Below are 134,589 nucleotides of genomic sequence, written 5' to 3' on the forward strand. Positions count from 1 at the left end.
ACTTGTCATTCCTAAAAGTTTAGTCACATATATCTTTGTCTGTCGGATATATTACAGTAAAACGACTTAACTCTTCATTCAGACAGGGTACAAAACACCTAACTATTTCAGTCATTTACATTTTGTTAGAGTTTAGGGCGAGGTTCATCACCCAGTGACTGAGAAAATAAGAGGATGAAATGAAGGCGAATGTCAGCGTGTGTGTTTACATTTTGGTTCCTACCTCTAGCATAACTAGTGTATTTTATGTTTTACGCCATTTTGAGCTTCTCCTTTTTAGTCGGTCTGTCAAATAATGTGATGTGTAGTGACCTGGCTTTTCAAATTGAATTCCATTCTTTGCCGATCTGAAGAGGTGAGAGCTTTGTGAGAACGGCTTCAGAAACATGCTCTAAGGTACTGATATGCTGGATTAAAGTGGATCATATCCTACATCGTAATGACATACACACGTACATGGCAAGATCATTCCATCAAATATCTATGAAGCAGGGTGTATTCATCTTCATGTCGCCCTGCACGTGTTTATGACTGCATGGGAGAAATGCGACAAAATGTTCAAACTCGCCTTGATCCCATATTTGCAGATTTGGACTGTCAAGGTACTCCCCTCGCGCGTTCAGCTTGGTTTAGCGTACCACCGAAAGCACGTTAAATCGAAAATACCTTTGCCACACTCAGCACCTAGTAGGACATGTTTGAACATGTATGCAATATGAGATCAGTAGTGTGCAACGCAATCGAAAATGCACGAGAACAATTATCAACTGGTCGTTGTGACATGTGTGCAGATTGCGATATTGTGTTGCATAACGCTGCTGCAGGAAGTACATTGACGTATCCGCGTACGTCCGTTCTATATTTAGATCCATGTCATACAAAATGGGGTCATTTGATTTCTTTCAAAACGAAAGTGGGTGCAGTGGTTGTTGATGGTCACAAACAGGTTTGTAACTTTTGACGAACTTGCAGCACGTACGTATGGAAACATGTCTGTTGTAGTGTGTCGTACCTAGAACTCTGTTACTGTTGTAAATACATGAAAACATGGCCCTTGTAGTGTGTCGTACCTAGAGCTCTCTTACTGTTGTAAATACATGAAAACATGGCCCTTGTAGTGTGTCGTACCTAGAACTCTGTTACTGTTGTAAATACATGAAAACATGGCCCTTGTAGTGTGTCGTACCTAGAGCTCTCTTACTGTTGTAAATACATGAAAACATGGCCCTTGTAGTGTGTCGTACCTAGAACTCTGTTACTGTTGTAAATACATGAAAACATGGCCCTTGTAGTGTGTCGTACCTAGAGCTCTGTTACTGTTGTAAATACACGAAAACATGGCCCTTGTAGTGTGTCGTACCTAGAGCTCTCTTACTGTTGTAAATACATGAAAACATGGCCCTTGTAGTGTGTCGTACCTAGAGCTCTCTTACTGTTGTAAATACATGAAAACATGGCCCTTGTAGTGTGTCGTACCTAGAGCTCTGTTACTGTTGTAAATACATGAAAACATGTCTGTTGTAGTGTGTCGTACCTAGAACTCTCTTACTGTTGTAAATACATGAAAACATGTCTGTTGTAGTGTGTCGTACCTAGAGCTCTCTTACTGTTGTAAATACATGAAAACATGGCCCTTGTAGTGTGTCGTACCTAGAGCTCTCTTACTGTTGTAAATACATGAAAACATGGCCCTTGTAGTGTGTCGTACCTAGAGCTCTCTTACTGTTGTGAAAACATGGCCCTTGTATACCTAGAGCTCTGTTACTGTTGTAAATACATGAAAACATGGCCCTTGTAGTGTGTCGTACCTAGAGCTCTCTTACTGTTGTAAATACATGAAAACATGGCCCTTGTAGTGTGTCGTACCTAGAACTCTGTTACTGTTGTAAATACATGAAAACATGGCCCTTGTAGTGTGTCGTACCTACAGCTCTGTTACTGTTGTAAATACATGAAAACATGTCTGTTGTAGTGTGTCGTACCTAGAGCTCTGTTACTGTTGTAAATACATGAAAACATGTCTGTTGTAGTGTGTCGTACCTAGAGCTCTGTTACTGTTGTAAAACATACAGTGTGTGAAGAGCTCTGTTACATGGCCCTTGTAGTGTGTCGTACCTAGAACTCTGTTACTGTTGTAAATACATGAAAACATGGCCCTTGTAGTGTGTCGTACCTAGAGCTCTGTTACTGTTGTAAATACACGAAAACATGGCCCTTGTAGTGTGTCGTACCTAGAACTCTCTTACTGTTGTAAATACATGAAAACATGTCTGTTGTAGTGTGTCGTACCTAGAGCTCTCTTACTGTTGTAAATACATGAAAACATGGCCCTTGTAGTGTGTCGTACCTAGAACTCTCTTACTGTTGTAAATACATGAAAACATGTCTGTTGTAGTGTGTCGTACCTAGAGCTCTGTTACTGTTGTAAATACATGAAAACATGGCCCTTGTAGTGTGTCGTACCTAGAGCTCTCTTACTGTTGTAAATACATGAAAACATGGCCCTTGTAGTGTGTCGTACCTAGAACTCTGTTACTGTTGTAAATGCATGAAAACATGGCCCTTGTAGTGTGTCGTACCTACAGCTCTGTTACTGTTGTAAATACATGAAAACATGTCTGTTGTAGTGTGTCGTACCTAGAACTCTGTTACTGTTGTAAATACATGAAAACATGGCCCTTGTAGTGTGTCGTACCTAGAGCTCTGTTACTGTTGTAAATACATGAAAACATGTCTGTTGTAGTGTGTCGTACCTAGAGCTCTGTTACTGTTGTAAATACATGAAAACATGTCTGTTGTAGTGTGTCGTACCTAGAGCTCTGTTACTGTTGTAAATACATGAAAACATGGCCCTTGCTCCGTTACTGTTGACTTCACCGTGCCCAGTTAAAATTTGACATGGCTTTAAGGTCACATGCAACCAAAAAATCAAACATAATTAAAACACAATTATCACTTATTCATGACATATAATATACATTGCTGGTTATGAAAAAAGATATAAACAAAATTATAAGCGTACAATCGCAAATCAAAGGTGCAATATTGTGTACTTGGGTTTACTTCCCAAGAAACGAAGCAGCCGAGATACCGAACCCAGTCAGAGCGGGTGGGTGTGCACTCAAGTGTAACGGCTGGTTCATTTGCAGATTCCCTCACGGCTCATTGTGTGTGTATATATAGAGATGTTGGGTTTTGTAAATACATGCTCATTTTTTGTGTATAACATTTTACAATCAACAGACATCATAACATGTCACGTGTTCAACTATCACACCTGCCTGTCTGTGTAATTACATAATGTGACAGAGACCGAACTCGGGCCATAAATCAATGCATTTTGTTTATGGTGTATAGCCTGATAGGTGTTAAGTTCAAATTGCATGTGGTCAGTGATAGCAGCTGTGTATTGAATATTGTCATTAGCAGACAGGCAGGCAGACATACAGGTGTCAATAAAACAAGGCATTGAGTTAAGTCTGTGACAAAGACATATCTATATCACAGTTAGAAATTCTGTCGCTAACGCTAAATAATGACATTGCTTTTAAGTATCGAACTGAGAAAGTGACTCGGTAAGAAGAACGTGTGGTGAAATAGACAAAAGAAGTTATATAAACAGTTAATTTACTGTCATAACATATAAATAGCTCGCGCCTGTGAGATATCAACAAAACATTAGAAAAATAGCTCACACCAAAGCCTTCACCTAGTATTCACCGGACAACCCGCTTCCAAGTTGCACGAACCTATTTCACTGCGCGCGTGCTATGAGCGCAGCCCAGCTGTTGAAACCAGTTTTCCCCCGAAAAGTCGGGGGGAAAATTAGTGAAACGTTTGAACTCCGATTTCGCGCGGTTTTTTTCATCGCGTTATTTTTTAACTTTATAAGTTGAATTTGCATTTTTGACGATTTGTTTCGGTAAGTCCATACCGAAAGGTATCAGAATCTGCAGAGTTGTGTTTTACGTTGCATGTGACCTTTAAAGAGATGTTCAGTGTCTTAGACATGAATAAATGCTATTATATAGTTACATGTCTTTTCTTGTTGATTATGTTTACAATATGTTGATCGTGTGTGTCAATTCATCAACGATTAACCCGCATGTCAGTATAGTTCCCTTAGGTATTGTCAATAGTACTTCTTGAACTAGCATCACTGTGCGTCAGTTTTCTATGCCAAATACATAATGGGCGTTGTGTGCCAAATGCTTTTACCCTTTATCACTCCGTTGACCCGGCGTTTAACCGTGAGCATCAGTGACTGTGGCAAAGACGTAGGGAAAGACGTGTGTATATTTATATAGACAGATTGTCTTGGGTAAAAATATATTTAATGCAAAATCCAATTACACGTCATATCAACAAATGGCGGTGAATCCCGATAAAGATGATGTGAATCATGTGGTAACATGCATTGAAATGATTAACGTCAGCCCATATGATAATTGTAGTAGCAGCACTAGTAAAAACAACAACAGCAGCAGCAGTAGTAGTAGTAGTAGTAGTCGCAGTTTTAGTACTTTTGGTTTAGTTGTTGTTTAACGCTGGACTCAGCAATATTCCGTCTATGTGCTGGCGGTCTGTAAACAATCGAACTGAACCAGACAATCCAGTGATCAACTGCATGATCATCGATCAACAGTTGTAATAGTAGTGGTAGTAGTAGATATAGTAGTAGTAATGATAATAGTCGCAGTTGTAGTAGAAAAAGTAGTAGCGGCAGTAGTTGTAGTAGCAGCAGCAGGAGGAGGAGGATTGGAGAAGTAGTAGCAGTCGCAGTTTTAGTACTTTTGGTTTAGTTGTTGTTTAACGCTGGACTCAGCAATATTCCGTCTATTTGGTGGCGGTCTGTAAACAATCGAACTGAACCAGACAATCCAGTGATCAACTGCATGATCATCGATCTACAGTTGTAATAGTAGTGGAAGTAGTAGATATAGTAGTAGTAATGATAATAGTCGCAGTTGTAGTAGAAAAAGTAGCAGCGGCAGTAGTTGTAGTAGCAGCAGCAGGAGGAGGAGGAGTTGTAGAAGTAGTAGCAGTCGTAGTGGTTATAGTAGAAGTATCAGAAGCACATGTTTGACCTTTTCAAAAGAAACTGTCTGCAGTTTGTTATTTATCCAGATGCATGTATTTCAATAGCCGCTTGAAACAAACACCAGTCGTGACAACAAGAGTGGCGAGGATTGAATGACCACACCATGGACAGGTTGCTTCAAGAGAGAGAGACTTCCAGAAAGAGGACAAATACATGGGATGGTACCAAGACTTTAGTATTTCGTGACGTTGACGATGCCAGGCATGTAACACTGGAACAGAGTACGGAGGTAGTCGACATCACACCCAATCACCATGCACTGCATCAGATTTGTTCAACGGGAAAACCTGAGGGTATGCGTTTCAAATCTACAACAAACCACGTATATTGGGTTCGCCAAACAATACAATTATATTTAAATTTAAACATGTGTTCTTTCATATCATATTACTTGCATGCATACCTGTTCAAACGCATGCATACATACTTAAACATAGATATTTCTCTCTCTCTCTCTCTCTCTCTCTCTCTCTCTCTCTCTCTCTCTCTCTCTCTCTCTCTCTCTCTCTCTCTCTCTCAACCACACACACACACACGCACGCACGCACGCATATGGCACACACATTGCAGTATGCGCAATACGTATTCACTCTGTGGCTCATTAAGAATGTATTATTTCAGACCACCAAGAATTGATCCGTCTGACATGGGACAGTGTTGACCCCAGATCCTGTCTCCGATCGTCTTATGAAACCGTCCACAGCGATCAGAACTTACTCGAGACGATCGTCCAATGTCTTTGTGAAAACAATTTCAGCACTCTCCGCAAACTATGTCGCACATTTTACAATGCATATACAACCAAGCTCACCTGCATCAAAATCAACCCACTGACCTTCACCTTCCTTCATCGGAGCGGGCAAGAAGAAATGAGACACCTCGGACCAAAACTGGCCAGCGTTTTGAAAAACCAACTTTCCGAAAGCCTCCCTGAAACTGATGATGTGAAACTGAACCTTCAGTTCTGTACTGACGACACTGTGTCAAGAGACTATTGCATGCAGATACCAGGAGGTAATTAATTTTAATTATAAGTAGTACTCTTTCCATGTGTTTGGGCATTAAATGTTCAAAATATTTTCCTTTTTCAATTCTATGTTTTGTGAGCTTTTTGTTCTTCTAATAATTTTGTTTTTCAGAAAGTGAAACAGAAATGCGTTTTTCACAGATGGAGAAACAGATCGAGTCACTCCGATGTATGTTTGAGGAGCAGAGAATTGGAAGAACGTTTAATTCACCGTCACTTTCCACTGGGCCCGTATTCAGACAATATGAAGAACGTGACCCAGGAAATCAGAATCATGTTGCTGGTCCGATATCCTCTAGTGACGGGGCAGCTGAGAAATGCGCAGGAGCAGCAGAAGGTAAAGGGTTAACACAGGAGACACTTCCGGTCACCACCCCAGTAGCCGTTACTGGAGCACCAACGTCAGTTGCTAAGTTTCGACAAGTCAATCAAATGACAGGAATAACGGGCACGTGCCCAAATATAGACAACACAGAGGGTTCCGCAGAAGTTACAATGGTACCAAAACATGCCCTAGACCCTAACCACACAGGGGACAAAGCAGGAGTCACACAACCTTCAAGTCTTGGGTACGTATTGTTAAACATCAATACTTCATAAGCAACCGTGATTTAACAAAACAGGCTGTAATATTATCAGCAAAATATACGTTTTTTCAAGACTGTCATCGACGGGTGGATTTGGTGGAGCGCCGGGGTTGTCAGACCTAAAAAATATAAAAGTTGTCGAACGAAGACCGTCCCTTGGTGAAGATCAACCATCTGCCACAACAACAGCAGGAAATACCAAAGCATCTCAGCAAAGCTTTAACTACGAAGGAAGGAAAACAAAAAACAGCAATTGGATGAAAGGTAGGGGTCCTTGCATCGACCAGTCTCACATATGTGTAGAGAAGTTCAAAAAAATTTTTGACATTGTAGACAATCTTCACTTGTCCGTGTTAAAATAACTATATCATTCTGGTATACATCCAGTGAATCCAGCGCCACCGACGGCAAAAAGCATGAATACCATCCTGTGTCTCGATGCATCCTCAAGTATGGGACCAGATGGATTTGAGGAAATGAAGAAGATCGCTTGTAGTTTCATTGACGGTAATAATTGTTACAAGTGCATTACCAGTTAAGAAGTAGTTACCCTCATTTTGACGATGGCATTGTTTTGGGTGATGAACACGTCGAACACTCTATATAAGGCAGTTTACAAGCCTGTTTCACCTGCAACTGAGTAATGAAATAGACGCTTAATGTTTCGCGTAGGCATATATACATCCAAAGTCTGGTCAACTGTTTGTCCATTCCCATTCTCCTCGATACCTAAAGGTTTGTGTTACACATACCCTGTTAATACACACAGAGGTGGAAGTGGCTTGTGCACCATTCTTTTGCAACATTCGCGTCGACATTTTCACCAATAGAAAACCATTGTAATCTTAGAATGGTTCACCTAAAATGACAGGTTGAAATATTAGGGAATACCTCGCTGTTGCAGGACTTGAAGACATCACATCTGAGTATGAGATAGAGGAGAATGTTGCTGTGGTAGCCTTTGGGGGAACTCCGCGGGTTGTACATCACCTCAGCAATGACTACGGGAGTGTGATAACTGCCATCGGTAGGTAGAGGAATGTCTTCATTCAGTAGAGGGTAATGTCCGAGTAACTCTCCATTCCTTAAGAGTAATGGAGCTGCTCGACAATGGAATGACGCCACAAATGTAATTTAATACATGTTGCTCACTGACTGATTGGGATTGGCATTATAACAGAATAAACATTGAGTTTATGGTCTATTCCCGAAATTAGAGGTTTCATTAACGCCTCAAAACATATTACTTTCATGAGGGATAAGAACTTCATGAATAGGGATGTTGGTGCAGTGCTTTCCCAATGAAGATATGCCAGACCTCCTGTTTTACATTAAGGTGTTTTTATACAAACTGAGGCTTCTGTGTGTTTATCGTTATCTTTGTGTACAATGTTGGAGACGTAAAAAACAACAGTTACTTATTTTTCAGAAAATATTCCGTTTGGTGGTAGATCACCGCTTTTCGAAGCACTCAAAGAATGTCTTCAGGAGCTGAATGACCGAGGTAAGAACTTTGTTCAATGATGTGGTTTCGATTTCCAGACTCATCATGTCAGCAGCATATGCGTCATCTTTGGCCCTTCAGCTCTTCTCCAACATTGAACGGATACACATTTGGTGTTGAGTAAAACCCATCTGACTCACTTTGACTGACATTACAATGTTCTTTATCTTTGCATTTCCTTCAGGGTCCACCCTAAGTATCTCCGGCGTTCATAGCATCCCACCCCGCATCATCATCATTACCGATGGGAAGGCGTCCAATGATGCAAATGTCGGAATCGATGTGGAAACTATCGACGACAACGTACGTCAGTACAGCAAAGCTAGACCTACTACCTAATGTCATCTGCACCTACTACCTAATGTCATCTAGACCTACTACCTAATGTCATCTGGACCTACTACCTAATGTCATCTGGACCTACTACCTAATGTCATCTGGACCTACTACCTAATGTCATCTGGACCTACTGAAGATCGGTCCTGTCTGAGATGAAGATTTACTTCATGCCTTACCAATTTACGTATCGTCATACTCATTTTGAAATCATTAGAAGTAACAGTAGCAATAGGATGAGGTGGAAAGGCACCATGAAAACAAATACAAATAAACACTATTCATGTTCTTTCACATGTGATCTTCACACGCCATTTTCCTTGATTTATCAGTTTCTCGTTGATTTTCATTTACAGAATCTCCATTGCAGGTGAAATTGCAAGTCATCCAAATGATGAAAGAATTTCGGCCATCGGAATACAGGTCCACTCTTCCAAGACCGATAGCATGGATTCCTGCGGGCAATGCCAACTTGGTAAGAAGTGACAGGAAGTATTATTTTTAAGCTTTTATTTCCCAGAGATACATATCACATACATCAGGCACTTTGTATTGAATACATGCATGTATACATACAAACCGGCTTCCAAGTCGCCGCAATCATGAAAATGTTCAGTAGTCATTATCTCAGTAATGATAATATGTGAATAATAGTAATACATCATTATATAATGTGGGACCATAGTACGTCTAGGTAGACTTACATATAACAGGTCATTTATATCAAATCCATACCTATATACATACAAACCAGCTTTCAAGTCGCAGTCATCATTGAAGTGTACAATAATTATTCTCCGAGTAATGACAATATCTGATTTGTAATAGTACATTATCATATGATCATTCCATGTGAAACCACTGTAGGTCTAAGTAAGCTTACATGTAACAGGTAATTTGTATCGAATGCATAGATACATACATACATATGATACATACATACATAAAAACCAGCTTTCAAGTCGCAGTCATCCTGGAAGTGTACAGTAATCATTATGCGAGTAATGACATATGATTAATAATAATACAACGTCATATAATTATTCCATGTGAGGCCACAATGAATCTGGGTAAACTTTGCATGTTGCATATTATTGTGCTAGGAGGGTGTGAAGAGATGACCAAAATGTAAAACATTTAGCTTGGTCAGCATGTGCAAGGCAATAAATGTACATGATTTGTAGTATCGTTTGATCTCATGTTTTATCTTATGAAAGTTAGATTTAACATCTTTTCTACTCATAGTGTAAATATTCTTCTTTAATATTAGGCAGATAATGTTTAGAGGGTTGTTATTTTTTCTCTTAAAACCAAATAATATATTTTCTAGTTTTAATTCAATTCCTCCTTGCCCAATATCTCCAGACATGAGGACAGTTCCGTCCACACTCCCTTTACAAAACTACACTCAAACAGTAGATGCCGTACAGATTCTTGTGTCTGTTTACAAAGTATGCATAATGGTGACGCTTTAATTCCAATCTTACGTAAGTAAGTAGTAGTTGTTAAAATATTCTGAGTAATCTTATTTTGAAAATATTTGGGCATTAAATATATATTCTCCCATTCCTTTTGGGAAAATTGTTCTCCTAGTATTTCTCCCCAGTTAAGTTATCCTGTTGTTTTAACAAAGGTGAAGTCACATAGTATTTGGTAATAATATTTACTTTTCTTTTCATTTGTTATCAAACTTATATTAAATGGTAAAATTGCATATACTTGTTATTTTGCAACGTCTTAACAGACATATTTTTGTTATTGAAGTACTGCATTCTTAATGCTAAGGTTTTCAAGGAAATTATTGTCAACATTGTAACTGCTTTTAATATAATCAAGGGAGTGAATGATACCATTTTGATTTATAATGTGACTCAGAAATATTATTCCTTTTTCCTCCCATTTCTTGAAACAAACAGGGTTTCCTTCTATACTGTATATTAAGATGTTATAATTACACCATATTGATTGGTTTAATATATCCTTTCCCTCAGATGCCTTTTCGTGGCCAATGTTTATAAATTCAGACCATGCCTTCAATACATCTACCCAAAACTTTTATGTGATTTTCGGTAGTATATTTTAATAATATTTTCTACATCAGCTGTTCATAGCCTTGACATGTTTGGAATGTATATTGAAGTATTATTCTTCCATAATGTATCATTATTCAATAATCTTTTCATCCACATCAGCTTTTGCGCTTTAATAGTACTTTTTTATAATTGGAACATTAATACCTCCATATTTTAGAGTGAACGTCTCCAGCGTTCTTTTGAGCTTGTCTCTTTTTGTAGTATGTCAATTGTGTCATCTGGTAAGAAGTAACAGGAAGTATGATGACCAAACCTTGGCATGAATGCAACAGTATTGAAACTGACAAAAAAGCTCCTCTTTGAGAAAAAAACACAGTCACGATGATCACACAATTGTCACCATAAAACATCGAATGATTATAGAGTAAATTTCAGTGCTGATGTAAGTACATAAAAAAATATATGTGTACATGCGTGGACAAATAGGCTTATGAAGGAGACTGAAAATACACTTGTTAATATATATTTATGTTTTGCATTGTAGGACTTCATCAAGTCACTTGCGAAACTGGCAGGCGGTATATATCTTTCTGGGGCAGACATCACACACTTGTGCAAATACCAGATGGTTCAGGTGTATATTCAACAGAGATCATTTTAAATGCGAATAGAATCAGAAAGCATTTCAAAAGATACCAGAAGTCCCTAAGTGCATTTCCATTTAGATGATTACATATTTTACTAACCTAATCAGACATCGCAGGTAGTTTCTATTATGAATAAATGTTCTAGGTGCAATGGTCTTTTTGTAGGCTGTTTCAGTTATTTCGTATTTTGAGCCGACGACATGTCCCTTGATTATACACAATGGTGATGTGCAGAAAGATCTGGTTTTACGAACGTCGAGTGTAACTTATACATGTTTCCTTTCGTAGATAACCATCGGGAAGATATTTGTGTGTATGCAGAACAACATTGGATGCAGCGGCTCAGGGAACGAGACAGACATCAATGAGATTTTGAACATCTTTGCTAGGGATTTGGATCCCGAAGATAAGGTAAGTCACATATCACATGTGATGGATCGAGAGACGCATAATCTTGAAAATGCTGTATTTTTACACTGTGTGGGACAGATACTCAATGGATGTCATGCCTTTGAAAGTGTTTCACTGTGTCCAGTTGAAGAATGAAATAATTACCAGTTTATTCATGCTAACGAATATGAAACATGAAAGGATCCTATGAAAAATTGTGCATGTACGTCTTTGATTTTTCGGTAACCCGAAGTTTTCAGCTAACATAGCATGTGATATTGTCCGTCTTAAAATTATGAAGAACCTGGCTGTGTTGAGTCAGACGTGTTCAACATCTTCAGAATTTGCCACAAGTCGACCTGAGCGTTACGACCAGCAACATTCCAGCTATATCACGCCACGGGACACTAGAAATAGCATTTATACCTTTGTACCCATGTGGGGAATCGAAACTGAGCCTTCGGGTGACGAGCGAACGCTTTGAACAGTCCCGCACATCTTCTAATGAGATAGAACTGTTTAATCAATGCAATATAAATGTTATTCTTCACATATCAGTATATCACTGCTCTAAATATTATCCTAAGCATGCTTATATCCTCATAACTTCTATTCCACAGGAAGAAGTAATCAATACTGTAAAGGACAAGCTTAAAGGAAAGCCAGGGGTTGAGTGTGAAGGCCATGGCCCTGCAGATTTCGACAACGTCATTGAACATGACGATCCCGTACTGGCTTGCCTTGGAACCAGGGTTGTGAGGGGGCCCGACTGGAAATGGGGCAACCAAGACACTGATGGAGCTGGGACAGTCATCAACCACACAAACGACCCAAGATACCTTTGTAAGATTGTTTAGTAAACCACCGCTTGTATTAGTTTTCAGCGTCCTTTGTAGATGTCTGTTTCAGATCTGGTTACTGTATGCTTCAGATTGGATTTGGGTGCACTGGGACAATGGCACTCACAATAAGTACAGATATGGAAGGGATGGAGCATTTGATGTGAAAAGCGTGGAATGTCGGCCGAGGATAACTGAATCTTTGATTGACATTGGCTGCGAAGTTCAGAGAGGTACAAATATCATTTGTATGCAAATTTTATCTACTAAAAATGATTTAAGGCAATAAAAAAAAAGGTGAATTTGTATGCTTCAAGTGTCATGTGGTCCGACTGTTTACTCCTCAATGTTTTTGGTACGAAAACCTTTCTTCCAAGATAACACGTCATTAAATTGTTTTATCTCTAGGCTCAGATTGGCAGGATGAGCATGGAGATCAAGATGGCGGTCCTGGGGGTGTTGGTGTTGTCATCAGGGTGAAGGACAACGGGATGGTGAAGGTACATGTAATCAGAAACATCATCATCTGCACTCTATTAGGTAACCACTCACTTTAAGCCCAGTATGCAGCACAGTCCCATACGACCAGCATAGACCCTTTGCCAAAGGCAGCCCCCATAAGACAATTCATCACACCTTCCACAGGCCATTCAAATTATTCCATTTATATTTTCACCTGTTTCATTCTTGACGGGGACGGTGGGGTAACTAATAGTTAAAGCGTCCGCTAAAGACCCCACATGGGTACAATGTGTTAAGTCCTTTTGTGGTGTCCACAATCGTGAAGCGGGAAGAAATCATTCCCGCTTACTCACTCGCTCATTTGTTATGAGTGAACATATCAAAATAAACATCTGTGATAATTTACTTTCTTTGAGAAAAATCCTAAAAACGTTAAATACACACTTAAAAAAATGAAACGCATCAGCGTTTTCCGCAGTTCATTTCGATACATTTTGACTGCAATCGTCGTTGAGAAAATGCCTATGTTTGAATTGCGTTAATCAAGCCCTGGCTGTGTATTGCGCGCAAAAAGCATCTCAAAATGTGTTTGTAAACGTTTGTCATACAAAATGAAAACGATGCATGAAAAGTGCCTGCAGAAAAAGTTTTCCACGTTCAACACATGCAAAGTGTCAGAAACATAAGAAGAGAAATCAACTATGAAAGGCCAAATTCATTTCATTTCCAAATTTCCAACGTAAACGAAAAAAAATACCAAGATTGAAAGCTACTGCCCGAAATATCGCCAATGGACGTTTGGAAGCAGGAGAGTGCCAGTCTGCCGTTTGAAGTCATCTCAAGGTCCACTACAGCACCATATCTGGATTACGACATCGATTGATACCTGCTTCAATTCACCACAAGATCATCCCAAAAGTGGAGGACCAAGAGTGATTACTCTTGTTCAGAACCGATTCATCCGCGCGGCCATGTCTTTCACCGTCATCACCGATTTGCTATAGAAACGGACACTGCAGGACAGGTGCCTGGTCTTTGAAGAATTTCCAACCAAACCATGAGAAATCGTCTGACAGAAGTGGGAATTCGTGTATATCAACCAAAAGTTGGTCCTGTCTTATACGACTACACCCACAATGACGTGTACAATAGTGCAACTGGGTACAGGCATGGAATCTGGGGAACGCATATAAATCGCACTTGCTCCTGCAACAAGATGGGAGACGTGTGTATCGAGGTCAACAAGAACGTTTTACATCGAACTGCGTTCTAAAAGTGGATAAATTTGAAGGAAAAAGCATCATGGGGGGTGCCATGTCCTACACGTGTCGATCAGAGCTAGTGGTCGTTCAAGGAAATTTTACAGCAAATTTCTAGATCAACCAAATCACGTGACCTCACCTCATCCCACTTTTTAACCGACAGAGGGATCGGTTTCATCACAACAATGCTCGACCCCACACAGCTCGTACAACAGTTGCCTATCTCGCCAATGCAAATGTCAATGTCCTTCCCTGGCCTTCCAAATCACCTGATTTGAACCCGATCGAGCATCTATGGGATGAACTTGATTGACGTGTCCATAAACATCACCATCGTCCTCAGACACTTGCCGAACTTGCCAAAGCCTTGCAGGAGGAATGGCAAAGAATTCCCTAAGTAAAATCTGACGACTTATGCAATACCTACAAAGGCGGTGTCGGCTCCTTGTGTCCACACACACGTTTAATACATTTCCTTATTTTTGGCCAATGCGTTTCTTTTTTTGAAGAGTGTACTTCTTTGATTTGCTTAGTTATCCTTTGAGTTCATTGGTTGTATGGATCCTCATGCTATCATCGAATCCCTGTGGACAGCAAACAGTCCAGTCAGTTTGACGTAAGAATTTATATTACCATGCAAGTCATTGTCGCACCTGTTTTAGCACATCTAATTAATTGTGCAAAAACAATATGAAGAACGCACCAAAATGCTTTCAATGGAGCAGTCTGTTCTGACATGTTTGCAAACAAGGGAAACGTCCAGTAACGTAATACGTTATAAGCCATCACAGCTCAGGACAGTTTGTACGCAGGTTATTCCACACAAACTAGGCTGTTTCAAGCAGGTGACTCTAGGAGTCTACTTTTATAACATTTCTTCGAGTAGATCAGTGCACGATCGTCCTTAGGATGCAACAATTGATTTGTCGACTGTTTTAGCATTGGATGTTCTTTACACACTGACAGGTACGCTGGAAACTGACTCACCATATCAATGAATACAAATATGGATATGATGGGAAAATGGACCTGACCTTGAGGTAAACTTTTCTCCTCATAAAAGTTCATAATTTAGGTCTTCACCTTTGTCAAATACCAATACCTATATAATTGAAAACAAATATTTTAGCTTGGACTACTGTTGCAGAGATCCGGTAGATATTGTGATGGAGAACACAAGAGATGACACTCCAGGTACCGAGGCGTCAAAAGACCCAGGTAGAACAATTGATAATTATTGAATTATAAACATATGAATTAGGCAGTCTTTGAGTTTTAGGTGGGGTGAATTGGAGTTTGACTAGAAATTTATATTAATTCACCCATTTATAGCGAATTGCATCCACGTGTCCTCTGAGTAAAGAGCCAAGGAAACACGTTACCATCCTTTAACGTCTTTTAGCATAACGTGATCACACCGAACCGTGGACGTGCTCCTGACCGGGCAGACATATTTTCTACTGGCGGCAGTAGTAGCAAAGGGGGTTATAGTATTGGTCACAAGGACTACATCTAGCTCATGGTGATCGCATCTGGGACATACAGTGATATGAAAGAAAAATGACACAGAGACAGCTATCTCTGTAACATTACCAAATCCTGAGGAAGCATCACAATATGAAAGGTAGGACTTCCAACCACAAAGCCCTATGTAGGTTTCGGAATAAACTCTATGCCCAACTCTTGAAATACAACTCAAAGGTTTCTACAGATCAAGTTTTGATGATATCAAAATACATCCAACAAATATAGACTGAACTAACGGTACATAACAATTGGGTATGCCTTGTTTTAGCAAAGATGGGCATTCTTTTTCTTTGGTCACAACAGTCTCATAACTCAATCAAGGGGCCGCAACAAATTAAGTAAGACAATTACCTTTTGCTACTATGGTACCACCTGTGAGAGGGGTCATGCAATGCACACATTACACACAACATGCGAAACCATTGGCATCCAGTGTTATGTCACATTATTTGATTGAAAGCTTTGTTGAACGACAGACTTGTGTGTCACTTCATATTTTGAAGAGGGTGGGTTGTGGATGTAAAGGCATAGGGACTGTGTGGCAGTCCAAGTAGTACACTCGCCAAGTAGTAGAATAAATGTTACTAGGACCTCTGACACCTTGTCCTTTGGGCAATGTACAAAAAAATCTGCAATATTCTTTAATCTTCCCTTGGCATCTATGGAGACAATCTTTTGGAACCTGAGACGACATACCCTGGGTGTGATCGTATCGCTTGGATCTGATGTATTTACGCAATATAGTAGTGATAGTTTCAACAGATTCACAAATTGACGGATTACAGTTCATTGGTGATCATTAGCAAACTTTCAGTGTAAGTTTTACACCTTCAAAGGTTTCAAACCATATAAAGTTTATGTTAAATTATCCTTTCATCATCTATGATGTTCGCAAAGCATTAAAGAAGAAAATGTTGGAAGTGGTTACTATAGTCATATTGCAGAATATTTATAGAATGTGGTTTAATTACTAAACCCATTAAACAATAATGGATCAATGCATGGTAGTGTCTGTTTTGGGCAGCTTACCCTCCTCAAACTCAGTGGATGTGGCTGTGGAAGGATGAAGCAGGTCACTGGCTGTCCTACAGTGAGGAAGATGAGAAGAGGCTGGAACAGGCCTACAGGAAACGTCAGAATGGGTCCTGTCTTATAAGCATCAACGGCACGCAGTCAGTATATATTTCATTCAAACATGATGTATTTTGTCTAGATTCTACAGACCAATCTAAGACTACAATGATTTTGTATGCAGTAATGGTGTAGGAACCTATCATGGTTATTATTAACTCAACTTCAAAGGTTATTTCTTTTCTTCTTCTTCAGGTACAGGGTGCTTTTCAAGGAGTGGCAACAGCGGCGACTGGATGACAATGTCAGAATGGAAGTTCAAAGAAGACCAATGGATCAATGATTTCATATTTCACAAGCATCAATGAACATGAACCGTATTGGATCCACTGGTGACTGATACCAGTACATTCATGCATACTGCTTAAATAAAGACGAATTTTTAAACTTACATTATATGACACATCCATATCATATTCAATAAAGCACTACTTTTGCCTTTTATGCCAAAACAGAACATCTTTCAACCGAAAATTCAATTTTCACTTCCTGATATCAATGTCCAATTTTACAGTACTTTATTAATGAAAATAGCAACATGCTAGCATCAGAACATCCTTGATAATATCCAGGGTATACGTTCGTTCCGATAACTCTCCACTATACCCTGGATGCATCTATGGTTTGAGGTGATGATTTTATTACCTCCCTTTGCTGGCTCCACATTCTCACTGTAGCCAGTCAGATAAGCCGCTGTTACAACCGAGCTTGCCATTGTCAACAAAAATAGCAGTCGTAGCCACGAAAGTTTGGGGGAAACATAGACGAATGGACTGGTCTGAAATCTTAAAATAAATATGCAAGAACTCCTTCTACCTCTTTCAGAGTACCTCTGCAACAATATATTATTGTGTTGCCAAGTTTAATCGGTTAGATAATTAAAAAGCGAAAGTGAGTTGTGATTGGTACACTCAACTTCCCAGCGTTGACACCTGATTGGGTAAATAGCCAGCCAAGGGAGGCAATAAAATCATCGACTCGAGCCGTAGATGCATCCAGGGTATATTGGAGATTTATCGGAACGTATGCCCTGGAGATTATCAAGGATGGCGTCAGAAAGGTACACACGAAATGTATTTCCACAAGGTCAATAATCAATGCTGCAATGTATTACATCTTCCTATTCGTAAAATATTTTCCATTGCTAATATTGTAACCCTAACATATTATGTGACATGCTCAATACCGTTTAGGCCACTGGAGCCTTACGAACAATAAGATTATCTATTGTATAGGTTAGAGTGCTATGAACAAATTTCTCTGATTAAAAATTGACATATGCAATTGCATCTGAAATATTTCTAAAGATGTTGTAAGATGACCTTCCACAATTTATTAAATAAGGAAATGTTCAGTAAAGTGTGATGTGCATCAGTTTTGTGGCTTATGCATAGACTACTTCATCCACATCATGTAGGACTTTGCATGGAAGAATCATGCACCTTCTTCTGATGTTTGTGCAAGTCCTGGGCATGCTTGTACCGTTTGTTGCACAGTGTGCAAGGCAGTCTAAAGTCAGTGTGGCCCCTGGTGTGTCGTTCAACATGTGTCCGAGTCTTAAACCGCTTCCCACAAACTTGGCACAAGAACGGTCGAGTGCCAACATGAATGTTCTGCACATGGTTCTTCAGAATGGACTTGTCAGCAAACTTCAGTCCACACTGAGAACAGGAATATGGCCGTTCTCCAGTGTGCTTCAACCTGTGTCTGTTGAGGTTGGACTGGTTTGAGTAGATCTTCCCACAAGTCTCACACTGCATAGACTGTGTCCCCTCAACACTTGCCCCTAGAACTCTCGGCTTGGTACACCTCCTCAGTGCTTCATGCTTCACAAGTGCTTTTGATGAAGAAAAATACCTTTCACAAATGTGACAACAAAAATTCACTCCATTTGGATGAGAAACTTTGTGATGTGTATTTAGTGACTTAACACTAGCAAACACTTTAAAACAAAGTTGGCACTTAAGGAAATGTGTCAGATCACACTGGGCACGTCTCTTGTGTTTCAGGTAGCTTGTCCTCCTGCTGTAGGTCTTGTCACAGACAGAGCAATGGTACCCTCCATCCTGGGTCTGTTCCAAGTGGGTCATCCTGTGACTCTCAAGCATCTTTTTGCTTGAAAAATGCTTGAAACAAGTGCTGCAGCTGTAATACCTACACCCCTTCTTGGACACTTTATGACGGAATATGCTTGTTTTTGTTGAATATACCTTGTTGCAATTTTTACAAAAATATGGTTCAATTTTTTTCCTTAGATCTTTCCCATCCCCTTTGGAACAATTTCTCAGTGTGGTGTGTGTTCCAAGGCCACATTTGCTGTGAAACTGCAGATCACATGACTCACATTTGAAAGCAATGTCTGGTAAACTATGCTGAGGTCTTTGCAGCTGTGTCTGGTGTCGGCAAGTCCTGTCCCTGATGTTTACTCCACGTTCACCAACATGCTGCAAAAGTTGACAGTGACTAGAGAATGTCTGTGCACATACCCTACACTTTACTGAGTTGCCTGAAGTCATTATTTTTCTGTGATTCACAAACAAAGATATACTCTGATATGTCCTGCCACAAACCTGACACTGGTAAACACCATCTGCTACCTTTAGTGCTTGAACCAACCTAGCACAACCCTTCAGATGTCTGTGAAGATTCGTCTTACAAGAAAAAACCTTGCCACATGTATAACATTTGCAAACTTCTTCATGAGCCACTTCCATGTGTCTGTTCATTATTGTCCGACTGGTAAAATCTTCACAACAGATTCTACACATATACCTTCTTTGACATTTGTGTCTCAAGAATACCATCCTGGAAGAAAAACATAACTGACAAAGAAGACACAATACATTGTTCCCCTGTTCCTTACAATGTCCCTGATAATGTTGTTTCAGCAGACACTGAGACACACACATCTTCTGACATAGCTCACATTTAAGTTTGTTTGTCCTCTCTTCCTCTTTATGCCTCAAATAAAGTCTCTGCAAAGGGAAGACAAGTTCGCAATCGGAACAAATGTGTTTTCTACGGACTTGTTTCATCTTAAAGATATTTCTCCTCCTTTTAAATTGGTACCATGTGTGTGCTTGAGATACCCTGTTAACTGTTACAGGTTTCAAGCTGGTATCTTTAACATCTTCACAGTCATCAGTTTCAGAGTATTCTTGAGGATCTGCATCCCAAGTGTATTGCCAGGGTGCTGATGTCAAGGTATTTTCGCCAACAGATGATATTCGACTCCTGATTTCTAACTCAGCTGGCTTTACTACATTTGTCTTGGAAGATGTTGACAAATAAGCTGCTGTATTGGAAAATGCCGTAGAAACTGATTCACAAAAGTCCATACCTGCCCTCTTTGAGGCATCCACTATTTCATTGACTTCATCCTCTTTAAATGTGGATGGAACATATGGAACATGAATCCTGGTGCCAGATGTGCATGATGAACCTAAACTCTGGGGAATTGTTTCCAGGCAATGTTTTCCTGCTTTAAGAGTGACGGCTGTATTTAAGTCAGAAGTGTTCCTTCTTTCTGATGGTTCATCCCTTACAGAAACATTCGCAACCACACAAATCTTGTCGGATGAAATTGAAGCATCACCCAAATCAACAAATGACCTCGAAAAGCGGATCACCACATCATTAGAAAGCACCAGGACTGCAGATAACGATTCGTTTGGAAAGAATTTTGAAAATTGACGGGATTGGTGTGTGTTATCTCCTCCTGGTGGGTTTGAATCATACACATTTTTTCTCTCTCCAACTTTCATGAACACTGGCTTGTCCTCGGTCTGTAAGACATACAGATATTAGAAAAATGTTAGGATATGTGAACACTTCAGGTTCAAATAAATAAAACATGATAAGCTTGACAAAATATTGTTTCTGATAAACTGCTCAAATCTGAAATAAAGACTGAATCCATTGTTCACAAGGTGTACGAGTTTGTTATTCCCAGTCTACATCTATTTATGCTTTTAAAACTAGATGGGATATCTAATTTTCAATAATAAAACATAGATGAGATTAATGGAAGTGTTTATGAACTGGTACGCAGATACAAATGGATACATCAGTCATGCATGTCAGCAGTACATAAGTTGATGCCATGCATTCATTATTCCCTCAGCTACTAAACACCTTCATTGTACTGAGCAACAGTCCCTGATATTGCCTGGTGTTCTAAGATGAACAAACTTCCTATGTCTGGACGGCTGTATGTGTACTGAGTATGTGACCGAGTGAATGTTGTTTTATGCCACGGTATTCCAGTGATATATCTGTACAAACACCTGTGAATAACCTGGTTCAGGACATGCAATCCAAAGGTTTATATCATGAGAACAGTCCATGCTGTCAAGGATGTGCAGTCTACCAGGTTGTCCACTGTTGCAAGCAGATCCTCATAACTAACAGCTCTTCTTATTACTGGCAAACAAGGATAAGTTGAGCACCGGCCTGACAACTGACCTGTATTAGCCTGTATGAGTCCCACCCACTGGAGCTTGTCATTGTTAGCGAAAGGGCCCCAGGTTGTCCGCGATCAAGTGTAGTGTGATGGGAGAAGCAAGGCGTGTGCAGCTACACGAAGAATCAATCTTATCGTAATGCAATGCACATGCACAAGCCTACATCTGCTCTACCTTTCACAAACCAAATGGGTTTGCTCATTGCCATGCACCGCCTACTTCTTGTAAACGCATTCTCTGGCGCCGGTCCAACTTATCTTTGTTTGCCAGTAGGTAGTGGAAATCATGGCATCAAAGTGTTAGTGAGTTTAGTTTTACGCCTCACTCAGCAATATTCCAGCTATATGGCATCAAAGACATATGCCACCCCAAAATCCAAAGTAGAGGATTCTTTGCATGTGTGATTTTGTTTGTTGCATGAAAAAACATTCACTCACTTATGAATGTATTTACATATGATAAAGTACATACTTCTGTATCCGGACACCCAAATGATTCTCCATCAGTTTGGGCTAGCTGCGACACTGCTACTTTGCGGACAACATTAACCTTTAGCCATATCTCCTCAGTAAGGCTCTCCATGACAGCGAGGTGGAACACAGGTCATGGGAATCTCCACTTTCAGGTAAACTGCCAAGTCTTATCGTGGAATCTATCTCCCGACTGTGCCCTGTTACAAAGCGAAAATAGTCAACTGAAGGTTCTGTTAAGCTCACAAGTTCAAGAAGCTGCTAAGGTATCATGTTTCAAAGTACATGTACAGTCAACAGGGATAGAAAATCAAGCAGATTTATTTCTTGATCAATGGCGTAACTTCTACTCGGGCTCACTTTGCAGGTGGTGTACTCGTGACAGACACCTTGTCGTGATGAAAACTCAGGTCGGTTGTAAACATTTTATACAGCTCGCTCTATTGTTATTTCTTGATTAAATCATCTCAATTAATTATCTTGTGTTTCTAATTAACATAGAGTGATGTTCACCGACGTCAGTGTCAAGCAGCCAGTATGGCACAAGCTAATTACCGCTCAGGTGTGATTGTTTGCTTACGGTCTGATTATCCAACCGGCTGTGTTGATTGTCATATTAACGAATGATTTTACAATGTATTTACAATAATCAGTTGCTAGATTGGTATGTTGGAGCCAGAATGCGCGAATGTCGAATTAACGAGGGTAATTTTCACTGTTTAAAATGGTCCCCTAATTCTTTGTCGGATTAATCTGATTGTCGGATTAATGAGTGTCGGATTAACGAGAGCTGACTGTAAATATGAAATAAGTACATGAACCTCAAAATTTATCATTATTTCCTTGGGTGTTACCCAAAGTACCAAATCAAGATTTAGCAGGGGTCCATTTTCATTCTTTCAAGGCGATTGTACACAAGCATGTTTTCTATTCAAAGTCCTCTTGGTGAAAAGTGTTTCAATGGTTTTATCTCCAGCGCTGGGTGAAAAATTCTCATCCCAGTATGAGGGATTACAACTGGAATTATATTTAGGGGATAACTGTACTGTGTTTGATAAATTGGGGACATATACCAGTGGTTTTATTGCAGCAAATTTAGTTATATCGGCAACGCGTAAGCACTCTACAGTTATACCCATTCTAATTCGACTCGTTTACGCTGTTTTTTCATGAATTAATTCATTATTTAAACCAGGTCAAAGTTCCTCTAGGTCAAAGGTTAATCATATCACTCCTTGATCTTACACCATCGCCAGAAAAAGTAGTTCCCTTTTTTAACTTCAACTCTTTTGTTTATGTGCACACTGACTAATTCTGACAATGATGAATAAATCATACTGTTATAGCTAAAATGGATGGAATTATCATGAAACCGCCCTTTAGTTATCAGAAATGAGCGGGTCGCTGCAAATAATAATGGCCTTCTGATTCTTTAACGATGGGCCATTAACAGTTCTGTTGTCAAATGACGTCACAATATGTGACGTCATACTCCATAATGACATCACAAATCTTGTTCCATGATCTAACAGTGTTGGGTCAACAGCCCATTGCAAGTTGTTTGAAGTAAACTTACAATTAAATTTATGATACTGTTTGGGCATTTTTAACACAAGTTGCATCCATTTTGCTATAATAGGAGAGTTAATTGATGACCAGCTATAGGCCTTCTGCAAATGGTAATGCCCTGAAAAATAGCGTTACTCCTATAGTGTAGTGATACATTCAAAAGTTTTGGTGAATCGTTTTCAAATTGTGACCATATATGCTGATTATACGGTCTGAAATTTATAGCATTGACCAATCAGAATTCATGTTACATACTAAGTTGAATTAGAATGAGTGTTAATAGTCATCGAGTACATTTCAAACATATACATATGAAGTGCACAGTATGAAATTCTGACTCTGCAACAGATGTGTTCATTAACTATTAGATGGTTCTACTCCATGGAACAACTGTGTGTGTTTGAATAACTTGTTTCAAACTGTTGGATCCTAGTGCCCACTTAAATGAAAGATGTTTTCCTTATGAAAACGGAAAGATACTATCAACAAAAGGGTAAGAACTAAATCATTTTCAAATAAGACTGAATTATGATAAAATCCTCCATAAATAATAGGAGTACATGTTACTTCTTATATCAATGTCATAAATTGCCACAATGAAAAGAATCTATGTTCTTGTAGCCTCAGGAGTAAGTACATTTATCACAGATGAAATCTGTGGGCATGAAGATCTCTACAGCCATATCTTAGACGGGAGTGAATAATCTGACAGAATCATGATCCAAAGTTACGATAAAACAAAGAAACACAATTTACATAAATGTTTTAACTTTCATGCGAAATCACCCAAAGTATTCCCTTCAGTACATGCATAGGGTAAAGACTTCCAACGTTTTACTGTGTCTAGGAGAAAAGATTTAGAATAATTTCCTGTTTTGAATTTGATAGTTCGCAACTTATGACTACTTGGCTTCTGAAACACAAGGTGGTACAAAATCACAAAGATAGCCAGTTACAAGATTACTGATCATTAAATAAAAAGTTGTTGTTTGGATGTATCTACTTTCACTTAATGTCCTACATTTCTTTCTTTGTATATCTTGTTGTAACTAGTACTTTGAACGGGCCCCCAGATAGAGTTCATAGTGCATTCAGAACAAGGTTTTCAAGTATTTGTGACTGTTCCTTGGAAAAAGTGCCTAAAATATGACAACAGTATTCAAATAGAGGCAAAATGGAAAACTAAGATATAAAGTGTTTTCCTAAATGAATAAATTCATATTTCAGCATAAAATACAACTAAAATAATCCGGAGAAGGAATTGATTCTTGCTCTCCATTTGAACCCATAAATTGCTAATTATGTTATCACTGTTATGACTGAAAATTTCAGCAGCTATAGTCTGTTTTGCTAAAAATCGGACCGATGAATTGCAACCTAACTCGAAAACAACTAAACATAGAATACTCAATGAAACACTGATCATAAACATTACATCAGACCACTCTGTGATTTTTATGCAGAATTTATGTCCTAATAATAAAAAAGTTGTTTAACAAACTATCATTAAAATTTTGAGACAGTTCACTCTTTGTTACGAGGGAGGGGTGCAAAGAGAGGAACAGCTAATGTACTGTCGGAAATGCTAGGAAAATGCTTTTTGACTTATATTTAAAATTCAGAGGTATTACAGTTACTTAAATAACAAATATCACTTTAAGAAACATCTACCTAATGTAGACCAAGGGAATAATTTTTGAGACATGCCCTATAATGTGTTCTTACTGATGAAAATACCAAAAACTTAGAAAAATAACGGGTAGTGGGACATTATTTGATACAAACATTAACTGCCTGTGTTATGTCATCAGCATGCACGGTATCGACAGGTGAAATTGACACCTGAGCACATGCTTCTGGGGGAAGAAGAGGGGAAGGGGTCATCTCAATAGATGTTTTCTTCAAAATGTTGAATATGTGTACGTATAGTATACGTATTGGTTCTCGTCCTGCGACGCCACTTGCAGACAGGCTTTGTCGTCACTGTAGTAGTCAGGCTGTCGAAGACGAAGTACATTTCTTAGTTAGCTGTCCTTATTATTCTGATCTTCGGTATGATTTGTTTAGAAAATCTAGTATCTTACACCCAAATTTTGCTCAGTTATCAAAGACTGAACAAGTTACATTCCTCTTACAAACAGAAATTATTGTTAATCCATTGGCCGCTTTAGTTAGCCGTGTATCGGCATAAGCTATCATCCCACTAAAGTTGTTTTTTCCTTAGGTCTTTCATATGTGTGATACTCCTTAATGTTTTAATCTTATATTTTATACATTTTATGCACATATTGTCTAGTGTGTCTCATTGGCCATCTGGCCTGGTGTCTGTATTTTTCTATGTCTTTTCACCGTTGCCATTTTTGACATGTACATTCACGTGACACATAAATAAACTATTTTGTCTGTCTGTCTGTCTTGTAAGGGATCATTTGTGTATGTGTGTATGTGTGTTTGTTTTGAAATAAACATACGAATTACTGTACATTGGAAAGAATCTTATCACTTGTGTTATCTTATCGATTGATTGTAGAAATGTGCAACATTTTAATAAATATTTTGCATGTCAACAGTATATTTCATTGCAAAAATATGGATGTAATTCGGTCAGTTTAATCTAGTTGTGAACATTGGCCAAAGATTTAATGAAGTCACTGGTGTAGCTTCTTTAGAATATATATATTCTTCTTCTCATAAAGTTTGTAGACCACCCGTCTAAGTACTCCCTTGTCAAAGTTGTCAAGGATGGTTTTACGTCCCGGTTTTGCTTTTGAGACGGTCCCTGTCTTGTCTGATTTGTTTACACTATTGTAAACTTGTTGGTAACACATACCAAAAGCTCTACAAGTTCTGTAATAAACCCTTTCTAACCTAATGAAAGGTTTACCTCTGTCTTTTTCAAGCACAAAAAACTTATAAACCTTTGCAACAATTGACTGTAAATATATTTGGCCATAGTGGACGCTGTGATAAGGATGTGCATGCATGACGGGAAACTTATTTATCAAGACTTAACATTTATATTAATATTTCTTCAATAAAGAAACGATAATTAAGTAAAGTAACACAAACGTTGATTCATATTTTTACACCACCTGTGTTATTAGCATAAATGTAAAGACTATTTCAGATTTCTGTTGTTGAACTCTGAAAAAATCCTAAATTGTTGTTTTGGTACCATATTCTCTCCTGTAAACTTACCTTTAAATGCATTGGAATGTTAAAGCGATTGAAATAAAAATTAGGTATACTATAGGCGAGTTGATATATTGACAACATAGTGCATTTATCACCTTTATCAAAGTATAAGGCTAAAAAAATTTTTCTAGCATTTCCGACAGTACTTTATGTGTGCGAGAAAGAATGGAGACGGCACAGCACAGGTTATAGCTAAGATACAGTGAACGCAATGTATCTTAGCTACACAGGTTAATGAATCAATGACTTTGTCGGCACTTGTGCACGTGCTTCACTTACACCTGGTTGTTCCTCCCTTTGCAGTCCTCCCTCGTAACAAATAGTGAACTGTGTCAAAATTTTAATGATAGTTTGTTAAACAACTTTATCATTTTTAGATCATAAATTCTGCAAAAATATCACAGTGTTGGTCTGATGTAATGATTATGATCAGTGTTTCATTGAGTATTCTATGTTTAGTTGTTTTCGAGTTTCCGATTGTGTGCCAAACGGACTATAACCCAAACAATCAAATGATAGCGGCTACCGAAAACCGGACAGTAGAATTAGTACGTGTAAATTGTGCCTGGCAACGACAAGGTATGCGAGAAATACGTTAAACATAGTCACCTTTCCTTAAATAATGTCTCAAGCTGTATGTTGTGATTGTTATCAGCGATTATGTCCACTCGTTGTTGTAGATATTACTTACAAGTATTCGTCTGCAGACCGTGTGCCTCTCAATCAAGGGACGTAACTCGTGGCTTTTCTTTACAATCGACAGTTTTCCCCTGCATTTATTGCATGATTGCTTTACTCAATGAACGAGGACGTTCAAACTGAATCTGATCATATAAAAAAGTAAGTCATGAACATTGCTGTTGGCTGTAAACCATCCCAGCTAATTAATAACATTTTCATAAGGTTTAAAAATAGTGTTCTTAAGTGTTTTCGTGGAAATGTTTTAAACATGTTTCATTATTTTAAATGCTCATATACTGAAGATGTGTTTTGCAAGTATATTTTGTTTTCTAACTGATTCCTAATAAAGCTTAATTTGTTTTCTGATTGTCTTCTTAGTATAAGCCTTGATTAATACTTATCTAAACTAGCAACCATCTGCATTCATCTCAGTGGTGTGTGGAGGATTTTGGTTTGAGATGAGAATGTATTTAAGAATAAATCCCCATTATGGTGGCATAACCTTGGTTGCCAGCAAACTCTGGCCCTTTCTTATAATTTGTTATGTTGTGTTCTTAATAGGAGAATATTGTACATGCTTTCTGACTAGTTTAAAATAAAATATGTGATAATCAGGTTGATATACTGCTCATCGACAACAGGATTTTCTCACATCATAATATTGCTGAAATATTGCCAATTTAACGTCAAATGTCACTTAAATAAAAATGAAGTGGACACATATGCATTGACTATTCAGCAGATAGCAAAGTTTTGAAGATATACACATCTTTTTGGTGAAATCTGTTTTTGTGATTGCCCCTTAAAATTATTCAGTGTATATTTTTCTTAAGCCTTTATGAACTGGCACACTTACATTTATTGTGTGCGAGTCTGGTGATTTATGCCCCTTTAAACAGTGCTCCATGTATATTAGAGCGAGTAAGTGAGGTGAAATGGGTTTTACGTCGTGCTTGACAATATTTCGCTCATATGACGATGTGCATGCATGTTTATGTGTAGCTGCTGGTACTAGCCCAGACATAAGCTGGTTCTATAGTGCTAGCTCACTGAGATACCATGCTGCAGTTAAGCATGAATACCCCACTCAGACACATTATACTGACTCCGAGCTGACCAGTCCTTGTTGTACCCATTAATGCTGATCGCCAGGTGGGACCAACAAGTACCATCTTTTGGTATTATGCGGTCGGGAATCGAACCCGCGACCTGCCGCTCTCCGGGCGAGTAGGCTTGTTATGAGTCCTTTGACTGATAAAAAAAGACAAAATGATTGGAAACCATGTTGATTTTATGATGGTAATTGCTTGTTTAAAAGACCCCACTGATTTTCAAACAATACCATGTCTGTATAAGTATGGCCCTGGAATGTTTATTGTTGAATTTATTGGTGAATATGAACATTCAAAATGTCATTTTGTGTATCTTACACGATTCAAGGTCAATACCGAGTGTAACCTCCATGTGACTGTATGACAGGCAGCACTCTCTCCTCCTCATACTTCCAGTCAGCCTCCTGATCCTCTGAAGGGGCAGTCTACGCCATTCCTCATGTAAAGCAGCTTCCAATTGGGCCAGGTTCTGTACAGGAGGATCGCTTTGTTGCACGACTACCAATTATGTCTCAGATATGATGCAAAGGGTTAAGATCCGGGCTTATGCTATCGTGAGATGTGTCTGGGAGAGCTTAACTTAGTTCTTTGTGTATATCTTGGAGTTTGGGTGAAATGACCGATGCTTTCAAAGAGAACATTATTATAGGTCCCTCAGTTACATGTAATCACAACCTCGTAAGAATGCAAGATTTACGTCCAGTAACTAACTGAGAAAGAATATTATGACAAATATATGAAGTGAGATTCCTTAGGGCATATGAAATACTATGACAAACAGCATAAAAGGTACAAATTTCAACATTTATTTACAAAAGGATTATCACAATAACAATATGCAGTGAAGTAAGCCAATGAAATAAAACATTAAAAAACAATGGAATACCAATGGACATTTATTGCAGCTTACACAATATGATGAAATGTATGTCTGACAGTACGTCACTCAGATGAGAGAGATGGGTTTTACAACCTACTTTCAGAACCATTCCAGCAATATCCTGACAGTGTGCCAATAGGAAACCTCGTCTCACTCAGCCCAAGAAGACAAGTAACTATTAATCTGTACACATTTACTGACACAAGTATGGATGGGCATTTTCAATGAATATGACACTTGAGTGAGTTGGTTTAATGCTGCTTTGAGCAGAATTCCAGATATATCATGGCAGTTATAGCCAGTTACATTATGTCAGTTGACTATGGCAGTTATGTCTCAAGTGATAATGCTCTTAGACACAAGTGGCTTTAGAGATGCCCATAATAGTACTGTGAGAATAAAAACACCCTTTCTTTTGAACACCATTGCGACATATGTTGTTTGAAGTGTTTCCGAGGTGTGATACAAGCACTTTGTGTTATGGCTGTAAGTCTCTGCTGCTTATATTAAGCATGCAAATGTAACAAGATGAGGGCCAGAATAAATTAGTTACATTTTCCTGCCCACCTTACTAAACACACTACCTAATATAAACATAGTGTCCCAAGTACCTTCAGACCAAGACAGATGTGCCCTTTTTTCTTTACTTCATGAAGACACCAAATGCATTCAAGCTTTTTGTAAATCACATGCATGAACAGTTAACATACACAGGTGCCTTGAACAGCGGTTCTAAAATGTAAGCAAAATCACTAAAAATAAAACATTTCTTGCTTCATTGTTTAGAACAACGTTAGGAGATAACCCTAGCATGTTTACAAACTTTAATTATCCTTTAAATTTCATTTCAAAACATAACATGAATAGGTGTCAAATCCTTGTTTGCAGCCTCTAAATTGACTACACACTAGGGTTATCCAGGGCTGGAAATAACCCATTGCCCGACGTCCGAGTCCAGTGTTTTTTTCTGTCGGGCAAGCAAATTCGTATATCACACTGTACCGGCGTCCATTTGACTTTCCAATATTAATTATGTTGTTTATTTAAAAAATTCAACAAGAAAACAGCCGGTATAGTGGAAAAATTATCAGGGCAAGTGATTTCACATGTGCCACTGTACCGGAGTACACTAGCAATTTTAAAGTTATTTCCAACCCTGGTTATCTCCATTCCACCAAGACCAAACAAAAGTATAGTCTTTGTTTAAAATGAACATTCTTCATGCATCTGGGCTTTCACAAAGCACTAAGGTGATTGTAAGTCACTAAGGTAACCTTAGTGCAATGTTCAAGAATGGGAGTTAAGGTTAACCTTAGTAAAGGATGCTTCGTGAAAGGAGTCCCGGGTTGAGAGGGCACTTTCAAGGATCAGTAAAGTACAGCTTGCATTGCAAACCATTAGTTTCACCATAACACTTGAATCATTTCAGTGAGACACAAAAATATCAAACGACAGATATCCTGTGAGTAGGGCTGAGAAGAGTCACCGATGCATCGCGATACATTTAAGTTTGATACAGCTATCGTATCATGGGCTGGTGTATCGATACAAAATGATACACATTTTTTTTTCAAAACAGTATTATCTTAAACATGTTACAGTACTTCTTTAGAGAAAAATACGCAAATATGTTGGTTATTACAACAGTGTTATTGTTAAACACAAATACCATGAAATATATCATATTAAATCTTGATACCGTGTCATTCTTTGAAGGTGTATGTATAGTGACACGTATCGTATAGCAGGTAAAATATCGCGATATGTATCGTATCGTGACATAGTGTATCGCCCCAGCCCTACCTGTGAGTATCCCTCAAAATGACATCCCAAATAAAATAAAGGACTAGGGTGGCTTCAAGATTGCACAGTTGTATCTTGCACCTAAGTCGACTGGGCCAAAAGTGCCTCCCCAATACATAAAACTGAAGCTGCCTTTTGCAGTTTAGTTCTGTGACATACACACAACTATGATGCCTTAATGAGGGTCTATAGAGTCTAGGCATTATCACATAGAAGGCAGGACATCACAGTACGTGAAAGTGAGGCACCAAATGGCCAGTCGTGTTTATGTCAAAGAATGTTCCAGTACACTTTACATGTATTTGTTTTCAGGTTTTCTGAATGAAACATATCACCACACTTATAAATAATGTATGTACCACAACTTTTTACTCAGCAAACTCAAAGAAGTAAGAATACAGTTTGAAATTGAAAAACAGTTAAGTTTGTCAAAGAAGTGATTCTGAATATTTTCTTTGCAATAATGCAGTCATAAGCAAGATCATGATCTGACATAGATTTGATACAACTGGTGGATGAATCAGAACGGAAGATCCAAAATGTCCTGATAGAATATGTCCTTTGTTGTTCATGACATCACTATGTCATGGCATAAAGTCACCTGAACCAGGACAGTTTCTCTGGGGTTGTTGTGTCACACATTTTCCTTCATATCCTCAAAAACAAGATAACAATGAGGTTCAGGGTTTACACCATTCATACACCTGGGATGTAATCCATAATCTGTTGTACCTGGCTTGTTGTTCTCTAAACACAAAAAGGGCCGGTGGGGTAGCCTAGTGATTAAAGCGTTCGCTCGTCATGCCAAAGACCCAGGTTCGATTCCCCACATGGGTACAATGTGTGAAGCCCATTTCTGGTGTCCCTCGCCGTAATATTGCTAATTAAGTGACATGTAACTAAACTCGCTCACTCACTAAACACAAATGACCATTACATGTAGACTCCTGTCCATAAAGTAAAACGAAAATCATGAGATCAATTTGAAATGAATCTGGGTACTATACAACTTCCATCTCTCAAATTTTGTGAATATAACATGGAAAATGAAACATGCATTCCAACCCTCAAACCCCCCTTCTGCATTGCAGTTTATCTTAGCTTATGGCATGAACGAGATGTGCTTGATGAGGGCCTTTTTGCAGCTCCAATATGGGCTCACAAACACGGATGTGAAAGTAGTAGACACTGGAAGCAGAACTGGCTACAGAAGTATGTGTAGATCAAGTCAGCAGTGTGCATAGCTTTATTCTATTGCTATGAATATATGTTAGTTCCAGGCAACAATCCGCAGCTGGGCTTTAAACTCTGTGGCTGTCATCTTTGGATATCAACATCCATACCCAAACATACCCACGTATTGTATTGGTCATTAGTAGGGTACTTCATGGTGTCGTGCACTGCGCATTCAATTCATTGCTTTCATTTCTGAAAGTAGTTTATTTAAATGCATAACTAGTTATGTTTCAACCCTGTTAATCTAACATTAATATTTCATATTACTATCAATCATTCATCCTCTGTATCAAAATATATTATTATCCCATGATATTATCATTTACAGATTGCATGTTCTGCATGGTAACAGTCTGTGGTCAGAATGGTCAATCCATTCTCTATCAACACTGAGATGTCACATTCAACCACGTCCTGGAGACGGTGTGACACCAGGTGGGTCAGCCCTCCTGGTAGTCATGTTTATACTGGGGGTGTGTCGTGTAGCCCAACAAGTGACCGTTTATAAGGCACTGAATCACCCACTCCGTGGAGACCAGGGGTATTTTGAGCTGCTTGGCTTGGTGGAGTACTGACGATGGGCAGTCTGAATCAGTGACAATAACATTCACCGAATCTTCTGAAACAGATGGACACATTACAGCATGGCTGGAGACGGACACATTACAGCATGGCTGGAGACAGACACATTACAGCATGGCTAGAGATTGACACATTACAGCATGGCTAGAGATGGACACATTGCAGTGTGGCTAGAGATGGACACATTACAGTGTGGCTAGAGGTGGACACATTACAGCGTGGCTACAGACCAACACATTACAGCATGGCTAGAGACAGACACATTACAGCATGGCTAAACAGACACATTACAGCATGGCTAGAAACGGACACTTTACAGTGTGGCTAGAGACACACACATTACAGCATGGCTAGAGACGGACACATTACAGTGTGGCTAGAGACAGACACATTACAGCATGGCTAGAAACGGACACATTACAGTGTGGCTAAAGACAGACACATTACAGCATGGCTAGAGACGGACACATTACAGCATGGCATGGCTAGATGGCTAGAGACACATTACAGCATGGCTAGAGACAGACACATTACAGTGTGGCTAGAGACAGACACATTACAGCATGGCTAGAGACAGACACATTACAGTGTGGCTAGAGACGGACACACTACAGCATGGCTAGAGACAGACACATTACAGTACAGTGGCTAGAGACAGACACATTACAGTGTGGCTAGAGACGGACACACTACAGCATGGCTAGAGACAGACACATTACAGTGTGGCTAGAGACAGACACATTACAGTGTGGCTAGAGACGGACACACTACAGCATGGCTAGAGACAGACACATTACAGTGTGGCTAGAGACAGACACATTACAGTGTGGCTAGAGACGGACACACTACAGTGTGGCTAGAGATGGACACATTACAGCATAGCTGGAGACGGACACATTACAGTATAAGGAAGATATGGACTGATCCCTAACGTTTGTATTCATTGGCATGTGTGGGTGCAGTAAGTTACTGTACGAAGATACTACTTTATTTACCTAAGAAGAAAGAACACATTCTTACAGTCAATTGCAAGTCAAGATTTCAACACTTTTTAAAGGCAAAATCCTTGATTCATGGATTTTTTATTCATCCCATTCAAATCCACTTAATCACCTCTAATTTGAAAAGAAACTCTAAATTTCAAAAAATTTAATTCAATCAGTTTAAGAGCTTCAAATTCTCTATAGCAAGAAGACAACAGATACTCCTCTCCACCCTAAGGACGTCAGTTTCCTTCCTTCAGCAGAAATAGAATGCCTAATTTGTTTCCTTCATGTTCACCCACAATGCACAATTAAAACACATTTACCCATTGCCTTATATGCAACAAATCATTGAGGTCAAGCAACAATGCTGCCTATCTTGGTCAGGAACAAAGTCCTAGTGACACATCATTTATCAAACTAATTCTGACAATAGATGGCAAATAAGAAACATGAGTTGCAAAAAATGGGACACAGTATCTTAAGTGACAAAATAAAATGGAAAAATAATAGCAATACTTATCATGAAGTTAATAAACGAAGGGTTCCATACAAATGAAATCCCAGCATTTAATTTTATGGACTTTCAGCAGTTTTGTTAATTTCAAGCACTTTCCAAGTTTGTATCAATCCTGGAGCATGTATGTCATTACTGGCTGAGATACAATATCAACTTATGTTATTTGGGAAGGTAATCAATTCAACAAGTGACAAATGATGACACTGGTACTTGGTATTTATTATAAAGACGCTAATAGGCTGGATAAAATCAAATGTTATAGGCTGGATAAAACTCAAATGTTATGAGATAAGGCAGTGTTTTCCATGATATAGGGGAGGTAACTCTTTCAAAAAACACTCTATGAACCTTTCATTATTCAGAAAGTTGAAAAATCAGAGTGAAAGGGAAACAATCATAACCTGTATAAGGAGCGGATAGAGCGTTTTGAAAAAGTGGGATGCACAGTTCATTTTCACCTGTTTTCATGGTAGTTCCAATGGTCATTTAATAAACTTTCAGGACAAACGGGGGATGGAGGGATTGCGTGCACCCACTCTAGATCCGCCTATGTGTATAAACACTTAATATTCAACAGATTCACTGATATTTCATTCCGGAAAAAACTGTTGAGATTAGTTGTGTCATTTCACTCAAGTTCAACAATGCTAAGTACTGTCGGAAATAAAAAAACCCTGTTTTTAGGCTGTTACTCTGTATCCCTAAAATTTACACAATTGCAAATAGCATATGTCGAAATAACCCACTTCGGCCTAACTGGGCGTTCAGTGGGATGCGTAATACGATATCCAGAAAAGCATGTTTACTCGTAAAATCGGGCAAAACTTTGAAAAAACCCCGAATAGCTGCCGAAAGCAATAGATCAGACTATAGATGGCAAGTAGGTCGCTCAGCCAGGTATGACGACGGACCGTCGACTCACCTGGCATGAAATGCACGTGCTGCCAACAGGCACAAGGGGTCATCTCAAAGATATTTTGTGCTTTTTCATGTGTGTTGACTATGTCTCATCTATTGATTAACATCTAACGTGTCTTTCTTTCATATAGTTTCATATAGTTTATGTTGAGATTTGTAAAAGAGTATGATACCCGAAAACCATAGAAACGCATTGTATATAGGTGGCATGACACCCGAAGATCGACAGGACTGGATATTATTTGTAAATTGTTTTGACGTGCCGTGTACCTCCCCAGTATAATTGGCCTAAAGGATTATCTTATCTTAGCTGATATCTCTATCCCCAAGCCCGACCCCAGTATTTGCTTTTGAGACGACCCCTCCTATCTGTTTCTTTTTATAGTGACAGTGAGACTGCATGGTAGCTACATCCTTAATAGTTTCGGCATAAAAGTTATTATTTTTTACGTCAGCTATCGTTTATAATCAATCTACGTCTAATTTCAATTAGAAATGAATCTACGTCTAATTTCAAATTGGGCATTTAAAAAGTGTCCTTTGTAATACAATATCGTCGCACACTTATTTGCATAAAGCCATGGTCTGTTCCAAATAAGTCTTTTTGGACTTAGAAAAAAACCGCATTGCTCATTTCTGCACTAATTTCCCCTCAGTAAAGTCCCTTTTTTCCGTTTCCTATCTCTCTACCACTGAGACTGTAGTTAGGCCGAACTAAGATTAACAGATATTTCACACTTTCACATATCAACTACATAAATTGTAGAGATAAATGAGAAAATACAGTTGTTTTCTATTTCCGACAGTACTATAGTAACTCAATCCCCACCTGTTTTGTTCTTGATGGGCAATCTGTTGACCAGGTGACACCTGGAGATGGTCAGTATTGACCGCCAAGTATCCTGGAACTTGACATTAGTGGATGCCACCATCACCTGAAGACCTCCAAGACAGCTGCCGCCAGGGTTCCTGCAGCCAACAGTATCAGTAGTTACTGCTAGGTCTGTTTCCATTTAATTAACATGTAAAAACTGTTAAACAGTATTTCAAGCATACCAACATGCTGTGAATAGTCTAGCATGATTAGAAGGTGTACTAGATCATGCTATACTTGGGGTCTTCACAGAAAAACAAGGTTTGCAGAGGGTAGGTGAAATCTGATGGCAGCTGAAACAAGTTTGCATAGGATCCATCCCTATATAACAAGCTACTGCTGCTGTACAAACGTGTTGCCCTCCTTTGTCAGATCCTCATGCACAGAGTTGTCACATTGGAATATGAGATCTGAATTGAATCAGGCTGAACATTTAATGAGTACGGGACAATACCCTCTGTAAGGAAGGGCCTCTTCACAGACTCTCTTGACAATACTGGTACCCATCCCTACCACAGGGCCGATACAAAGTGTCTTTCCCATACCCATCCTTACCACAGGTCCCAACACTGTGTCTTTACCAAACAGTACACACTCCTATATATGGGCCAGTACAACATATGTAGAATGAGTGACAGGGACACAAAGGCAGCGCATCACTCACCATTCCATGAGTTTCCTTCTCTCCAGACTGATGCCAGCGGGCAGGATGTATGCCTTGTGATCCAGCAGCCTGCCCTGGTGAAACATAACACATACCGAAGACATGACATACTCACAGACATTTCTCCTCCCACCTCTTAGAGACGCCTACCTCTGTACAGGAGTGTATGATCCACTGATGGGACACACAAGGGGTGCCTACCTCTGTACAGGAGTGTATGATCCACTGATGGGACACACAAGGAAAGCCTACCTCTGTACAGGAGCGTATGATCCACTGATGGGACACACAAGGAAAGCCTACCTCAATACAGGAGTGTATGATCCACTGATGGGACACAAGAGATGCCTACTTCTGTACAGGAGTGTATGATCCACTGATGGGACACACAAGGAAAGCCTACCTCAATACAGGAGCGTATGATCCACTGATGGGACACACAAGGAAAGCCTACCTCAATACAGGAGTGTATGATCCACTGATGGGACACAAGAGATGCCTACTTCTGTACAGGAGTGTATGATCCACTAATGGGACACACAAGGAAAGCCTACCTCAATACAGGAGCGTATGATCCACTGATGGGACACACAAGGAAAGCCTACCTCAATACAGGAGCGTATGATCCACTGATGGGACACACAAGGAAAGCCTACCTCAATACAGGAGTGTATGATCCACTGATGGGACACAAGAGATGCCTACTTCTGTACAGGAGTGTATGATCCACTAATGGGACACACAAGGGGTGCCTACTTCCATACAGGAGTGTATGATCCACTGATGGGACACAAGAGATGCCTACCTTTGTACAGGAGTGTAGGATCCACTGATGGAACACACAAGGGGTGCCTACCTCTGTACAGGAGTGTATGATCCACTGATGGGACACACAAGGAAAGCCTACCTCAATACAGGAGCGTATGATCCACTGATGGGACACACAAGGAAAGCCTACCTCAATACAGGAGTGTATGATCCACTGATGGGACACAAGAGATGCCTACTTCTGTACAGGAGTGTATGATCCACTAATGGGACACACAAGGGGTGCCTACTTCCATACAGGAGTGTATGATCCACTGATGGGACACAAGAGATGCCTACCTTTGTACAGGAGTGTAGGATCCACTGATGGAACACACAAGGGGTGCCTACCTCTGTACAGGAGTGTATGATCCACTGATGGGACACACAAGGAATGCCCGCTGCTAGACACTGAAAGTACTTGACCGTTCTCTGGAACGTGCTTGCCACTAGGTAGGCCTGGGATGCTGCTTCAACCTTCAAACACACAAAACACATTGTGCCAAGAATGTTCAATTACATTCTCGAAAGTTCAGTGTGCACAATCTCCATTCCATAATGATAAATACACAGAACCCATTCCTCAAACATATATTTTTCAAGATTTTACCCAGTGGTAAAGACAGGTGCCCAATCACATTTTAGTGTCCTTTCACAACTGATACGAGCACCAGTGGAATGTCTTGAAGAAAAAGACTTCCTACCCTGTCGTACTCATAATTTTATATTATTCATAACAATATTCTGATTCAAAATTATATACCGAGTGTGCACTTTAACTGGATGTTCAGAACAGTGAACAAGTGTCTATTCACACTATTCCTTGCATTTGTTCTGTGTGGTTCTATACAGGTATCTCAGCTTGTGATTGAATGAGGTAAAGAACAGTATTCTAGTCCTATCACAGTGTGCATGATGGTGGAGAAAAATGATGCATGAACCCAACCACCCATCCTTGATAATCTCCAGGGTATACATTATGATAACTCTCCACTATACCCTGGATGCATCCACGGCATGATTTTATTACCTCCCTTGGCTGGCTCCACATTCTCACAGTAGCCAATCAGCTAAGCCGCCGTTACAACCGAGCTTGCCAGTGTCAACAAGGATAGAGGTCACAGTCACGAAGGTTCGTTCGCAGTGCCACTCAGATTTTTAGGGAAATAATAAAGACAAATTGACAGATCTGAAACTTTAAGAAAATATATGACAGAACTCCTTCTACTTCTTTCAGAGTACCTCTGCATCAATTGTGTTGCCAAGTTTAAATGGTTAGATAATTTAAGAAGCGAAAGTGAGTTGTGATTGGTACGCTTAACTTCCCAGCGTAGACACCTGATTGGATAAAAAGCCAGCCAAAGGGAGGTAATAAAATCATCGCCCAAAGCCGTGGATGCATCCAGGGTATAGTGGAGAGTTATCGTAACGCATACCCTGGAGATTATTGAGGATGCCAACCACCATACTTCAGTATTCTTTCCATCCTGAGAAGGGCAGCTTGCCATTACCTGTGCATGGTTGTACTTCTCCAGGACAATGCCACCAGCCGCCTCGATGTTTGTTCTCAGACTCTCCTTGTCAAAAGCAATGCTTGCTTCTTCTAAAACAGAAATTTGCACTAGATTTTAACAAGAACTTTTAATTTCAATTCCATATTTCTAACAGCATTAGCAACAATCTTACAGACACCCAGTTCAACACCTACCATCAGTGCCACTCTCTTCAGTAGAAGTTTCCAGGCTGGAGTCTTGGAGGAGTTTCTTCTCTTGCAGTTTCTGTTCTGCGCTCTTGTCCACGTGAGTGAGGAGGAACACCATGCCCTGGAACAGGTAGGGAGAACACGCCTGACCGCCCATCTTGGTTTTGTCGAAGAGACCTGGTAGAGAAGTCATACATCGAGGTGTACTCAAACTTCAGTGTGAGACAAGAGATACATTCCTTAGTTCCCTAAACCTTGTTTAAACTGCTCGTAATTAAAATTGAAGTCCACCACCATATTCTTGTAAACTAAGACACAAATAACCCTTGCTAACACATAACTGTTTGGCCAGAAGTCTCAATTTGTCACTAAGTGGAGGATCTAGTTTAAAATCGATGTGAGCTGTTTGTCAAATTATATTTCATACGATCAGTGGATAAGCCAAAGATTTTGTTACTATTATTCTTCTTAACTTCTGTTGCATGCCAAGACTGTATGTAGTCATATCAGTAATGTTTTAGACAGAAAAGATACAAATACAACTCACCAACTCGGACTCTGCGGGCTCGACCCCTGCTCTCTGACGGCGAGTCTACAGCTCCTACCATACCTGACGTGGTCGGTGTCACTACAACATCAACCCATGAACTATCAAACATGAAAACATCCACATCCAAACATTCCTGGTCTAATTCCTGCAGGACACGACATGCATGCGTCATTATACAGTCTGAATATTTCACTGTTTACAACCACAAATGGCACATCCCAGCTATATGACAAGATGAATCCAGAGAGCAGTGACCCATAGTATCAGGGTCACCTATTATCAACCAAGTCCACCCAATCACACAGGTCCGGCACAGGTTGTAACCTAGCATCAGGTTCCTACTCACTTCTTACAACAAGTAGTTGATTTCATTCTACCCTGGTAGGTCCCAATGTTTTGAAAGTATCAATGGAAGATAGCGAGTGAGTGAGTTTAGGTTTACGCCGCACTCAGCAATATTCCAGCTATATGACGGCGGTTGTAAATAATCGAGTCTGGACCAGATAATCCAGTGATCAACAGCATGAGCATCGATCTACGCAATTGGGAACCGATGACATGTGTCAACCAAGCCAGCAAGCCTGACCACCCGATCCCCACTGAAAGATACGTGCAAATTACAATATTTAGTGTTTTCTTTACAAGTATTCAGACCAGATTTGTTTCCAACACTTCCTCTTGTTGGAAACCAGAAGCACTGCGCATCATTTGTCATAACCTGTACACTTCAATCATGGTTCTAGAACACATAAAAACAAGAAGACAAAGTCATCAATATCCCCCGCAATGGCAAAATATTCTTCATGATTATGTCTACGAGTTATGATTATACACATGTCAAATATTTAGGTGTGTATATAGAAAAGTGGAAGGGGGTATTGAAAGGTTTTTAAAGTTCTGCTCCAGAGAGAAGAACTATCACCAATTTCAGTCAAACTTGTTGCCATGGAAATGCCAAAAATATTTTATTCAGAATTCCAAAACTACCAAAAGGCACCAGTACACAACCAGACCAATCTATGTGCCAAGTTTGGTGAAGAAACATTGAACGGTTTTAGAGTTCTGCTCCGGAAAAGAGCACTACTACAATTTCAGGCTAAGTCAAACTTGTTGCCATGGAAACGCCAAAAATATTTTATTCAGAATTCCAAAACTACCAAAAGGCACCAGTACACCACCAGATCTATCTATGTGCCAAGTTTGGTGAAGAAATATTGAACGGTTTTAGAGTTATGGTCCGGAAAAGAGCACTACCACCAATTTCAGTCTAAGTCAAACTTGTTGCCATGGAAACGCCAAAAATATTTTATTCAGAATTCCAAAACTACCAAAAGGCACCAGTACACCACCAGATCTATCCATGGACCAAGTTTGGTAAAGAAATATTGAACGGTTTTAGAGTTCTGCTCCGGAAAAAGCACTACCACTAATTTCAGTCAAAGTCGAACTTGTTGCCATGGAAACGCCAAAAATATTTTATTCAGAATTCCAAAACTACCAAAAGGCACCAGTACACCACCAGATCCATGTATGTGCCAAGTTTGGTGAAGAAATATTGGACGGTTTTAGAGTTCTGCTCCGGAAAAGAGCACTACTACAATTTCAGGCTAAGTCAAACTTGTTGCCATGGAAATGCCAAAAATATTTTATTCACAATTCCAAAACTACCAAAAGGCACCAGTACACCACCAGATCTATCTATGTGCCAAGTTTGGTGAAGAAATATTGAACAGTTTTAGAGTTATGGTCCGGAAAAGAGCACTACCACCAATTTCAGTCTAAGTCAAACTTGTTGCCATGGAAACGCCAAAAATATTTTATTCAGAATTCCAAAACTACCAAAAGGCACCAGTACACCACCAGATCTATCCATGGACCAAGTTTGGTAAAGAAATATTGAACGGTTTTAGAGTTCTGCTCCGGAAAAAGCACTACCACTAATTTCAGTCAAAGTCGAACTTGTTGCCATGGAAACGCCAAAAATATTTTATTCAGAATTCCAAAACTACCAAAAGGCACCAGTACACCACCAGATCCATGTATGTGCCAAGTTTGGTGAAGAAATATTGAACGGTTTTAGAGTTCTGCTCCGGAAAAGAGAAATGTGTACGCACGGACGGACGGACTGACGGACGGACTGCATAGCAAAACGCTTTGCGGGGGATAAAAACACTGATTTTGTGTGCATCAGATTATACCTTGCATTCATCAAACCATCTCATAGACAGCTGAACATAAATTGATATCAGGCTGTTGTACAAATCAAATCTTAGCGCTACAACACTTGTATGTCTATATCATGATGTGGGAGTTACAATGACCTTAGTGCTACAACAGTTGAAAGTCGATATCATGATGTCGGAGTTAAAATGACCTTAGAGCTACAACAGTTGTAAGTCTATATTAAGATGTGGGAGTTACAATCACCTGAGCGCTACAACAGCTGCAAGTCTATATCATGATGTCGGAGTTACAATCACCTTATCGCTACAACAGTTGTGAGTCTATATTAAGATGTGGGAGTTACAATCACCTTAGCGCAACAACAGTTGTAAGTCTATATTAAGATGTGGGAGTTACAATCAACTTAGCACTACAACAGTTGTAAGTCTATATTAAGATGTGGGAGTTACAATCACCTTAGCGCTACAACAGTTGAAAGTCTATATTAAGATGTGGGAGTTACAATCACCTTAGCGCTACAACAGTTGAAAGTCTATATTAAGATGTGGGAGTTACAATCACCTTAGCACTACAACAGTTGAAAGTCTATATCATGATGTCGGAGTTACAATCACCTTAGCGCTACAACAGTTGAAAGTCTATATTAAGATGTGGGAGTTACAATCAACTTAGCACTACAACAGTTGTAAGTCTATATTAAGATGTGGGAGTTACAATCACCTTAGAGCTACAACAGTTGTAAGTCTATATTAAGATGTGGGAGTTACAATCACCTTAGCGCTACAACAGTTGAAAGTCTATATCATGATGAGGGAGTTACAATCACCTTAGCGCTACAACAGTTGTAAGTCTATATTAAGATGTGGGAGTTACAATCAACTTAGCACTACAACAGTTGTAAGTCTATATTAAGATGTGGGAGTTACAATCACCTTAGCGCTACAACAGTTGAAAGTCTATATTAAGATGTGGGAGTTACAATCACCTTAGCGCTACAACAGTTGAAAGTCTATATTAAGATGTGGGAGTTGCAATGACCTTAGCGCTACAACAGTTGAAAGTCGATATCATGATGTCGGAGTTACAATGACCTTAGAGCTACAACAGTTGTAAGTCTATATTAAGATGTGGGAGTTACAATCACCTGAGCGCTACAACAGCTGCAAGTCTATATCATGATGTCGGAGTTACAATCACCTTAGCGCTACAACAGTTGTGAGTCTATATTAAGATGTGGGAGTTACAATCACCTTAGCGCAACAACAGTTGTAAGTCTATATTAAGATGTGGGAGTTACAATCACCTTAGCACTACAACAGTTGAAAGTCTATATTAAGATGTGGGAGTTACAATCACCTTAGCACTACAACAGTTGAAAGTCTATATTAAGATGTGGGAGTTACAATCACCTTAGCACTACAACAGTTGTAAGTCTATATTAAGATGTGGGAGTTACAATCACCTTAGCTACAACAGTTGAAAGTCTATATTAAGATGTGGGAGTTACAATCACCTTAGCACTACAACAGTTGTAAGTCTATATTAAGATGTGGGAGTTACAATCACCTTAGCAGCTACAACAACAGTTGTAAGTCTATATTAAGATGTGGGAGTTACAATCACCTTAAGCAACAACAGTTGTAAGTCTATATTAAGATGTGGGAGTTACAATCACCTTAGCTACAACAGTTGTAAGTCTATATTAAGATGTGGGAGTTACAATCACCTTAGCACTACAACAGTTGTAAGTCTATATTAAGATGTGGGAGTTACAATCACCTTAGCACTACAACAGTTGTAAGTCTATATTAAGATGTGGGAGTTACAATCACCTTAGCTACAACAGTTGTAAGTTACAATCAAGCGCTACAACAGTTGTAATCTATATTAAGATGTGGGAGTTACAATCACCTTAGCAACAACAGTTGAAAGTCTATATAAGATGTGGGAGTTACAATCAACTTAGCTACAACAGTTGTAAGTCTATATTAAGATGTGGGAGTTACAATCACTTTAGCAACAACAGTTGTAAGTCTATATTAAGATGTGGGAGTTACAATCACCTTAGCAGCAACAACAGTTGTAAGTCTATATTAAGATGTGGGAGTTACAATCACCTTAGCACTACAACAGTTGTAAGTCTATATTAAGATGTGGGAGTTACAATCAACTTAGCTACAACAGTTGAAAGTCTATATTAAGATGTGGGAGTTACAATCACCTTAAGCTACAACAGTTGTAAGTCTATATTAAGATGTGGGAGTTACAATCACCTTAAGCCAACAACAGTTGTAAGTCTATATTAAGATGTGGGAGTTACAATCACCTTAGCACTACAACAGTTGTAAGTCTATATTAAGATGTGGGAGTTACAATCAACTTAGCACTACAACAGTTGTAAGTCTATATTAAGATGTGGGAGTTACAATCAACTTAGCACTACAACAGTTGTAAGTCTATATTAAGATGTGGGAGTTACAATCACCTTAGCGCTACAACAGTTGTAAGTCTATATTAAGATGTGGGAGTTACAATCACCTTAGCACTACAACAGTTGTAAGTCTATATTAAGATGTGGGAGTTACAATCACCTTAGCGCTACAACAGTTGTAAGTCTATATTAAGATGTGGGAGTTACAATCAACTTAGCACTACAACAGTTGTAAGTCTATATTAAGATGTGGGAGTTACAATCAACTTAGCGCAACAACAGTTGTAAGTCTATATTAAGATGTGGGAGTTACAATCAACTTAGCACTACAACAGTTGTAAGTCTATATTAAGATGCAACAACAACAGTTGTAAGTCTATATTAAGATGTGGGAGTTACAATCACCTTAGCGCAACAACAGTTGTAAGTCTATATTAAGATGTGGGAGTTACAATCAACTTAGCACTACAACAGTTGTAAGTCTATATTAAGATGTGGGAGTTACAATCACCTTAGCGCTACAACAGCTGCAAGTCTATATCATGATGTGGGAGTTACAATCACCTTAGCGCTACAACAGTTGTATGTCTATATCATGATGAGGGAGTTACAATCACCTTAGGACTACAACAGTTGAAAGTATATATTACAATGTGGGAGTTACAATCACCTTATCACTTTATACAACTGCACTGTGATCACAAGAACGTCATTACCTGGCCCTGCACTGTCTGCAGGTTTCTTGGCTTTGGGTGTTGGTGTACTGGTGGCCATAGGTCCCTCCTGCTGCTTTCGCTTCTTTCCCCGAGAGGGAGGGTCTTTCTCCTTGCCATGACTTGGAGGGTCTGGAGGATCTGGAGGTGGCACCTTCTGCTCCTTTTGGGCACTTTTGCCGGCAGATCTCCCCCTCAGGGATCTTCTGGCCACATCTGGGGCCGGACTGCCTTTACTTTCCATCTTCTGAACTGGTGTCTCCCCCTGTGCCTCTTCCTGTGCACCTCTCTTCCGCCTCCGTCGCTCCCCCACAATCAGGTTATCTGTGATATAAAACAGTCCTCAGTGTTAAGTGTAGCCAGATCAGCATTTTAGTAACTGGTAGTTATAAAAATAACTGAACAACACAAAACTATAATAAATTGAATGAATGCTGCATACACATGTAAAAGATATGCATTTAAGTATTGTAGAGAGATCTCTTCTGATTATCAAGGATGGGTGAATCTTACCTAGTGACACATCCCCCAGTTTGGGATCCGTGGTTGTCCCTGGGGCAGCCGGCACCCTCATCTCCTCATCACTCATCAGACAGCTGGCCTGACCCTCACTCAGGATTATCTGACTCCACGAACACCTGAATACAACAACCAGAGCCGTCAAGACAGCTGGATTGACACTCACTCAGGATTATCGGACTCCACGAACACCTGAACACAACAAACAATACCAGGTCACAGACATCAGACAGCTGGCCTGACACTCACTCAGGATTATCCGACTCCACGAACACCTGAACACAACAACCAATACCAGGTCACAGACATCAGACAGCTGGCCTGACCCTCACTCAGGATTATCCGACTCCACGAACACCTGAACACAACAACCAATACCAGGTCACAGACATCAGACAGCTGGCCTGACCCTCACTCAGGATTATCTGACTCCACGAACACCTGAACACAACAACCAATACCAGGTCACAGTCATCAGACAGCTGGCCTGACACTCACTCAGGATTATCGGACTCCACGAACACCTGAACACAACAAACAATACCAGGTCACAGACATCAGACAGCTGGCCTGACCCTCACTCAGTATTATCCGACTCCACAAACACCTGAACACAACAACCAATACCAGGTCACAGGCATCAGACAGCTGGCCTGACACTCACTCAGGATTATCGGACTCCACGAATACCTGAACACAACAACCAATACCAGGTCACAGACATCAGACAGCTGGCCTGACACTCACTCAGGATTATCGGACTCCACGAACACCTGAACACAACAACCAATACCAGGTCACAGACATCAGACAGCTGGCCTGACCCTCACTCAGTATTATCCGACTCCACGAACACCTGAACACAACAAACAATACCAGGTCACAGACATCAGACAGCTGGCCTGACCCTCACTCAGGATTATCCGACTCCACGAACACCTGAACACAACAACCAATACCAGGTCACAGACATCAGACAGCTGGCCTGACCCTCACTCAGGATTATCGGACTCCACGAACACCTGAACACAACAACCAATTCCAGGTCACAGACATCAGAGAGGGTGTAATAGTGACATTGCAAGACATGCCTCCATTAACTAATACAATAACATGGGTCCATGATGAGATTGTAACTGACTAACACAACAACCAATTCCAGGTCACAGACATCAGAGAGGGTGTAATAGTGACATTACAAGACATGCCTCCATGAACTAATACAATAACATGGGTCCATGATGAGATTGTAACTGACTAACATGTACAAAACAGACCTCTAAAACTGACTATAAATGGGAAACCGTTGCCAAAGTCTAATCACAAAACACATAGAAAACGAAAGGAAATATCCCAGCAGTGCACTGAAATACATATGCTGTGTCATGAACACATTTAATGGTCTTATCTATAGTTTTGTACCACTGGTTCATGACGTGATGGCCACAATGGATCAAACTGTTAATGTAATAACACCAAATGAATGATGCACAGATTATGATCTTATGTTGAATATACAATAGTTGTTAAGTTTAATAATTATAAGTTTCAGTAATGATATTAATCCCTGTCAGCAATAATTTGCCAGTAACACAAGTCAAGTTGGCCTTACTGCTGAATGTCGCCTCCATCCCGTGACACTTTATACTTGACTGTATCGCCCTGCTGCACATACTCCACCACCATCCCGTACTCGAAGTAGCCGTCTGACGACATCACCATCACGCTCTGACCAATCGGAATCACCTTCACCAGCAGAATGTCTTTGGCCTTCACATACATCTGGTCTCCGTCATCAAAGCGGATGTAAAATCTGGAGTCATGCAGTTAACTTATGACATGCTGAATCGTCTGTCCTGATTGAAACCAGTACTAAACATTGTGTGCCATCTCAAATACAACCACAAACATCTTGTCCCACCTTTCCCCATCTTAAAGTATACGCATCACAGTTATCTGATCAAATGATACACACAACAAACTCACTCAGATGTGGGCAGCATCTTTAACATAGATCTAAGATGACCATGTGATCAGAAGTGTCATTTTGATTGGTTGATTATATGTCGATAAGACGAATTCTGTTTGTTTTGAGAGATGAAAGCATGGTGGCAACAGGGTCCAGAGCATAAATGTCATAACAGACTAGAAACAGAAGGGGGACAATATTGTGCAACTTACCTTCCAGTTGTGTCAGTTTTCAAAATCTTCCCTGGGTAGAAGTAATCATCCTTCCACTTGGCCATTACTGTGGATCCTGAAACAACAAAGTGCCATTGTCATAAATCACTAGAAAAAAGAATCAGAATCATATTTTGATGTTTATTATATGACAGCATCTTAAGACGTAGATGGACAAACACATGATCTGATGTTGAACATATTAGTGCAGTTAATGAGCAGAATATTTCCTTTGATTAAATTTTAGCATATTGTACATGACAGCACACACAAAATCTTAAAGGGCAAAACATTTCATTTGTGACATGTGATACACTTGACAAAATCTGCATCTATGATTGTGCTTTGTGTCAAATGCATATGTACAAAATGTAACACTCCCTCAAAACATCAGTGCAGACTGTGCTACCACACTACAGAGTGAGTGAGTGGTTTTATGTTGCTTTTAGCAATATCATGGCGGGGGACACCAGATATCGGCTTCACACATTGTACCCATACCACACACTGCAGACAAAGTTATATAGAACATACCAATCTGTGCACTACTGGCATGTTCAACTGGCACTGCCTGCTCTTGCTCAGCATCTGTGGTTGTCTGGAAGGGAATCTGCGGACTGGAAGAGGAGACACATTACCTCAAACAAATGCATATATTGTCCAAATGGTAAAATGAATTTCAAAATATTTCAGAAGTAAAAACTCAAGCTAATTTTCCTTTGTTTGGTGCTATATATGCATTTTCTTCACTGACCTTATATGACTGTCTCCAGAACCGCTGTTTTCCGTAGTTTTACTCTTCTCTCCTGAAAATGAAAGCATTTAGGTGAGAGAATATTGTCCCACAATACATTCAGCAGTACCCCAGGTATATGATAGGGCTACAGTTCATTTCATGTGATGGACTAAATGTCTCAGATTTCTCTTGAACATAAAATGTATTGCACTTCAAGCTATTAAGACCTGTATCATTGTGACTAAGCTTATGAGATTGTCATCTACTGAGATTTGCATATATTTCAGTTAAGTCTATGGAGATGACAATATGATCATCACATTCCAACTGTGTCTACTACATCACAACTAAGAGTAGCATATTGTGATTTATCAAGATATGTACCATATCTCAGATAAGCATATCATATTTTATTGGATTTAAGTGTGTAATTATGATCGGAGTGAGAATCAATACATACCCCTAGCAGACCTTCTAACTTGCTGGTTCTGTGAAGGTGGAATATCTGAGTCTGTCGTCTGTAGCAAATGTAGTGGTGACTGTACCTGCTTCCGCTGCCCAACAGACCCATGTATAGAAAACCCACCACTCTCCTGTGTCCGGGGTCGCTGAGCTGAGGTGATCTCTGTTGATGAATCTTGGCTGGAATCAGCAGGCCGTTTCTTCAGTGGTGAACTTGGGTGGTTACTGACCTCCCTCCGCTGCTCTCCGTGATGACCTGCTTCACCAGCATCTTCTCTGTGGACTTCAGGACTCGTGAACAGAGAGTCTGACGTACGCCGACTACCGGCGCTGCTGACAACTGCACCTATATGACTGTCTGTTTTCTCAATCACAGACGCATCTGGAGTCTTCACTGCTCGTCCTTCATCCACAATGTCCGACACAGGGGTTCTGTTGGACTCTCTGGCAACGGTCAGTTTAGGGGCATCTTCGTTCCTGGAGATGGAAGGAGAGGTGATGCTGGAGAAGGTGCTGTGAGGTAATGACAGTCTGGTGGAGCTAGACGTCAGCAGTCTCTGCAAGGAGTCTTCCCTCCTCGATAGGGGCGCCAGATCTAGACTTGTCATCCCTTTCTCAAGACTGCTGCCTTTAGATCCTGTGCTGTTGGATCTGGAAAAGCCGGAACTGACATCTGCCAGGTCACCTGGAGTGAGGGAACCTGGAGTCCGAGATGGGGATACTAAGGGTAACACATTAGTCTCCTCACTGTGGAACGTTGTAGTAAAGGAGGGCTCACCGCACTCCTCCTAAAATATTAAAGACAAAGAGGTGACTGAATCATATGAATTGTCATACAGAAGAATATCAATGTGGAATACTAGCTACATCTGCTGGGTTCCACACTAGAGACAGGTCTCAAGCATATTGCTGGTCAAAAGAGGCAACTAAAGTGAGTGAGGCTTGGCAACTTTGTTGGCTGGCTGTCACCGTACCTGATGGCGTGGACTGATGCATATATATCAGTCAGTGGGTTATAGGTTCCAACTACAAACGATCCAGAATGTAAGCAGGGTTCACTCATACCTCCTACCTTGAATACAAAATCAGCAGAACAATTTTCATGTTACACATTTATTGATATTGTAATAATTTTTGAGCCCACACATTTCCAATGAATAAACCAAATGTTATGCCATTTTGAAAATAAATTTCTAAGAAATGTCCATAAATTGGTTGGTACTAACGCTTTTAAGGGAGCAGAACAAACATCATGCAGTGACCTTGAGTGACATCAGTGGAGGGAACAAGCATGTGAAGTTTCAGCATCATTGGTCCAGAGGTTTATTTGGAGATATTGCTTACCAAATGGAGGACACAATGCAAAATGTATGCCCGACAAACAGACCATGATATAAGCTCACTTGACGTTCAGCTAGGTGATCCAAAACATGCTTCCAGCCTTTACTCATCCTAGTCTGATGGGGTTGTGTGAAGATACAACATAACTATCAGCTTTCCCAAGTCTGCTAATTCCTGAACTTCACCCACCTCTTTCTTGACCCGCCCCACCACCTTGCCCTCTCTGTTGGTGACTATACGAATGATTGTCTCAATCTCAACAGTCTTCCTCTTCCTTGTGATGATCACCGTCTCCGTCAGCTGGTCGGACATCTGGGAGTCAGACAGATCTGAAGACTGAAACAAAGAGGAAAGCTGATGATGAGAAATGTTACCTAACATATGAAAATGAGCAAAATAAAATCAGACTAAATATAAAACATCAGAAATGTGTAGATCTTTATTGACTGAGTCTGATTACTGACAGATTGCAATCAACATTTGATGTAGAGATAGTCTTACTGCAGCTGGTGCAGAGGAGGCTGCTGCTGTTGCTGCTGCTGCTACTGGTGTCTTGCCAGGGATGTTCTGGAATGCTACATGTCTTTCTGTTGACCTCTGACTGGGAAGGGAGTGACTCACATCAGCATCAAAACCTGTGCCTGGACTGGTGACTGCTGCTCGTGGCTCACCAGTGTCTCCTGCCAACAAAGAAGACACAGTCTATAACAAAATATCTTCTTTCAAACTGGAGACAATAATGCTGTAAATCTACCAATGACTAACCTACACCAAAATATATTTTCTGGAAGGTTCCACAGCTGCTGGATAGTTCCATAAACGAAACTTGCCTGGGGGTATATTCAGGAAAACTGGTACACAGCTACCTTCACTGAGCTGAATGGACCTTTCGCAAACTGATGGACACCTGAAAAAATCCTCAGTATTCCTCCCGTGCTACCTTTACTGAATCTCCTGTAAGTTACCATTACTAGACCTTGTGGGCAGCTACCTTCATTAAGCCTGCAACACAACATACACTAAACCTGCTCTACACCGACCTTCACTGAACCTGCTCTACCTTCACTGAACCTGCTCTACACTGACCTTCACTGAACCTGCTCTACACCAACCTTCACTGAACCTGCTCTACATCTACCTTCACTGAACCTGCTCTACACCAACTTTCAATGAACCTGCTCTACACCAACCTTCACTGAACCTGCTCTACACCTACCTTCACTGAACCTGCTCTACACCAACCTTCACTGAACATGCTCTACACCAACCTTCACTGAACCTGCTCTACACCAACCTTCACTGAACCTGCTCTACACCGATCTTCACTGAACCTGCTCTACACCAACCTTCACTGAACCTGCTCTACACCTACCTTCACTGAACCTGCTCTACACCAACCTTCACTGAACCTGCTCTACACCTACCTTCACTGAACCTGCTCTACACCTACCTTCACTGAACCTGCTCTACACCAACCTTCACTGAACCTGCTCTACACCAACCTTCACTGAACCTGCTCTACACCAACCTTCACTGAACCTGCTCTACACCAACCTTCACTGAACCTGCTCTACACCAACCTTCACTGAACCTGCTCTACACCAACCTTCACTGAACCTGCTCTACACCAACCTTCACTCTGCTCTACACCAACCTTCACTGAACCTGCTCTACACCAACCTTCACTGAACCTGCTCTACACCTACCTTCACTGAACCTGCTCTACACCAACCTTCACTGAACCTGCTCTACACCTACCTTCACTGAACCTGCTCTACACCAACCTTCACTGAACCTGCTCTACACCAACCTTCACTGAACCTGCTCTACACCAACCTTCACTGAACCTGCTCTACACCAACCTTCACTGAACTGCTGAACACTGACCTTCACTGAACCTGCTCTACACCAACCTTCACTGAACCTGCTCTACACCAACCTTCACTGAACCTGCTCTACACCGCACCTTCACTGAACCTGCTCTACACGACCTTCACTGAACCTGCTCTTCACTGAACCTGCTCTACACTAACCTTCACTGAACTTGCTCTACACCAACCTTCACTGAACCTGCTCTACACCAACCTTCACTGAACCTGCTCTACACTGACCTTCACTGAACCTGCTCTACACCGACCTTCACTGAACCTGCTCTTAACTGAACCTGCTCTACACATACCTCCACTGAACCTGCTCTACACTGATCTTCACTGAACCTGCTCTACACCTACCTTCACTGAACCTGCTCTACACTGACCTTCACTGAACCTGCTCTACTCCAACCTTCACTGAACCTGCTCTACACCTACCTTCACTGAACCTGCTCTACACCTACCTTCACTGAACCTGCTCTACACCGACCTTCACTGAACCTGCTCTACCACTGAACTCACTGAACCTGCTCTACACTGACCTTCACTGAACCTGCTCTACACCTGCTCTTCACTGAACCTGCTCTACACTCAACCTTCACTGAACCTGCTCTACACTGAACCTGCTCTACCTTCACTGAACCTTCACTGCTGCTCTACACTGACCTACCTTCACTGAACCTGCTCTACACCTACCTTCACTGAACCTGCTCTACTCCTACCTTCACTGAACCTGCTCTACACCTACCTTCACTGAACCTGCTCTACACCTACCTTCACTGAACCTGCTCTACACCTACCTTCACTGAACCTGCTTCACATCTACCTTAGCTGTATTGGCATAAGATTTAAAGTGCTCTTACCTGGAGCATCTTCTGGGTTGTCCACAAGAGCAGTTTTTCTGCCAGGCAACTTTTGAATCCTGGTGACAGGTCTGCGCAACTTCTTAGGTTTTGACTTGCTGGCAGATGCCTTAAAGTCTGAAGACAAGGTACTGTCATCTTTCACAATCTTCTTAGCGCTGACTCTTTTCAACCCTCTTCCAGGTTTTTTTCTTGATGATAATGGAGTTGTTGGCAAAGGGTTCTGTAAATATAGTGTGATGTGCAAAGTCAGTTCTAACATTAAAACAATTCAACATTAATGATGAACTCATCAGCACTTAAACACACAAGTTGATGTAATTTTTAGAGTAAAATTGATATTTTATACTTATCCTGACTCATGCTCTTTTGCTTGTCTTCTTCTTCTTGCGAACATAGTGGAACACTTGTATCTCCCTAATTGAAGTTCCCTTCAATAAAGAAATCACTAATTAGTACTCACCACGAGTTACCTCCCTTCCACAAGCGCGAGAACGAGGGCGCCACCTCTACCCATGTGCCTCACTCTCTCCTCATATACTGAGCCCAACATTTGAATTTTCAGGGAAATCCAAAGTGTTATGTGGGGAGGACGGGAGGGCTTACCTCATGAGTCAGGATAAGTATAAAATATCAATTTTACTCTAAAAATTACATATTTTTCCTTATCCTGACTCATGCTCTTTTGCTTGTAGTATCCTACGGAAAAGGAGGTGGGAATATATAATACTTTGGACTTTAATAATTAGTGATTTGAACTGTGATGATTGTAATAACCCTATGGGAACTTCATAAAGGCACTGAACTGATGAATTCCTGCTGCTAACTTATCAGCTGCCATATAAAGGTTATTACAATTTACTTATTATGATAAAGTATATATAACATTAATACAATGCTTAAGACTAATAGACTTAAGCTTGTTAATATGATAGTATAAACTCCTTAGAGTTTGTTAGCTAAAATACTTTATGATATAAACATAGTACTGAGCTTAAGATATGATTAAACTTAAGCTAAATATATAATAGCAAAAAACTCCTTAGAGTTTATTAGCTAATATACTTTTATGATATAAACATAGTACTGAGCTTAAGATATGATTAAACTTAAGCTATATATATAATAGCAAAACTCCGTAGAGTTTGTTAGCTTATACATTTTATAATGTAACCATAATGCTTAAGATATGATGAAACTCAAGCTAAATATATAATAGCAAAAAAAACCTTTAGAGTTTGTTAGCTAATATACTTATATGATATAAACATAGTACTGAGCTTAAGATATGAAAGAAAACTTAAGCTACATATATAATAGCAAAAACTCCGTAGAGTTTGTTAGCTAATACATGTTATAATGTAACCATAATGCTTAAGATATGATGAAACTTAAGCCAAATATATAATAGCAAAAACTCTTTAGAGTTTGTTAGCTAATATACTTATATGATATAAACATAGTACTGAGCTTAAGATATGAATAAGCTTAAGCTACATATATAATAGCAAAAACTCCGTAGAGTTTGTTAGCTAATATATTTTTACGATATGAGTATAGTACTGTGCTTAAGATATAATTAACTTAAGCTACATATATAATAGCCAAAAACTCTGTAGAGTTTGTTAGCTAATACATTTATAATGTAACCATAGTACTGAGCTTAAGATATGATTAACTTAAGGTAAATATATAATAACAAACTCCATAGAGTTGTTAACTTATATATTGTATGATATAATAACCATAGTACTGAGCTTAAGATAATAAAAGAACTTAAGCAAAATATATATAGCATGTAGCTATTTAGTACTGTTATATGATAAGTAGAAATCTGTAAGATTGACTTATCTTCTCCGAGGAACTGTCAACTGTTGTGGGAGGACCATGGGACCGAATTGGTGGATACCTGAGACGTCCTCGGTGGTGATATCTCTCAGATAGTGGTTGGCAAACACCATATCGGATCTCCAGAAATAACCCTCCATTATTTCAATAGCACATGTGTAGAGCAATTGTAGATGTTAGCGCTCTAATATCATGAGGATTAGAAGCTCATGGAGGGTCGAGTCCTGCAGTCTTGTAGGCACGTAGTATGACAGTACTGATCCAAAAGGAGATAGTAGTACGTGAGACTTCAGTCTGCGTAGCTTGATGATAGAGGAAATAATCTCTTGCATTTTTCCCTCCTGTTTGGCTCGGTGGAGATATATTTACAGTGCTCTTACTGGCCATCGTGATAGATTCATTGTATCATGGGGTCCAAGTATATCATCAAAGCGTGTTCATAAACCTCACTTGTGAGGTGTTGGAGCACTATATTCAGATCCCATGTTGGAGCGTGAAACTTCCGTTTTAATCCTCCAATCAGAAAGCTCGTAGCAAGGCGAGTAACTGGGTTTAGGTTAACTTGACGCCCGTTCTCAGTTATGATAGAGCTATTGCTTCAAGATAGGTGGACAAGTTGATCCTTATAAAATCTTAGTCTGACGTATATAACATAAGTAGTCAGCCACTTGAGGATGAGTAGCATATCTAGCTGTAAATCCTTTCTTTGCAGCATAATTGACAAACTGTGCCAATTGTCATCGTATAAGTTGCAAGTTGAGTTACGCAGGGCAAGCTAGACTGCTTTGCCGCTCTGGCTGAATAACGTGTTATTCAGACACGCCTTGATACAATCCATACGTGAAGTTGGAATATTTCTGGCTTTCCGTGCACTTGTTTGGTGTGCGGATGTATTAACAGATTCGAGCACTCTGTAAGCTGTAGTATTGGTTGTCCGATTTCTTGAATAAGAGTTGGAAACCACGTTCTCGCTGGTCAGTAGGCCGCGACCAAATTCAAATGGAGGCTCTGCGTTTGACTGATTTGAGTAAACTTGTGAGATTAACGCTGGTGGCGGAAAAGCGTACGCATTGAGTCCTTCCAACGATAAGCTTAGTGCGTCTGTTGCCAATGCTAGTGGGTCTGGGACTGGCGATACGAATGTGTCAGTTGTTTTTATTAGAACAATCGTCGGTCTTCACCGTAGCTTCCCGAAGTTACCCGAGTGACCACATGTTTCGAGGGTTAATGGTAAACGCGCGAAACCTCCGGCGCGAAATACCTCGCTCTGTTATATTAATGCTGGGTAGGTTATTTTCCTGGCTGTCGTGAAAGTAACTTCAGTCTTGAATATAATTCCGACTTCCTGATATAAAGGTACAATAACCTTGCAAGTTGTCAGCTTGTAGACTGTATACATGAATGTATCGTCATAATTGTAGAATTAAAGCTGAACTTGTTGTACATATTTCTTCTCAGAAAACGTTGACGATTATGAGTTATACTCGCTGTAACAAGGCTGCTGTTCAATTTCGATATTGAATTGTCTGCAGATCTGCGTAATGGTCACGCATGTAGATAATCGTATCGTAGTCCGGGATTGCATATCTAGCAATCTATACGGAAAAGTTGATTCCTGTGAAGATCTATGAAACGTCGTTGACTAATTAATACAGCGACGTTCTGTGTTGTAAATAGCCTGTGCAATTGTCTTCGCGTAGGCTTGTAGACGGCATATGGCATACAGTTGATAGACAACTCATGCGATGTCTTGAACGGACTGACGAGTGGCTATAAATGACAAGTGGCTAGTATATGGAGACCTTGGAGGAGACTTCCTCGGCGAACGCCGGAGACTTCGCGAAGCACTCGAAGTATCCCTTCTAGATCTTCTGGGTGAAGTAGACTTGGAGCCACTTAGCCTTCGCGACCTTCGCGAAGGTATCGAGTCAGAACCCGATCAATATATATGAGCGCTTGCTTCGCGAACGACCTCTGTGTTCTACAGGGTGTGGGCTCGGCGAAGCGCTCCTCCTCCGCGATGTCCCTCGCAACTGGAGAGGCTCTGGCTCCTTCGCGGAGGCGGCCTGGGACTTCCTTAGCGAAGTGTTCGCTATAGGCTGGGTTGCCCTTCGCGGAGGCTTTTCCCTGGATGACCTTCTGGACGAAGATGACTCGGAGCCTGTTACTGGTGCCCTTTGCCCTTCGCGAAGACCTTCGCGAAGACCTTCGCGAAGCTTCATCTGAGTCCGGTCCTGGGAAGTGACGACTTGACCTTCGCGAAGGCCTTCGCGAAGGCTGGGCATCTGGGTCCTTCGTGGAGGTGGGCTGTGACGACCTTCGCGAAGGTGGCTTCCTCGACGATGGCTTCGTAGTAGTCGCTTCGCTGACGGGGGGGCCCTCTGATGTGACGTCTACGTTGGAGCCTTCGCGAAGGCTCGAGGCTGGTTGCCTCTCCAGACCGTAGCGGTCTACATCATCTTCATAATCTGACGCATCAGGTCGTCTGGGACGATCTGCAATGAAGTAGTTGCTGCCCTATCTGCGTTGGTAGCAACGGGACCCTCAGGAAGATCATCGGACATCAGCGTTGGTACATCAGACTGCATGTTGATCTGCGCTGACATCACTGTTGCCGACATCGGTCATTCTTTTGATGTACATCAGGTATGATGATCAGCTGATCATCATACAGGCCCAAACTGCGACGGGAACAATCTCGGCTGAGAAAGTCCTAGTAGACTTAATTGATTTCCCCTCAGAGGTCGATGCTGCCCTGGGGGTGCGGAATCTGCGTTGAGATGAAGTAGAAGCCCTCTAGTCTTTGGCTGCGACGACGGGATGTCTGGGGAAGCAGGACACTTCTTGGAGACGGCGGACTACATCCCACGCCTCTCCACCACTCTAGCGGAACACCAGACGGGAGGGGGGTCGACCAACAGCAGTAGACTGGCGAGGGTTTCAGGTGTATCAGTCATGGCTAGACTCTGCTTACGTGACCTATCTGCTGCGCGTCTCAAACGCAAGGTAAATATTTATTAAAGGCAGAATTGGATAAATTAGTACAGCAACTGCAACGTGAAGAAAATTAACATGGCGCAGTACAGCTAGGGCATATTAAATGCGGATCAGCAGCAGAAAAACGTAACCTGCAAACAGTACAGATTTTCATCAACGTAATCCACTGAATAAACACGGCGTCCCGTGAATAAACAGTAGAAACACAACTAAATATCAATACATAATTGTTGAAGGATACTAGCTAAACCTCTATAGATGCCTATAAGAGGTAACTAACTAAAAATAATCAAAGGATATAGTGTGTAGGGAGACACAGGCGCTCTCACATCCTGCTCACTGGGCGAAGAAGGAGAGAGTGAGGCACATGGGTAGAGGTGGCGCCCTCGTTCCCCCGCGCTTGTGGAAGGGAGGTAACTCGTGGTGAGTACTAATTAGTGATTTCTTTATTGAAGGGAACTTCAATTAGGGAGATACAAGTGTTCCACTATGTTCGCAAGAAGAAGAAGACAAGCAAAAGAGCATGAGTCAGGATAAGGAAAAATTATTAAAAGCTTTCAAATTAACATCAGTTACCGACCCTGGTGGTGGTGGTCTGTTCTGTGGCCAGCTGCTGAGACTGGGATCCGTGGAAGGTGTAAGGATCAGATGATTTCCTCGCAGAGTAACACTGTGGGCAGCATGAGGTGATGTCTCCATCACAGACGTCATATTGAGAGGATCACCGATACCCGAGTCCTTCAAAACACTCACACTGAGATTACCTCCCTTAAGGTCGGCCGTAGAGCCTGAAGTCGAGTCTACCTGTGCTGTTTTCCCAGCCATCTGCTTTTCGTTATCCTTGGATCTGGAACTCTTTGTGTTTTCCAAATTTGTAAATGACACTTCTTTTGCAGACAAATCATCTTTTGAGGTGTTGGGTCTTGGATTAGGAGCAGCACAAGTTTTGCTTTGAGATTGCGTAGAGGCTGTAAGACCACTACTTGCACCTGGTTGAACCATCACTGTTTCATCAGTTTGTGTAGCTCCTTTCGTCTGCACCTGCTGGAGAAGTGTCCCCTGAGCTTCAGTCTCCTGCCTCAAGGATGCTGGAACACCACCCTGAGGAGTTCCCTGCAGCTGTAATAAGCTTCCTTCCTGTAGCGAGCTTGACACATTATCTTCCACCATTTCTACATCCACATTCTTAGGCACTTCATAAGTCTCTGTGTTTTCACTAAACGGGTCGGGAGCATCATCCTTTTCCTGAGTCAACAAAAGACAAGAGTTTAAGTTGATATGTGGATGCACCATGACACCGGCAGTCACGACACATACAACATCATGATGTATTGTATCCATTTACTGGCATATTTAGAAAGTGTTTAGGTTTCATGAAGAGTTCATAAACTGTCCCATCTGGTATTTGTAGGTCTCAAGTACTATACGCATGATAATAGGCTGTTCATAGAACTCAATGTGGAAGCTACAAAAAGAAATACTACAGCTTCAAATAATCTAGGCAAGACAATCAATGGCTGATAGCATCTACAAGGTCGCTCACTGTATCTACTTAATCTCTATTGCAGCCTGCTCTTAAGAATACCATCTGTACCAAAGACCTCAAGACTACCATGGACTACCGGAGACCTCGTGACTACCATGGACTACTGAGGACCTTTGACTACCATGGACTACTGAGGACCTTGTGACTACCAGGCACTACTGAGGACCTTGTGACTACCATCAACTACTGAGGACCCTGTGACTGCCAGGCACTACTGATGACATTATGACTACCATGGACTACTGAGGACCTTATGACTACCAGGCACTTCTGAGGACCTTATGACTACCATGGACTAATCAGGACCTTAAGACTACCAGGCGCTACTGACGACCTTATGACTACCAGGCACTACTGAGGACATTATGACTACCATGGACTACTGAGGCCTGGTGACTACCAGGCACTACCGAGGACCTGGTGACTATCATGGACTACTGAGGACCTTATGACTACCAGGCACTACTGAGGACCTTGTGACAACCAGGCGCTACTGAGGACCTGGTGACTACCATGGACTACTGAGGACCTTATGACTACCAGGCACTGCTGAGGACCTTGTGACTACCATGGACTACCATGGACTACCGGGGACTACTGAAGATCTCCTCTGCTTCATGTTGAGTATGTAACAGGATTCACATTTAGATTGTGACATCACCTAATAAAGAGGTTGTTCATCCATAAAGTTTGTCTTTATCTGACTCTCCAACTTCTCAATATGTCACTCAAAGAAGTATTCACATTGTTCAATGATGCTCGACACTGTGATGGTACATCTTTAGCGACAGCATAAAACATCACTCATTTTCCTTTGTTATTTCTCCTGGTCTTCATTCTCATCTCACCACATGTCCATTTTAACATTTTCACTAACAGAAAGCTCACCTGTTCAGGCTTTTTCTCACTGACAGGCTGATCAGGCTTTTTCTCACTGACAGGCTGATCAGGCTGGGTCTCTGCGTCTTCATCAATATGAGTTATCTCCCCTGTACGAGGTCTCTTCTCAGCTGTCAGAGACTTGGTCTCACCAGGTGGTGCTGATTTCCTCTTCCCGCTCATTTCTATGTTGAAGAAATCCTCACTGTATAATGTAAGGGAAGGCCAGTTAGCATCTATACAGCTACCTAGCAGGGTTCAAATGTTCACTACACCATGAAATGTAAAGGTTCATTGTATGTTTGTAGTTGAGGGCCGAATCAACACCCAGCAACATTCCTGCTATTTGATGACCAGACAATCCAGTAATTGCTTTGGACAATAAGCATAAGTTGCATGGGATCAGTTCTTTTTGCAACGTGACTCTCATGCCCTCTACTGGCCAAACATTATTTCAAGCGAACCCCATAGTGTTATGTCCCTTGGAGCGTTCTTTATGAATATTCTATAACTGTTTTGGAGACAGAACTCAGTCCAAGATAAAATGACGCTAATGTCTATGATTGAAACCAGTTCGGCAAACACCGACACCGCATGCGACAGTTTTCGATGTACGGAGCAATTGTTTATATTCAAAACATGGCAACTGTTCTCAATTTGGAAGCTGTTCGCCTCAAAGTTTCAATTATCGATTTCAGGCAAGTCGCAAGGGATAACAATTGTGCCTTTAAAAAACAAATCATTTTGGTCCTAGTTCTGGCAAGTGAGGCTGCAGCATGCATACAGACAGATAGGTCAAGGTACCCTGAAGGAAGGCTTATATAACGTGTAGTATTACGTAGAACCTTAGCAGCTAATTTCACAAGCATTCACATGATTTTGTATGTGTAAGAGAGTTAAAGGAACGGTCGGCCAATTATTTTTCCAACTGTTATACATTTTCAAGAGTGAGTTAGTTTCAATGTCATCTCAATGTCAGATTACCGTGAAGATGTACGTGACACATGTCATAACTGTCCACCACTTTAATGAAACTTACAAGCATTGGAACATTGCTGACAAGGGTCATAATCTGGGAAATTCAAGATTTCAAATGCAGGGCAATCATTATTATAATTATTTGAAAAACATTTGACATAACCTGTATTAAGTATGATCACCAATTGAACTTGGAAGATATTTTTGTTCGGTACATTCAGTTTCTATGATAACAAAATCCAGTTCCTACCTCTCCTCTGATAGGTGGAGTTGTTGATCCACTCGCCTGCGCACACCAGATCGGGTCTTCTTGAACACATTCACCTCGCTCCCTTCCTCCCCTTCCTCTGACATCCGCAGGTCGGGCTCTACAGGCAGGGAGTCAGTAAGTAAGTGAGTTGTATCTTGTGTTGGGAATTGGTTAAAATCTCATTATTGTGTCTTGTGAATACACCCGAAGATGGGTACGTGTGCACGTGAAATGCGAGGTAGTTTAAAAGTATTTACGACAGTGGAAAACGATAGACCAAGCTTATTCGCTATTTGGAGTAAACTTCTCTCTTGTTTTGCTTCTAGGCATTAGATTCGTGCAGTTAGACCAACATACTGCGTTAAACCGGAATAATATTGGCTTTATTAGAGTTCCTGGTAAGACAATTAGCTTCAGTCAGAAGTTTCACTTAGAATCTTGATAAAGGTCACATGCAACGTAAAACACAACTTTGCAGATTCTGATACCTTTCGGTATGGACTTACCGAAACAAAGCTTCAAAAATGCAAATTCAACTTATAAAGTTGAAAAATAACGCGATGAAAAAAAACGCGCGAAATCGGAGTTCAAACGTTTCACTACTTTTCCCCAGACTTTTCTGGGGAATACGGGTTTCAACAGCTGGGCTGCGCTCATAGCATGTGCGCAGTGAAATAGGTTCGCGCAACTTGGAAGCGGGCTGTCTGGTGAATACTTTCGGTGAAGGCTTTGGTGTGAGCTATTTTCATAATGTTTTGTTGATATCTCACAGTGCGAAGCTTTTATATGTTATGACAGTAAATAAACTGTTTATATAATTTCATTTGTCTATTTCACCACACGTTCTTCTTACCGAGTCACTTTCTCAGTTCGATACTTAAAAGCAATGTCATTATTTAGCGTTGACAGAATTTCTAACTGTGATAGAGATATGTCGTTGTCACAGACAAAACTCAATGTCTTGTTTTATTGACACCTGTGTGTCGGCCTGCCTGTCTGCTAATGACAATATTCAATACACAACTGCGATCACTGACCACATGCAATTTGAACTTAACACCAATCAGGCTATACACCATAAACAAAACGCATTGATTTATGGCCCGAGTTCGGTCTCTGTCACATTATGTAATTACACAGACAGGCAGGTGTGATACTTGAACACATGACATGTTATGATGTCTGTTGATTGCAAAATGTTATACACAAAAAATGAGCATGTATTTACAAAACCCAACATCTCTATATATACACACACAATGAGCCGTGAAGGCGGCATCTGCTAATGAACCAGCCGTTACACTTGAGTGCACACCCACCCGCTCTGACTGGGTTCGGTATCCCGGCTGCTTCGTTTCGAGGGAGGTTAACCCAAGTACAAAATATTGCACTTTTGATTTGCGATTATACGCTTATAATTTTGTTTATTTGTTTTTTCATAATCAGCAATGCATATTATATGTCATGAAGAAGTGATAATTGTGTTTTAATTATATTTGATTTTTTGGTTGCATGTGACCTTTAAGAGAATCACATTTGGTTGATTATGAATCATCCATAGTTTTCTCACTTGTAATCATGTTTACTTCACTTGTAATCATGTTTACTTCACTTGTAATCATGTTTACTTCACTTGTAATCATGTTTACTTCCTTGTTTAGACCAAAGGTAAGTGTTTGAAATTTAGCTGATTAGTTTTCAGTTACATTTTTGACAGACTGCACGTTAATTCCACTGCGCAACACTGCTCTTACTGTTACAGTGCCAAATCCCTGCCAATGAAGTGAGTGAGTGAGTGAGCATGGTTTTACGCCGCTTTAAGCAATATTCGAGCAATATCACGGCAGGGTTTCACACATTGTACCCATGTGGGGATTCAAACCCAGGTCTTCGGTGTGACGAGTGAACGCTTTAACCACTAGGCTACCCCACCACCCCCCTGCCAATGAAAGTATTTGGACAACCACAATATACACATCATAATGCTTGTACACGTAAACTGGAATGAAATTTTCAAAAAGTTCAGACTAGAGTCACATTCACATATTTCTGCCATATTCCAGTCCAAAGGCTTTAATATAAAAACAAGCATTGTCACTAAGGTGACATAATCCCCTGCCGCAAATTATCAAACAAACATAAAAAGTAATGAAAGTGTAAGATGAAGGTAAATATCAACAAAAACAAGACCAGTCAACCTCTCTTGTTATCTTCTCTTTAGTTGTTCAAACACAAATATTTTCAAGACTGAATTTGACCTTGACAATGAATGTCATAGTGTATGAAATATGCAAAAGTGGTACTAAAGAAATTGCTTATTGAAAAACATTCAAGGGAAGTCTTGAAAGTCTATGAAGAAAATCCAGTGAATTCAGGTTAACATACTGAAATCTTCAAAGTGTCGCAGTGACCTTGAATTAAGTGAAGGTCACCAAAATCGACTGGGTCTTGCACTTTTCCTAGATGAAGCTTGGTGTCAAATATGAAGTAAGTCCAGTGAATGGTTCTTGAGGTATCTCGCTGACAAGCATAACATGCAGGTTAATACTAGTATGCTGAAATCTTCAAAGTGCCACCATGACCTTGAAAATTAAGTGAAGGTCACCAAAATCGACTGAGCCCTGTTCCTACCCTAGATTAGGCTTGATGTCAAATATGAAGAAAATCCAGAGAATGGGCCTTGAGTTATCTCGGGACAAGCATAACATGCAGGTTAATGTGCTGAAATCTTCAAAGTGTCACCATGACCTTGAAAATTACGTGAAGGTCACTAAAATCGCCTGGGCCCTGCCCCTTCTCTAGATAAAGCTTGGTGTTGAATATGAAGAAAATCTAGAGAACATATCTTGAGATATCTCGCTGACAAGAGTAAAACGTTAAAGTCCCCTTGTGACCTTGAAATGAAGGTCAAGGTCACCAAACCTGACTGGAACCTTTCTTGATGTGATTAACCTAGGTACTAAATATGAGAAGAATCTTGTCAACGGATCTTAGGATATTCCAATTCATACGTATGGACGGACGGAGCCTAATACTATATCCCCTGCTTCGCGCTAAACGCACGGCGGGGGATAAAAACCAATAGCCCCTATTTCGGAAAGAAAACCAGTCTAATCATTAACAAACACCAGTTGTAACTGGTAGGGTGGCTATCAATATAGATCTCAGAGATCTATAATCGTTACCTAAATATCGACTGATTATGGATACATATTGGAGACGTAACTTATCGGAAAGAAATGAAAATACTTCACATCACTGGTGAGTGGCGGCATGTTTTTGAATGGATTATTAACAAAACAGCATCCTGAACATGATTCTGAAGCAGACCATGAATAAAGTCCTAAATTTGCATATTGTGAGAACATTCAAACTTTTTTCTACCACAAAAGTTATTGTACAATATTATCGACAGCACAATTTTCTTATCAATAATTAATAATTAATCATTTTTCACATCAATGATATTTCCGATTATCAATTATTTTAGCCACCCCTAGTAACTGGGATCAGTTACACCATGACTGTTGTAGTGCTTTTCCTTACTCTGTATCCTGAATGTCGTCTCCTCTGTGCTCTGACTCTGTAAGGCCAGAGTCGCTATAGACAGTGAAGCCACAGGCGGTGCAGCAGCAGTAACAGCAACTCCTCCATCCCTGCAATATACGAAAAAGGTATTGTGCCTGTCCGAAAACATCAGCCTTAATAGGATACAACTATATCAATTTTTTCCATTTCACAAGAACTGTTGCAATGTTAATTCAGCTACATATCTTCACCAGATATTACCACTGTGGCTCCACATACCAGGAATTCCCATATTTAGGCCCACGCGAAATTTAGCCCATGGGCTAAAATACAGGATTTTTTTTCCGTATTTAAGCCCATGGGCTTAAATTAGGATTTAATTCTTAGATGTTTAGAGTGACGTCCCTTTCCAACGCATGGCGAACCTTGCCTTTTTTAACATTAGTACTGCCTCTGCGAGGTTATCACGTTTACAGAACATTTTGGACCATGTGGTCATTCAATTTTGTATTTTAGACCTGTTTCCTGATAAAAGAGTTTAAAAAAAGATACACGATTCTTTTAAATTTATCAAAATATTGAGCGTTTTCGAATTTAAGACATAGGTTTAAATATGGCTAAAATACTTCATCACTATAACTGTGATTTTCCACCCAGGGCTTAAATCCAGAATTCTCGGTAATCTGCATTAGAGTCAACTAGGTACACTTTCCTCAACTTCTGAGGTAACTTACGTTTGAGGTGAGCTTGATTTATCTTCACCCTTGTCACTCTGAGGAACTTGGACGGGATGAATCAAAGCACCATCTCTAGGCAATGTCAGATGAAAGCCATCTGTGGCAAAACCACATCATCTCTATACATTAGGAAACGTTTCAACAAGTCCCAGACAGGAAGCTTTAACTTGAGAAATATTTCTGACATACCTCTTCCTAGATATCCCTAACATTTCATCTGTGTTTAAAAACAACAGGAGATGTAGAGATATAAAACATGTAACAGCTGCAACAACATGAACTCATTGAAATGAAAGGTCACCATTACTTGGTTAACCCATGCCAATTATCAGCTTCGTAACTCTCCTGGTTTCAGAGGAGATGTAGGGAATTAAAAATGCACCATAACATGACTATGAAACTGTGAAAGAAATCTTTTCAAAAACCTAATGACTGAAACACAAAGACAGCTAGTGGGCAAAATGGATTCTACCATTCTTCCAGCAATACTCCCAAATATCATGGCAGAGAACCGGCAAAATTGGGTTTCCAACATTATACTGAATGATTTAACCCACTAGGTTTCCCCAATGATCCTAACTTGAAAAGGACATGAAAATAACTTACAAAAGGCTTTTAAGTAAATGAAACATTTTATTATTCATTTACAAACTCTAAGTTTGGCCAGAACAGCTATATTTTTGGATACTGTTGTCACACACAGTGCAATAGAAACAAACATATGTCCTCAATCCTCACTTGAATCAGAAGATGCCGACTTAGACCTGCTGGCTCTGCTTCCACGTTTATCTGCCATCTCGGGAGGGGAGGCAGTCTTTGCCTGACTGTTCATCTGGGCTATAATGGACATGGAACATCATTACATCAACCAGATTTGATTTTAAAATGGTCTAACAACGCAACACACAAATGTAGAGAATGGACGCAGAAAATACATCCATGGTGTCCTGAGGGACATATAATATTATTCATTGTACCCACAACACATCTATGACTTTGCTAAGTGTTGCATTCATGTCCTGAAAACACATACCAAATTTGGTTTCCTATCAATAACGGTTTCTGAAAACAATCTGTCCCCATTGGTGATATCATGCACTAAGTCAAGAAACACATGACAAGGGCCATAACAGTGTAACAAATTGTAACATGGTTTCTGTTTCGGACTCCATCAAGGCATTCATGTCCTGAAGAGACATAACAAATTTGGTTTCCCTATCAATAACGGTTTCTGAGAAAATCTGGCCCCATCATGTCGGACGGACGGAGCTCAAACCAATATCTCTCTCCTACTTCGTGACGGGGAATAATAACTTAATGACAGCATTGTTTGACACTAATCAAACAACATTTCTAACAGTCCATGAATGTCTGCCCAGTCCATTTACAACACAAAGATCAAGGTTGTAAGTACTAGAAGACAATGAATGTACATATGTTGATATGTTTTCGTAATATTCAGAGGGTCTGTAATGAGTAGATAATATGCCTCGTGGTAGATGCAGTGTGCAGTTGCTCACAGCCACAGACAGCAATAACAGTCCCCCAGGATGTTACTATACAAACTGTACCCAGCGATATATTACAGCATCATGTGTAGGACTCTTCTCCAGCTACCTGAAGGTGTGTGTGAGCCTCCTTGTGACTGCGACAGATGCAGAGCCAGGTCTTGAGAATCAGGACAACATTCTGCACAGACCACTAGAACAAAACATTTAATTAATGAGAGCAAAACCAGTCAGTACTGAGGCTGAAGGAGTGAGTATGTTATTACGCCACTTTTAGCAATATTCCCGCAATGTCATGGCAGGGGACACCAGAAATGGACTTCACACATTGTACCCATGTGGGGGAATCAAACTCGGATCTTCAGAGTGACGAGCAAACGCTTTAACCACCAGGCTACTCCACTGCCCCTTAGATTGAAGGAAAGTTCTTGTTTGACTAGTTAGGTCGTGCAATAACCATCTATATAAACATGATAAAACTTAAAATCAGCTGTATCCGGCACAGGCTGGCATGACAGGGGTCATGTTCAGTCCATCTTACAAAAGGATCCATTTTGATATTTTTACCTTACAGAGATAGATTAGATACTATGTGACACGAAGTTTGCAAAGGAGAAATATCATGGTTAGGTTGTTGTTTAACGCCACACTCAGCAATATTCCAGCTATATGGCGGTGGTTTGTAAAATATTTGAGTCTGGACCAGACAATCCAGTGATCAACACCATGACCATTGATCTATGCAACTGGGATATGATGACGTGTCAACCAATTCAGCGAACCTGACCACCAGATCATGTTAGTCGCCTCTTGAGACAAGCATGGGTTGCTGAAGACCAATTCTAACCCGGTTCTTCATGGGTAAAAAATATCACAGAATTTCAGCTTAAGAAGGGCAGGGAATCAGAAGTGAAGTCAGTCATATATTGCGGACTATAATCAGGAATCAGGATGAATCTGGGATATAAACCAGCAGTCAGTGCTTATGTTGATGCCTTAGACCACTCAACCACCTGTACCTTGCTGTACAGACCAAATACAACAGATTCTGTACAACAGACTACGAACAAGAAACATCAAGCTCCACTGGTCAATGTTAAGAGTTGTAGGCTCTGTAGCCACTGTACAAATAAATATGACAAAAGAATTGCATACAATAATTTCTCAGTCTGTGTTGTGAAAGTTTTAACTTATATTTGACAGCGATATATTTTATGTCATTGAACTCCTCCTGGGTGAATAAACAATCATGTAAGATCAAGATCAACTTCATGTCCTGCAAGGGCAGGTAACTCTTAGGCTCATGTTAAATTGCTTCTTCTGAAATTGAAAACTCGTGAAGATCTGGGTTAGAATTGGTCTTCAGCAACCCATGCTTGTCTGTACTTGTGATGATCTGAGTAAATATTGGTACTCAGCAACCCATGCTTGTCTGTACTTGTGATGATCTGAGTAAATATTGGTACTCAGCAACCCATGCTTGTCTGTACTTGTGATGATCTGAGTAAATATTGGTACTCAGCAACCCATGCTTGTCTGTACTTGTGATGATCTGAGTAAATATTGGTACTCAGCAACCCATGCTTGTCTGTACTTGTGATGATCCGAGTAAATATTGGTACTCAGCAATCCATGCTTGTCTGTACTTGTGATGGTCCGAGTAAATATTGGTACTCAGCAATACATGCTTGTCTGTACTTGTGATGATCTGAGTAAATATTGGTACTCAGCAACCCATGCTTGTCTGTACTTGTGATGATCTGAGTAAATATTGGTACTCAGCAACCCATGCTTGTCTGTACTTGTGATGATCCGAGTAAATATTGGTATTCAGCAACCCATGCTTGTCTGTACTTGTGATGATCTGAGTAAATATTGGTATTCAGCAACCCATGCTTGTCTGTACTTGTGATGATCCGAGTAAATATTGGTCTTCAGCAACCCATGCTTGTCTGTACTTGTGATGATCTGAGTAAATATTGGTACTCAGCAACCCATGCTTGTCTGTACTTGTGATGATCTGAGTAAATATTGGTCTTCAGCAACCCATGCTTGTCTGTACTTGTGATGATCTGAGTAAATATTGGTACTCAGCAACCCATGCTTGTCTGTACTTGTGATGATCTGAGTAAATATTGGTCTTCAGCAACTCATGCTTGTCTGTACTTGTGATGATCTGAGTAAATATTGGTACTCAGCAACCCATGCTTGTCTGTACTTGTGATGATCTGAGTAAATATTGGTACTCAGCAATACATGCTTGTCTGTACTTGTGATGATCTGAGTAAATATTGGTACTCAGCAACCCATGCTTGTCTGTACTTGTGATGATCCGAGTAAATATTGGTACTCAGCAATCCATGCTTGTCTGTACTTGTGATGATCCGAGTAAATATTGGTATTCAGCAACCCATGCTTGTCTGTACTTGTGATGATCTGAGTAAATATTGGTATTCAGCAACCCATGCTTGTCTGTACTTGTGATGATCCGAGTAAATATTGGTACTCAGCAACCCATGCTTGTCTGTACTTGTGATGATCCGAGTAAATATTGGTACTCAGCAATCCATGCTTGTCTGTACTTGTGATGATCCGAGTAAATATTGGTACTCAGCAATCCATGCTTGTCTGTACTTGTGATGATCCGAGTAAATATTGGTCTTCAGCAACCCATGCTTGTCTGTACTTGTGATGATCTGAGTAAATATTGGTATTCAGCAACCCATGCTTGTCTGTACTTGTGATGATCCGAGTAAATATTGGTACTCAGCAACCCATGCTTGTCTGTACTTGTGATGATCTGAGTAAATATTGGTACTCAGCAACCCATGCTTGTCTGTACTTGTGATGATCTGAGTAAATATTGGTCTTCAGCAACACATGCTTGTCTGTACTAGTGATGATCCGAGTAAATATTGGTACTCAGCAACCCATGCTTGTCTGTACTTGTGATGATCTGAGTAAATATTGGTCTTCAGCAACTCATGCTTGTCTGTACTTGTGATGATCCGAGTAAATATTGGTATTCAGCAACCCATGCTTGTCTGTACTTGTGATGATCTGAGTAAATATTGGTACTCAGCAACCCATGCTTGTCTGTACTTGTGATGATCTGAGTAAATATTGGTACTCAGCAACCCATGCTTGTCTGTACTTGTGATGATCTGAGTAAATATTGGTACTCAGCAACCCATGCTTGTCTGTACTTGTGATGATCCGAGTAAATATTGGTCTTCAGCAACCCATGCTTGTCTGTACTTGTGATGATCTGAGTAAATATTGGTCTTCAACAACCCATGCTTGTCTGTACTTGTGATGATCTGAGTAAATATTGGTACTCAGCAACCCATGCTTGTCTGTACTTGTGATGATCTGAGTAAATATTGGTCTTCAGCAACTCATGCTTGTCTGTACTTGTGATGATCCGAGTAAATATTGGTACTCAGCAACCCATGCTTGTCTGTACTTGTGATGATCTGAGTAAATATTGGTACTCAGCAACCCATGCTTGTCTGTACTTGTGATGATCTGAGTAAATATTGGTATTCAGCAACCCATGCTTGTCTGTACTTGTGATGATCCGAGTAAATATTGGTACTCAGCAACCCATGCTTGTCTGTACTTGTGATGATCTGAGTAAATATTGGTATTCAGCAACCCATGCTTGTCTGTACTTGTGATGATCTGAGTAAATATTGGTACTCAGCAACCCATGCTTGTCTGTACTTGTGATGATCTGAGTAAATATTGGTATTCAGCTACCCATGCTTGTCTGTACTAGTGATGATCTGAGTAAATATTGGTCTTCAGCAACCCATGCTTGTCTGTACTTGTGATGATCTGAGTAAATATTGGTACTCAGCAACCCATGCTTGTCTGTACTTGTGATGATCTGAGTAAATATTGGTATTCAGCAACCCATGCTTGTCTGTACTTGTGATGATCCGAGTAAATATTGGTACTCAGCAACCCATGCTTGTCTGTACTTGTGATGATCTGAGTAAATATTGGTACTCAGCAATCCATGCTTGTCTGTACTTGTGATGATCTGAGTAAATATTGGTATTCAGCAACTCATGCTTGTCTATACTTGTGATGATCTGAGTAAATATTGGTCTTCAGCAACACATGCTTGTCTGTACTTGTGATGATCTGAGTAAATATTGGTATTCAGCAACCCATGCTTGTCTGTACTTGTGATGATCTGAGTAAATATTGGTATTCAGCAATCCATGCTTGTCTGTACTTGTGATGATCTGAGTAAATATTGGTATTCAGCAATCCATGCTTGTCTGTACTTGTGATGATCTGAGTAAATATTGGTACTCAGCAACCCATGCTTGTCTGTACTTGTGATGATCTGAGTAAATATTGGTACTCAGCAATCCATGCTTGTCTGTACTTGTGATGATCTGAGTAAATATTGGTATTCAGCAATCCATGCTTGTCTGTACTTGTGATGATCTGAGTAAATATTGGTATTCAGCAACCCATGCTTGTCTGTACTTGTGATGATCTGAGTAAATATTGGTATTCAGCAACCCATGCTTGTCTGTACTTGTGATGATCTGAGTAAATATTGGTATTCAGCAACCCATGCTTGTCTGTACTTGTGATGATCTGAGTAAATATTGGTACTCAGCAACCCATGCTTATCTGTACTTGTGATGATCTGAGTAAATTTTTTTTTACTCAGCAACCCATGCTTGTCTGTACTTGTCATGATCTGAGTAAATATTGGTACTCAGCAACCCATGCTTGTCTGTACTTGTGATGATCTGAGTAAATATTGGTACTCAGCAATCCGTGCTTGTCTGTAATATATTGAGTAAATATTGGTATTCAGCAATCCATGCTTGTCTGTACTTGTGATGATCTGAGTAAATATTGGTATTCAGCAATCCATGCTTGTCTGTACTTGTGATGATCCGAGTAAATATTGGTATTCAGCAACCCATGCTTGTCTGTACTTGTGATGATCTGAGTAAATATTGGTATTCAGCAACCCATGCTTGTCTGTACTTGTGATGATCTGAGTAAATATTGGTACTCAGCAACCCATGCTTATCTGTACTTGTGATGATCTGAGTAAATTTTTTTTTACTCAGCAACCAATGCTTGTCTGTACTTGTGATGATCTGAGTAAATATTGGTACTCAGCAACCCATGCTTGTCTGTACTTGTGATGATCTGAGTAAATATTGGTACTCAGCAACCCATGCTTGTCTGTACTTGTGATGATCTGAGTAAATATTGGTATTCAGCAATCCATGCTTGTCTGTACTTGTGATGATCTGAGTAAATATTGGTATTCAGCAATCCATGCTTGTCTGTACTTGTGATGATCCGAGTAAATATTGGTACTCAGCAATCCATGCTTGTCTGTACTTGTGATGATTCAAGTAAATATTGGTACTCAGCAACCCATGCTTGTCTGTACTTGTGATGATCTGAGTAAATATTGGTACTCAGCAACCCATGCTTGTCTGTACTTGTGATGATCTGAGTAAATATTGGTACCCACAATCCATGCTTGTCTGTACTTGTGATGATCTGAGTAAATATTGGTACTCAGCAACCCATGCTTGTCTGTACTTGTGATGATCTGAGTAAATATTGGTACTCAGCAACCCATGCTTGTCTGTACTTGTGATGATCTGAGTTAATATTTGTACTCAGCAATCCATGCTTGTCTGTACTTGTGATGATCTGAGTAAATTTTTTTTTACTCAGCAACCCATGCTTGTCTGTACTTGTGATGATCCGAGTAAATATTGGTCTTCAGCAACCCATGCTTGTCCTAAGAGGCGATTAACATGATCGAGTTGACACTTGTCATCGTATCCCAATTGCGTAGATCAATGCTCATGATGCTGATCACTTGATTTTTGGGTCCTGACTCGATTATTGAAAATAAGCATGAGTGAATTTTTTATGCTAATTTCAGCCTTTTACTTCAGAAACCAACATTTCATAATTCCATGAAAAGTCCAAAGGTATCTGCAATCTGGGACTACGACAAGGGTTTCTGTGACAACTCAAAGACCAAATAATGACAGCTCAGAGTCTTATTGAAGTCCACAAAAGTTGTTTTTGTTTGTTTGTCCACATATTCATTTATATATTAACATACCTCCTTGATCCTCGCTGCTCCTGCCTGCTTCTGACACCTGCAAGAACAGTTCAAACCATCGTGAGACAGATCTAGCCCTGACCAGATGTATTTATAGTATTTTGAAAGTATATCTATTTTGTTCCATTTCAGGTTCTGTGTTTAACCAATATGTACAATTAGTGGTTAGGATAATTTATATCTTTCATGTACTGAACCTGTAACAAACCCAAGCCATGACAAGGTCAAATGATTGGCCAAGCTAAGCCTCTGACCTAACCCTTTGTCTCACTGAATGCAGTCAGTCTGCAACACTCTTAACAAAGACAACAAACCATTCAAGTCAGGTGAGTGTGAATATGTTGTATGTTCTAGCAAAATGGTGCAGTACATAAAACCTGTTATATGAAAGTTCACTAAACAGCCTAAAAGTCTTTCATATCAAACTAAATCTCTGCTATAACTTATTTCAGTAAATGTGGAAAATAAGCTTTTGAACTGTGAGCTTTCATAGTTAGTAAGTAACCTTTCTGACCCTTATGGGGGCGATGGGGTACCCTAGGGGTTAAAGCATTCACTCGACAGGCCAAAGGCACTGGTTCTCGATTCCCCACATGGGTAGTACAATGAGTGTAGCCCATTTCTGTGGTCCCCCGCCGTGATATTGCTGGCATATTGCTGAAAGAGGTGTAAAACTAAACTCACTCACTCACTCTGCCCCTTCTGAATGAGAAGTGTGAGAGATAGTGTTGGGAATCGGAAACCAAATCCACTATCGATCATCGGAGGATTGTGGTGAACGATTTTCAATTATAATCGAAATATATACATTTTTAATCAAATCACCAATTTGAAGGGTTTTTTCCCTTGTTTTTTTCTAATAAATGTTCCTTATAACTAATACTGTCATGCAATGAAATGCATGCATGCAAGAAAGACACTGGAAATGTAATTAAACAATAAAAGTAGTTAAAATTTTACAATGCGCATAGCTTTACGCTGTTGAGCGCATGTTTGTTCGTGAATATTCGACAAATTTAATCGCTAGTTTACTTCATTCAAGTGTGTTAAACTAAAACAACAAAATTCCAAATAATTGAAAATATGTTTTTTTACAATCGATAATCATTTTTAATCCTTCTTTCAATCGATTTTCGATCGATTTTCGATCATCGGAACACCACTCGTGAGAGATGTTTGGCAGAATAGGATATGCTTTAATTGCATTTTCAGCTACATGACCTAACATACAAGTACATTATGTTATTCTGGATATGCTCTGATACCATGTCTCATGCACAATATAAGCACACTTTGTGTGAACCATGATTAGTCTGTTTCATACATCCCACCAAAACAGCATGATCATGTAAAACATACAATTTTGAATCAATTTTCCACATAAATTGAAACGTGCTGTACCTTTGACTGTGAGGGCCCCCTGCTCTGTGTATGCTGTGACGGCCCCCTGCTGTCTGCTGGCTGTGACACTGTGTATACGAGGTGCAGTGATTCCCCTTGCGTCTCCTCCCCTGCCAGAGTCCTTATGTTGGTGTCCAGCAAAACCACCTCATCCTAAAACAGGAAATACACAACAATTGCTTGCCAGACTTGTGTCCTATAAGAATCCGTGTTCAGAAGTAATCACTCTTATAACACAACTGCTACTACTTTTTGCAACAGCATATCAAGTACGAGCGAAAGCACTAACAGTATTACAAATACATGGTCAACATAATTGTTCAGATAAAAATGCCATTCTCTGATCCCACATGGATAACAAACCTCTTCCTTTTCAGCAGCATTGTCCTCCACTGAGACTACTTGGTCAGGATTTGTATCTTCTACTGTGATTGGGTCATCAGTATTTGACGGAGGTGGCAATCTTTCACGACAGTCCACCGAGTACCTCTTGGCATGCTGGACAGGAAAACCAAAGGTAATTTAGTAGTAGACAGGATGGTGGTACTGGACCAGGGTAATCTAAAGCTTCATTTAATAGATGAAGCCTTAGTCGGACCCTTCCTATTACCATCTACTACAGTAATCTAAAGCTTCATCTATTAAATGAAGCCTTAGTCGGACCCTTCCCATTACCATCTACTACAAAGCTTTATTTCATAAAATAAGACTTTAGTCGGGGACCCTTATCTCTTGCCTCTATGTCGTGTTGACGGGAGGTAATACTGTGTCATACGGTACGATCAATAATTCTTCTCTCACAAACCCCCTCCCTGGCCCATCCCTCAAGTAGTTCGTTTTTATCTATGTCCACGCGTACGCTATGTCACGCTGGCCTCGATGAAACAGTTTAACGTGAATCGCCTATGATCTCTTTGGTGTTGTTGAATAAAGGCTTGCTGGGCCTTTTGTATCCCCTGTTCTATGTACTTTTTTCTCGCCCTCGCTGATAGTAGACTTACGAGACTTGGATCGAATCTCTTGTTTCATTTTGTCATATTTTGTGAGTTCAGAGAGGATTGAACGAAACTCCTCCTCTGAGATCTTACTGTCAGTGAGTGCCGTGGAAATACGCCACTCACCGTGTTCAGCTTTGCTTCGCCAGAACCCTGATTTCATCGTGGTTTCAATGCTTTTACGATGCAGTCTGCGGATACAAGCTTAAGCCCCAACCCCAACACCCCTGTCACCCCAGCCGTTATTTCGAGCCCCATCACTATAGGTGCGCCACGATGGTAGCTAACAACCCAACACCTGCCACCCCTAGGCCCATGCTGGCTGCCATAAGGGTAGTATCAGTCCCGCCCACGCATTGAAAGCTCTATGGTACTTTTATATAGTGCTTTCCGCTTATCGCGGTCTTGTTCTAGTTGACGCTTTACATCACATAATTGTTCTCAAGCGGAACCCGCTTCACGGTTTCCAGGGTCTTCACTACTTCATCTATGCCTGGGTACAGTCCCATCCTATAATATATATTACAAAAGATATTTTAATTGGGTATCAGTTAATAGTTGGTCAACATACCTGAGGTTTATAAGGCCTATGTTCTTGGTTAGGTAATATAGGGAAATTCAATAGGTAACTTTTGTTCTATACTGAAGCATAGAGGGGTTTATTAAGGGGCAGCAACCCTCCGTGGACCGAGTCCCGCCGTGATGACGATACTACAATGGTGGCCATTAAATGAACCAATAGATAAGTCTATTATAACCCCAATGTAAAATACCCCATATTGGAGACACATCGCCGCCTTTAAAAAGAGTTTTATGATTAATGTGGAGCCTGGACGATAGATATATTAGATAGTGGGTCAGTGGGTGTTAACTCTGCTCCAACTCCGGTGTATCTAACATGTATTCCATATGGCCTGGGATTCGAAACTCTTATAGGTTGAGAACCCTGAGGTTGAAACCCCCGAGAAATATACCACTGTTCTTAATTTCGTGATATCCCTAGTGATAGACCCACCACTACTTAAAAGAGATATAAGGTGAGGTGAGGGGTTGTTGACTATCCATTTAGGCTCTTTAAAATCTGATAACGCACACCCGCCTATACACGTTGTCTTTGAAGTGCAGGATGTATAAGGTGTCTTCCTCACCAGGCTGATCGAACCCATCCGTCCCTAGATCGTTAAGTGTAGTGTTGGGGTGAAGCCAAGACATTGCTATAATACTATTACGATATAATTTCCAACTAGTGTTCAGGGATATAGCTCAACCCCATAATATATTTTAATTGGGTTTCATTTAACCTTTGATTAATGTACTTAAAGCCGATAATACTTAGATTAACGCGGCGTGTAAAAAGCTGGGTCTCAGCTCTACTCCCATTAAGGAGACGAACCCCATCAAGACTTGGTACAGGGTCGCTTTCCGATACCTTAATAATACAACAACGCTGGTTACTAGCCCCTGTCTTCCCAACGATAATCATATCATCTATAATGTAAAGATACTCACCAGGTGTATCTCCGAGATAGACGCCTATGATAAATGTAAAGTTTTTTCCGACATTTCTAAAACCTCTTGGTAATTGAGTAATTTTATCTCTGTCTTTACTTTCCCACTGGAAGCTAACATGTTGCCCGAGTGGTCTGGTATTGGTACGACTTGTACACTAGATTCGAACTAACGATCCTATAATCATACCGTTGTTCCTAATCTCGGAGATAGTATTATTTTGTTTCAAGGAGATATAAGGTGAGGTGAGGGTTAAGTTGACTAACCATTCAGGCTCTTTAAAATCCGATAACGATTAACCCGCCTATACACATTGTTTTTGAAGTGCAGGACGCATAAGGTGTCTTCCTCACCAGGTTGATCGAATCCCTCCGTGTCCCCTAAGTCGCTAATCGTAGTGTTGGGGCTTAATCCAAGACATTGCTATAATAATATTATTACGAGATAATTTCCAACTGGTTTTCTGATAATAGTTCAGGGTGCACTTCACCCCCATGAAGTGTATGTTGTCGGTAGGAAGATCTTGGTTAGTGATATAGTGTCTTCCACGCACCACGGTGACACCCTGCAGACTGGTTTTGGAGTCGACACCCACCCGCACGTAAACGCTGCAAACGCGGATACTGTTGTTGTTTCCCACCGAGTTTGACCCCTTCACGATCTCTACATCATCCCGCCGATGGTTCCCCTAGGTAGACTTGGATGATCAGTGTTGAGTTCGCCGGTAGACTCTCCAGGATCCTGACCACACCTTCAATTCAGACACCAACTGCAATACCACGCTTTGCATCCCCGCTTTACTCGATAGCATGTGGGCTGCCATACTGGCGAAGTGGGCTGATGACTACGCCACGCCTCTGAGTCGGGATGTAAGCCACGAAAGCAGGGTTCCGTTGTTCACTTAACTTTGTTTAGGTGGTTGTCTTTGTTATCCGTGAACACGAGGGGGAGCCGAGCCTAATATTGAGAAACCAGTCGACTTTACCCGTAATAACACCCACTTGTCATCATCGGTGAAGACGAAGCGATATGGTTTGTTTCGGGCGACGGTAGTGCTCTCAACATCGGTTAAGTCGAACAGTTTGCCCCCTAACGATGGGTATATCATCCAATTATCACCCGTGTTGACAAGGGTGTACTTAGTGTTGACTACCGCCTTTGAGGTATCTATTATATCACTTAGGTTGCTAGTACCACCGAAACTTCAACGCTTATAAATGCTGTTTTAAGTTGCAAGGCGACACTTTACCATCTACTCCGGTCGTCGAATCCGCTGCGGTGTCCCCTCAGATCGAGATCCCCACATTGATGCATTTTTCAACTTCATTCCGGACCTTGTGCGCTGGTCATTTTATGTGCAGCTGCTACGCTTTGAGGTATCCTATATTCACGAGATTATGATTTATATCTAACACCGATATTATCAGCTCAGGGATGTTGCCCTGGGTTAACCTCTTATACTGCCGCTGTGAAAACGACTCGGTTCTGCCGCCGTTGTATTTCTCCGCTTTCACCGGTACGGCTCTCAGTATAGTGGAAGGGTGACCCCTTGAATGTTGTCCGTTGTGCTAACCTGGCTGAGATGAATGCACAGCCTCGCACGGTACTAGGTCGGTAACTTCGCGCCTGTGGCGGTAGTCGCTGGTTTTATCTCTTCAGGCTGTATACCGAAAGTGTCCTCGCCAGTGGTCGATCGAGCCTCAAGGAGTTTCTTCCGTTGTTGATTAACACCACTGTACCGCTTTGAGTCGCTCATCTTGAGTTCGGCCCCAATGGTTTGAATACCTCGCCGCTAGAGAGCACACGCTGTAGTAACCATCAATTATCTTGTTGCTAGCACCACCTACTAACAGTTTATTGTTGCTAGCGCTGATGTTAGTCCATCGTGGTAGGTAGGTTATATCGCACAGTGCGACTTCGAAGTTGACCCGACGCGGTTATCGATCGCGTAAGGCCAGCTGAACGGCCTCGCCGCTATTCCTGGGAGTGTTATGTACATGTTATATAAACTCATTATATAATAGTTTTAAAACATGAAGATCGTGGTCGCTGATGGATTGTATTTCTCGACGCCCAGTTCATAGATGTATTCGATAAGTATAAGTTTTCGTGACTAACGCTAAGACAGTGCACGCTTTGGTTCAACAACCCGATGCAGTTCTGGCAGAATCAACTCAACTTCGCAGTGTGGTGCGCTACAACGGGTGTGGTGTATCCGACACTCGGGCGTGGACCGCTGAGTCAGTCTGTGTTCACGCTTCACGGTACTACCAGGTCAGGCGATCCTCAAAGAGATCAGCCCACCTCACAAGAAAAAGCGTGGAATGCAGTAAACAACCAATACGATAGACGGGCCTACTTAACGTATTTGCAAATCTAATTCGAATCGACACTAAAACGGATTGGCGTTTGCCGGACCGAACCACGGATTGGGTATTCCTATCGCTCACAACATGCCTCTCGTGGAAGCCAGCAAGAAGTTGCAAGATTGGGGATACAAGTCATATCATATCACAACAAACGAAAGTGGGATGACCGCTACATGGCATTCGACGACAGCAAGGATTACCGAGTTTGGAGGTTCGAGCAGGGGTGACTGGAAAAATTCATGTTGGAATCGAAGGGTATACTCGCCGGCACCGAACGCTTGAATGACTCGATTCGAACGCACGCGATGGGCACTGTTGCGCGCAGACGCAAACGCTGCTCCAATATCCTAGGCAAAGGGACTGCTTACGACGCACAGAAACAATTCGTTGTCAACGTAGAGGATGCTATCAATGCTCCAGTTGATCTCCCGAGTGCCATCAAACGCTACCAAGACGTGTTGGAATACGCCAGGTCGAAAGTCGACTACGGTTCGACGGGACTGTACATGGCCCGGTTTATATGCAACTGAGAATAAAGAAAGTGGTGGGGTACAACAACGAAATAATTGTAGCCACGGGCGACCAAAAGTTACGCCAACCTCGATGTCAACGCCCCCACGCCCCACCACCCCCCCACCGGGTGAAACGGGTATAGTGGGCCACCCCCGAGCCTAGGGTTCAACACACAGCCACCTACAGACCCAGCCTGCAGCCTCCAATCAGCAGCACATCGATAATAAAACAGCAATGGTGGTTGGTGGGTGGCTTTGGGGCTCATTTGGTTAAAAATTTTTAGCCGCCACGCACACCAAACCAGCCACGGCGACGATGGCTGCCCACAAGTTTTGACTGAGCCACGGGCAGTTTTAGCCAGAGCTTCAGCAACCACGAGACGATGCTACCCAGGATGCCGGTAGGGCTTCGGCGGCCTTACCAGCCAGTTTAGCTAGAGTTTCCCCTAGTTTTTTAATCCAGTCTCTGACACCACCACCACCACTTGGGGGTGTGGGGGTACCACCACCGCCGGCAGGCGTCAGTGACACCACCAGGGTAGATATGATGAAGCCCAATGCAGTCAAAATGCTGGCGATGGTGATCCTTGTTCCCGAACAGGATTCGATCCTGTCAGCTAGCGTGGTGTCTTGGTGGAGGACTCGATCAACGGTTTCGACACGGCTGACCTGGGATCGAAGCTGGTCTCGAAGGAGGATGCCGCTTCCAGCCGGTCTTCCTTTCCTCTTCCAAATTACGTATTCGCTCCTCGATGGTGGCTTTCAGAGACTCGGTCCTCCGCTTCACCGAAGTTTGACCTTTCATGGGCTTATATGGTCGCCTATCGCGCCCAGTTTGGCTGTGTTGTTCACTTAGATGGCCGCTAATGGTTTGCATGGCCATGTCCAGCCCTCGCAGTTCCCGAAGCCGGTAAATTCGAACCGGTAAGGGTTTGTCATGGTAGGTGGCCAACAGCTTTTCAATGTTATCAGTCATGTCTTGATCCGATGTGTGGCTCTGATGTCTTGCAGATCTTGAAGGGGAAGGGCTTTAGGTCGTATACCGTAATCTATGAAGCCTAGTTCATCGCGGATAAAGTCACCCCCATGGCGACTCGCCGAGTGTTGATAAAGCAAGCGTTCTCTAGTGCTTTATTCATGAGATCGATCTCTGTGAGCCCTCAATCGCAGCGCGCGTCCCTTGCCATCGACAAAAACTTGGAATATTCTCGCCCCACGGCTCTAACGTAATTTCTATCCTCTTTTAAACCATCGTGAAACCCGCTGACGGGCCTGCTTCACGAAGTTCGTTGCCTTGGCGAGAATGAGGTTTCATCATCCTCGAATGTTAGGGCACTATTATCCCACATATCATCCATAGGTATTTCTTCATGACCACCTTCAGCCATTATTTAGTATTAAAACTTATATATTTCATTTATATAACAATGTACGGTAGAAAACTAGATCCTTTCAGGAGATCGAGAGCCACTAGGTGTCAAAGCCGTAAGGCCAGTCGGTGACCATCACCAACAATCCCAGCAAGATAGACCAGAATCAAACGCTGCTGGTTAGATTTCCAAACCTTGGCGCTTAATGACCTCATTGTACCAGGCACTGTTCGACTGGCTCAACATCACGCTGACCTCCGACAACGACAAACGCTGAAGCTAGTAGCGGAACGTAGGTCGAAGCTATTATCAAGAAAAACGACCATCAAGATCACCGGTAACGAGGTGCTGAGCATCGACGACAGCTTAATGTGTTTCACTGCTACAGGACCTCTGGAAAAGCGAGGGAGAACGCCTGGTCAATGACGCGGTACCAGGGCATCAGTAAATCGACCAGGTCGCGCGATTGGGTATGCCTTCACGGCAGACCAGTTAGACAAGCTATCGGACGGTGAAAAGGCCATCGCCGCCGCATCGGAACAGGTTCTGCGCATGCGGCCGCCGACTTCGAAGTTGTTTCACGGAACACGCCGCTTTACCAAGCCGCGCTGGGTGATAGGCTTGAATACGAGCTCACGCTTAACTTAACTACAGCAAAGTAGTGCGTGACGCCGAACGGCGATGAGGCCAGTTACGCCATAGACAACATCTCTGGAGTTCGACATGGTCACTAACCCGAGCTGGCAAGGCAGGTTCGAAAACCAGTACTCGGGAATGTAGCCATCCTGTAACGATCGTGATACTGAGGCATAGATCTATCGTGGCGGATAAGAGCATTACACTGTGTGGAATATCAACCTGAACGCGTCGGGCCGATCGATGAAAGGCATCCTGGTCAGCCCCCGTGGAGGATTACGAGCCGCTCCGAGGGACAGCTGAGAAGTTTTTCAACCCCGAGATCGAAAAGGTGGAAGTGACCATCGAGGGCTGCCCAACCAGCTGTTCAGTCATGGTATGAGGGCGCACTCAGCAGTGGGATGAGATAAAAAGCTGCCGAAAGCAAACATCCATACATAGCCAAAGACCTGGACCTATCATCCCGGCAAATCGGTGAATACTTAACTAACAAGTACGTGCTGTGGTTGGACATGCCATCCACGGATGACGATAAACTACACGGTAGCGGCCGTAGAATAGACAATGGCAGCTTAAGGAATTACTATCCAGATTACCAAGAAGGCTCAACCCGCTGGCAAGTTGAAATTATATCTGTAACGCTATTATGGATGCGCAACTTAATATAGACAATGGGAGATTCGCAAGCAAGCCATCTACTGATGGTATTGATTTGCCCCACGACCCACACACGCGCCATAGTGTGCGGGCAGACTGGCTGTGGGAAGACCGCTTTCGTGTTGGATATGTTGAGGGTACTACAGGGATGTGTTCGACCACATCGCTATCATGTGTCCTACTCTGAGCATGAATAAAACGCATTAACGGAAAGACCTTTGGTTATGACGGACCCTGACGCACACAGAGTCGATCCGGGCCACGCCTACAGGACTGGTTGAAAGCTTACCATATGAAATTTAAAGGGGAGTCGACGTTGTTCATACTGGACGACTGCAGATGTTTAATCGCGAGATAACAAAAAGAGAGATATGCTATCGCATTCTGGCCTTCTCTGGTCGACACGCAAAGCACAGCGCCTGGGTGCTAACGCAGAAGTTCAACTCGGTGTTGAAAGACCTCAGGAGCAGACGCGATGGGTGGCCTTATTTCACTGCAAGGACAGGGATTCGTTCGAGGAGTGTTTGAGAGAGAACGATGTGATGAGCAAATTAGAACGGGAATGGGTGAAGAAACAGCTAGCTGAAACTAAACACGCTAAGCTCGTGCTCAAGACCGACCAACCAGTAGCATATAGGGTGTTTTAGCTTAGCAATGCTTAGCAATGCTTAGCAAATGCTTAGCAATGCTTAGTAAAATTCTTAGCAAAGCTTAGCAATGCTTAGTATAAATACTTAGCATTTAGTTATAGTTATGGCATTTGAAGTGCTCGTCGTGTTCAACTTAACTTTCATTTCTCTGTGTTTCGCTTATATCGTATATTATATAGTTAAAACTAAAACTTACTTGTTACATTATAGGATGGAGTGTGAGGAATTGCTAGAGCAACTGTTGGTACCCCCAAATACAGGTGGACGATGATGTTTAGAGAAACTGGTGGCGCTATTGTTGGTGGCAAAGCCAAACATTACTTTGGGGAGTACACCGGATAAAATTCACAAAATGTCAGCCTAAGAAATCGATAAACTGTAACGCTAAATAATGCAGGCTAGACTAGGTTCAGAAATGACAAAGACAATAGGATCGGCTATGACCCAGATATACACTGGTATTGCGCCATACTTCCTTCCCATCCCTCGAGCCGACTTTACCTGTGGGAAGACTCGAGAAAGACCCTTTATCGAACACTTTGAGCTCTATTAGCTGCAGCTGTATCACAAATATGGTATGTTGTTAGCCCCGGTTACGGGCGGCGATTATCACGCAAAGCATTGTCAATTTGAGAGGAAAAATAATAATAATAGTATAGATGGATGCTGCACAGGAGACCCCACAACTGGCGGAGACCCCACCCCAACAACTGGAGGAGACCCCTTCAGACTCCCCACAACTGGAGGTGACCCCTTCACAGGTGACCAGGCAGAAGAATCCTAAGAGAGTAGCTGCCGGTTAAAAACGGTGGTGTAACCAACATAAAATTATCAGGGTGACTCACCCGAGCTTAATTTTGTTAGTTGTATGCTTAACTGCTGCCGTGGGCTATCTCGTGGTTATATACACGACGCAGTGAGGGTCACCCGAATTAAAGGTCAACCCGCATATCATGCAATAAAATATATATTTTTATATCATATACATAATGTCTGAGGGGAAAACGTTGTTAACGACGATACCACGCCACCGCGGTCGCCAGTCTAGCCGTAGGATACCGGTTGACCAAAATGGTGCTTAAACAACCAACTATCAAGCTAGATTTCAACCTGCAGGATATGGGTATGCTAATAATGAACCTTGGTATGGCGATGGCCACAAAAGACATCCTAGTAAAACAAGGAATAATACCTGAAGATATTATGAAATAAATATAAGGATGGCTACGATTGCTATGATGGTCGGTGGTGCGTTAGTGAATGCCCTGGCATTTTCCGGGAGTAATTTCCTCTTCTCTAAACTACGAGTCACACGCTGGCTGAAATACAGGCGGAGAGGAAGCTGCACGATCTCGCTTATTGAGAACTTACAAATAGCACAGGCCGAGTACGCTAAACAACGCTTCCAGCGGATCGATTACATTAACGAACAACTCAGGCGTGAAAACCATGCCGCTCAAACATTCCACGATGTCGACGACGCAGCTTGCAGACAATACTACTTATTAACTGGTAAACCATTGAGCCACTACAGAAGCCAACACTCGCCAGTACTACACACCATCCAAGGGACAAATGGACCGTGAACTGACCTTCATAGCGCTGGGTATAGCGGCGACTGCTTTGGTTGTGAAACAATTAGACTAATACACATATAAATATGTTAACATGTATAGATGTGAATACATACTTATGGGGAAGACCGAGACCTGTGGTAGGGGATGCGGTACTCATGGGTACTGTTATTCCCACATGGGAAGTCCCAACTACTCGTGTTCTGTGTGTGGTATAGGAGTCAAAGGACACTATTGTTTATGTAAAGCTCACGGGGCGAACGTAGTCAGACATCACCTCATCTACGAGAATAAAAAGGCCTACATAAAAGAACGTAGGCGATTTCTCAAGATAACAGTGTAGTGACCCAATTAGAGATTATTACACACTTACGTATAGATATGTTTGTGGAACTTGATCCCAGTGAAGACATCGAATCTCAGGTAAAAAACATACTCAAAGATAAACTAAACTTCAGATTTCAGGTAATATTGAAAATGGTATGGATTAAAGATGGTGTTAAGTATACTCGTCCCTTCGTATGTGTGGGGAACATCACGACTCAATATCAGATAGATTGTTTTACAAATATATCGAATACCTGCTAAACTTCAAGGAATACTATATCAAACAGTGTGAGCACTGGATCTAAAACAGCCCATCTAAAAATAGTTCATTGGGGTGACGGAGAGGATATATGATTTTTACATTTACGGCGCCCAATTAGACATTAATTCCTTAGGTGTGTACGCTAATTATGAATACTATACAGTTCGACGCACTGGTGAGCCGCTGTAGGTAAGTATTTAAGAGGCTGGCGATGCATGTTAATAGGAATATAGATGTCTCAGATATTAAGCCCCTGATAGATGATAAAATAAAACAGGAACTAGCCAGTCTTGGAAGTATTAAATTTCAAATCACAATTAAAATGACACTCGAGAAGAACGTAGGGGATGTTACCGAGCACGCTCAGCCTTACTTCCGAGGTGTACAAGAGGTCATTGACCCAGATAGAGACTATAAACACATCGATCGATACTAGTTTTCAGCAGATACAGGAACACCTAGAACGCTACACACACTTGGGATCCGGTGGGCTGTAGATAAAATCGATATTGTTCATCTAGACATAGCTAACTACGCACCATTCAGAGGCATGGTCATACCTAGACTTGCCTCCATACTATAAGAAAAAAAGGCCATAGTCAATGTCAAGAATAGAGGAAACGATTGCTTGAGATTAGCTATCAGATCAGCCTTGTTTCCAGCTGACACTCATTCGAACAGGCCTTCTAGTTATCCCCAAGACGATGGACTCAACTGGGATGGTATAGATGAACCAACCACCATATCTCAGATCACTAAAGTAGAAAACAGAATAATCTAGCTATAAATGTCTTTGGACACTAAGACTACACAACAATAATACACAGACTCAGCTCGTTGGTGGGGAAACGTTATCAATATATTTATGATCCAACGAGGTGAAAAGTATCACTACACGTGGATAAAACATTTCAGTCGGTTGTTGTACCGACCAGTCGAAACACGGTGGGAAAAACACTTTTGTACGATGTCTGCACGGTTTCAGCCGAGCTGATTTATTAGAATCCCACCAGGAGTATTGTCAAGGTGTGGGACAGACGGCTATAACGCATCGACATGCCCGAGGAAGGTGACAATATCCTAAAATTCTACAACCACAAGCACCAAATGTCCGTGCCTTATATATATATACCGACTTTGAAGCATTGATCAAACCAATTAAGGTTGTTGAGGATACCCCACAGGTGAGAGCTTCACATACAAAACACAAGAGCATGAAGCATGTGGGTTTGGATACGTGAGTCGTCCGCTAGACGGGAAACGTAAAGCTCCCCGTGAGTGTACAGGGTCCCGACTTCGGTTGAAAGGTTTCTAAAGTGTTTGAAGGAGGAAGAAGAAATTATTAGGGAAAAGTTGCATAGAATCGATCCCATGCGTATGACCCGAGCCGACAGGCTAGCTCACTCCTCGTAGCATTAACTGTCACGTGTGTGACTCACCACTGAACGGTGATTCGTGAGAGATCACTGTCACATAACCGTAAGTATAGAGGCGCCGCCATAACGAGTGTAACCTCAAGCTTAGAATCAACCCTAAGACAATAAACATTCCCGTTGTCTTTCACAACTTGAGAGGGTACGACTCTCACTTAATCATGCAGGCCATCGCGAAAATCGATGGTAATATAACGCGGCATCCCCAACAACATGGAGAAATATCTCTCTTTCAGCTTAGACGGACTTAGGTTCATTGACTCGTGTCAATTTCTATTGTCGTCATTAGCCAGCTTGATTAAAGCCAACGATACCTTCCCTATCACCGATCGATACACAGACGCCGAGACTAGATCTCTGCTTATGAGGAAAGGTGTGTATCCCTATGAGTACATGGATAGTTGGGTCAAGTTCGCCGAGACCAGACTACCCCCATCAGAGAATTTTACAGCAATCTGACCGACTTCGAAATATCCCAAGACGACATTTACCGCGACGCCGATTAACGTATGGAATAAACTTGGTTGTAAAACCTGGGTGATTATCACGATCTGTACTTGAAGATGGATGTACTACTATTAGCCGGCGATTTGAGACATTTAGGAGGACGTGTTTCAATCAGTATAAACTAGATCCAGCATGGTATTACACCAGCCCAGGTCTGTCGTGGGATGCCTTGCTTAAAAGACCGGAGTTAAGTTGGAATTGCTTACTGATTATGACATGCACCTGTTCATTGAGAAAGGTTTATGAGGTGGGATCTCCATGGTAACCAAACGATACGCCAAAGCAAATAATCAATGCGGAAGGGCTACCACCCTAGCAAGCCAACCAATCACATTCTCTATCTCGACGCCGCAAATAACCTGTACGGATGGGCTATGAGTCAGTATCTACCAACAGGGGATTCGAATGGGTATCATCCGATTTGACATTATGAGCATCGCTACCGGATTCGAACAAAGGTTATATCCTCGAGGTTGACTTGAATACCCCAAGGCATTACACTAATCACACAACAGCTACCCCTAGCTCCCTAACGATGAGGGTTAACCCAGACTGGATGTCTGAATACCAACATAACTTGTTAGATAGGCTGGGTGACGGGCGCTGAAAACTCGTGCCTAACTTAATGAATAAGACCAAGTACATAGTTCACTATCGCAACCTGCAGCTGTACCTGTCGTTGGGTATGAAACTGACCAAAATACACAGGGTGCTCGTGTTCAACCAGAGCCCCTGGATGGAGCCTTACATCAGAATGAACACAGACCTGCGAAAGCTGGCCACCAGTGACTTTGAGAAAAACTTGTATAAGCTCATGAACAACTCGGTATTCGGTAAGACGATGGAGAACCTGAGGAAACGCGTGACCGTGAAGCTGGTTCGGTCGAATGAGGAGGACAAACTCAGGAAGCTGATCGCTAACCCTGCATTCAACCGTAGTAAGATATTCGATAACGACCTGGCTGCCATACACATGAAGAAAAGTCACATAATATTAAACCGACCTGTTTACGTTGGGATGAGCATCCTCGATTTATCCAAACACTTGATGTACGACTTTTACTACAACGAGCTGAAGAAACAGTACGATGACAGGTGTGAAGTACTATATACTGACACGGATTCCTGCTGATGGAGATTCGAACCGAGGACGGTAATGCGATGACATGAAAAACACCTCGATTTGTACGACACCAGCGACTACCCCTAAGGACCATGCCATACACAGCACGGTGAATAAAAGGTCCTAGGTAAGATGAAGGACGAGTGTGCTGGCGCTTCCATAGCCGAGTACATAGGGTTGAGGCCTAAGATGTACTCCCATACTGAAGGCCGACAATGGTGAGATCCGAAAGCTAAGGGTGTTAAGAAGCACGTGGTGAAACAACACATCAAACACACCAGATTCAAGGAAGCCCTGTTCAAGACCCGCACCTTTAAACATAAAATGAACACACTTAGAAGTGATGGGCATAGGATATACTGGGTTGACTATAAATAAAACATCATTATCACCTATGGACACTAAACGTTGGATAGCCATTGATGGGATAAACACGCACGGCGTATGGACATGAGAAAATTGAACCAAGAACATAGGTATAAATAAATGGTGACATGTCACGGAACCAGAAAAAATTTGAGGCTATTTACTACAGTCCGCTGGGTACTGGAAAGGAGCTAGCGCTGTAGATAAGCTGGCTAAAATTGCGCGAGTATCCTCGGAGGAGACCAAAGCGTGGCTTGAAAAACAAGCACTTTGGCAGATATATTTACCACCACCACGCTATGTGCCTAGAAGGAAGTTTGGTATTAATATACCTAATAACGTTCACCAAGCAGACCATTGTTCCTACCCCGACAAGAGGTACAAGTATGCCTTAACAGTCGTGGATGTGGCCAGTCGCTACAAAGGAAGCGAACCCTTGACCACGAAAGATTCTGCCCAGGTAGCCAGAGGATTGAACGCATATACAAACGCCAGTCCGCTGACATGGCCAACAGAGCTCCAAGTTGACCCCGGACGTGAGTTTATGGGTACCGTGTCACAACTGCTAGCTAAACACGATACAAAGGTCAGGCGTGGTACGGCTGGAGCCCATCGCAGCCAAGCCATAGTTGAGAGATTCAATAGGACTTTGGCTGAGCGTTTATTTGGACACCAGTATGCTAGAGAGATGGCCACCCCTGGAAAACGATCGACTGAATGGGTCACGAGGTTACCTAAGGTGGTGTCGGCAATAAACCATGAGGTCACCCGTCTCACCGGTAAAAAGCCGGCAGACGCTATCAAATTAAAATCAATAATGTCAGAGTCGGCTGCTCCATTGCGTGGGAAGGAGAAACAGATACCAGACAGGGTCCTAGTTAGGTATCTATACCAGTCGGGGGGAACACGAGGGTGATAGCCGTAAGCGAGCCACCGATCCTATATGGTCAGTCAAAACTTACAACATAGATAAAGTTGACATCAAAGCCGGAGAGCCTAACTTGTACTACTTGAGGGATGGGCCAGGGAGGGGGTTTGTGAGAGAAGAATTATTGATCGTACCGTATGACACAGTATTACCTCCCGTCAACACGACATAGAGGCAAGAGATAAGGGTCCCCGACTAAAGTCTTATTTTATGAAATAAAGCTTTGTAGTAGATGGTAATGGGAAGGGTCCGACTAAGGCTTCATTTAATAGATGAAGCTTTAGATTACTGTAGTAGATGGTAATAGGAAGGGTCCGACTAAGGCTTCATCTATTAAATGAAGCTTTAGATTACCCTGGTCCAGTACCACCATCCTGTCTACTACTAATTTCTTGTTGCTGATTGAGTGAGGTGAGGTGAAATGGGGTTTAACGTCATACTTAAGAATATTTCGCTCATATGACGACATGCATGCGTGTGTATGTGTATGTGTAGCTGCTTGTACTAGCTCAGACTAACTGGTTTTATAGTGCTAGCTCACTGAGATACCATACTGCAGTTCAGCATGAACACCCTACTCAGACACATTATACTGACTCTGAGCTGACCAGTCCTTGTTTTACCCATTGATGCCAAGCGCGCCAGGCAGGGACCAACAAGTGCCATATTTTAAGGTCTTTTGGTATGACGCAGCCAGGGATTGAACCCACAACCTTCTCTGGGTGGATGCTCCAACCACTACACCACGAAGGTCTGATTGAGTGAGAGAGTGAGTTTAGTTTTACCCCGCTTTTAGCAATATTCCAGCAATACCACTAAGGGGAACCCCAGAAATGGGCTTCACACAATGTACCTATGTGGGGAATCGAACCCGGGTCTCCAACATGAGCAAACACTTTAACCACTAGGCTACTCCACCGCCCCTGCTGATTAAGTAACATACATAACATACATTAATGTTTAGATTGACATCGCAATATTAGTTGATGACAGCAGGAAATGATGGAGTTAGGATCAGAGAGTCCAGTGATTGATATCATGAACATCAATGGGGTACGATACCAAGCAAGTCGCTGAGCCAATCACCCACTGGCTTGTATGACAAACAGGTTGATGGGCATCCATTCTAACCCTGAATGAAATATTTTGTGAGATGTTTTTCATTCAGTTATACCACTTAATTGAGGCCAATGTTATTGTACATCACCATAAATTCCCATGAACAGAGTTACCCTGTCATCGGCTTCCAGTGTCTTGTCAGCGTCTGGGTTGTAGGCACACTCATCTGGAGGACAGCAAGTGTTGAAAGTGAGTGAGTTTAGTTTTATGCCACACTCAGTAATATTCCAGCTATATGGCAGCGGTCTGTAAGTATTTGAGTCTGGACCACACAATCCATTGATCAACAGCATGAGCATCGATCTACGCAATTAGGATACGATGACATGTGTCAACAAAGTCAGCGAGCCTGACCACCCGATCCCATTAGTCGCCTCTTACAACAAGCATGGGTTACTGTAGACCAATTCTAACACGGTGAAGTGTTGAAAGCATGAGGACAGATGGAAACACTTGGCGTCTACTAGACTTGCTACTAGTATGAAGCAGTCTTCATTTCATCATAATAAAATGTGGTCTAACAATAACTTTAAATTGAACTTTTATAAAATACACCATATATGGATATGTCTGACCATCATATTGGAAACAGGAACTACTTCCAGTCAACTCTGCTATATGAGAAATAGCAGCAAGGAAAGTAGTGTTTTTGATCTAATAACAGTCTCAGACATAAGTCTTCTGATCACAAAATTATTCGAAGTTAATTTATTGGGTATGTTTTGACTGAATCATTGGTAGATTAGGATATAACAAGTGAACAATGGATTGCTATTTCCAGCTTAGTTTACAAGGAAATACACATAATCTTAATCTCAAGATTAAATCTCATGGAACAATGCTAACAGAATAGTAGATACAATTTAAGTGGTAAAGCATTATACCTAGTGATATCATATATCTTTATTGACACATGATGTAATATCTGAATATTTTGTGATAATGTGAGCTGTGTCCTTGTAACAAAGAGTACTATCACAGAGTATGGGATAACCCTAGCTCACCTGGTTCGACCTCCCCAGCAGTTGGAGAGCTTGGTATGATGATGGGGATGTCGCCATATGCTTCAGGTGAAGGGGCCAATACGTCTCTGGAGACAGAAACACAGTACCGAGATCAATGTGCTGCATGAAACGCTTGACCCAGTGATGCAAGATACATCCTGGCCACGATAACTAGGCTAACTATCTCTACAAATGTAGCAGTTACATTCAGGGCTGAAACAAATAGCTTGAGAGTAATAGTGAGTGAGTGAGTGAGTGAGTTTGGTTTTACACCGCTTTTAGCAATATTCCAGCAATATCACGGCGGGGGACATCAGAAATGGGCTTCACACATTGTACCCATGTGGGGAATCGAACCCGGGTCTTCGGCGTACTGAGCCAACGCTTTAACCACTAGGCTACCCCACCGTCCCTGGAGAGTAATAAATCATGAATGACAAATGTTGACTGTAAACAAATATTGTGGATTTTTTAAATACATTTTGTAAACAAAATCTGAAAATAAGTTCACCTAAACCAAGGCCAGTGAGGGTATGTCTCACCATATCTGACAACTGTAATGGTCTGTGTACCATGAGCCCCATGCACAAACTTAGTAGTAGGTCTTATTCCACATTCTCAGGGTACGATTTCAGTTCTTTTCTCTACCTGCACGAGGTGCAGCTACTGGCAAACAAGGATAAGTTGAGCATGAACCTGACCAACCCGTATTAGCATGAATGAGTGCCACCCACTGGCACTTGCCATTGTTAGTGAAGGGGCCCTAGGTTGTCCGCAATCAAGAGTAGTGTGATGGGTGAAGCAAGGCGCAAGGGCGTGTGCAGCTACGCACTGAATCAATTTCATTGTCATGCAATGCAAGTGCACTAGCCTACATCTGCTCTACCTTTCACAAACCAAATGGGTTTGCTCATTGTTGTGCACTGCCTACGTCTCGTAAATGCGTTCTCTGCGCCAGTCCAACTTATCCTTATTTGCCAGTAATTGGATTAATAAAACTGCACCATCAAAATATTGGCTGCACTGTGATCAACAATCCTGTATTCCTGTCACTGACAGCAGACGATTCTTCACCAGCAGAGTATCTCCAGGAAAGTTCACATTACCTGTTGTCTGAGAGAATGCACTAGCAATATTTTACCTGCACTTGTGCAGCCTGGATAAAGTGAAATCAATCCCTGATTTTAAATAGTGTGTATGTACAAATATCGCACTCTGCATGTGAAATATGAAATTTTTAGAGTAAAATTAATATTTTATACTTATCCTGACTCATGCTTATTGCTTGTCTTCTTCTTCTTGCGAACATAGTGGAACACGTGTATCTCCCAATTGAAGTTCCCTTCAATAAAAAATCACTAATTAGTACTCACCACGAGTTACCTCCCTTCCACAAGCGCGGGAACGAGGGCGCCACCTCAACCCATGTGCCTCACTCTCTCCTTTTGTTTCGAGCCCGACACTTTATTTTTCGAAGAAATCCAAAGTGTTAAGTGGGGAGGGGACGGGAGGAGCTTACCTCATGAGTCAGGATAAGTATAAAATATTAATTTTACTCTAAAAATTTCATATTTTTCCTTATCCTGACTCATGCTTATTGCTTGTAGAATCCGACGGAAAAGGAGGTGGGAATATATATACTTTGGATTTTAATAATTAGTGATTTGAACTGTGATGATTGTAATAACCCTATGGGAACTTCATAAAGGCACTGAACTGATGAATTCCTGCTGCTTAACTTATCAGCTGCCATATAAAGGTTATTACAATTTACTGAATATGATAAAAGTATATACAACATTAATGTAAGCTGAAGCTATTAATGTGATAGTATAAACTTCTGTGAGTTTATAGTGGATACTTTTATAAATGAACCAAAGTATTAAGCTTAAGATATGCATATATTTAAGCTATAATAGTATAGTACTGTGCTTAAGATATAATTATAACTTAAGCTGTATAATAGTAACCAACTCCTTAGAGTTTGTTAGCTAATACATTTATGAATATGACCATATGACTGAGCTTAAGGATTGATGAAACTTAAGCTGAACATATATATAATAGCGAAACTCCTAGGAGTTGTAAGCTTATATATAGTATGATATAAAAACCATAGTACTGAGCTTAAGATAATAAATTAAACTTAAGCAAAATATATAGATAGCATGTAGCTATTAGTACTGTTATCAGATAAGTATAAAATCTGTAAGATAGACTTATCTTCTCCGTGGAACTGTCAACTGTTGGCGAGGACCATGGGACCCGAAATGGTGGATACCTGAGGCGTCCTCGGTGGTGATATCTCTCAGATAGTGGTTGGCAAACACCATATCGGATCTCCAGAAACATCCCTCCATTATGGTATTCAACGAGCAATTCCCATGTAGAAGCGAGAGTTGAGGCTAGCTCTAATTTCGTGAGGATTAGAAGCTCTTGGAGGGTCGAGTCCTGCAGCCTTGTAGGGCACGTAGTATGACAGTTCTGATCCAGATAGAGATAGTAGTACCTGAGACTTCCGTCTGCGTAGCTGTAGATATAGGGATAAATAATCTCTTGAATTTCCCTCTGCTCTGTTTGGATCGTTGGAGATATATTTTCAGTGCTCTTACTGGGCATAGTGATAGATCCATCGTATCATGCGGTCCAAGTATGGATGAGAGAGCTGGGGCGTGGAATAATCTGTCTGGTTGACCTGGCAGTTGGTTTTACGCTATAAAATCCCAGCGAAGTCCCAGATGAGCGATGTTATGAATATCATCAAAGCTTGTTCTCTCGTAATCCAGTGCGTGAATCTCTGACATCCTGGCGGCCGTAGCTAGTGCTAACAGGAACAAGGTTTTGTGGGTCAGTGATTCAAACGATGTAGATAGCAATGGTTCATAAGCCTCACTAGTGAGGTGTTGGAGCACTATATTTAGATCCCAGGCTGGGCGTGAAACTTCCATTTCTGATCCTCCAATCGGGCGCTTCGTAACAAAGCGAAAGTAACTCTGGTGATTTTTTGTTAACTTGACGCCCGTTCTCATAGTTATGACAGAACTTATATCTGCAAGATAAGTGGACAAGGTTGAGCCTTTTAGATTCTTAGTTTGACGTAGATAACATAAGAAATCTGCCACTTGAGGATGTGTAGCATATCTGGCTGTAAATCCTTTCTTAGCAGCGTAATTGACAAAACTGTGCCATTTGTCATTGTATAAGTTACGAGTTGAATTACGTAGTGCAAGCGTGACCGCTTTAGCCGCTATGGCAGAATAACCTCTCTTATTCAGACATGCCTTGATACAATCCATACGTGAAGTTGGAATGCTTCTGGTGTTTCGTGCACTTGTTTGGTGTGCGGATGTATCAATAGATTGGCGCGTTGTGGGAGCTGAAGAATTGGTTTTCTGATTTCTTGAATGAGATCTGGAAACCAAGTTCTCGCTGGCCAGTAGGGCGCGACCAAAATCAGATGGAGGCTCTGCGTTTGACTGATTTTCTGTAAGACTTGTGGGATTAACGCTGGAGGCGGAAAAGCGTACGCGTTGAGTCTCTCCCACGATATGCTTAGTACGTCTGTTGCCCATGCTAGTGGGTCTGGAACTGGCAATACGAATGTTGTCAGTTGCTTGTTGAATCGAGTGGCGAATAGGTCTATCAGAGGAGATCCTATTTCCATGATTATTTGATTGAATATCTCTGTGTGGAGCATCCATTCTGTCGGCGACGGTTGGTGTGGCCGAGAGAGAGCGTCTGCTAATACATTCTTTGCTCCTGGAATGTGGCAAGCTCTGACGTGTATGTTTAGATTGTCGATTAGATCGAACAGTCTGAAACATCGAATCAGTAGGTTCTGTGACCTTGTTGAACCTTGTTTGTTCACATAAAACGCCACTGTTGAATTGTCTGTGTGAACCATCAACCGAGCGTTCTGTAGTAGGTTGCTCCAGTGACTTATGGCGTTTATGACTGCTTGCATCCCTAGCAGATTTATGTGACATTTGCACTCCATAGGCCTGACGCTGTCCTGCCGGCAAGGTGGGCTCCCCAACCTTGTAGTGACGCGTCTACGTAGAGATGTGTTTTCGATTCCGGCTCTACTAAGGAGACGCCTGAGCAAACATTCAATCTCTTGGTCCACCAGAGTAGATGTGGTTTGACATAATCTGGTAGACTGAATGGTAGAGGGTCCTCGAGATGAGCATTGATGAGGACTTGTAACGGACGTAATTGAAGCCTGCCTCTGACTGTCAAGTCTTGAGCTGATGTGAGTAGTCCCAATAGGCTCTGCCACTGTCGTAGTGGTAACGGAGAGAGTAGGGCTTGAGGAATAAGTTGTTGGATCTTGATCCATCTGTCCTCCGGGACTACAATACGATTCTGAGCTGTTAGAAATCGTATACCTAGAAATTGCAGATCCTGCGTTGGTTCTAGGTCCGACCTGAGTAGATTTACTAACCATCCTAATTGAGTTAGTAGCTTGATTATAAAGTTCAGCTGTAGTCTGAGACGCTGTGGATCTGGATCCACTTGTATACCGTCGTCTAGGTAAAAAGCGCTGCGAAGACCTTGACGATGTAGGTATGAGACAATAGGCTTGGTCACTCTTGTGAATACCCAAGGGGCCGATGTGATTCCGAAGGGAAGAACCTTCCATTGGTAATGTTTCCCGTCTAGGATAAATCTTAGATATTTCCTTGAGTTGGGATGAATCGGAATGTGTAGATATGCGTCTTGCAAATCTATGCTGGCCATGTAATCTTTGGGGACGAATTAAATGCGAAGTTGCGGTAAGTGTATCATGCGAAACGTTGGTGGTTTGCATAGATATTCTCTGTTCAAGATGCTCATGTTGTATATGAGATGAAACTTCTCCTTGGAATTTTTCTTCGGCACTAGGAAAACTGTGGAGTAGAAACCTGGTACAATGTTTCGTTGATCCAGAACTTCTAAGGCCTGTTTGTTTAGCAGAGTAGCTACTGTTTCTCTTAACATAGGTAGTTGTGCCGGTTGAACGTTGAACCCTGTAGGGGTGACTGTTAACGGAGGCTTGGCCTTAAGTTGTATTAGATATCCGTGCTGTAGGATGTTGGATACATATGGATCTTGTAGTATTCCCCAGTTTTCCCAGTGCAGCTGAAGGCGTCCACCCACTTGAGAAGGTTGTACTGGAACGGCTGGGGGTGGAAGACTCCAGTCGTTCCGAACCTGAATTTCATCGTCTAAATCCACGGGCACCTCTGGATGATCTGCCTCTAGCTGATCCTCCCCTAAATTTGCTGTATGGGCGATGAAAAGAATCCTTGGGATCTTTAGCTGCAGCTAATTTCTTGTCCCGTGCTTTCTGTAGCCCGAAAACTTAGACTTGCCCGAGTATCTCTGTGCTGACTGTTTAATGGCGTTAAGCTAAGGTATCCATGGATCTGATCATAAGTACCTCTCGAGTCTTTAGATACTTCTTTGGAGACCTTGTCTATGTTGCCACCAAACAGTAAGGGCGATGACCATGGAGCTGTGTATAGAGATTCTGTGAATTGCTTATCCCAAGAGCAGGAGGCTAGTAAGCCTTGCCGACGAGCCATGGTAGTAGTTTCAGTAAGCGCTGACAGGTGCTCTGTAAGAAATTGGTGGTCTCTTTTCTGCATGAGTAGAGCTGAGTAGATCATTCTATCTTCCTCCTCTGTAGAATTCTTGAACTTGGTGATGAGAGTTTCATTAATAGTTCTAGATCTATTCAATCCAAAGAACATTCTCCTGGAGATAGTATCTAATTGGGCCAATTTGCGATCGTCTACTCTGTAACTTCTGGACTTGGCACCACTGATTAATTTAAAGTTGTCATCAATATCCTGGGCCTTGAAAAAGGGGTCCATATTGTGTCCAGCAAATTTCTTGTAGATTGGACTTTAGAAGATTTGGAACAGGCTGTATCCTGATTAGCTGGTACCGCTGCAATCGGGTCAATAGGAGGTAAGGTGATATTGTCTACATCATCATCCTTCATCAGGTAAGTCTGAGTTGAATTCTCGTTCTTCGATGGGGAAGCAAGTTGTGGGCTCTGGGGCCCTACGCGAAGCCAAGGCGGGCTCTGGGGCCCTGTATGACTTATTATGGGTTGGGCTCTGGGGCCCGTGGCTCTGGGGCCTCTGTAAACCGTAACGGTCCTCCATCAGTCTCATGATTTGGTTGACCAGGTCGTCTGGGACGGTCTGCGCTGGCGTTGAGGGTGGCCTCTCTGTGAAAGTGACGGGACCCTCAATCATAAACTCCGGCGTCAGCGTAGGCATCTCTGGTTGCGTGTTGATCTGCGCTGTAGTGACGGTAGCAGATACTGGACGTTTCTTATGACGTACATCTGGAATGATAATCGGAATGTCATCATCATATAAACATAATTCTGAGACAGGTAGAATATCGGAGGCAAAATTATTTGTAGCTTTGGAGATTTCCCTTTTACGAAGCTGTGGACCTGGGGTTGGCGTCACGTTGAGATGATGTGGGCGCTTTCCTAGTCTTAGACTGTGAAGACGGAATGTCTTGAGATGCAGGTCGCTTCTTGGACATAGCGGACTGCGTCCCACGCTTATCCCCCGAGGGAACTCAGGCAGGCCACCAGCCAGTGGCGGGTCGTCAGTCAACAGTTGACAGTGTATATTAGCTTTCGATCTATTAGCCATGACTGAAGATTGTTTGCGAGATTTATCTGCCTTCCGTCTCAAAGCGGAACATAAATATTTATCAAAGGCAGAAATTGGTAAATTAATACATAATTTACAGCGAGAAACAATAGAACATGGAGTAATGCAACTAGGGCATTTTAAATGTGGATCGGTGGCGGAATAGCGTAGTTTACAACCTGTGCAGATTCTCATTAACGTAAACTGCTGAACAAACACGAAACCGTGAATAAAACAGCAGAAACACGACTTATAATCAATGCAAGTTGAATAAGGATACTAGTTACACCTCTATAACTGAATATAAGAGGTACTAAACTAAATATAAATAAAGGATATAGTGTGTATTAGGAGACACAGAGCTCTCACGTCCAGCTCACTGGGCGAAGAGGGAGAGAGTGAGGCACATGGGTTGAGGTGGCGCCCTCGTTCCCGCGCTTGTGGAAGGGAGGTAACTCGTGGTGAGTACTAATTAGTGATTTTTTATTGAAGGGAACTTCAATTGGGAGATACACGTGTTCCACTATGTTCGCAAGAAGAAGAAGACAAGCAATAAGCATGAGTCAGGATAAGGAAAAATAATACATTTCTATACAGGTTTAAGACATCAACTTATTAGGTTATATATTTGTTTTAAAATAGCCAAGAATGAGTTATAGACTGAATTACTCACAGGCTTTCATCCACCGTCTCCACCACTCTCACAGGTTCACAGGACAACTGCAGGCTGCTTAAATGTTCTGACGGAGTGGATACAATGTGTTCTGCAATCCAATGCAATTACTTTAATGCAATTACTTTAATCATAATGTCAAGTATTATTTACGTGAATTATCAGCTACACTATATGGTAAAGGAACAACAAGTGGTATAACCATCAATATCTTGCTGCTGACAGCCCAGTGGCAATACACAATATCCTTTGTTACTTTAGGGTCGAATAGATTCAAATGTCATATTTTCTCATCATGGTGCCACAATACTACACAAGACAATGCTAATAAGTGACGTCACTTGCATCCTGATCATCCCCAAAGTGATCCTCAGGGAAAAAGTTTCTGCCACCTCTGTACATTATCAATGCGATAATGTTAATGCAAACTAGTTAAGATCAAAGAAAATTAACTAATATCTTTAAAATGATGCTCTTGCACGTAGTTGTGGATGATTTCACTTCTTGCAGACATAAAGTAATTGAGAGTGTGGCGTCATTGTAATCGTTTGGGATATTTGCTGGTGTCGCTAGTTTCCATATAGATGCCGTCATCGGAAGATTGTCTGGATTACTTTCCACATGAGGGATCTGCAAATTTATGTTCAATTTTACCCCACAGACCAGAGCCAAAAATATTGAGTGTCTGAAATTAAGCACAATCTGTGTGCTTGAATGTAACATTGCTGAGGCTATGTTACATTATCATTGGGGGAGTGCTCTTCTTTGCCACAACCTTCTTGTTTTCCCAGAACCCGAAACAGCCACTAGGTACCGGGTATGTTATGGTTTTGCAAGGATGAAATAAAAGTTGATTACACTCTGCATGTTATGAAGACATGAAAGTTCCATATTATTGGTCAGAGGAATATTTTGAGCAGTGATGTGTGTGTACCGTGGATGTACATGTGGGATTTATTCGAAAGGATGTGTTGCCATTTGTACTCAAGTACCATGTGTGTTTCTGTTCTGATTGTCAGGAGGGAATTTGCTAATATAGGAATAATCAATTAGTAGCTCAGAGACTGGAAATGGATCTTCATCGAAAGTATCACGACGTTTATCGATGAAAATGACCCTTTCATCATTTCATCAATGAAACGAGGCAAATCGATCTCACTGTGTACAGGCACTGACATTGTCATGTCAGGTATATTTGCAATATGATACCTGTCGCATCTCTCCACTAAAATTACCAATGTTGTACATTTTTACATTCAAAGGGAACCATGCGACCATTACTCTATCGTTTACACAGGTATCACTTCTGAATTCATGACTAGAATCTAAAGGTGCAAACGATAAAGGGAATTAGAAAAAAACTAGATATATATTCTTGGCATAGACTTTAATATAAACATATCAGGTGTTTGGCACAAGTAAGAGGTTTGCGGTCAATTGAAAGCATGAGTAATTTATCAATGACTTTTCATCAGGAAAGTAGTTTATCATACCCGACCTGAGGTCATCACCAAGGAGTAACCAATCACAGGCATGGAAATCAATCTCACACTTTTGATAACAGTTTTTCACATGGGTTTCGGCCACCGCCATATAGCTGAAATATTGCTGAGAGTGGCGTTAAACAACAACAATCACATGGGTTTCTCACCCACAGTGCAGGTGTGTAAGAAACCAACTTTCTTCACACACAGTGTACTAACCATATATAGCTTTTGCAATTTCACTGCCTCAGCAGCCATGGTGAATCAGATATGAACCTATACAGACAAACTTTATGGATGAGCAACTTCTTTATTCAGGTGATGCAACGTTTAGATACAGATTCTTGTATCGTTGTCAAGCACGTTGTCACTCATACTTGCTTGACAATGATACAAGAATCTCTATCGAAACATCGCATCACCTGAACAAAGAAGCTGTTCATCCATAAAGTTTTCCGTATATTACTTTCCAACTTCTAAATAATGCTACTCAAAGAAGACATGAACCTCTTGCACAAATTGATATGTCATCAATGATGAGAACAAATATGTGAAGTATGACATTCACAATGGTTTCCCGAAAAAGAAGACGAGTGACAGATAATCTGATGTCCAGTACAGCTGAAATAGAGGCACAGATATGTGAGCCAGACAATCTTACATGTTTTGGTTCCAGAAATGTTCAATACAACATACCTTGTTGGTCAGTCTCCTCATCCTGAGATAGTGTCGGGGGGAACAGTTTCTGCAAGTTTTGACGACTCCTACAACACAAGCAGTATGAAGGAAATCACAATTTGAAGACAGACAACGCTCAGTCCCCATGACCTTGGACACACATTAATGAACGATACTGTCACTCTTTCAACAGAAACTGAATAGGCTTTTATCCTGGTATCAGGGCTACAGATAAGGCGCGTACAGGCGTAATGTACGCCTCAAAATCAATGAAGTGCGACATAAATACCCTTGTATGTCTAACATTTAATGTCTGTGCGTATCGTGCAAATGGAAATCTATTTCGGATAAATACTTGTTGTCAAGAATTTCTTTTGCGAAACGCGATTTGACGCATGAGGAAACCCCAGCAGTGGGAATCCCTTACATTGCCATGCAACGATATGCGTCACTATTTTTCGATTGGCTAAAAATAACACTGTTCCTATTTATATCCAGTCAGCCCGGCGCATCACACGGTTGCTCAGTTATTTCTCACTCGTCTTCAAATACAAATACATGCATGGTTGAAAATAGTGATCGATGAATCGTCCAGACAAACCAAATCACCAACTCGCTCACACAAAAACATGTCAGTACTCCTTCAAAATGCTCAGTACACCTCCACTTGCAATATGAGGTGTAAGTACACCCACACCCCCAAACATTATTTGCAGCCCTGTGGTATACCATATCAAGTCAAACTTAGTGTGACCTCTCGTTTATGCAATATCAGAGGAATATAAACCTGTATTTTTCAGATACATTTTAAGATCTCACTTCCTTTACATTATAAATTTGTAGACAAAAATAATATCTTTCATAGATAGAATTAAACAATCAAATATTAATAAGTTTGGATTCGTTTACTTACTGTAGGTCTCATGTTTCTGTTAAATCAAAGTGAACTGACAAAGTCGATTTGAAGGAGAGAAGTCACATGAAAACATAATGCTGATAGAGTTTAGCACATTTTTCACAGTCATGGTCCGTGGTAATATGCAAAAATTATTTGGGCTTTTTAACTACACGGCTGGTCTTTCTTCGTAACATTAATACTGGTCCAAATCATTATCTACCAGCATTTTGAACACATGACACAATATGAATGATCACTGAGTCTGACCAACCACTCAGTCTATAGTCAACACAGGATGATGAGTGAGTGAGTGAGTTTAGTTTTATGTCGCCCTTAGCAATATTCCAGAAACATCATGGCGGGGGGACACCAGACATGGGCTTCACACATTGTGCCAATGTGGGTAATGAACCAGGTTCTTCGGTGTGACAAGCCAACACCTTAACCACGAGGCTACCCCACCGCCCCCACAGGATGACGGGATTAAATCCCACAAGGAATCCCAAAAAGGGATAAAGGTCATGAAAATTTACTAGAGTAATCATTACTCTCACCCAGATGCCTTTCGAGCTGTAATATCTTCATCCTGGCTCTCGTATATAGGGGAATCTGATCTCTCTGTAAGCAAAGCAATCACCAAATACAACTCAGCTTCAACTGAAAGTCTACATGAAAACAAGAGTCAGCCAGATAACATAGCCGGCCAGACTGGTGCAATTCAGGGCAGAGTTTGACTACTGCACTTTTGGTTCTTTGACATTGCAAGGTTTTACCTCGACTCACAAACATGGGGGCTCCGGGATCCCCTAATTATTAGTTTCAAGAATCCTTGCAGGTAAAATGTGAGTCTTGTGAAGTAGCGGTTCAGAGAACTGTTTGTTTTGATCATTTCTATAGAGCCTGGAATGAATCATTGATCATGTGGACTGAGGGATGAAATGATGCATGTAACTGCTCTGATAGAAACACCAAAAGTCATAGATGAGTTGTGGGTACAATGACTAATATTAAGCGTCCCTTTGGACGGAGTGAAAAACGTTTTCTGCGTCCATTCTCTACAGTTGTGCGTACATTTAGCGTCCCTTTGGATGGAGCAAAAAACGTTTTCTGCGTCCATTCTCTACAGTTGTGCGTACATTTGAGCATAGTGTAAAACTTAACCAAACCTGAAGAGGTTTTAAATTCTTTGAAGAGAGTCGTCCTTGGGGTACATATTATGCATTTTCCAAGCTGAAAATGTCCTGTGACAGTTGTATCAATGTTTTTGAATAAAAATATTGTACAATAAATAAAATCTTTTATTTATTATACGGCCCCCACCTCGTGGAGTTACCTCCCCGTTGCGCATGCGCACCAACTGGGTAAGCACCTAGGCCCGTATCATCATTCCTTCTGCTGAATAAATCAGTGAACAGAATTGCGGGGAGGCGGGAGGCCCTACCCCAAGGACGACTCTCTTCAAAGAATTTAAAACCTCTTCAGGTTTGGTTAATTCTTTTTCATAGAGATCGTCCTTGGGGTACATATTATGCATAAACACAGACTCCCAAAGACCGGAGGCCAGGGAGGAGGGAATTCTGTCAAAGCACACACAAATAGCGATCGTTAATTGAATAATGTAACAGACGCCATAATCACTCACCTGTCACATGTCCCGGTTTGCGCTTCCGCGAGAGGCATTATGGGAGGGTAACTGACAGGGAGGAATTGTACCCAGAGACGACCTCGCAGGTTAGCATAAGAATTCGCACATGGTGCGAATGTAAACAAAAACCCCACCCACCTTGTGTCGATTAGAGAGCACCGTAGGAGGGGGGAAAAAACGCTCACTACCGACCAGAATCTCCGAAGAGGATCGAAAGGAGGTTATACACCCAACAGCGGATAGGTCAATAAAAACACAGTATTGAACAGCAGCGTCAACAAAACCAATGAACCAAGACTCACTCGGTCAGGGTGGCAGGACACTGTCCACTGGAGAGAACAGAACGGCCAAAGCTCGCACGATTACGGGAATGTGTATCGAGCTGATAGTGCCGAATAAACGTGCTAGGCCGGCTCCAAATAGCGGCAGAGCAGATCTCTTCAATGGGGAGTGCCGATGCAAAAGCTTTTGATGCGGCTACTGCCCTGACCGAGTGAGCCTTCAACCCCTCAGGGGGAGGCTTGCCCTTAGCCTGATACGCAGCACAAATAGCCGAGACTAGCCAGCGAGACAAAGTCTGCTTGCTCGCCGGCAGCCCAGCCTTCCTGCCACCGTAACAGCAGAACAGATGGGTACCCATACGGATCCCTCGTGTTCGTTTGAAATAGACCTTGAGTGTCTTGCGGACATCCAACGGGTGAGTGCTCGTTGCAGAGGTCCCCGATGTGGAAGGCTGGGTAAGAGTGGGAAGTTCGATAGGAGCTGTCACATGGAAAGCGTGATCGACCTTCGGGCGGTAAGTATCCGGGAGGCAAATACTGACACGATCAGTGTGAAACACAGTCAGCGCCGGGTCGGACGACATAGCATGTAAATCGCCGACCTCTGCGGCCAGATGTTACCGCCACCAGAAATACAGCCTTCCAAGTTAACAACTGAATGGAAATAGCCGATAGGTGTGAGAAAGTGGGACCGGACAGCCAATCGAGCACAATTGACAAATCCCAAGGTGGGCTGGTTCGCCTGACAGCAGGTCGAACCCGCTCCGCGCCAGCTAAAAGCTATCACGAGAGGGTGCTGCCCCAGAAGAGCACCATCGACAGGGGTGTGAAAGGTGGAAATAGCGGTGGAGTAGCCCGCGAATGGTGAAGCCGCCAGGCCTTCTTCCAAGCGGGCTTGCAAAACTCCAATACTCGGACTAAATCCGCAGAAAAGGGATCTGCAATCCCCTATCTGAACACCAGCGCGCATAGCGGGACCACCTATCCTCATACTGAGCGTTTGCCGAATCCGCCTCGAAGCCAGAATTGTGTCTGCAACTGCTGCAGGAATTCAGCGTGCCGAGGTTAGACCTGACAGAGGCCAAGCCACCCACTGAATCCTTGGATTGGGGTGTGGCGCCGTTCTGAGTGAGAATGTCCGGTCGCCAAAGGTAATAGAACAGGAGGCTGAGCCAGAAACCTGAGAATTACGGAAACCAGCTCTGTGACGGCCAAAGCGGTGCCAGTAGCACAAGCAGCCGAGCTGGCTGGGTGGACAGCTGTGAGAGGACACGGGGAATGAGTGGTAACGGCGGGAACGCTCAGAGCACTTTGCCCGTCAATCCAGCATGAAGGCGTCGGCAGCCAACGCCCTCGAGGTCCGGTGATTCGAGAGCAGAACACGGGTGTCTGATTCGTCCCGCCGGACGCAAACAGATCCACCTGGAACGACCCGTACAACTGGGAGATAACTCCGAATATCTGCCGGTCGAGCATCCACTCGTGCGGGGCCAGGATCCGGCGAGAGAGAGCGTCTGCTCGCACGTTCTCCAGACCCGGGAGATAAACAGGGAGTACCTTACAATCGCACTGGTCGCACCAGAGGAGAAAGTCCCATGTCTCCCGGAGGAGGGCTCAGGACACTGTGCCGCCTTGCTTCAGGATGTACATGGCCGTCTGGTTGTCCAACTGAAGACGAACCACCTGGCCCTGGACATGCTCTCGGAAGCGCTCGAAAACCAACCGCACAGCTCTCAGTTCCAACACGTTGATGTGAAGAGTCCGGACACCGACAGACTGCCCAGAACACCCCCCCAGCCCGTGAGGGACGCATCGGTCTGAACTGTAAGAGCTGGCGTCGGGATTTCCAAGGGGACCCCCCTGGTGAGATTCCCGACATTGTTCCACCACTGAAGGTGAGGAGACAACCACCCGGGGACTGTGAGACTCCGCTCCAGGTCCTCCGAGTGAGCCCACAGACTCGCCAAAGCTTGTTGTATAGGGCGCATCCTCAACCGCGCCCGCCACACTACAGAGATCGTCGCCGCCATATGGCCCAGTAGACGGAGCCAAGTCCGTGCTGGTGCCTGGGGCTGGGAGAGGAACGAAGACACCATCTCCCGTACTCTGGTGACCCGGTCGGGCGACAAGGAAACAAGATCCTTGTGTGTTTGGAACCTCGCCCCAAGAAAAACCAAGTCCTGGGTGGGTACCAGGTCGGATTTCTTGAGGTTGATGATCCACCCCAGTCGAACTAGAATGTCTATCACCTTGTGAGTAGAATCTAGGCTCGCTGGCTGTGTTAGTGCACCGAGCAACCAGTCGTCGAGGTAAGGGTAACAACGCCTTCCTTGCGAGCGGGGCTGGTGGGGTAGCCTAATGGTTAAAGCGTTGGCTCGTCACGCCGAAGACCCGGGTTCGAATCCCCACATGGGCACAATGTGTTAAGCCCATTTCTGGTGTCCCCGCCCGGATGTTGCTGGAATATTGCTAAAAGCGGCGTAAAACCAAACTCAGTCAGTCAGTCAGTCCTTGCGAGCGAGCGAGGGTAGCCGGGACTAACATGAGCTTGGTGAACACCCTGGGGGCAGTGGATATGCCGAAGGGGAGCACCGTGAACTGGTAATGCATCCTGAACAGAGGAGATCACCGAGCGCAATGTCTCCATCTTGAAGGATGGAACTTCGAGCATGCGATTCAACCCCTTGAGGTTGAGAATGGGACGGAACCCGCCGTCTTTCTTCGGAACGAGGAAGTACATGGAGTAAAATCCCGCCTGTTCCTCGCCCGGTGGTATGAGCTCGATAGCGGACTTGTCCAGCAAAGCCTGGACTTCGTCGCGCAGTATGTCCGCCCTTGCCTGACATGACGGCACCGGAGTGCTGCGTATGCCGGTGAAGTCTGGCGGACATCGCTTCCACAGTGGTAAATGGCCGACACCGACGGTGGACAGCACCCAAGGGTTGCTGGTAGCCTTCTCCCACTCCGGCAGGAATAGAGAGAGGCGGCCTCCTACTGGGACGTTGGGTAAGAGCGCGTGAGTGGTCCCGAGTAGCGGAGCTGACTGGGAGTGACACACGTCTTGTGCTACAGCCTGATGGGTTAACGAGAGGTCGGCCCCGACGAAAAACGGAAGGCACCCTCCTGCTCCTCAACCTCCCCAGTGTCCATGGACTCGTCTCCCGAGCCCGAGTCCGAGGCTGGGTCTCCTCGCGAAGAGGACCCGAACCCCGACCCGGTGGATGGCCTAGCACCAGTCACAGAGGAGAGGGAAGAACAGACAGAGCGCCCCGCGTCAGCACCTGCCATCACGCACGAACCCCGGTCCCGAGACGCTGGAGGCAGACCAGGCAGAACTGGTGCCTCCGCTCTCATGGGCGGGACGGCGCAGGAGACCGGAACCCCAGGAATCCTCAATGGACCCTGCGCCAACTCCGAGAGGGGGACTGGGAGCGAAGCCTCCCCCTCCGGGGCAGCCGCGGCGTCCGGACCCGAAGCCAGAGGCAACGGATCGACAGATGCCTCCAGGCCGAGGGATCGAGCCGGGCTCGGCGATCCCACCCCCAGACTCTCCGTCCCCTGCTCCGAGTGGGCGAGGAACTCCTGGCGGAGACCTCCAACCGACTCGTGAACAAGGGACTTCACCGAGTCCATGTGCTGCTGGAATAACTGAGTAATCAGAGACATATCAAATCCGCTACTAGGAGCAGTGGAAGGCGACTGACTGCGCGACTTTCTGCCTTTACTTTTAGGCTTTTTTGCTTTGGACGGGGGGACCTGGGTCAATTCCCCTCCCGCCTCATGCATCTCCCTATAGAATAGGAAGTCGGCCGCCCGTCTCTTCTGGGCCCGGGGGGAGAAACCCATACAGATATCGCAAGTGTCCGGGGTGTGGACGGTTTTCTCAAGGCACACAATACACTTATCATGGCGGTCGGCCTGGGGGATACTTTGCCTGCAGACCGAACATGAAGAAAACGCCTGAAAGCAAAACGCAAGCATGTAGCTAACAGCAGACCAGCAGCCTAAGATACGTAGAAAACATTGAAAAATCGTGAAGGCGACCGCGGGAAGAAATAGTTGGTTCAAACGCAATATTTCAACCACGTGGCACGCTAAACTTCCCGCCATGGAATAGCAACACGTGCGTAAACCACGGGAAAGTGCTAGCGTCAAATAATTAATACAAAGTCACAATTATGAAACAACCGACCGCAAAGCTTTACTGTTCCTTACAAGGACAAAATAAAGACCATACATACAGGTGGTGGCGTCTCAGACATTATTCTCTTAAGTTCACAAGAGTACAGCTCTGCTCGACACATGCGTCTTTACAAGGCAGTGACAGCAGAAGGAATGATGATACGGACCCGAAGCCAGAGGCAACGGATCGACAGATGCCTCCAGGCCGAGGGATCGAGCCGGGCTCGGCGATCCCACCCCCAGACTCTCCGTCCCCTGCTCCGAGTGGGCGAGGAACTCCTGGCAGAGACCTCCAACCGACTCGTGAACAAGGGACTTCACCGAGTCCATGTGCTGCTGGAATAACTGAGTAATCAGAGACATATCAAATCCGCTACTAGGAGCAGTGGAAGGCGACTGACTGCGCGACTTTCTGCCTTTACTTTTAGGCATTTTTGCTTTGGACGGGGGGACCTGGGTCAGTTCCCCTCTAGGGCTGGGACGGGTACTCGGGTACTCGAATCCGGGTCGGGTACACCTGGAATCGAGTCCTATTTCTAGGAATCGAGTACCCGGAAAGGGAGAGAACTCTGTTATGACAAGGGTAGATAATAAATTGTCTTTTTCATAATTGACGTAACACACAATTACATCATTGGTATTGTCCGATTAATGAAGGTTATTATTAACGACTGTAATTTATCTACGTGTGAGCGGCGGGAACGAAAAGTTCTGTGAAATAAAACACTATCTTTATACATATATTTGGCTCGTTTTTCTCATTAGGTGTGCTCTCATTAGCATAATCCGGAATATCCTCTTCTATCAACACGTAGGCCCATCATTGTCTCTATAATCCAATGTGAAATGGCTAAAGGACGGGACATCGACCTTTTTTCTTAACTCATCCGTTTGGACCAAAGGTCGATAGAGGGGAGTTTCCATGTATATTCTCACGCCATTATCTGGATAAAAGTTACTACAACCAGATGAATAGAAGTATATATGCATAGTGACAAGCAGCAAATTAACAACAACAGGTAATTCAGCAAGTAGCACATCGTTGGGGTCAACAGGAGAGTAAGATCAACAAGTCGAAATCCACTCCATTATCAAAGTGATGGAATCAATCAACATTCAATCAGTTTGTTTATTCTGAACGATGTACATCGGAATGCCGTTCTATGCAATAAACAGGGAGTTGTTATCACGTAAGTGGTATGTTCGTTGTGTATCCCCATACTGTTTACTGCAGTATAAGTGAGATCTGCTTCACTTGGCGAATGACCAATCTTTTGAAGTTGATTTAAGTTCTACTTTAGTAAACTGCTACCTAACAGATTGATCTCAGATTAAAACATCTCATCCAAATTCGTGTTTTCTATTTCAGGTACTAAGAAATACTGAATTTTTACATATGAGATATAAATCTTTCGGTACCAGTTTGACATGTCTGGTCATGAGTTAACTACCATAGTGATTATATATTTTTACCATTAAATGTGTCATTAACACGTCATTTATGCCATTATAATGTTCTCTGATCCATTTCATCATACAGCATTTATTTCATTCAATGTTTTGAAGCTCATATGATAACATGAAAAATGTTACTGTTCCAGTTCCTTTTGAAGCAAGAAATTATTTTTGTTCCTCAAGTGTTCCAACCAATATAGTCATTATGGTTACATACGGCTTGATTTTAATACCTATGAAGTTAGATGTTATACACGAGTGCATGCACACAAACCCACACAAAACATCCGTAATTTGTGAATTCCGTTCGGACGATAAAGAAATATCTAATTTGATAAAAATCACTATATAAATTATCTTCTCTTACTCTGAGAGAAGCATGGCATTATTCCTTCATTTTTTAATAATTTTATCTGCATAAAAGAAGGTATTATCAAAAATGTGAAACAAACTTCCGTATACTACCATTTCACTAACATTGCAATATTGACCATGGAATAATGTTAAGTTTAGTCTGTTTTCAATGTCATATTGTGTGAGGTTCCTCATTCACACATACATACAAACTGACAGCATAACACAAAACAATATGCAACCAACCAAATTCAATACAATACAACTTTCACCGCCTGTGCATGCATACAACACTGTTAACTAATCTCTCAGGTGTGTTAGAGCGATAATCACATCGGTGACATGATTAACAAACCTACAGCTCAGTGGATTTTAATAACTTACCATTTTTAATAAGAAAAGCAAGATTTATTGATGTCAACTTCTTTATTGTGAATAACACGATGTTTGGAGCATATGCTTGCTCCTTCATCAGGTGAAAATCAGGTCACAGTAAGGAAGTTGACATCCATAAGTCTTGCTTTGTATGCATTCCACTTCTAAATGGCCATCAAAGATATAACTTACTTCCAGAGGCTTCTTTAAGAGGCATAAAAACTTGCAACTTGGTTTTCCCTTCCAGAGGCTGTCTAAACTGACTTCACTCACTCATTAATTTAACAAGGCAGTAGGCCTTGTTAATTGGTGACTCTTAACTGCCTTGACTCACTCAATTAACAAGGGATTAGGTCCTGGGCGTGCAAAGAACAATCATTTACCATGTGGACTTCCGTCTCCCGAGCCGAGTCGAGGCTGGAGTCTCTCCTCGCTGAAAGGACCCGAACCCGACCCGGTGGGCGCCTAGCACCAGTCACAGAGGAGAGGGAAGAACAGGCAGAGCCGCGTCAGCACCTGCCATCACGCGACGAACCCGGTCGAGGCGGCTGGAGGCAGACCAGGCAGAACTGGTGCCTCACCGCTCTCATGGGCGGCGGACGAGGGAGGACGGAACCCAGAAATCCTCAATGGACCCTCGCGCCAACTCGAGAGGGGACTGGGGGGCCTCCCCCTCCGGGCAGCAGCCGAGGCGTCGGACCCGGCGCCAGAGGCAGCGGATGAGCCAGATGCCTCCAGGCTCGAGGGTCGAGCCGGCTCGGCGATCCCACCCCAGACTCTCCATCCCCTGCTCGGTGGGCGAGGAACTCCTGGCGGAGACCTCCAACCCGACTTCGTGAACAAGGGACTTCACCGAGTCCATGTGCTGCTGGAATAACTGAGTAATCAGAGACATATCAAATCCACTACTAGGAGCAGTGGAAGGCGACTGACCGCGCCGACTTTCTGCCTGCTTTTACTTTGCAGGCTTTTTGCTTTGGACGGGGGACCTGGGTCAATTCCCCCTCCCGCCACGCATCTCCCTATAGAATAGGAAGTGCGGCCGCCCGTCTCTTCTGGGCCGGGGAGAAACCCGCTACAGATATCGCAAGTGTCCGGGGGTATGGGACGGTTTCTCAAAGGCACACAATACACTTATCATGGCGGTCGGCCTGGGGATACTTGCCTGCAGACCGAACATGAAGAAAACGCTTGAAAGCAAACACGGCAAGCATGTAGCTAACAGCGGACCAGCAGCCTAAGATATACACGTGAAAACATTGAAAAATACGTATTAGGCGACCACGGAAGAAATAGTTGGTTCAAGCGCAATATTACAATCCACGTGGCACGCTAAACTTCCCGCCATGGAATAGCTTGGCACGATGCGTCAAACCCGCGGAAAGTGCTGGCGTCAAATAATTAATACAAAGTCACAATTATGAAACAACCGACCGCCAAAGCTTTACTGTTCTCTTACAAGGACAAAATAAAGACCATACATACAGGTGGTGGCGTCTCAGACATTATTCTCTTAAGTTCACAGAGACAGATGCCTTTACAAGGCAGACAGCAGAAGGAATGATGATCGGATCGACAGATGCCTCCAGGCGAGGGGATCGAGCCGGCGATCCCACCCCCTGACTCTCCATCCCCTGCTCGAGTGGGCGAGGAACTCCTGGCGGAGACCTCCAACCCGACTTCGTGAACAAGGGACTTCACCGAGTCCATGTGCTGCTGGAATAACTGAGTAATCAGGAGAATTCCCCTCCCGCCTCACGCATCTCCCTATAGAATAGGAAGTCGGCCGCCCGTCTCTTCTGGGCCCGGGGGGAGAAACCCATACAGATATCGCAAGTGTCCGGGGTATGGACGGTTTTCTCAAGGCACACAATACACTTATCATGGCGGTCGGCCTGGGGGATACTTTGCCTGCAGACCGAACATGAAGAAAACGCCTGAAAGCAAACACGCAAGCATGTAGCTAACAGCGGACCAGCAGCCTAAGATACACGTAGAAAACATTGAAAAATACGTGAAGGCGACCACGGGAAGAAACAGTTGGTTCAAACGCAATATTACAACCACGTGGCACGCTAAACTTCCCGCCATGGAATAGCAACACGTGCGTAAACCACGGGAAAGTGCTAGCGTCAAATAATTAATACAAAGTCACAATTATGAAACAACCGACCGCAAAGCTTTACTGTTCCTTACAAGGACAAAATAAAGACCATACATACAGGTGGTGGCGTCTCAGACATTATTCTCTTAAGTTCACAAGAGTACAGCTCTGCTCGACACATGCGTCTTTACAAGGCAGTGACAGCAGAAGGAATGATGATACGGGCCTAGGTGCTTACCCAGTTGGTGCGCATGCGTAACGGGAGGTAACTCCACGAGGTGGGGGCCGTATAATAAATAAAAGATTTTATTTATTGTACAATATTTTTATTCAAAAACATTGATACAACTGTCACAGGACATTTTCATCTCGGAAAAAGCATAATATGTACCCCAAGGATTATCTCTATGAAAAAAGAACTTGCATTAGATGCCTTAGTGAAGAAGAAAACAGTGAGTGAGTTTAGCGAGTGTAAATAATCGAGTCTGGACCACACAATCCAGTGAGCATCGATCTGAGCAATTGGGAACCAATGACATGTGTCAACCAAGTCAGCGAGCCTGACCACCCTATCCCGTTAGTCGCCTCTTACAACAAGCATGGGTTGAAGATCAAAATTCTAACCCGGCCCTTCATGAGTTGAAGAAGAAAATGAAGCTGTTCAGTGTTTCAATACCCAGAATCATCAAAAGGTATCAGTTCACCACCAGAATGAGCTGTATAGCAAGTTTCTTCCTGTAATATTTAACAGGTTTGGAGTTCAGCTCTAGAAACTTAATGTGGAAACTGGCTGATTGCTATATCCCGCTGTATTACACAGATGTACAAAGGATCAGTTGAACAGAAATGTTCTTTCACCTTCAATATTGTCTTCCCCTTTCTTCACCACAGTCACATCACCTGCACTGTCAGACTCATCCTCACTGAAACAGTCATGTAGAATAATGGTCCATCAAGGTACTAATATTACCACAAGGTATACAGGGGTGAAAATAACCCATTGCCCAACGTCCCAGTCTTGTGTTTTTTTCTGTCGGGCATGCAAATTTGTCTATCACGCTGTACCAGTGTCCAGTTGACTTTCCAATGTTCATCATGTTGCTTATGTGAAAAATCAACAAGAAAATCTTCCTGTATAGTGGAAACATTATCAGGGCAAGTGATTTTACATGTGCCACTGTACCGTAGTACACAAGCAATTATACAGTTATTTCCACCCCTGGGTATTAGTGGTGTTACGATTAATTGAAATAATCGAAGATTGGTCGCAGTGACCAAACGACGAAGCAATCGATCACATTTTCGCATAATCGAACATAAACGATTTTGGAACTACTGTTTAAGTCTTTGAAAAACTTGACAATGGAACATATCTTAGAAGTTGTCAGTGCCTGAAAACGTGTTTAATTCTTAGAAAACTCACTTCACTAACTGAAAAGCCATGACTGAATATTTCTCTAAGACTCAAGGAAGTTTATGTTCATGATATATTAGTCATTACTTTAAAGTAGCAAGTTGCATTCATGTTATACATATCTGCAATAACACCCTGGATAGGAAAATCTGAAAAATGACGCTAACCAATTGTTTTCGATGATTGTTCGTTGGTAATGAAGCAATCATCAATTGTGGGTATACCAGCAATGAAACTGATTGTAAGTGCACCCCTTATAAGTTTTACTCTGGATGCTTTCCTGAAACAGACTTTAGATTTTGTACTATCCTTTAATAGAAACAGAGCACATGTTCTTCTCTTCAAACCTGTGGCTGTCCTCCACTCTGTCGATGTCAGTGTGGTCAACGTCTTCATGCTGAGACATTTCACTCTCTGTGGCAGCTACCAGCACAGACGCTGCAAGTAGGCAGACATTAGCCAATAATTTCTAACAGGATTTGTCAAACAGTCAAATTTCAAGATTGTGTTTGAAAGATGACAATATTTAAGTAAGCGAGAGAATGAGGATTTAAGCTATCATCAACAAAATTGCAGTGACATGAGAGCAACCAATTCTGGTCCCCAAACATGCTATAATTACCATGGTTGCTGCGACTAGGAGAACTTGGTCACAAGACTTGGAGACATATCTACGTTAAAGCAAACAAGAAATTCTCAGAGCTTCCAGAATCATTAATAACTTGAGAATCTGTTTGTTGGATTTATTATGATAAATTCTTACCAGGCTGTTTCTGTTTTTCATCCTCAGATTTTGAAGCTTGTTCAAGTAAACTCTCTGTCTTTCCTTTGTCAGGTGTCTGCAAGTAATCATGTTTACAGCTGTTACTGTCATCCTTTATCAGATTAAACATACTTTGCATCAACACTATTCAAAAACTTGCAGCAGATGACTGAATGTGTGACTGGGGGATGTTTCAAAACAATCAGCAAAACTGCAGCTACATCGCTGAGTTAATAGATCACTAGAGTGTGAGGACCAGTAAAGTGAACTACGGTTCGTCTGACCATATGTGGCAAAATGAAATGTGTACCTCCTTATTTTCTTAACCTTTAACTTAAAGAAAGGACAGACATGGAAGAGATTTTGTAATATAAACATGTGATAATAACGCTCGCAGCCCTGTGGAACCCATGACTCTTGTACTAGTTGTCTTGTTAATATGTTAGTACTGAGACAATTAAGCATGTTTGGTCAACAGTTCTGGCAATGTAACTACATTGCTAATCTATAAATAGCAGACAAGTAACTTTGAGACTGAATACAAAAAAGTCTGAGAGAAATCAACATATTTCGCATCACTGGTGAGTGATGACACATTTCTGCATGGATTACAAACAACTCAGAAATGGTGAATTCATTCCATAAAACAAAATCAACATATTACATTCCATCTTTGGCATATGTCTCTTTCGGTAAAGTACAATTTTATCGCTTCACAACAGTTCATGTGTGACATACTGACACAATTTCCAAAGGGAAAAATCAATATTTCTGCCAAACAACAGTATTTGCAAGTGAGTGAGTGCATGGGTTTAGTTTACGCTGCACTCAGCAATATTCCAGCTATATGGCGGCGGTCTGTAAATAATTGAGTATGGATCAAACAATCCAGTGATCAACAGCATGAGCATTGTTTTACGCAATTGGGATAAGATGACATGTGTCAACCAAGTCAGCGAGCCAGACCACCCGATTTCGTTAGTCGCCTCTTACGACAAGCATGAATTACTGAAGATCAATTCTAACCCGGAGCTTCACAGTGAAGCCAATTCTTTAAATATTAAAGTCAGTTTGTGAGCCCTAGTTACCTGTGAGGACTTGAGGGCAGGGAGAGACTGCAGCATGTGCTGTTGGTCCCACTGTGAGTACTGGGTCTCAGACTGGGAAGCTAGCACTAGGAAGTTGGATGGCTGGTCCTCATTGCTGTGCTCAGAATCTTCTATGTACTGATCCATCTTCAGCTTACATCAGTGTCTTACATCTGTAACAATACAGCACTCATGTCATTCTGTGTGTTCTTTCATTTTTAATTTGAATACATTCTACTTCAATTTATTAGTTCATCAAGTAATTTTGCTAAATTCCATCCTTGGTTAAAACCAGTAACTAAAACAGGCAGCTGAATCATGAACTCTTCCCTTGATACTATGATAGGATCAAAACAGACTGAACTCATGCTTTCCTTCTGCCATTATTCTTTTTAAGTCCCATTTTGTTGAGTCTAAACATTAAGCAATACTAGGCATGGTCTACAATCAATCTCACACCCATGTCTATGACATTAAACATCATTTTTGTGATAAAATTCACAAAGCTATTAAGGATCTGCATGAAGACAGATATGTCCGACATACACATAACTGATACTGTGTAAGACCAATGTCGTCATCTGTGACATGGTGCAGAGATCAATTGCCTAAAGTAAGGTCATTGCAAGATCATAAGCTGAGAACCATCATAAAGTATAAGCATAAGGTGTTGTCAATACTTAGAGTTGGCTGTAATCAAGCAGTAAATGTTTTGTTTACCTTTCGGACGTTCTGTACCGAGCGTACATAAAGCCTACAGCTCAACAATTATTCCTGGCAAGCAGTGACGGGTGGAAATTAATTCGTAAATCTTTGTAGCTGGCCTTTATATTATGGCAGAATAGTTGAGTTGTGTTTTCTATTACGTTTAATGTAGGTTTCATGCTGTGACATGACCAACTGTCATATTGCGAAACACATATCGCTGACGAGACACTCTCACTGAATCCTCCCCAAACTTCCCGCCACCATCATGAATAATCTCAATCTCATAGTGATTGATGTTGTATTTCCTTCACATTTGATTGTGCATTCCGAATGTTTCCCATTGTTTCTCAAAATCAAATATTAATGTCTTTTAGTTGAATTTAGCCTAGTTTGAAAACCTACAGTGATTGAAGTGAAACAAAACTGTACAAAATACCGAAAGCGTGAGTAGAGATTATATCGAAACTTCCGGTGCAACTTTCTTTTTCCGGTCGGCCATCGAGATTGGTCGTTACATCTGAGGATGAAGGTACACATACATTGACAAAACGCGGTGTTATTGCATCAAAATGTTTAAAATAAACCGCACAATCGAATGACAAGGCATTATGTTGTGGGATAGAATTCAAAATAGCTAAATACTGTTAGAAGTATGCACTTGATGTCTTTAGATTGTAAATAGCTTCTCCACTGACACATGCATGGGCCCTTATTTACATCGACATTGGTCCATGTATGTTATCCTGAAGAATTTTAATTTTGCAAGAGAAGACGCTGAATAGTACTATAGTATATGTATTTTATGTTTATGTATACATATGTAGGTACGAATGACAATATTCTCTCAATCCTTTGCTTCAACCCACCCTATGGTCATTCTCAGGATCAGTGCAGTGTTGAACGTTACTACTAATACTAGCTTTTGGGGTAGAGGTTAAGGCTGTCTTTGTTCACAACTGTCTTCGATGATTTCCTTGAGAAGGGATCTTTCAGTCCGTATATATCTCAGTGGGCTAGCACTATAAACCCAGCTTAAGTCTGGGCTAGTACAAGCAGCCGCACATGCACATACACACCCATGCATGCACGTCATATGAGCGAAATATTCTCAAGCACGACGTTAAACCCAATTTCACCTCATCTCCCCAAAATCATGAACATGGCCTAAATGTTTGCTTTATGATAATTAAGATCAGATTGTAGAAGCACAATAAAGATTGTACTGGACATTTTACTGGTTTAGTGGTTATTTCTTGATCAGAGGCTATCAAAACAGTGATAATGGAACATTGCTGTAGAGTAACGGAGCTACCAGTTATCATCATCAGTCCACTGGAGATCAGCAACGGTAGCAACCCAAGCTTGTAATATTGGTCTTTTTGTGATAACTGGTCCACAAAAAGTCTGGGTTTAGGCATCTGTACACAAATTCATGGGAAAATATTGTTCACAACATTTCTGTACAAACAATGTGTCGTTAAACCAAGTGTGGATAGCATACAGCAAAGTACAAGTTAAAAATTGACTAAGTTAAGATTGCTCCTGATGTTTCCCATTCAGAATCTTTAATATGGGATGCTGAACTTGTTTCTATGATTTGGTTTTAAAAAACCCAACTTAGAATAGGTAACAACATGAATCTTTCTTCTTTTTTATATGCAATTCTGTTTATTGTTTACAAATATATATTCTAGTTATGATTTAAAGTATGATACTTGTGTAAACAATTACATGAATATTGTTGCTCAAGACTAGGGGCATTGGTCCCTTTGAACATACAAAATTTACAACACTGGTACATTTACTGGAGAGATGCAACAAGTTTCATGTATCTTCTTGCAAAAGTAAATGAAACGATAATGTGGGGAGTGAGTGGATGAGTTTAGTCTTGAGCTAATCTGGGCATTCCAGCTACATGGCGGCAGTTTGTAAATAAGCGAGTCTGGACTAGAAAATCCAGTGATAAACAGCATGAGCATTGTTCTATGCAATTGGGACACAATGACGTGTCAACCAAGTCAGCAAGCCTGACCACCTGAACCTGTTCGATGCTTCTTACGTCAAGCATGAGTTACTGAAGAGTCTGTACATTGAGAAATCGATTTGCATAGTGGTTTGATTGAACTGATGAAGGGCAATGACTTTTTTCGCTGATAAAAAATTATTCTTTGGATACTGTGTGAACATTAGTATATAGACCAAGTCACTTTTGAGAGAGGAAACATTGTAAAACATGAAATGTTTGCCAGGGTTCATGTATGAATTTGATGACACTGTTGAATCAATCACCACTTCAAATATTTGTGACACATAATAAGCAATTTTCATGTCATCAGGGCGTAATCAGTTACATTCCATCCTCACAACACCATATCATCCCAAGTTGATGTATTGGGCTCCAGGAACACAAGAAGGCTGTGTGCAGCAGGGGAATCTGGAGTAGAGCATTGTGGACAGCTTAAACCTGTTCATCATTTCTGATGCTTGTAAACTATTATTTTTTTTGTCAATTCTAACTTGTTTCCATTTCATCTTTTCAGCTGAACATAGCTTATCCAGCCACTGGCTGTCAAAAACTGATCGAAGTTGACGATGAAAAGAAACTTCGGCCCTTCTATGACAAGCGTATGTCAGCTGAAGTGACTGCAGAAAACCTGGGTGATGAGTGGAAGGTAACCATTGTAGTGTTTATTTATCATTAGAATATTTTTTATTGGAAATTTGTGTATGAACAACCTTTTTTAAATGTTCCCAGACCATTTAAATCCGTATTGTAGGTTTACATCAAAGCAGTGGAATAAGTTAAGTGACATCTGAAGTTACACAATATCTTATTGATCTGTTTGTTCCAGGGATACCTCCTTCGCATCACAGGTGGCAATGACAAGCAGGGTTTCCCCATGAAACAGGGTGTCCTGACAAATGGTCGTGTGCGATTGCTGCTATCCAAAGGCCATTCCTGCTTCCGACCAAGGAGGAATGGTGAGCGCAAGAGGAAATCTGTCCGTGGATGCATCGTTGATGGACAGCTCTCTGTTCTCTCCATGATCATCATCAAGAAGGGTAAGGAACCTTGTATTGTTATGTGAAAAAGAAGTGGTTGAAGAACTGACTTCCACTGTTGTATTAGATGCTTCCCTTACCCCACTTCCAAGAAATATCAGTACTTATGTGTCAGAGATCACTTGTATTCACATCTTGTTGACCATGCAGATACAGGTACACCAGTTGGGGATAGAAATGCAATTGTTTCGAAGGGTGCCAGGTAGATAATTTCAGTGTGCCTTTGTGAAAATAAGTGATTTGACGATCCAGTTAAACAAATGTCATGCAAACCTGCAAATATGAGAGCTGGATTTCCTGGACACTATCATTGACTGTAAGAATAGTTCAGCTTCATTTGTCCCGGACCCATAAACTAACCACAAACTTATCCTAAACAGGATTTCCAGTTATGGGCACTGGGATTCAAAATTGCCATGTCCATTGTAAGCTGTGAGATTGAGAGTAGTAAACAGTTTAATGGGATGCAAAAACAGGTTTTGAATCATTTGATTTATCACACTATTAATCGTGATTAGTTTAAAGACGTTACAGTTTTAGTTGTGTAGGCAGCGTAAATCGAAACTTTTTGTCTGTGCCATTTCAATATTTACCATGCCATTTCAATATTTACTCTGTCATGGCATACAAATTGAGCACTATTTCGATCCCTGCCAGTACATGCAACATTTCAGAACCTGTGCCATCAGTGTTGGCAAATGGTTAAGTATTCAGTGTTCATGTTTAAGGGTTTTAATTTTCTGTGCACAGGTGACAAAGATATCCCTGGCCTTACTGACAAGACCATTCCCCGTCGTCTTGGACCCAAGAGAGCCAGCAAGATCAGGAAGCTGTTCAATCTGTCCAAGGAAGATGATGTGAGACAATATGTCATCCGAAGACCTCTGCCAGAGAAAGAAGGTTGGTTCTCCTTTTTTTATTACCTGTGTACTATTTTTGTGCATGCATGTCACAACTGTCATTGGTAAACGAAGCATTTGAACGCACTGTGATTGATGTGCAACTGAGAAGACAAGCTGCCCTTGCAAAAATAGTCAAAGCAGTAAGAATAGAACACCTTGCATCATGGGACTCTTGGAGATATTCAGATTACCTCGGCATCCAAAATGGTAGAGCACAACAGGGTTACAGTAGTTACAGTAGGTCATATCCTGTTGACATCACTGCTTACACATGATCAGTAGTTTTCTCGTCTTTTCTGACACACTTCTGTAAGATGTCTGATAAGTCTATTGGACTGAGCGCCCAGTGTTTTAGGAGACCTAAGCTTGTTTGATAAAAGTGTCTTGTTTTGTGCTTATTGTGCATGATTTGTTACTTCATTGTAACCTGTAAGACTTTCTAGTCACTCATACTGTAGGCCAGTGGTCAGTAGTGTTAGGTGTCTTTATTTGAAGAGCTTTGATCTAACTACCTGGTATATTACTGTTACCAGGCAAGAAGGCCAAGACAAAGGCTCCTAAGATCCAGCGTTTGGTCACCCCACTGGTGCTGCAGCACAAGAGACATCGCATGGCACTCAAGAAGAGGAGGAACGCTAAGAAACGCGAGGATGCTGCAGAGTATGCTAAACTTTTGGCTCAGAGAATGAAGGAGGCCAAGGAGCGTAAGAGGAGGAGATCCTCAAACTCAAAGAGCAGGAGTGAAAGCAAAAGCGAATCTACCAGCAAAGATGCTAAGGCCAAGAAGTAAATGACCTATAAGATATGAAGGGGAAATAAAAAAAAAATATGAAAAAAGATTGTCTGTTTACTAATTGCTTACTCAAGTTCAGTTGTAGAGAGGGTGTGATTGCTGTGCTGGGACCATCATGTTGTGTTTTAAGCTGAGATGCGTTCTGATTATGGGCCCTGTTGCACTCATTCTCTTCCCACAGAGGTTACTCCTGTCATATCTTCCTACGTAACCTCTGTTCTAATACGGCCATATTTCCCGGTTCTCGTAAAATCCCCTAGCGGCAAAAGATCGCAACACGAATTATCTCCTTCTTTCTATCCAATCAGAACACGTGTTACATCGACTTAGATTCAACTTGACTAACACAAGCAAATGTGGGGCCACAAATATCCCCCATCTGCCGGGGACTTGTGTTGATGTTACACACAAGACGTTTAATGGCTAGCTTGTCCGTTGTCAACGAGGGCGATGGAGATGCCACTGATCCGCCATAACATGACTGAGTTCTGTCTAGAAGAAACGTTTGCGCATCGCGCAGGGGAAGAGGTTTAGTTTTCTCGAAGCATACGGAAATTACCGAGGCCTTGCGAATGGTCACTTTTGAAACAACGTCGCTGATTGCACAACTAAATCTGATTGCCTCCAATCACGAGTCTTGAACGCTCACACCATGAAAGGGCCCCGTATTAGAACAGAGGTTATGTAGGAAGATATGACAGGAGTAACCTCTGTGGGAAGAGAATGTGTTGCACTTAGCAATTTTATTTAGTGCCAATATTGTTTTGTGGAACCTGGCTCTTTTATCATCTTGATACCAATGTGTGTTTGTTTCACTGAAGAGGTATGGTCTACCTGAATCCCATCCAACACAAAAATATGGTACTTGTTGGTCCCTGCCTGGCTTTCGGAATTAATGGGTACAACTGGTCGGTTCGGAGTCAGTATAATGTGTCTGAGTTGGGTATTCATGCTTAGCTGTGGCATGGTATCTCGGTGAGCTAGCTCTATAAAGCCAACTTAAGTCTGGGCACATCGTCACATGAGCGAAATAATCTTGAGTGCGACGTTGCCCCATTTCACCTCACCATCCAACACACCAATGACAATCCGGGTTAGAATTGATCTACAGTAACCCATGCTTGTAAGAGACAACTAACTGAATGGGGTAGTCAGGCTCCCTGACTTGGCTGACACATGTCATTGCATCCCAGTTGTGTAGATTGATGCTCATGCTGTTGATCACTGGATTGTCTGGTCCAGACTCGATGATTTACAAACCATATAGCTGGAATATTGCTGAATGCAGTGTAAAACTACTATAAAAAAATAAACTTGCTAGCTCTCTCACCCATACAACACAAATCAACTGTTTGGATGGGCATGCACATGTCACAACAAAAGGTGGTGTCAACTGAATTCTAGGTGAATGTATCCACACAAGTCTGTGCGTCCAGTTTAAATTGCCTGAGGTCCCTGCCTGGCGCTTGGAATTAATAGGCACAACAATGACGGGGTCAGTATGTGTCAGAGACGGGTATTCATGTTTAATTGTGGCATGGTATCTCAGTGAGGTACCATTATGTAACCAGCCCAAGTCCGGGCTTGTACAAGCAGCCACACATATGAGCGAAATGTTCTTTTGTTAAACCCCATTTCACCACCTGAACTTGGCTGACAACTTTATGTGACAGGTGAAATAGAGGAAAGGGGAGCATGTCCTGTTATGCAAAAAGAGTAGACTATTAACAAGGGAAATAACTCTTTTAGACTTATTTGCTTTCATAGCACCCATGCTGATGGACTTGGGCACTGTTGCTGTATTCAACAGATTAATGCCCTGTGGAACTAGTGAAAGGATGTAGTGCTGGATTTCTTGTTTCATCACTTCCAAATGTGTGTTGATTCAAACTCAGTAATGCCAATAAGATATTGATGGTTACAGATCTATTTGATGTCTCAGGTGAACAGATGTTTTTCTCTGTACCTGGGTAATCTCAACCTAAAACACTCCATTGCATCATTCCAATACATGATGGGGGTTAAAGTTATTCCACATTTTGTCAGTCTGCTGTATATCTGAAATTTTTAATTAGATAACTGGTCATTACATCATAACTTCAACATCAGTCACAAACCTTGTTTTATATTTATGTTACACTAACTTTAAAGGTGATCGCAAGTGTATACTTCACTTATTGTGAAAAGCAGTTCTGTATCACTGAAAGATAAAGAATATACAATTGTGGAGCATGATAGATATAAAGGCTATAGTATCAGATTAGTTTAAACTTGAAATAAACTGGTTTGCGGACAGTCACCCATACAGGTAAATACAAGAATGTATTCGATGACACATGGCAAACAAGTAAAAGCAGTAATTATGTCAAGCATACAGGTTTCGCCAGTGTGATAACGTCATAAAATGCATTTCAAGTTCCTACTTGTGAAGGTATTCCTTCGTAATGAGCTAGATCGGTCTTGTAACTGAAACGATATCAATACTTGTTAAAGAATCTGGCTAGTCACAGCCTTGTGTAACACGTCACTTGCTTGTCCACATCTTAGTTGACATTCTGATTAATTGTCACAAACCTTTTCAGCCGCGAACTTGTAGATATGCGTCATTAGTAGGATATGCTGAGCAGAACATTTGTGTAATATCGCGATCTTTTGTGGCGCAGTGTTACAAGCCAATTACACTCCGTACACCCCACTTAATGGCACATGTAGCATGTATTATTTACGCATCTCATTATTTCAATTCCTCGACTTAAAACAGCATCAGCACATCTTCTTGGATATGTGGTGCTTTTAAGGGAGTTTGGATTATCATTTGATGTTGAAAAAGCTCGTTTTTGTCGAAAATAACGGGGATGTAGGGGTTTATATTAAGAAGGGCCATGAACAATGGCACTCGTTAAAAAAGTATAGTTGATGCTTGTTTAGGGAGTGGTCATTTATTAAGGGGTGGGGACGGGTCATGATGTAAGTTTGAGAGGGAATAAACAACTGATACAGTCAGTGTGTGTGCGTGTGTCTGATGTATGTGTAAATATGATACCCATTCCGATTGTGTTGCAACACCAAGATTGAAAAATACCAAGCTAAACTACTGCCGATGTTTCTTGGCAAGGTGCAGAAAGAATGGGGTTCAGTGTTATTGTAATAGTAAAGGGACATCACTCTGGTGGAAACGCATTTCCTGATTCTGCAGATGTTATGCCCAAGTCAACCCAATACCGTCAAGTATTTTGTTTCTTTTGGCTCAACGTAAAAAAGGCCTCAGGGATGACACATTATGAGCTGATGTCATTTGTGTTTGTTCATCCTTGTATTTGAACTGAGCTCAACATACCACACGTCTACATACTCCAGGCGGACAACAGCGGCTGACTCCTTTTGAAAAGGGTGAAATGGGCCCTCGTTCACACATTTTAGTTTTCACATCAATGTCTATTTCCTTTACTTTGAAACGATTGAACACATGTTTCATGTTAAGTCACCAGTGTTTCCTGCTGTAACCCACTCTAACATAATTGTTTATGTCATTATAGGCTGTCAAATTCCAAAATGCGTACATGATCTCATAAGGAAGCCAAGTCGAAATCTCACAGACAGTGCAGGTGAAACTGGACATGATCAAAAAGTCCTTTTTTTTGTATTTGACCATGATACTAGCTCTTGGATGCAGATTTTGTGTGTTCCTGGTTATGTTTTAGTTAGGTTGGTATGAAAACTCTGACACTACTTAATTCACACCGCTATAAGCTTTCCATTTTCCACATTCCCCGTAAAAGCCAATGAAGCTGAAACTTTGCCGGGTGATTACATCAATGCAGTCCCGGGGGAAAACATTCTCAGAGTTCTAGTCTAGTTTTAAGCATGGCCGCCATGACAGCCATTTTGAAAACATGCAGCGTGGAGTTTGAATTGTTGTGTTTCACTTACTTGTGTATGTAGTATACATGTACTAGAAGTATTTACTCTTTCATTTTCTGGTACCCATGTGGCTGCTTTGTTGAAAAGAACAACATGTACATGTATTTGACCTTTTACCATACTTGCTATTTCTGAGGTATGAATGTGTTCTTCTGTCGGGTTAGTATGTGAGTTGTGTAGAGGCGTTTATTCAGTTTTTCCTTTGTATATTTGTCTTGTATAAATTGTACTAGGAACTGCCATGCTAGCTTGAATGGTGTTGAGTGCAGTGTTAAACAACAAATTGTATGACCATTGGCGGATACAGAGGTGGGGTTCAGGGGGTTCGAAACACCCCCAACCCCCACCCCCCAAAAAGACTTAAGACCACATTGAAGATTTTTTTTGCGTTGGCGGAGCCAATGGGGGGGATTCAGGGGGGCACACACACACACACACACACTCAAAATTCCTGGATCCGCCCATGATGACGATTCTTATGATACAGTATTATAGAAAATTCAGATATTTGTGGCTACGTATTGTTGTTTTGGGTTGTCTCCCAGTGTATTTCAGACATCACTGTTGCATTGTCCCTATAAGATATAGCATTCTGTCACTTTCATGTCAATTTCATAATGAGTTTTCTCTATTGGCCACTTCATTATGAAACTGGCTTACCTTGCCAATATCCCGAAAATAGGAGATATTGTAGGTACTCATTTACAAAATGTCTACTATTCCTTCAATTTGTTAAAAACCTGTTCATCGTGACCCGTTAGACTAACGCTTATAGTCTCTGAATATATATAATTTTGAAAGTTACAAATAAACACATTTACATTGAAAAGGAGTCCCAGTGAGATGGGAGATTAAGAACCTGGGGAAATCTAGACTTGCTTCATTTATGGCTTTACTATTGCAGGGAGGGCTAGGCAGTAGGGAAAATAATGCGGTTCAGTGACTGGGAGACAGACTAATGCCCCGTCTCTTCAGCAAATGCATGTAAAATGAGTGAGGACCTCATACTGACTCACTGTTCTCTGACACATGCAGACAATAGCATCTCTCGGTGGTGGATCCCGTGATGAAGTAAGTAGAGGAGCGTATACTTGTTGCAGACTGATAGAACATTCCAGGGAGGTCAGCTTCCGGTATACAATAGGAAGCAGGAAGTGCTGCCCCTCCTTGCTGATCTTTGACCTGCAGCACTTCACCAGGATATAGCAGTGTGTGTAATGACTCGCGGTGTTCATTATATACATATATTGGATATGTATCCTGTTACAAAGAACCAGGATGTTAGTTGCTCTGAGATAACAGCGTGGAACAGCAGCACATCTTTTATTTACTGATCAAAGCTGTGGTAATAATGGAATGCGTTTGAGGGAGGATATCAACCAACCAATTTAAGGGCCTTTATAAGAATGAGAGTATGTAACGAAACGTGCTCACACCGTTTTGCAGAATTGGCTGTTTACTCCAGTAACCTAACTTCTCGAAATTGGGCCAAATTCCCCAAGAAACAGCAAAGCTCAAGTAGCTTGAAAATGTCAGCAGTGAATTTGACCATAGTATTCCGAGGATGGATGAGTGACGTCGGCAGGATCTAGTCTGTTGAAAGTATGAGGGACATTTTCTCCCAATACCACACAACACACACACACGTGTTTTATGCTGTACGCCAAATTTCCGCCCATTTTTATGGTAAACAGATATTGCTGTGCCACGATTGTTTAAAATTTACAAGTTTCACGGAAGCCATGAGCGAACAAAATGCTTCCTTATATCTGAATAACATATATATATATAGAGAGAGAGAGAAGAACTTATTTGTATTTTTAAAAAGGTCACATGCAACGTAAAACACAACTCCCTGGACTTACCGAAACAAATCATCAAAAATCTTCAAACGATTCACTAATTTTACCCCAGCGCTTGGGGGAAAAGTGGTTTCAACAGCTGGGCTGCGCTCACACACACAATGAGCCGTGAGGGCATCTGCAAATGAACCAGCCGTTACACTTGAGTGCACACTCATGCACCCGCTCTGACTGGGTTCGGTATCCCGGCTGCTTCGTTTCTTGGGAAGTAAACCCAAGTACAAAATATTGCACTTTTGATTTGCGATTGTACGCTGATAATTTTGTTTATATGTTTTTTCATAATAAGCAATGTATATTATATGTCATGAATAAGTGATAATTGTGTTTTAATAATGTTTGATTTTTTGGTTGCATATGACTTTTAAGTTTATTTATTCGGTATGGAAAACGGACTTCACATAAATGTCATATATCGAGTTTAACCATAACCTCTGAAGACGCCAGAGAGTTGACCATATGGACAAAGGAAGGGGGACATAACTCCGCTGTGTGTTCAGAACAGTTGTTCAATAACTTCGTGGTCCTGACTGCACGCCCCTTCCCGTTATCTTCCCGTGAAGATCCGGGTTACAACTTGTCTTCAGTAACCCATGCTAGCTGGTTGAAGCGACTAACAGGATCGGGTGGCCAGGCTGACTTGTTTGAAACGTGTCATCGTGTCCTAGTTGCGTAGGTCAGTGCTCATGTTGTTGGATTGTCTGGATTGTCTGGTCCAGATCCGACCCCAATTTTCGTTGATCATAGTAAAACAACTCTATTTGTACAGCACATTTTCAATCTTTCTTGACACATCTTCACACCGTTGCTTTTACCTCGTACATAATTGCCCAGAAATAGCATTGGGCATGCGCAGAAGATGGGATATCTATCACTTTACAGACATAAGGTAAAATGACAAATATCGTTTTAGACATTATGAAACCTGGTCAACTCCTACAACACGCGGAGTAACCCGTACAAGGTTTGTGACTACACACGCACCAATGTTCTGTCGATGAGATATAATTTAAAACATTGGTTCCTTCTAATAATGTGTGGGTATAATTAGCAAAATGATCATTAAACATGTTAAAGTTATATAAAGTTAAATAACAATTTCATATAGATAGGTTTATGAATAAACAAAACATAAAAGCTACTGACATGAAGTCCTAACAATTTTACATTTCTTAAAATCCTTCCGACAGGACCGCATATGACACTATGTTCGTCATTTTCTTATGCAAACTGACATAACACAACACTATCGATTTCGTATGGACACAACGTCCAGACAAAGGCAATTGATTATCATACTTACAAGTATTTTGTGGTCTTTATATCCATAGAAGTGGTGTGATTTATTGACTGAAATAACATTGAAACACATGCCATTTGATTACTTGTTTACCTGCGTGCTCGGCAATATTCCTGCAACACGAATAAATGGTCAGTCTGAACCTGAGATTCTGGTTACTGACATGAGTATCAACCGACGCATTTGGGATACGATGACTCATCAATGGTCATCGATCCTCCCAACATGATCCGTAAAAATGTATGCAAGTTAGATACACTGCATGAATGAAAGTGTAAACAGCAGGAAGGAATGATTGTGTATATATTCATTCTACCTTCACCTGACATAAAATACCAAATGATTTTGGTAAATTGGACGCATGACATCACTACGGGTGACTTCCCTTCACAAAATGGTGTGTTCACTGAGGGAGGGAGTTTCAGAGTTCAGAGGAGATTCACGCCGATGCAGGAAACGTACTTCGTACTTCATTCAAATCTGGGTTCCGCTCTCATACCGCTTGGGTGAAAGAAAACAACTTATATATCGATACTATAAAATGTCACACAAATTTGCATTGAAAACCATTGTGATGTCATATATTACAACGACACCAATCAAATGACATCACAAATATAATCTCGTTTCCATTACACCTAAAGTTCTACTGTTAACATTCAAGGCACTGGTTATTACTATTTAACATCTGAAAAGGTTAGAAGAAAGACGTTTGAGGATAAATAGAACCCCTCTTTTGTCTTCGAAGGTGAAATAAATCAAATCTGGTTGATAAATGTAACGGTATCCTCGCAAAACCTGGGATATTTATGGCTATTATCAACACATCCTGGTACATCTTACCTTGGCAGACATACGGGTGAGAATATCTCTCTCAATGGTTTGTGCGTGATTTTGCGTTGGCCATAGCGTCGCGTGTAACTACATTTTTTGTTGAATTTACGAAATCATTTCAATGAATATATCTGAACTCTCTAATTTCGCAACGGTAAATTCCCCAAGCATATACTCAACAATGTGAGCCAAAGTATGCCTCAGAAAGTATATTTGCTATGTCAAAATAATAGAAACTATACACAAAGAACTAGTTAAGCACCCCCAGACATATCTCACGATTGAATGAGCCTCGATCTTAACCCTTTGGAACATATCTGGGACATAAGTGGTAGTCGTGTGCAACAAAGGGATCCTCCTGTACAGAACCTGGCCCAGTTGGAAGCTGCTTTACACGAGGAATGGCATAGACTGCCCCTTCAGAGGACCAGGAGGCTGACAGAGGGTATGAGGAGGAGGGTGGGTTATACAGTGAGGTTACACTCGGTATTGATCTTGAATTGTGTAAGATACACAAAATGACATTTTGAATGTTCATATTCACCAATAAATTCAACATTAAACATTCCAGGGCCATACGTGTACAGACATGGTTTGGTATGAAAGTCAGCGTTTCTTTAAATGAGCTGCAACAAATCTGAAAGATCTGTTCTCCCGCGTGAGCGCTCATCTGATAGTAAACTACCTGAGGGAAGTTGATCTGTATCATAAATTGTAACTGTGTAATGTGACTAACGAATTGCCTGCTTTTAAATTTGGTGCTATGAGTTTTCGGTTTTTAAATGACAATGTAATGAATATATGCTTTTGAAATAAAAACTCATTCCGAGTATGTACTTACAATGTTTATTAATGCAAACTTGTTCTCGTCACTATGTGGCTGGAATAATGCCGGATGTGACGTAAAACCAACTCAACTCAACTGTTTAAATGAGCAATTATCATAAAAAAATCAACATGTATTCCAATCATTTTTATGAGTCAAAGGATCCTACAGGTCAGAAAAACTCATGTGGCACCACGAGAAGCTTTATGCACGTGATGAAAACCTATCATTGCAAAAATACAGGGGGTGCTTAATTAAGGTCTTTGTGTATACTATACACTATAACATTTGAAGAGCAGGGCGTTCGTTTTCTCCCTTGATTTCACGTAGACCACTTGTGCTACAGGTTCGATTCCCCACGTGGGTACAATGTACGAAGCCCATTTCTGGTGTCCCCCGCCGTGATATCGCTGGAATATTGCTAAAAGCGGCGTAAAACTAAACTGAATCACTCACGACCAGCCCACGTCAAACGTCATCTTGTAAACTCTAGCAAATGTGCAGGAAGGTTCACTTCGACATCCGGTTTTCCAGATACGTGAAAGATCCTATAAATACACGGCTCGTTTTATTAAGGTTTCCATAATCCGTGGAAAGGGATGATTTTTCTATTTAAAAAAATGCGCCAAATAAGTACTAATTAGCGATATTTCCGGCGTGCCTAAATTATCTGCAGGGGTAATTATGGTACATTGTGCTTGCCCTGAAATGACTGCTGATGACATCACAGAACAGAACACAAGAATCTTGAAATGAATTCCAAACAACTGAGTGTTTTCTGAGGCGTTATGTAGTTCATTCCACTTCAAAGCGACAAATGAAGGACAAGATGATATATAATTTGTATTTATTCGTCTGCAGCAATGTTTGGCAATGAAAGTCTGGAGCAGTCATGGACAATGTGAATGCCCCACACTATCGGAGTAGAATGACATGCCACCAGCCAAGCCAGTGAGTCTGACTGACTGAGCCACTTTGGTCTTACTGCTAGGAACCTATTCCCAGAAATGAATATCAACTCTTTGAGTCTTGCTTCATTTAATTTAGATGGAAACCATGTACTTCCATCATGCAGTCAAGACACACAGGCTGTTGCTTTACATTGTAAAGACTGTGCCATAGCACCAGGGCTGACCTGGACATCAACTCAAAATGCAGTCATAGCCTGGGACGTTTTATTAGCCAAAATTCATTTTGAGAGAATTTATGCTTATCTCCTGAACACCATAAACATGTACAGAGCCAATTGTCTTTGTATTGTGTCAAACAAAAATGACTCAAACGTTTTGAACAAACTCAGGTGCACTCATTTGTGGGAACAAGCATGTGATGTTTCAACTTCTGTTAAAGGATTTAAGCCAGACAGCAGACAAACAGGCCATGACAAGAGGCTCACTTCATGTTCATTCAGGTGAGCTGTAACTCCTACTGGACAGCTGTTAGCTATCCACTCGCTTGATTCCTACTCTGGAACTGATAGTCAAAATTGCAGGACAAGTATGCTACTTCATTAATTTGAGTGAGTGAGTATGGTTTTACATCGCTTTTAGCAATATTCCAGCAACATCACGATGGTGGACACTCGTCAATTTGATAAATGTAACACTTGCCATGTCAAACATCGAACCAACTTATTCTTCCATGACAATAACACTGTACACCACTACCTGCCACAGGCATTTGCAGCAAGTGTGCATTGTCCTCACCAATTCTGGTCTGAAGAACATTATAATGCAGTCAGTATGGATGGTTGATGTTTCCATGGAAACACACAATCAGTGAATGATCTTGCAAAAATTAAAATGTAAATTTAAAATAGTAAATAATAAAAAAACGATAGAGAATATTTCAAAAGCTTTATTATGTACAATTGTATATACAGTTGGTCCAGAGCAGATCTAAGGAAGAACATGATCACCACAGGGATCAGTCCTCGAGGATCTGTATCTACAGCAGACGTAACTAGCTACACACATGAGTAACACAATCAGTCGTGAGCACTTGGAAATATCCCCCTTGTTGTATTCAGATTCATGAGCACATTTTGATCTTCAGCACAAGATATTCTGGATGCTGGAGTTACGTACAAAAACAGGATGACAAGCACAAAGCAACAGCAGACATGATGTCATGCAAGCAGGCTGGTTACTGTTTGTTACACTGTGTACAATTTTGAAATAAAAAAACTTTTTTACCCTGGAATTCACTGCCATGTTCATCACAAAACTTCTTGTTCAGCCTTTGATGCAATAAACATGTAAGACTTGTTCCGAAAGTATATTCTGAAAATATTTGTAAAGAGCTGATAATTGAATTTGGTTGATGCAGAGATTAAGGTGCTTGAATTCAAGCTATAGCTACTGCAAGAAGGGAACATAAAGTTTACAGTACAGAAAGCAGTCAAACCCTGAAGTAGCACTCTCACTCTTGACAAACACATATGACTGTATAACATCTACAACCCAACCCCTCACATGGATAATTGTAGGTTTGGGACACTAAGGGGCGGTACACACTGTCCCAAACAATCACCATGTTCAACCAAGAGGCCACTCCACAAAACAGTCTCACATGTTGCACAAGAAAACTCGTGCAATAGCTGTTCATGACCTGGAGTGAGTGAGTGAGTGAGTTTAGGTTGACATTAGGCTGAGTACAGTGAAGGTGTAACAGACACTGACTGGGAGCACTTCGGGTGAACAGAGTGCGGAATATATTTACAAAGAAAGTACACCCAATATAGGATTACATATGTACATAAAACAACATAACAAATAAGCATGTGTCTTAAAACAACAGGATTCAATATAGGAATTCACTTTTCCACAAGCACAAACAGAAGCATCTATACTCCACAATTTGTCGCTTCATCCAGCACTCGAAGTTACGTAAACCTAAAATATTGCTAATAATAAAGAAACTCACAAAAGATATAAAACTGCAGAATTCAAAATGTTTTAGTACCCTAAACCTGCAACAGCACTTTTTTTTAATAAGCACATGTGACAAATTAGATAAACTTTCTGTGAGCACTTGGTTCTCACTCCTGCAATCTCAATCAACAAACATTTCTATATATCTTACATAAACGCTGCATACACTTGTATAATAACATTTGCAAAAGCCAATGTGCAAATACATTTATCTTTGTCATCATAAGGATCGTGTTAATAATATTATGAAATCGAAATAATAAAGAAAGTGGATTACATTATGACTAATTTTTAAAGACTATAAATCATGTTACTATAATAATCTTGCATACAAAATATGATCAATGCTCCCCAGTACTCACAATCATATTTTCCAACATTGCTATCTTGATCTGGTTTCGTTTCATTATAGAATACGCTACCAGCATATCATTTCGCTACTTATAACAATGCTTGGAACTTTCAAGTAACTGCTGGAGTAATCACCAGGTCCCTTCCCCCCTTGTGATTCTGATTGAATCAAATATGATAGATGGGTATTAAGAACCAGCAGGGAACACAGGAATATGCCTTCCCTACTCACCGCATCTACAATTCTAACAATTCTTCGAAAACGAGAGTTCTGGTGAGTATTCCACACAAGTGGCATATTGAGTACTTCATATAAAATCCCTGTTAACAAGCCTTAAATAACGTCAGGACCCTGTTCCTAAAATGAATATACTGCCACTTCACTGAACACTTGACTTGGTCCTGACATGATCTTTTTGTGCAGTGGCACAGTTGCTTCATCACTGATGCCAGGAAACAACATGGCAAGCACCCTTTGTGCAGTGGCACAGTTGCTTCATCACTGATGCCAGGAAACAACATGGCAAGCAGCCTTTGTGCAGTGGCACAGTTGCTTCATCACTGATGCCAGGAAACAACATGGCAAGCAGCCTTTGTGCAGTGGCACAGTTGCTTCATCACTGATGCCAGGAAACAACATGGCAAGCACCCTTTGTGCAGTGGCACAGTTGCTTCATCACTGATGCCAGGAAACAACATGGCAAGCACCTGCCAGGAAACAACATTTTGTGCAGTGGC

The 134,589-nt window shown here is 41.6% G+C and overlaps 4 protein-coding genes and 1 long non-coding RNA gene across 7 annotated transcripts; 2 read left to right on the forward strand and 3 right to left on the reverse strand.

Annotated features, from left to right (window-relative positions):
* Window positions 1-846: 846 nt before the first annotated feature.
* LOC124263217 lies at window positions 847-20,769 on the forward strand. 3 transcript variants are annotated; one of them, XM_046697805.1, is made up of 19 exons: window positions 847-946; window positions 5,128-5,394; window positions 5,723-6,115; window positions 6,241-6,697; window positions 6,789-6,979; window positions 7,103-7,222; window positions 7,620-7,742; window positions 8,145-8,219; window positions 8,404-8,522; window positions 8,926-9,030; window positions 11,133-11,222; window positions 11,524-11,646; window positions 12,246-12,468; window positions 12,557-12,697; window positions 12,873-12,964; window positions 15,155-15,228; window positions 15,336-15,406; window positions 16,740-16,887; window positions 17,042-20,769. In XM_046697805.1, exons 2-19 carry the CDS (start codon window positions 5,205-5,207, stop codon window positions 17,127-17,129), a joined length of 2,823 nt encoding a protein of 940 aa, XP_046553761.1. In that variant the 5' UTR covers window positions 847-946; window positions 5,128-5,204; the 3' UTR covers window positions 17,130-20,769. The 3 variants fall into 3 exon arrangements, with proteins under 3 accessions (XP_046553761.1, XP_046553778.1, XP_046553770.1); XM_046697822.1 differs by having other exon boundaries at window positions 12,879-12,964; XM_046697814.1 differs by having other exon boundaries at window positions 860-946; window positions 5,146-5,394.
* Window positions 1,618-2,222, reverse strand: LOC124263236. The gene is made up of 3 exons (XR_006894795.1): window positions 2,116-2,222; window positions 1,751-1,924; window positions 1,618-1,708 (listed from the first exon to the last, which is right to left on the reverse strand). It is a non-coding gene; the product is annotated as an uncharacterized LOC124263236 (long non-coding RNA).
* LOC124263598 (zinc finger protein 345-like) lies at window positions 18,256-21,352 on the reverse strand. The gene is made up of 2 exons (XM_046698253.1): window positions 21,311-21,352; window positions 18,256-20,631 (listed from the first exon to the last, which is right to left on the reverse strand). The coding sequence occupies exons 1-2, from the start codon at window positions 21,350-21,352 to the stop codon at window positions 18,256-18,258; spliced, it is 2,418 nt and encodes an 805-aa protein (XP_046554209.1).
* A 10,014-nt stretch (window positions 21,353-31,366) lies between these two features.
* On the reverse strand, window positions 31,367-109,237 carry LOC124263608 (mucin-17-like). Its single transcript, XM_046698263.1, has 34 exons — window positions 109,127-109,237; window positions 108,349-108,583; window positions 103,252-103,315; window positions 101,818-101,885; window positions 99,638-99,728; window positions 92,303-92,388; window positions 91,412-91,464; window positions 75,325-75,459; window positions 74,962-75,114; window positions 73,561-73,597; window positions 67,537-67,620; window positions 66,658-66,756; window positions 65,917-66,016; window positions 65,201-65,310; window positions 61,655-61,772; window positions 60,436-60,631; window positions 58,578-59,246; window positions 53,157-53,379; window positions 50,924-51,102; window positions 50,612-50,758; window positions 49,080-49,869; window positions 48,638-48,689; window positions 48,418-48,500; window positions 47,884-47,959; window positions 47,315-47,515; window positions 45,697-45,821; window positions 45,187-45,507; window positions 39,853-39,933; window positions 39,312-39,482; window positions 39,115-39,206; window positions 37,955-38,080; window positions 36,797-36,870; window positions 36,088-36,227; window positions 31,367-32,874 (listed from the first exon to the last, which is right to left on the reverse strand). Exons 1-34 carry the CDS (start codon window positions 109,235-109,237, stop codon window positions 32,696-32,698), a joined length of 5,469 nt encoding a protein of 1,822 aa, XP_046554219.1. The 3' UTR covers window positions 31,367-32,695.
* An 8,246-nt stretch (window positions 109,238-117,483) lies between these two features.
* LOC124263242 (40S ribosomal protein S6-like) lies at window positions 117,484-121,870 on the forward strand. Its single transcript, XM_046697836.1, has 5 exons — window positions 117,484-117,595; window positions 119,607-119,738; window positions 119,919-120,129; window positions 120,880-121,029; window positions 121,565-121,870. The coding sequence occupies exons 1-5, from the start codon at window positions 117,590-117,592 to the stop codon at window positions 121,819-121,821; spliced, it is 756 nt and encodes a 251-aa protein (XP_046553792.1). The 5' UTR covers window positions 117,484-117,589; the 3' UTR covers window positions 121,822-121,870.
* The last annotated feature ends 12,719 nt before the right edge of the window (window positions 121,871-134,589 follow it).

Source organism: Haliotis rubra, unplaced genomic scaffold (assembly GCF_003918875.1).
Source record: "Haliotis rubra isolate DU_JTF1 unplaced genomic scaffold, ASM391887v1 Scf120, whole genome shotgun sequence".
NCBI classification, from domain to species: domain Eukaryota; kingdom Metazoa; phylum Mollusca; class Gastropoda; order Lepetellida; family Haliotidae; genus Haliotis; species Haliotis rubra.

Bases quoted from the DNA above. Each gene is read 5' to 3' on its own strand.
- LOC124263598 (XM_046698253.1), bottom strand. From the start codon at position 21,352: ATGACAAGCTCCAGTGGGTGGGACTCATACAGGCTAATACAG. The intron at 20,632-21,310 runs GTCAGTTGTCAG...TATGTCTTACAG, and splicing joins ACTCATACAGGCTAATACAG to ACCGAGGACAAGCCAGTGTT.
- LOC124263217 (XM_046697805.1), top strand. From the start codon at position 5,205: ATGGACAGGTTGCTTCAAGAGAGAGAGACTTCCAGAAAGAGGACAAAT. The intron at 15,229-15,335 runs GTAAACTTTTCT...CTACTGTTGCAG, and splicing joins AAAATGGACCTGACCTTGAG to AGATCCGGTAGATATTGTGA. The intron at 16,888-17,041 runs GTCAGTATATAT...CTTCTTCTTCAG, and splicing joins ATAAGCATCAACGGCACGCA to GTACAGGGTGCTTTTCAAGG.
- LOC124263608 (XM_046698263.1), bottom strand. From the start codon at position 109,237: ATGCCTAAAAGTAAAGGCAGAAAGTCGCGCAGTCAGTCGCCTTCCACT. The intron at 101,886-103,251 runs GTGAGAGTAATG...CTTGTGTTGTAG, and splicing joins ACAGCTCGAAAGGCATCTGG to GAGTCGTCAAAACTTGCAGA. The intron at 39,207-39,311 runs GTAGGTGTTGAA...TTTCTGTTTTAG, and splicing joins TGAAGAGAGTGGCACTGATG to AAGAAGCAAGCATTGCTTTT.
- LOC124263242 (XM_046697836.1), top strand. The intron at 119,739-119,918 runs GTAACCATTGTA...TGTTTGTTCCAG, and splicing joins ACCTGGGTGATGAGTGGAAG to GGATACCTCCTTCGCATCAC. The intron at 120,130-120,879 runs GTAAGGAACCTT...TTCTGTGCACAG, and splicing joins CATGATCATCATCAAGAAGG to GTGACAAAGATATCCCTGGC.